The sequence below is a fragment of the Scleropages formosus genome, chromosome 18 (assembly GCF_900964775.1).
Source record: "Scleropages formosus chromosome 18, fSclFor1.1, whole genome shotgun sequence".
Lineage (NCBI taxonomy): Eukaryota > Metazoa > Chordata > Actinopteri > Osteoglossiformes > Osteoglossidae > Scleropages > Scleropages formosus.
In genome coordinates, this window is record NC_041823.1 from 22880716 (window position 1) to 23022666 (window position 141951).

The 141951-nt window shown below is 42.5% G+C and overlaps 6 protein-coding genes and 1 long non-coding RNA gene across 14 annotated transcripts; 4 read left to right on the plus strand and 3 right to left on the minus strand.

Moving 5' to 3' along the window:
- Window positions 1-2693: 2693 nt before the first annotated feature.
- LOC108919173 (free fatty acid receptor 3-like) lies at window positions 2694-41623 on the minus strand. 4 transcript variants are annotated; one of them, XM_029259918.1, is made up of 8 exons: window positions 12067-12506; window positions 11236-11305; window positions 8452-8799; window positions 8140-8367; window positions 7453-7722; window positions 6751-7017; window positions 5246-5512; window positions 2694-3705 (listed from the first exon to the last, which is right to left on the minus strand). In XM_029259918.1, the coding sequence occupies exon 8, from the start codon at window positions 3680-3682 to the stop codon at window positions 2816-2818; it is 867 nt and encodes a 288-aa protein (XP_029115751.1). In that variant the 5' UTR covers window positions 3683-3705; window positions 5246-5512; window positions 6751-7017; window positions 7453-7722; window positions 8140-8367; window positions 8452-8799; window positions 11236-11305; window positions 12067-12506; the 3' UTR covers window positions 2694-2815. The 4 variants fall into 4 exon arrangements, with proteins under 4 accessions (XP_029115751.1, XP_029115752.1, XP_029115749.1 ...); XM_029259916.1 differs by lacking the exon at window positions 2694-3705 and having other exon boundaries at window positions 5164-5512; XM_029259917.1 differs by lacking the exons at window positions 2694-3705; window positions 5246-5512 and having other exon boundaries at window positions 6710-7017.
- Window positions 14117-23561, minus strand: LOC108919152 (B-cell receptor CD22-like). 4 transcript variants are annotated; one of them, XM_029259921.1, is made up of 10 exons: window positions 23047-23561; window positions 22451-22517; window positions 21821-22177; window positions 21512-21739; window positions 20898-21167; window positions 19408-19674; window positions 17620-17704; window positions 15837-15891; window positions 15549-15760; window positions 14117-14259 (listed from the first exon to the last, which is right to left on the minus strand). In XM_029259921.1, the coding sequence occupies exons 2-10, from the start codon at window positions 22503-22505 to the stop codon at window positions 14199-14201; spliced, it is 1590 nt and encodes a 529-aa protein (XP_029115754.1). In that variant the 5' UTR covers window positions 22506-22517; window positions 23047-23561; the 3' UTR covers window positions 14117-14198. The 4 variants fall into 4 exon arrangements, with proteins under 4 accessions (XP_029115754.1, XP_029115755.1, XP_029115753.1 ...); XM_029259922.1 differs by having other exon boundaries at window positions 15549-15757; window positions 22451-22520; XM_029259920.1 differs by having other exon boundaries at window positions 22451-22520.
- A 9054-nt stretch (window positions 41624-50677) lies between the features above and the next one.
- On the minus strand, window positions 50678-53704 carry LOC108919174 (uncharacterized). Its single transcript, XR_001964895.1, has 3 exons — window positions 53661-53704; window positions 51646-51694; window positions 50678-50865 (listed from the first exon to the last, which is right to left on the minus strand). It is a non-coding gene; the product is annotated as an uncharacterized LOC108919174 (long non-coding RNA).
- A 3159-nt stretch (window positions 53705-56863) lies between these two features.
- On the plus strand, window positions 56864-74934 carry hpn (hepsin). Its single transcript, XM_018727033.2, has 13 exons — window positions 56864-57183; window positions 57628-57707; window positions 65509-65607; window positions 65982-66023; window positions 66505-66634; window positions 68579-68698; window positions 68824-68864; window positions 69375-69540; window positions 69726-69922; window positions 71053-71148; window positions 71520-71662; window positions 71972-72136; window positions 73082-74934. The coding sequence occupies exons 2-13, from the start codon at window positions 57689-57691 to the stop codon at window positions 73124-73126; spliced, it is 1263 nt and encodes a 420-aa protein (XP_018582549.1). The 5' UTR covers window positions 56864-57183; window positions 57628-57688; the 3' UTR covers window positions 73127-74934.
- A 19360-nt stretch (window positions 74935-94294) lies between these two features.
- fxyd3 (FXYD domain containing ion transport regulator 3) lies at window positions 94295-103614 on the plus strand. 2 transcript variants are annotated; one of them, XM_018726859.2, is made up of 8 exons: window positions 94295-94564; window positions 98568-98618; window positions 98939-98974; window positions 99845-99871; window positions 99983-100057; window positions 100186-100222; window positions 101017-101066; window positions 101600-103614. In XM_018726859.2, exons 1-8 carry the CDS (start codon window positions 94489-94491, stop codon window positions 101617-101619), a joined length of 372 nt encoding a protein of 123 aa, XP_018582375.1. In that variant the 5' UTR covers window positions 94295-94488; the 3' UTR covers window positions 101620-103614. The 2 variants fall into 2 exon arrangements, with proteins under 2 accessions (XP_018582375.1, XP_018582377.1); XM_018726861.2 differs by lacking the exon at window positions 94295-94564 and adding an exon at window positions 94600-94677 and having other exon boundaries at window positions 101600-103613.
- A 3421-nt stretch (window positions 103615-107035) lies between these two features.
- On the plus strand, window positions 107036-109426 carry LOC108919164 (proline rich transmembrane protein 1B-like). Its single transcript, XM_018726958.2, has 2 exons — window positions 107036-107708; window positions 108608-109426. The coding sequence occupies exons 1-2, from the start codon at window positions 107379-107381 to the stop codon at window positions 108746-108748; spliced, it is 471 nt and encodes a 156-aa protein (XP_018582474.1). The 5' UTR covers window positions 107036-107378; the 3' UTR covers window positions 108749-109426.
- A 2508-nt stretch (window positions 109427-111934) lies between these two features.
- On the plus strand, window positions 111935-120818 carry LOC114909121 (proline rich transmembrane protein 1B-like). The gene is made up of 2 exons (XM_029245950.1): window positions 111935-112469; window positions 120067-120818. The coding sequence occupies exons 1-2, from the start codon at window positions 112143-112145 to the stop codon at window positions 120211-120213; spliced, it is 474 nt and encodes a 157-aa protein (XP_029101783.1). The 5' UTR covers window positions 111935-112142; the 3' UTR covers window positions 120214-120818.
- The last annotated feature ends 21133 nt before the right edge of the window (window positions 120819-141951 follow it).

Consider the following 141951-nt stretch of genomic DNA (forward strand, 5'->3'; position numbering starts at 1 on the left):
CAGGCTGCAGTGTAACTGCTTTCCTTCTTAGCTCTGCACTGCAAGAAGTTAAGGAAATCATATGAGACATGAGAAAATTATATATTATTATATACAGTATACATACACACATGCATATACAGTGTGTACGTATATATATATATATATATATATATATATATATAAGGGGGTGCGGTGGCGCAGTGGGTTGGACCGCAGTCCTGCTCTCCGGTGGGTCTGGGGTTCGAGTCCCGCTTGGGGTGCCTTGCGATGGACTGGCGTCCCGTCCTGGGTGTGTCCCCTCCCCCTCTGGCCTTATGCCCTGTGTTGCCGGGTTAGGCTCCGGTTCCCTGTGACCCCGTATGGAACAAGCGGTTCTGAAAACGTGTGTGTGTGTATATATATATACACACATATTGTTTGTTTATCTTATTATATTAAAAAGAAAAAAAAATTGGTAGGAGAGTCAGGATTTGTCTATCTTGTGTTTTATGTACCTACTTCAACGATGAACATCGGTGTAGTAAGTGGTAGGTAACAAACAAGGTTTACTTAAGAGTCACATGGTTCTCAACAGGGGGGGCGCGGAGAGATCGGGGGGGGGGGGGGGGGGGGGCAAATTGTTTCCAAGAAAAAAGTACAGAGACAGGTCATCATTTGGGTACTCAGTGTATTTTATTGCTTTTCAATTATAATGTGCATAAAAAAAGAAAAACCTATAAAAAATCTATGGAAAAATCTCTTCATTATTTAAAAAATATAATTTAAAAATATTTAAAAATAATTCTAATTAAAAACATTTTAAAAATGAATGCGTTTTTTTCTCCCTCTGCATTTTCTTTCTGAGTTGGAGAGGCAGAGCTTAAGCCCACCTTTTATTTATAGCTGGCAGCGTAGACACCGGTCAGAACGTCAGCGATACCAGTCGAACTAATCCATGGTGATAAATTGGTATGGATAAGTTCATCACACATGCTAAAAGGAGTTGTGGCGATGGTCCATCATCAGCACCTCCAGCTAAAAAGTCTATAGCTCTTGCTCTCTGCCTTCGTTTTGGTTGACTGTGATGACTGAATATCCTCAGTTGTCTGACACCGCCGTTAAATTGCTGCTTCCATTCGCCTCAACTTATCTGTGCGAGGCCGGGTTTTCAAAATTGCGTTGAAAACAAAATACCGAAATCGCCTGCAGGTGGAGGATGACCTCAGGCTTGCGCTGTCCAACATTGAACTGCACATTGTGCTTCTTTGTAAAAAGAAGCTAGCACAGGTTTCCCACTAATTTATAATAGCATGGCTAGCAAAACGCACCCTACGTCCCAGTTTGCATATCACATTACATTACACGTAATGTTACAAATTAGTTCTATATTGTTCAAAAACATTTTTGATAAATTATGGGCGTGTTCTACTATTGTCCGTCATATAGTTTTAAACGAAAAAAAACATTAAAGTTAAAAAAGTAAAAAAAGTGCAAAAAACCAAAAATCTCAAAAAAATTATCTATCTACTTATCTATCTATCTATCTATAGTCATTGGGGGTAGGGGGTGTGCCACATAATAGGAGAGGATTGGGGGGGCTTTAGTTCCAAAAGTTTGAGAACCATTGCATTAGCAGGAAGAGAAGCATAGATGCAGACATGTGATTCTTAGGTGCAATTAATTTAAAAATTTCCACCATATGAACCAATGTTCATCACAGGAGTAGCTGCATAAGCATTCATGACATTTTTCAGTAGTCCTTACTAAGCGACAATTATACTGAAGACAAGTTCCAAATTACTTTACAGAATTAAACCAGTCTTACGATATTACTTAATATTCTGTCAACATTCCACCAGCAGATGCATTTACAAAGCTGCTTACAAACATGAAATTTTGGGCAATATTTCAGTTTAATTCTATACAATTGTAAATATATCATCACTATTATTGCTATATAGCTGAATCATAGAAAAACTAAAAAAGAACAGAAATTTTTGTGTGCAAATTTTCTCAGTGTTTTTGTCTTTTCTTGTAGTGGGAAACATTGACTGCTACTCACAATTATTCCTTGCATGTGCTGTAAAATACCATGCCTTTTTGTAAAGAAAAAAGAAGGGCTTTTCATAGGAAGAGCTACGAAATTCATAGCATCCAGCGCTGGTTTTTTAATAGGCTAATTTGAAAGCTTATGAATGAAATCACAAAAAAATAAAGATATCTTTCTAATGCACATGTTATATTTAGCTGAGATGTTTCTTGAAAGCAACTTACAGTGTTAAGCTACTTATAATTATTTACCTATTTATACAGCTAGGCAACTTTATTAGAGCAATTTAGTGTACATGCCTTGCACAAGGGTAATACAGCTGGTAGTGGGTATCAGATCTGCAACCATTGGGTCCAAAGGCAGTCGCTCTAACCACAATAACACCAGCTGTGCAAGCTGTCTAAGGTCAAAGATTCTCAGGAATGAGATTCTGACATTCACTGAAAACACAACCATTGAAGAGACAGAGCAGCTGAAAATTGAGAAACTGCACGTACACCTATTGAAAAAAAAGTTGTCTGTAGAGGTCTTGAACACACTGCATATATAAACTATTCACATCCAAGAATACAACAATTAGTTGTGTTACAACCTGAAATTACAACACATTTGAATTTTATAATAAAAGTGATGCCCCATCAAAAATGTTACAAAACATGTATCACATTTTTAACTGGCCATCACTTTTATTATAAAAGTAAATTTAAAAAAAAATATTCTGACAAACACTTGGAAATTCAGGGATCATATCCATTTCCAGTTTCTGGTGTTGCCTTTGATTGTCTTTCAGACCTCAGTATGCTTTTACCGCAGTCCAAGGACCTTGAAAGGGAGATATTTGACCATGTTCTGGAAGGTGGAAGAAGAAAAGTAGAAGATGATTGGGTCCAGGCAGGTGTTGAAGGTGCTGAGCAGTAGAGTGTAGGACCTCCAGTCTGGGCTCTTCCCCTCCAGGAAGCCAATGACATGGGAGACATTGTATGGTAGAAAGCAGATGAAAAACACCAGGAGGGTGCCCAGGGCCATGCCTATGGCCTTCTTCTTCTTCTGGCAGATCCTTGGCTGAGAGTAGAGGATTCGAATACAACTCAAATAACAGAAGGTGCAGATTAAGAGAGGGGCCAGGAAAATGACAAAAAAGGATTCAAGCCGGACAGGGAGCAAGATGTTCAGCTGCTCTCCAGAGAAGTTATCGTAACAGATTTCAGTGTTCAAGGTGGTGTTCCGTGAGAGAAGGTGCTCTGTGATGAAAACAATACTACAGTGACCTGAGCTGACAACCCAAATGATCACACTGGCTATCCCACCATACAGTGGTTTCTGCATCAGCCTATAGCGGACAGGGAAAGCCACACCCAGGTAGCGGTCCACGCTGACAGCCATGAGCAAAAGAGAGCTGGTGTAGATGGTCGAAAAGAAGAAGAAGGAGGTGATGGGGCACAGGAAGTAGGGGAACAGCCACTTCATTTCTGAAGCTGCCTCATGCATCTTTAGCGGTAAGACAATGAGAAAGAGGAGGTCTGACACAGTGAGGTTGAGCAGTAGGATATCGGTGGACATGGGCTTGCTGTGTACTTTGATGGAGAATGCGCACAGTGACAAGATGTTGGTTGGCAGGCCAATCAGGAAGGTGACAATGTATACAGATAGTATGACCGCACGATTTGTCATGTTGGAGACCAACTACCAGAGACCTGCAAAGGAGAGAAGCAAAGGATAAAATCCTGCTCAATTGGTTTGTTTCTTCAGACAATACCTGAGCTAAGAACTGTATCATGTAAGGCTTTCAAAACATGGCACTTGGTGTCCAGTTTATGGAAATTAACTGTAGCTGATTGTGCAATTTCATAATTCTTCTTCATTTTTTTGGAGAGATTCCCATCAAAGTGAACAATGTCTTCTGAAGTTTATGCACAGTGGCTGTCCTCTGCATTATATAAACATTCTATTAAATGTGGGAAAACAAATCACGCTCCTCACCACCACACCATGACAGATGACTCCTATTTTTATCTCTTTGCCTCTTTGTTCACCATCTTCTTCAAGCAGCAAGTGGCTTCTGTTTTTATTACATAATTCAGTATTTTTCTTTAATTTTTCATTATTTCATGATGATGATCACAGTGATAATGCTTTTTCATTATCATTACATGATCGTCTGAAATAACATCATAAGTAAACGGGGGGGGCTTGGCTGGATCCTGGGGTATGGTGGGTATGGGGTTCGAGTCCTGTTTGGGGTGCCTTGCGGCGAACAGGCGTCCTGTCCGGGGGGGTTCTCCCTTCCCCCCTTGGTCTTGGGCCCTTTGTTACCAGGTTAGTCTGCTGTTTGCCGCGACCCCGCCTGGGACAAGCGGTTTCAGACAGTGTGTGTGTAAAAGAGAGACGGCACACTGAGGTGGAGTGTACATTTATAACACTTGCAGAGGTAAATGAAGTGCGCTAGCTCCTTGTGAGGGGGGCAAGGTGGTGCAGTGGGTTTGACCGGGTCCTGCTCCCTGGTGAGTCTGGGGTTTGAGTCCTGCTTGGGGTGCCTTGCAACGGACTGGTGTCCTGTCCTGGGTGTGTCCCCTCTCCCTCCACCCTTCTGCCCTGTGTTGCGGGGTTAGGCTCCAGCTCCCCACAACCCCGTATGGGACAAGTGGTGTGTGTGTGTGCAGTTTTGTTTTTCATGTTTTGGTAATTTTTTTTTCTTATAAAGCTGCAAATATGGTGATAAATTTCACTAAATACCTTTTAATCACCAACAAAAGTTAGGAACTACTCACTCAGCAGTTTTGGAAAACAATATATAGCTATAGGAAATCTATAGTATATGGCATATACACACACACACACACACACACATTTTCAGAACTGCGTGTCCCATACGGGGTCGCGGGGAGCCGGAGCCTACCCGGCAACACAGGGCGTAAGGCCGGAGGGGGAGGGGACACACCCAGGACGGGACGCCAGTCCGTCGCAAGGCACCCCAAGCGGGACTTGAACCCCAGACCCACCAGAGAGCAGGACCTGGTCCAACCCACTGCGCCACCGCACCCCCTACTGCTTCAGTAACTCTTTTATTTTGAACTTAAAGAACTTATTCACTTTTTGACAATAATATTTTTTTTGGTGAAAAAATCATTAATTTCTCATTTGTTCTGCCCATGTGTTGAAAACCACCACACACCAGGTTACCCTATTATTCCACTTTCATGAAACACACACATGCACATGTATGTATATACATACCATGAATGTTGAATATTACATTATTAGACTTTTGAGTTCCAACTTTGTTACTTGCTTCACAGTGATACTCTCCACTGTCTTCAGATCTGATGATACTGATGTTATAATTCTGCCATGATCCTCTCTGTGAGATTTCAGCTCCATTCTTAAACCAGGCATATGTGTCCACAGGTGGGTTGGCTTTGCTGTTGCAGGTCAGAGTCACTGAACTGCCCTCCACTATGTCTCCAGAGGGACTGATTGATACTGAAGTGTCCTTTGGGGAATCTGAAAAGGAAAAATCCAGTGGACCATTAAAAATATATATCTTTGACATCTGTCATAAATGTAATTGAAGTTATAAAACTGATATTTGAAATTAAAATCCACTACTTGCTATATTTGGTTAATTTTACATACACACATTCTCTGAATCGCTCGTCCCATACGGGGTCACGGGGAACCGGAGCCCAAGCGGTTCAGAAGATTCTGTGTGTGTAAAATTAACCAAATATAGCAAGTAGTGTGTGTCTGTGTGTACTTGCTATATTTTGGTTTAACTGTGGTTTGTTCAAGGCTGTATGGTGGTGCAGCAGAAAGTACTGGTGCCTCATAGCTGCCTTTGACTGTGGATTTGAACCCAGCTCAGTCTGTGGAAACTACATGTTCCGCTGTGATTATGTGTTTCCTCCATGGTTTGAAGATGTGTGTCTCTGCCTTCATTACACTGTGTTTATGAATGACTGTGTGCATGATCATCTTGTGCTGGGCTGGTGTCTCATCTAGGCTGTACCCTGAATTGTGGCCAGTGTCTCTGGGATAGGCTCTAGATCACCATGATGCTGACAGGGACAAGTGGTCATTAACATGCTCCTCCTGTATTGTATGTAAATGTTTATGTACCTTAAAAAAAAATTGTAGGAAGGTTATGAGGATTCATCTATCCTGCGTTTGATGCACCTGCTCGAGCGAAGAACATCGGTGCATCAAGTGGAAAGAAACAAACTAGGTTTACTTAAGAATCACGTCGGCAGCTATGTCTCTTTTTCCTAATGTAATGTACACATTGTATTTTCGCAGAGATGTATGTCGCTTTGGAGAAAAGCGTCTGCTAAATGAATAAATGTGAATGTAACAGTGAGTATGTTTCCTTCCTTTTTTACTTTTGAAAACTCCAGAAAACCGTCACCATTTATACATTTTCGGCTGCGATTGTCATATTACAGAACAGAACATTAATACACCGTATGCGATAAGTGCCATGTTCATCATTGCTTTATTCTGGCAAGAGGCTAAAATTTCTCATCACAGTACATTAATTGGAATAGAACTGTTTTAATCTCACTTACAGTGAATGTTTCAGGAGTAGGGATTTACTGACTTGATGGTTTCATACTGTCATTTTCTGCACTTACATTGAATATTAAAATGAAATCATGCAAAGGTGCTTTGTCCAATTCTATGCTGTCCCACAGACACTATTCATTTTGAGTAATAATAACTAAAAGGACTATATTGTCACTTACACAGAACATTTACAGTATATACTCCAGAGGTACCAGTTCCACGTGTATTTGTTGCGACACAATAGTACTCTCCGCTGTCCTCAGAGGTGATGTTAGTGATGTCGTAATCCTGCATTGATCCTCTCTGTGAGATTTCAGCTCCATTCTTAAACCAGCTGTATGTGTCCACTGGAGGGTTGGCTTTGCTGTTGCAGGTCAGAGTCACTGAACTGCCCTCCAATATGTCTCCAGAGGGACTGATTGATACCAAAGTGTTCTTCGGGGAATCTGAAAAGGAAAAATCCAGTGGACCATTAAAAATATATATCTTTGACATCTGTCATAAATGTGAATGAAGAAGAAATTATAAAACTGATATTTGAACTCAAAATCCACTCCTTGCTGCATGTTGGTTTAATTGTGGTTTTCTCACGGGCGCATGGTGATGCAACAGAAAGGACTGGTGCCTCACAGGTGCCTTCAAATGTGGGTTTGAATCAATCTCATTTACAAGGATAGTGCTGTTTTTATCCCACTTACAGCCACAGCTAATGTTTCAGGAATAGTGATTTACTCACTGTATGGTTTTCTCATTCTTACTGTCATTTCTTGCACTTAACATAAAAATTAAAATGGTGCATAGGTGCTTTGTCCAACTGTGCTGTGTCACATATGCGATTCATTTTGAGTAATAATAAATAAGAAAACTCTTTTGTCACTTACACTGAACATCTACACTATACAGTTTAGAAGTTCCAGTTCCATGCGTATTTCTTGCGACACAACGGTACTTTCCACTGTCTTCAGATCTGATATTAGTGATGGTGTAATAATTCTTCTGTGATCCACTCTGTGAAATTTCAGCTCCATTCTTAAACCAGGTATATCTGTACACTGGTGGGTTGGCTTTGTTGTTGCAGGTCAGAGTCACTGAACTGCCCTCCAGTATCTCTCCAGAGGGACTGACTGATACTGAAGTGTTTTTTGGAGAATCTAGGAGAGAGAATGGCAGATTTGGTGGTCACTTGAAATAACACAAATTGCAAATGATGCCACATACTGAAGTGTCTTTTGGGACATCTAAAATAAACGATAAAAATTAGCAATAATACATGCATGATATCTGCACTTTTTATGAGCTATGGTAAATTTGTGAACTTCATGAAAGAAAGAACACACATTGAATTAGGCAATTCAGGATCCTACGCATTTATAGTCTTTTTCTATACTGCCTACAGGAATGCAATTTCAACAACGTAATTTTATTGTTACTATATCTTAATCTTCTGATACTGTTGTGCTCATAATAATATCTGTAGAAAAATATATCCATTCCTTGTACATTATTTAACAATAGCTTCAGTCTTGTTTTTTATTATTTTCTTGTAAAAATTGGTAATCAAGACTTACATTCCATAGAGACCTTAACTGGTGCAGACTGAACATTCTCAGATCTTCTCAGAGCACATGAATACATTCCATTTTCTTCAGGTACTAAAACATTGTCATACTGATTGAGTACATATTTCCCATCTCTAAACCAAACATAGTCATTATGGACTTTTGGAAAGCAGGTGTTTTTACAGGTCAGTGTCGCTTGGGACGTCGCAGATGGTTGACTCTTTTCCACCTGTAGAGCTTCATTTAAGACAAACACAATTCAATTTCTATTCTTTGTTCATTTATTTGTTAATTATTTTTGACTTTTGAAATTAGAATTACCTGTCACTGACAGTGTCACTCCAGGCTCACCGATCCATTTTCCGCCCACTTGATCTGTAACTAACCTAAACCAATATGTTGCTGAATCACGCTCTTCAACATTTTCAATTCTGAAGGTGCAGTCTTCAGACTTATCTCCTAGGTATGTCACACGATCGTGATAATGTTGGTCCTGTTTTAGGTCCTCAGGATCTTTATTTGTCTCTCGTTTATTAATCCAAAATGTTTCATTTACTCTATGACCACGGGGATACTGGTAAGAGCAGGGTATTGTCACTGATGATCCTTTCAAGGCACAGATGTGTGGCTTTTCATAAGTAACTTTCCAATCTTTAACACCCAGAACACCTGAAAGAAATTGCACTTCTTGTCACATTTTAATCTCTGTGCTGCTTCATTCAGACAGAATCAGACAGGTATTGAAAATATGACAAAACTGCACAGGAAGACACAGAAATAAAATATATATGAGACAATTATAAACTATAAATAAAACAAGGTACATATATACCAAAGCACTAACAGGAAATGATAAAAAAACAGAACCACATATTAACAGTGAGTTCTGCAATACTTGTACTGGAGTGACTGTGGTGGCATTAGTGTAAAATTTGTGCTAAGTGGTGTGTCAAGCAAAAGATAAAAATGCATTAAAAACTTCTTGCCCAACTGACATGTTTCTCACTTTTTCTGCTGCATAAATGAGAAAATGTCTGCTACTGCCATGCAAAAACAGCACTACTATCAGCTAGTGACAAAAAATAGCATTTGAAGTATTCTTAAAAAACCCGTTACCATTGCTTTGCTGTAAGGCTCTCTTATTTACATTTATTCATTAAGTTGATTCTTCCTTCTAAATCAGCTTACAACATTAAGATACCTGCAATTATTTACCACTGTGCACAGCTGGGCAATTGTTGCTGGAACAATTTAGGGTAAGTACCTTGTCCAAAGGTACTAGAGCCAGAGGTGAAATTCAAACCTGTGACCTTTGGGTCCAAAGGCAGCAGTTCTACACCACTACACAACCAGCTGTGCCTCTTATCTTGATTCATATTATTTGAAACAACAATATTAATGATAATAACAGATGGTGCACAGTGGCGCTGCTGCATGACAGAGCCTGTACTGCTCAGGTGTAGATTCGAACCTGGCTTAATTTATGTGGAGCTTGCATTTTCTCCCTGCCTCTGTGCGGGTTTCCTCCTGCATTTTGAAGACATAGAGTCTGTACAAACTGGCGACAGTGAATTGCACAAAGTGTGTGAATGCATGAGTAAGTGTGTGTGCATGTGTGACTACCCTGTGATGGACTGGCATCCTGTCCAGAGTAAACCCAACGCCTTGCACCGAGTGTTTCTGAGATATACTTTGGACCACCGTGACCCTGATCAGTTAGTGCAAATGAATGACTGAGTAAATAGTGATAACTATTATTTAATAAGGGTGGCACGGTGGTGCAGTGGGTTTGACTCGGTCTTGTTTTCTGGGGAGTCTGGGGTTCGAGTCCTGCTTGGGGTTCCTTGTGATGGACTGGTGTCTTGTCCTGGGTGTGTCCCCTCTTTCTCCACACTTATGCCCTGTGTTGCCTAGCCAGGTTAGGCTCCAGCTTGCTGTGCCCCTGCCTGGGCAAGTGGCTTCAGCAAATGTGTGTGTGTATTATTTAATTATTCACGTATTGAGTAAATCTGAATCTGTAAATTCAGCAGTCTCCCCTGGGTCCCCTCTTAGTTCAGTTCTTGCTGTGGCTACATTGTGCACATATTCTGTCTATCTCAAAGAATTCTGGGACTTAACACATAACATAGTAGTGCATCCTTAAGTTAGCAAGTGCAACAAAGAGTAAGATGATAAAGCGTTTTGCCTTCCTCGTCACTGTCACACTATTTTCATTGCGTGCTAACAATTCTTTATAAATGTCATGGCTAAAGCATCTGTCTGATAACAGGTGAGACTAAAAGTAAAATAACGTTCAATAAGTGTTACAGTTTATTGTGGGTGTAATAAAAAAGCTGTGGTTAAAACCTGCACCTTCTGAGGAACTTATGAAGGGCATCTCTTGTGGTGTTGAAGGCCAAGTTGGCCTCTGCAAGCTGGTGCAGTCCATGACAAATACAGGCAGATTCTGGAGGAAAACTGTTCAATTCTGTGAAGGACTTTGGACTTTGTGGGTCTGGCTCCAATATGATGGAAAGACCTCCCCATCTCACTCAGAACTACTGAATCTCTCTCTACATCGAAGAAGGGTCTCAAAACTGATCACTTTAGGATTCACTTCCCCTCTGATCTCCTAAGCCCTTGATAAACATGACATGTACAATCTTATTTGTCTAAAAAAAAAATCTAGATGCAGCTACGCATGTAATGTATCAAAGTTCATACTGTGGTATGAGATAAATTGACTGGACTCAAGAAATATGTGCTTGCATTTAGATCTCTGTTGATGTTGTCTGTTGATGTAATGCACTTTTTGTTGTTCTCTGATATGTATTTCACTTTGGAGAAAAGTGTGTCTTAAAATTATAAATGTAAATGTAAAGAAATGAAAAAAGTTATTCTATGCTAACTGTGTACTACACACTGTGTAAAAGAGTGGAGCTAATGGTAGCAAACTGATAAATCACTAAGTTCTAAAGCCTTATAATCTCTATTCTGAGTTGTTTTTCTCCAGTTCTTATGAAAATACATTATGATGTATATTACTGCACCACTGTATCTATTTTATTGCACACACAATTACCACATTTTTACACAGCAAAATGAGTTACAGATAAAACACTTTACCTGATAGCAAGAGAAGGATGGTGACACATTTACAGGATGATGTTGTCAAGGACATTTTTATTCCAGTCTGCTAGATATTGAAACACTCAATTTATTACACATTACAGAACTGCAGTAATATTTTGAGACATCAGTGTACAATACATTTATAAAAAAAAAAATCACAGTATAAACAAGCAATAGATATATAGTACAGTAATAATACAATATAGATATAATATAGATATTACTGTGCAGTTCTGTGAAGCTACAATAAAACTCATCTTTCTTTCATTAGAATTTGTGTGTCCAACAAAGTATAACTTTCCTGGTTAATACTGGCAGAATATATTAGTGCATTAATACTGCTGGAAACTTCTGGACTGTTTCTATGTATACACACACACATTTTCAGAACCACTTGCCCCATACGGGGTCACGGGGAACCGGAGCCTACCCGGTAACTCAGGGCGTAAGGCCAGAAGGGGAGGGGGACACACCCAGGACAGGACGCCAGTCCACCGCAAGGCACCCCAAGCAGGACTCGAACCCCAGACCCACCAGAGAGCAGGACTGCGGCCCAACCCACCGCGCCCCCGCGCCCCCACGCCCCCTCTATGTATATAATAAGAGGAAAACACACCCTAACATGGTCTGCGAAATCTCCACAATTTAGAAAAATTCGTCCTTTCATCAACTTTTATAAGTATGACGCAGGTGACCCTGTCTATTACCTGTTTATTACCTCTCTATTACGTGTTTATTACCTATCAGCTGCAGACAACATTGTAACCCGTGACCGAGGGAGAAAGAGTGACACAACAGCACTGTAGCAAAACTGGTAAAACTTACCTCATTAGCAGAATCCTTATTTCCAAGGCTTTCTGACAATAAAAGAAAGAAGGCAATAAAAGTTTGGAGACTTGTAAGGTTTTCCAAAGCGACTAACGCACTTTGTTTGTACACCACCAGTTTTTGGTCCAGAGCTGCTTGTTCATCACTTTTCCTTCCTGTTTTTACGAGGTTTGAAAACAAGTAATTTTCCGAAAGAAGCGACGATTCTATTTCACTTTTAAGACATATTACAGCACAAAATAAACATCTTCGCCCGGTTTCAATGAATGGGCCAACAACATTTATCAACATTTTAAATTTAATTTTATCCTCGTGACATTGTAATCATGTCTTTTATCTGAAATGTCTGTTTTTTTTTGTCAAGCGCAGATTAATTTAGGTGCACTCGAGTCATTGCACAGTTTCCCGAAGCCCATCTGTCTTCATTTTTCTTTTAATGTTATTGTAACTGTCTCAAAGACAGGTTTGAGAGTCTGGTTCATTTTTTGTTATAAATTTTTTTCCTCCTAGTTTGGTCAGTTTTTCAAATCATTAAAATGTAATAAATACCGTGTGATATTAAGAATGTAACTCTTTGGGTTGTTAAATGCAGAGTTTAATGGGTCACATGATCTGAGTTTAATTGAGAGAGGGAATGTTGAATTGTGGGTAAGGTGTTATGGATGCAGAGAAAGAACGTGCAGCAGCGAAGCACAACTTCTGAAGCGACATGTTCTGCATAAGGTTCAAAGGGCGCACACTGTAATTCTTACTTTAATTTAGCTTATATTGTGTTATAATGTGGGGGTGCAGTGGGTTGGACTGGGTCCTGCTCTCCAGTGGGTCTGGGGTTCGAGTCCCGCTTGGGGTGCCTTGCGGACTGGCGTTCCGTCCTGGGTGTGTTCCCTCCCCCTCTGGCCTTACGCCCTGTGTTGCCGGGTAGGCTCAGGTTCCCCGCGACCCCGTATGGGACAAGCGGTTCCGGAAATATGTGTGTGTGTGTGTGTGTGATAAACTATACTGGATGCGACGTGGTGGAAGATGACCCCAGCAGCCACGCCTGAGATTATGAAAGTACTGTTTTTTAGCATGTGCACTGGTCAGCAGGAAGAGAGTTGATGAGAATAGACTGTTTCCCTTTTTTCTGACTTGCAGTAGACTTGGTGATTTGGGGGACCTCTAGGCACATTGTCCCAGTGCTACATACATTACTGAGTGGCTTTGTGAATAGCCTTTCTGGTACACATAAGTTTTTCGGGTTTTGTACGTGCAGTGGTTGCGTGAGTTAAAGTTTTTAACCATATTTCCTTTTCTGTGTTTGTTTGCTTTGACGCTTTAGGGATGGAATTGTGATCACATTTGGTGTCCAACTAGGTTTGGGTCGACAACCAGCAAATTGTGACAGCAGTTGGGGGAATGAATACATCCTACACTCACTCTATGTACATTTGTCAGAACCCCTGTGAGCAATTCTCCGGCTGACCACCAGCATAAAATGACCCAGCAGTACCGCACACCTGCATTCCAATATATAAGTTCAGTTTATACGAGAGTGACAGACAGTTGATGTCTTTCAATCTTAAAAAAAAAAAAAAATGGCAGGATGTTTGTACTTGAATCTTCTAAGAAACTGTTCAGTTATGATAAGGTATGCTTTAGCTGTTATTGAATAATTCTGAGTTAACTGAAACAGACGTTCCACACTACACATTACTAATTCCTGTGAATTAACTTCTTAAATTTCACCAATCCCTTCTGAGTTGGTGAAATGAGGAACTATGGCATCTGGGGTGGCTGATTAAACTAATCAATAACCAATCAGTGATAAATAAGGGGAACAATAGTGCTCAACACAAAATGTGCAAATACAAAAATTACTAATGTTTAAGTACATCAAATGTACTTTAATAAAAAGTACTTCCACAAATCAAAGCAGTAAGGAAAGAAGACAGCTAGAACACAATATGAATAAAACTTTATAAATATCAATTTCTATAGTTACCCTTGAGGTTTTTATTAAAGTAAACCTACAAAAGATAAGCTGTAAGATATAACAGTAAAATGGGTGTAGATGCAATAATGGAGTACAAAAATATGGATGAAAACAATGAAATGTGTCAAGTCAACTGATATGTAAGGAGTCTTGTTTCTTATGTTTTGGAAACTGTGCTGTAGATGACAGAATTATCTTGTACCTGTTGAACTGCTGACCTGGAAGAGAAGAAATGTGATTGACTCCAACTGTTCTTCAAAAACTACAGCAAACCGTACACAAATCTTTGGGCTCCTCAGTCGAATGACGTTTCACTGAATTTTGATGTGAAAACAAGTTAACACAACCTGTACAAGGTCCAAAGATAAACCCAATTATTATTTGTTTGCTGAATTCAACAGCTCAAACAACAAAACAGTGAATTTGGTATATGTAAAATTTTCATACAGTCAGAACCTAGTAACGCCACTTTTGTCGGCAATCTGTGAAGACCATTCCAGAGCTTTAAATATTCAGTCCTCTCAGTACTTCTTGGATGATTGTGAAGATTGTTTTGGACTGTTGTCTTCAAACATGCAGCCTCCGTTTCCCATTTTCCATCAACTCTGAGACATTAGTTCATAGGAATCGTCTGTATTTAGCTGAATTCTTCTTCCTTGAAGTTTTGTCCTCAACGCCTTTTACAAAAAGTTTGCAACTCTTTTAAATATTGTTTTCTATAATCCAGACATTGATTTCTTTCTTGAGCTTGTAGGAAATGTTCTCCTCTGACCGCTCTTCACCACAGATCACTGGACCAATGGAGTGCTACTCAAAGTCAGCTAAACCTTCCTGCAGCTCTTTTGCAGTTAGAATATTTGACCAGTTTATGATCAGCAGTTATTTTTTTCTGGCTTTAGATCTACCTACCACTATCATTAACTGCTTTTCCACATCCGGAATGCAGTGATCCAGAACCTATCTCAGAAGCACAATCAAGTTACATCCTGATTATACCATTGTATCCCTGTGCTGCCAAAATAGGCTCTGGAGCACCATGACCCTGACTTTTACATGGGGGAAGTTGATAGAATACTGGCTTCAGCTGCTGCTCTTGGGCCTCAATGTTACAATGTTATTGAATCCCACCTCCAGCTGTAGTACCCTTGAGTAAGGTACTTACTCAAAACAGCTCTAATGAAAATATCCAGCAGTATAAATGGGTAGATGAATTGTGAGTAGCTTAACAAGATAAGGTGCTTTGGAGAAAACGTCAGCTAAACGAGTAAATGTACATGTTTGACAAAAGTGAGTGACTGTTATATTTAGAAAAAAACAGAAATTGTGATTGCTTGTTTAGGTTTATATCTTGTAGAGGTGATATTAATTGCTTTTTCATGGAAATTAAGTGAAACAAGAAATTTGACCAAGACTGCTGAAACTTTTCAGACTTTAGCAGACAACTACAGCATGCAGTATTTTGACACACCACTGGAAACAACATCTATTTTCATCATTAGTTTCTTACCTGCTGCCAGTACTGGTAGCGGGAAATTGAACACTGCAGTACTGAAGCTCATCCTCATTGTGGGAGTATGCTTGCTGCACCGTGGAATACAGAACATCTTTATTGCTCTTGGAATTAGGTTGAACTGTGGAGTATAGTGTCAAATCCTGTTGATCAGTGGGTCTCATGGGCATTCCTGAGCCATTGGCATACACAGGGCTTGCTGCATCCTGCTGGATGAAGAATCTGACATGTAACTTCGTGCAATCATCTAACAAGACATCTAACATCTTGAATGTACTGACTTACCTCTCCCTGCTGTGTGCTTCCTATCTCTTTTGTTGCTTTGGACCATTTTCCCCTGCTGTTAAACCAACATATAAACCAGCAAGGAAAAAGGGAAAAAAAAAGAAAAAAAAACATATTCTAGTAAGAACAGCATATTTTCAGGAACTAACACTGGTCCACACAAATGTTAAAGCATCAAGTTTTTAATAGTTTACTAGAATAGATGAAAAGAGGTTTACGTTCACTTGTAAACAAGTAAGATTTATTTGTGAGAAAAACAATGGCCTGAAGTCCATTACAATCAAACATATCAAGTTACGTAAAAACTATAGTTTGTGGTTGCTGTTTACAAATGTGCTCCTATACTCTGTAGTGTCTGAAATCTCCCAAAAAACACACACACACACACCATCTGGACCGCTTGTCCCATACAGGGTCACGGGGAGCCGGAGCCTAACCCGGCAACACAAGGCGTAAGGCCGGAGGGGGAGGGGACACACCCAGGACGGGACGCCAGTCCAGCCCCCCAAAAAACACAATAAATACATAAAGGTTTATAGATGTCACAGTTGCTTTTCTCCAAAGCAACATAAAATCAGCGTAAAATACAACACTGTTGTTTTGTTAATTGTTCAAATGAAAAACTATTAAATGGCAGAAGTGGCCGTAAACTGCGGAGATCTACACGTGTTCACGGAAGAAATTGGTGAACAATCAGGACTGAAGAAAGTTGTATTTTCTAATTAGTTTATTTTAATGTTACACACACACACACACACACACATTTTCAGAGCCGCTTGTCCCATACGGGGTCACGGGGGAACCGGAGCCTACCCAGCAACACAGGGCGTAAGGCCGGAGGGGGAGGGGACACACCCAGGACGGGACGCCAGTCCGTCACAAGGCACCCCAAGCGGGACTCGAACCCCAGACCCACCGGACAGCAGGACTGCGGTCCAACCCACTGCGCCACCGCACCCCCAATGTTACTTTAAGGTAAAATTTTAAAGTGTTTCAGGTAGGTCAGTAATTAGCTTGTCCATAGTCTGACGGAATGTATGAGTGAATGAGGGTGTGTGTAAGCGGCCTATGATGGACTGCTTCTGCGACAGGCAGCTGTCACAGTCAGAGACGGGAGGCAGAAGGTAGGTGATTCGGATCCAAGCGTGGGTGAGGGCATCCCAGATCCAATCAAACACACAGAGGCAGATGAAATCGGTGGTCAGGGACAGCCGTCGGTCGATCGAGGTGCAAACATCATTTAGAGGGAAAGACGGTACTCAGAGCAAGGGAAAGCAAGCAGAGGTCGAAAGCCACGTAACCAGTAGAACAAGGAAGAGGAAGCAAGGGCTGACCCGCTGAATTCGCAAGCCAAGGTGTTGCAAGATTCTGCAACCTTGTGCCGGGACGGCATTGCCTTTATCCCTGGCCTTGATTACCATCAGGTGCGGCTGCTTGGCTTGCGGGCGTGACAGCTGCTGATCATCACTATGATGCATTAGTACAAGTGATTACCGATGAATATATGAAATACATATGAATATTCTCTGATTCAGGGGGTGCGGTGGCGCAGTGGGTTGGACCGCAGTCTTCCTCTCCGGTGGGTCTGGGGTTCGAGTCCCGCTTGGGGTGCCTTGTGACGGACTGGCGTCCCGTCCTGGGTGCGTCCCCTTCCCCCTCCGGCCTTACGCCCTGTGTTGCCGGGTAGGCTCCGGTTCCCCGTGACCCCGTAAGGGACAAGCGGTTCTGAAAATGTGTGTGTGTGTATTCTCTGATTCAAATGACCACAATTTTAGTCTCTTACCTTCTCCACACAACAACAATAAGAACCCCAAGAACCACGACAGCAGTTATTCCACCAACTGACCCTATGACAGCTGCCTGCTTCCCTGAGAAGAGACAAAAAATATGGTGCTATGATACCTTCCAGATCTGGGTAAATCCTCATCACAGCTGTGTAATTATGTGGTTTTAGTGAACATTTCAAAGTGTGACCAAGCAGCTACTTGCGACCTATTATTCCATTTAAAAAAAAAAAAAAAAACAATTGAGTGTTATATTAGAATAACCAGCTCAGTGCTCTTGAAAGTTTATATTGCACAGCTACTCCACAATATTATTTACAGGAAATACAGGTAAGACAGTATAGCATGCATTTTACTTGTTTTCATTTAATGATTAACAACTAGGTTTAGAAATGATTGTTTTCAGAACTGAGCAGAAAGATTCAAACACCTTTGCAGAAAAACACAACACCACTACTGAGGGGCTAGGAGCACTGATAGTGGGGTGAATGGTGGTGATAATTCCAGGGGCCGAAACCCAGAACTGACCTCCAGTAGTAATCACTTTATTTTATTTAAATGAGGGGGCAATATTCTGTTAGGGAACCCAAAGATCCTCGCTACACTCCTGCCAAGGGGTATTGAGGTCATGTGGTGAAGTGGTTCACTGATTCTTTCTTTGGAGCAGAGAACTACTGCATGAAACTGTACCATTCTGTGAGCTAGCCAGAACAAAGGGATGAACTTGATGGACAGCTCCCCACTACCCACCCAATGCCTCTTCAAGGTAATGACAACCAGCTGCACATAAGTGAAGGAAAATCAAGATGGACATTGAAGGCAGCTGGTCTGATGCCAAGGGGGAAGAGCAAGAGAACTTTTTCTAACTGAAGGAGGGATATTATTGGTATTTAGACTTAGGTTTTTGCTGCCAGTTCATTTCAGTGACACACACACACACACACACACTTTCCAAACCACTTGTCCCATACGGGGTCGTGGGGAGCCGGAGCCTAACCCGACAACAGGGCGTAAGGGACACAGCCAGGACAGGACGCCAGTCCACCGCAAGGCACCCCAAGCGGGACTCGAACCCCAGACCCACCAGAGAGCAGAACCCGGTCCAACCCACTGCACCACCGCACCCCCCTTCAGTGACACACACAGTCAAAAACTACTTGTTCTAAGCAGGATCACGGTGAACCGGAGCCTAACCCAGCAATGCAGGGTGTAAGATTGGAGGGGGGGTACACATCCAGGGTGGGATGCCAGTCCAATTGCAAGGCACCCTACGCAGGACTCAGAACCCAGACCCACCAGAGAGCAGGACCCAGCCAAACCCACTGCACCGCCGCACCCCCCACCACTTCAGTGACTCTTTTATTTTGAATTTAAAGAGCATACTCTTTACATTTTGTTAGGATTGTCTTTTTGACAATAATATTTTTTTTTGGATGAGGGGGTGCGGTGGCGCAGTGGGTTGGACCGCAGTCCTGCCCTCCAGTGTGTCTGGGGTTCGAGTCCCGCTTGGGGTGCCTTGTGACGGACTGGCGTCCCGTCCTGGGTGTGTCCCCTTCCCCCTCCGGCCTTACGCCCTGTGTTGCCGGGTAGGCTCCGGTTCCCCGTGACCCCGTCTGGGACGAGCGGTTCTGAAAATGTGTGTGTGTGTGTGTGTGTATTTTTTTTTGGTGAGAAAATCATTTCTTTCTCATTTGTTCTGCCCATGTGTTGAAAACCACCACACACCAGGTTACCCTATTATTCCACTTTCATGAAACACACACATGCACATGTATGTATATACATACCATGAATGTTGAATATTACATTATTAGACTTTTGAGTTCCAACTTTGTTACTTGCTTCACAGTGATACTCTCCACTGTCTTCAGATCTGATGATACTGATGTTATAATTCTGCCATGATCCTCTCTGTGAGATTTCAGCTCCATTCTTAAACCACGTGTATGTGTCCACTGCTGGGTTGGCTTTGCTGTTGCAGGTCAGAGTCACTGAACTGCCCTCCACTATGTCTCCAGAGGGACTCACTGATACTGAAGTGTTCTTTGGGGAATCTGAAAAGGAAAAATCCAGTGGACCATTAAAAATATATATCTTTGACATCTGTCATAAATGTAATTGAAGAAGAAGTTATAAAACTGATATTTGAAATTAAAATCCACTATTTGCTATATTTGGTTAATTTTACATACACACATTCTCTGAACCGCTCGTCCAATACGGGGTCACGGAGCCCAAGCGGTTCAGAAGATGTGTGTGTGTGTGTGTGTGTGTGTGTGTGTGTGTGTGTACTTGCTATATTTTGGTTTAACTGTGGTTTGTTCAAGGCTGTATGGTGGTGCAGCAGAAAGTACTGGTGCCTCATAGCTGCCTTTGACTGTGGGTTTGAACCCAGCTCAGTCTGTGGAAACTACATGTTCCGCTGTGATTATGTGTTTCCTCCGTGGTTTGAAGATGTGTGTCTCTGCCTTGATTACACTGTGTTTATGAATGACTGTGTGCATGATCATCTTGTGCTGGGCTGGTGTCTCATCTAGGCTGTACCCTGAATTGTGGCCAGTGTCTCTGGGATAGGCTCTAGATCACCATGATGCTGACAGGGACAAGTAGTCATTAACATGCTCCTCCTGTATTGTATGTAAATGTTTATGTACCTTAAAAAAAAATTGTAGGAAGGTTATGAGGATTCATCTATCCTGCGTTTGATGCACCTGCTCGAGCGAAGAACATCGGTGCATCAAGTGGAAAGAAACAAACTAGGTTTACTTATGAATCACGTCGGCAGCTATGTCTCTTTTTCCTAATGTAATGTACACATTGTATTTTCGCAGAGATGTATGTCGCTTTGGAGAAAAGCGTCTGCTAAATGAATAAATGTAAATGTAACAGTGAGTATGTTTCCTTCCTTTTTTACTTTTGAAAACTCCAGAAAACCGTCACCATTTATACATTTTCGGCTGTGATTGTCATATTACAGAACAGAACATTAATACAGTGTATGTGATAAGTGCCATGTCCATCATTGCTTTATTCTGGCAAGAGGCTAAAATTTGTCATCACAGTACATTAATTGGAATAGAGCTGTTTTAATCTCACTTACAGTGAATGTTTCAGGAGTAGGGATTTACTGACTTGATGGTTTCATACTGTCATTTTCTGCACTTACATTGAATATTAAAATGGAATCATGCAAAGGTGCTTTGTCCAATTCTATGCTGTCCCACAGACACTATTCATTTTGAGTAATAATAACTAAAAGGACTATATTGTCACTTACACAGAACATTTACAGTATATACTCCAGAGGTACCAGTTCCACGTGTATTTGTTGCGACACAATAGTACTCTCCGCTGTCCTCAGAGGTGATGTTAGTGATGTCGTAATCCTGCATTGATCCTCTCTGTGAGATTTCAGCTCCATTCTTAAACCACGTGTATGTGTCCACTGCTGGGTTGGCTTTGCTGCTGTTACAGGTCAGAGTCACTGAACTGCCCTCCACTATGTCTCCAGAGGGACTCACTGATACTGAAGTGCTCTTTGGGGCATCTAAAATAAATAAGAAAAATCACCAATAATTCATACATCATGGCTGCACTTTATATGAACTGTAGTAAATTGGTGAACTTCATGAAAGAAAGGGCACACATTGTAGAATGAGGTAATCCAGGATGCTATAAATTTACAGTCTTCTACAGAGCACAGGAATTTAATTCACAGAATGTACATTTTATTCTTACTACATCTTAAAAATTTGCTGTTTACTGATGCATTCCTAACGTTATCTATGGTAAAATATGTACATTCATTGTACATTAGTTAAAAAAAGGCTTTGCTTTATTCATTTTTATTATTTTGCTTCAAAATAATAAATCTGCAGTCAACAGACTTACGTTCCACAGAGACCCTCACTGATGCAGCCTTTACATCCCAAAATCGTCTAAGAGCACATGAGTACATTCCATCTTCTTCAGTTTCTAAAACATTGTCAGAATGATTGGGTACATATTGCTCATTTCTATACCAGACATAGATATTACGGACATTTCGAGAACAGGTGTTTTTACAGGTCAGTGTCACTCGGGATGCCCCAGATTGTTGACTCTTTTCCACCTGTAGATCTTTAAGACAAACACAATTCAGTTTCCATTCTTCATTCATCTGTTAGTTATGATAATACTGACTTTTGAAATTAGAATTACCTGTCACTGACAGTGTGACTCCAGGCTCACCGATCCATTTTTCTCCATGTGTAACTAACCTAAACCAATATGTTGCTGAATCACTCTTTTCAACATTTTCAATTCTTAAGGTGCAGTTTTTAGAATTATCTCCTAGGTATGTCACACGATCGTGATAATGTTGGTCCTGTTTTAGGTCCACAGGATCTTTATTTCTCTTTCGTTTATTAGTCCAAAATGTTTCTTTTACTCTCTGACCAGTGGGATAGTGGTAAGAGCAGGGTATTATCACTGATGATCCTTTGGAGGCACAGATTTGTTGGTCATAATAGGTAACTTTGAAATATGTAACTGTCCAGTCTTTATAACCCAGTACACCTGAAAAAAATAATTGAACTTTTTGTCAAATTTTTATCTATGTGCTGCTTTATTCTGCATAAGACAGATTTGACCATAAAGACACGGAAGTAAAAAATTAGGCATTACATATACCATAGCACTTACAAAAACCATGAGAAACACTACCATATATTAACAGCAAGTCCTGCAATACTTATTATATATATTACTGCATCACTGTATCTATTTTACTGCACACACAATTACCACATTTTTACACAGCAAAATGAGTTAACAGATAAAACTCTTCACCTGACAGCAAGAGAAGGATGGTGATACGTATACAGGACGATGTTTTCAAGGACATTTTTATTCCAGTCTGCTAGATATTCAAAAAAACAACTTATTACACATTACAGCACAGCAGTAATATTTTTAGACATCAATATACAATACATTTTGAAAAAATTACTGTGATTATGAAGCGCTAGTTACTATAGATATTACTCTGTGCAGTTCTATGAAGCTACAAAAAAACTCATCTTCCTTTCATAACCATTTTTGTGTCAAACAAAGTATAACTTATCCCTGGTTAATACTGGCAGAATATATTACCGTAGTGTGTACTAGTACTATGTTGGAAAATACTGGACTCTGTTTCTATGTGTATAAGAGGAAAAGACCCCTTATGGACTATAAAATCTCCACAATTTAGAAGCAATTCGTCCTTTCATCCACTTTTGTAAGTATGATGCACGTGATTCGGTATATTACCTCTCTATTACCTGTTTATTACTTTTTTTAACCTGTCTATCAGCTGCAGGCAACATCACCACTTGCAACCCGTTACCGAGAAAGACACCACTGTATTTAACAGCACTTGTTTTAGCAAAACTGGTAAAACTTACCTCATTGGCGGAATCCCTATTTCCGAGGATCCTCACAATATAACGAAGGAAGGGAGAAAAGACAGGAGACTTGACAGTTTTCCAAAGCGACTCATACACTTTGTTTGTACAGCAGGAAGTTTGGTCCAGATCTGCTCATGTTCATCACTTTCCTTCCTGTTTTTACGAGTTTTGCAAACGAGTAATTTCCCGAAAGAAGAAGCGACGATCTACTGTCACTTTTAATAAATATCACAGCATAAAATATACATCGTCGGTTTCAATGAGCCAGTACAAAGTTTATCAACATTTAATTTCATCCTCGTGTCATTGCTAATGTATTTTATCTGAAATGTCTGTTTTTTTATTAATTTCAAAGCACAGATTATAAGTTAATTTAAAATAAGGTTCACTTCGAGTCATTGCACAGTTTCCCGAAGCCCATCTGTCTTCATTCTTCCATTATTATGTTTTAAAAAGAAATTACTAACATCATATCTTTAATCTACTCGAGCAGTGACAAAGAATGGCCTCCGGTGCGAATCCGAATCCGCGATCCCGACACTCGTACGAGCCCCACGGGAGCGCGCAAACAACGCACTTCAAGTTCACTCCACGGCAGCGGCGTCGAGGACGAGCGGAGCGGTCGGAGGCGGTCATGCGGGGTAGAGGAAGGTCCCGGGAGGGAGCCCGAGGTGTCGGAGGAGGCCTGGGAGAAGTACCTCTGACCGCGACTCCACAGGAGGAGCGACCGTTTTTACCGCGGTGTTTCACCATGATTTCCTGTTGTGCACGAGCGCCTGTCTCGCGCGTCTCCACAGCCTATTATTCGTTCACTTCGTATTTCAGGTTTTTTTTTTTTTTTTTTTCTCCTAATCCCACCGACTCTTAATATTTGCACACAACCTCACTGTCAATTGCGTGAGAGGGACGCGGTGGCAGGTTTGACCGGGTCCTGCTCTCCGGTGGGTCTGGAGATCAAGTCCCGCTTGGGGTGCCTTGCGACGGACCGGCATCCCGTCCTGGGTGTGTCCCCTCCCCCACCGGCCTGGCGCCCTATGTTGCCGGATTAGGCTCCGGCTCCCCGCGACCCCGTATGGGACAAGCGGTTCAGACGATCTGTGTGTGTGTGTATGTTTCTGTTGAATCAGTTGATGCACATTATACATCTGCAAGAAAGATTCTAATTATATGAATCTGCTCTTTCTTTCTAAATTGAAAGAATTTGTGACAATACACAGCAGACAGATCACAGTAAAAAAAATCTCATCATAACAAATAGTGTAACTGGTTTCTTTTCAAATTCTACTTCCTATTATTAACCAAGGTACCAGTTGCAGCATGGTCAGTGTCATTATCTCAACATTGACTCATGGTAAACACTTGCATGGATGTAATGGTAAGGGAGGAAATGAATGTGGCTTACCGTTACCTTAAACACATCTTTTGGTTGCAAACACAGGGAGAACATGGAAACTCCACACCTCTGGAGCTGCATTCAAACCTCTTTCCAAACACACAAAGCTCAGAAGCCGCGAGGTACCGGTTTTACCTGCTGTGTTACCATGCTACAAATGTACCAGGTTGTCTATGTGATTTTTTTTTTTTCGTTTATTTCACAAAAAAGTCACTCCTCATTCTTCCAAAATGGTTTCACCTGTTTGGTTCTTGTGTCTTTTCCCAAACTACTCTTACCTATTTTAAATAACCACTAACTAGATTCTAAATGTACTTTTATTGACGTTCTCACAATATTTTATCAGCAGTGTTGCCATCTACTGGCTATAATACTGCTGGTAAATACTGTACAGTACTGTCTTTGGACTGTGGGAGGAAACCCATGTGAACATGGAGAGCTACATTCTGACTGTTTTGACATGTGTTTTATAATTTTTATACAGTTTGATGGATTACCAAAACCAGAGCTGATCTGAACACGACACACAGACCAGAAACTTGATTTTCATGTTGATATGGAGGTGTGGAAGTTTGAGACTCTTGTGCAGGCTTGTTTACACTGTTTTACACAAGTGCAAAACACAACAGGGATCAGTGGAGGATATGAGCTCTAATAACATGAAGACTTGAGTGCACCGCAACAAACAGACTTGGGGGACACATTGACTTGATGGACATTAGAACATGAGGAACTTGGAAAAATTGATGACTCAAAGCACAGAGAACTGAGAATATACCAGGAACTGGATTCCTGAGCATCTGTTTCTCTCCTGTCCTTTTATTGAGGATTGTATTAACTCTGTGGGACCAGGTGACACACACACACTATCTGAACTGCTTGTCCCATACAGGGTTGTGGGGAACCAGAGCCTAACCCAGGAACACAGAGCACAAGGCTGGAGGGGGGAGAGGATACACCCAGGGTGGGAGGGTAGTCTGTTGCAACACACCCCAAGCGGGATTCAAACCCCAGACCCACTGGAAAGCAGGACCCAGTTCAACCGACAGTGCGACGGCACCACTGTGGGACCAGGTGAGTTGGGTTCAATCAGGTCACTTAAAGCGGGATGTCTGGTGATGACTGGGGATATTGCTCCTTGGGTGATGACACAGTTGCCTTTTAGTGATAACAAGCACTGCCTCTCTTGTTGGCCCAGACTGTTGGGAAAAGATGAACTGCCTGGAGTAGTTGCACGATCAATATGAACTATATGAAGAGGCACTTCCGGCATCTAAACTGAACAAAGGAGAGTGTGTGAGTACTGAGTGGCCGGTGGGCGAGCTCTTTTACCCAGTATTGAGCAGCAAGGGTACTGGTCCTTGGATCGCATCACTCACAATCAAAAGCAGAAGCAGTGATGAGGTTAATACTGTGCCACGCCCATGCCATCGCGATGATAGGATGCACCTGGACCAAGCAAGATAAAAGGAAAAAGTCTAACCGAGACGAATGCGGAACCTTGATTCGCCGACCCGACCAGCGTCCGTGCTTGCACCAACCTGCTCCTTACTCTCCTCCTCGTCCCCTGTCCATAACCCGACTCCCTCTCCCGTGACCCCTTCCTTCCTGTGGTTTTTGATCTGTGTTTTGACCCCTCGCTTGACTTCTTAGACTACGATTTTGGATTGTCCATTAAACGACGTTTGCCGTAGAAGACCCACGCCTGTCCCTGACCACGGTTTCTGTCTCACCCCGCCGACTCCGGTGTGCTCCGCAATTGGGTCCGCCTCCTGCTCCCGGACGACATCATGGCAGAAGGTTCCGCCTCCGGAACGGACCTAGCGGAGATCCACCGCGTCAAGAAGGCGCTCGCCGCCCAAGGCCACCGTTTGGGGTCGATGGAGCAAACCCTGAATAACCTCGCGGAAGCGTTCCAGTCCCTCGTCGGAACGATGCAGGAGCAAGGTATGCTCGTCGCGGCAAGTACCGCCCCCGCGGCCTCGTCCAGACCAGAAATTCCGTCAGTAAGATCTCCGTCCCCCTTGTCCCAGTCCCCACCATCCCACGATCCGCGTCTCCCGCCGCCGGCCCGCTTTGAAGGTGACTCCACACGCTGCGCGGGATTTCTGATGCAGTGCGAACTCGTTTTTGCTAGCCTGCCTCAAGTTTACGGCACTAGCCTCAGCCGTATCACCTATATCACGTCCCTCCTTGCTGGCCGTGCGCTAGACTGGGCCACGGCCACTTGGGGGGGTAATTCACAGTCGACGTACGAAGACTTTAAGACACGGTTTCAAGCGGTGTTCGGGCTGCCCCCGTCAGATGACAGCCTGAATGAGAGTCTGTTCGAGATCAGACAGGGGGAACGAACAGTCGCCGACTACGCCATCGAGTTCCGCACCTTAGCTGCACGCAGTGACTGGGGCGGCTCCGCACTACTGGCCAGTTTTCGCCGTGGCTTAGACCCGCGCATACGGAAGGAAATGGCCTTCCGAGGAGACAAGTGGAGTCTGGACCAATTTATTGAAACGGCAATGGCCGTCGACAACGCAGTCCGTACCCACGAACCACGGCGCCGTGCCACTCCGGAACGAACCGGCCACGAGTACGGCCCTGCGGAGCCCATGCAGCTGGGTCGAGGACGACTGTCTCCCACGGAACGAAGGTGAAGGTTCCAAGAAGCCCTGTGCCTGTACTGCGGGGAACCCGGACACCGTCGTCTCCAGTGCCCTGTCCGTCCCAAGGCCCAGGTGAGTGGGTTTCTCCATTGTGACCGTATGACGGTTCCCATTACCTTGTCGTGGGGAGGAGGTACCCTGTCCGTCCATGCGTTGGTCGACTCAGGGGCAGCGGGCAGTTTTCTAGACTTTAATTTTGCCCAGCACCATAAGATTCCGGTAGAGAAATGTCCCCAGCGCCTGAAAATTAATGCGTTAGATGGACAACCCCTAGGCAAGGGATATGTGGACTTCCGGACAGCCCCCGTTCAGCTGGGGATCGGGGCTTGTCATCAGGAAACAATACAATTTTATCTGATCGCCACCCCTGAGGTTCCAGTGATATTGGGATTTCCCTGGTTAGTGTCTCATAACCCCGTTTTCAATTGGAGCACCGGAGACCTCACTTCGTGGGGGGCACAATGTGAAGGGAAATGCCTGAGGTTGCCTTGCAGGGCTACCTCCATTGAAGGAAATGAGTCGGCACAACCGGCACAGGTGCCCCCTGAATACCGAGAACTGGCTACAGTTTTCAGCCGCAGTAGGGCTGCTGAATTGCCTCCGCACCACCCTTGGGACTGCGCGATTGACCTTTTTCCAGGTACCACGCCACCCCGTAGTTGAGTGTATCCCCTGTCCCGGCCCGAGCAGCAGGTGCTTCAGCAGTATATCACAGAGGCGCTCGCATCCGGCATCATCCGACCGTCTACTTCTCCTGCCTCTGCCGGGTTCTTTTTTATAGAGAAAAAGGATGGTGGACTGCGACCTTGCATCGATTATCGGGGCCTGAATAGCATCACGGTCAGGTATCCTCACCCAATGCCATTGATCACCGCGGCCCTAGAACAAGTCCGAGATGCAAGGTGGTTCACGAAATTAGACTTGAGGAGTGCATATAACCTGATCCGTATCCGAGAAGGGGATGAGTGGAAAACCGCGTTTAGTACTACCATGGGGCATTATGAGTACCGGGTCATGCCTTTTGGACTCTCCAATGCACCAAGTGTATTCCAGGCCTTCGTCAACCATGTGCTGGGGGACCTGGTGCTTTGTGGGGTGCTAGTATACCTGGATGATATTTTGATTTTTTCCAAAGAGTTTACCCCTCACGTTCAGTTGGTTAGACGGGTATTGCAGCGATTGCTACATAACTGTTTGTACGTAAAGCTGGAAAAATGTGAGTTGCACCAGCAGCAGATATCTTTCCTTGGTTTCATACTGACCCCGGAGGGGGTCGCCATGGATCCGGGGAAGGTACGTGCATTGCTAGACTGGCCGTGCCCGACCACTACCAAGGGCTTACAGCGATTCCTAGGGTTTGCCAACTTCTACCGCCGGTTTATCAGGAACTTCAGCTCGATCGCGGCCCCGCTCACCGCCTTAACAGCCAACAGATCCCACAGACTCCCATGGAACCCCGAGGCTCAACAGGCATTCGAGGAGCTCAAACGCCACTTCACCTCTGCGCCCATCCTTCACCAACCGGATCCAGAGCTACCATTCCTCGTGGAAGCTGACGCATCGGAAACGGGGGTGGGCGCCGTGCTCTCCCAACGCCAGGGTAAGCCAGAAAAACTGTACCCGTGTGCCTTCTTTTCCAGGAAATTGTCGCCCACAGAACGGAATTATGACATCGGGAATTGGGAGCTATTGGCCATGAAACTGGCCTTGGACGAATGGCGACACTGGTTGGAAGGTGCAAAACACCCGTTTCTGATACTAACCGATCATAAGAACCTCGAGTACCTGCAGAGTGCCAAACGTTTAAACTCCCGGCAGGCCAGGTGGGCGCTCTTTTTCGCTCGGTTTCACTTCACAGTGACCTACCGGCCGGGGACGAAGAACGCCAAAGCAGATGCTCTCTCTCGCCTACATGAAGAGAGACCACCCACCGATGAACCCGGGTACATCCTGCCCCGGACCTGCGTACTGGGACCCGTGCTATGGGATGTCAACCGAGGGTCGCCCCCGGATCCGTCAACCGCACCGCCAGGAGGACCGGAAGGTAAGCAATATGTTCCCCCAGAGAGACGAAGGACGCTGCTCCAATGGGCCCACGATCACCCAGCTGCAGGGCACCCCGGCTTCAGCCGCACCCAAGAGCAGCTGCAGAAACGATACTGGTGGCCATCCCTCAAGGAGGACGTGCACGACTATGTCCGGGCTTGCCCGGTATGCGCCCAAACAAAGGTGCCAACCCAGAAACCTGCAGGACTCCTACAACCCTTGCCCATCCCAAGACGCCCCTGGACCCACATAGCCCTCGACTTCTTGGTCGAGCTCCCCAGTTCTGAGGGTAAGACCACCATCCTGACCATCCTTGATCGTTTTTCGAAGGGCTGTCGCCTGGTCCCTTTACCGAAGTTACCCACGGCTCTCGAGACTGCCGAACTCCTCTTCCACCACGTGTTCCGGCTTTACGGTCTGCCCGAGGACATCGTCTCAGACCGAGGACCGCAGTTCACCTCACGGGTCTGGAAGGCCTTCTGGAAAAAGCTAGGGATAACGGTGAGTCTGACTTCTGGTTACCATCCCCAGGCCAACGGGCAAGTGGAGCGTCTACAACAAGACATTGGTCGATTCCTCCGTAGTTACTGTTTTGACAATCCCCAGCTGTGGGTGAGGTACTTGCCCTGGGCAGAATACGCACATAACACCCTCACTCATTCGTCGACTGGACACTCTCCCTTTCAGTGTATTTTAGGATACCAACCACCCTTATTCCCATGGCATCCGGAACCTAGTGACGTACCTGCGGTGGAGGCCTGGCACAAGAACAGCCAGAAGGTATGGAAAACCGTGCGCAAACATCTTCTCCGTCGCCGGTTGCAGTTGAAACGTCAGGAGGACAGACGACAACGACCGCTCTCCATCCTCCCTGGTCAGAGGGTCTGGTTATCCACCCGCGGCTTACAAGGGCCGTACATGTCCAAGAAACTTAGCCCTAGATACCTGGGACCCTTCAAAGTGATAAAACGTGTTACTCCGGTCACCTATCAGCTACAACTACCCCGGCACTTGCGTATACACCCCTCTTTCCATGTATCCTTCCTGAAACCCATGGCCACTGCCCTACATCAGCCGCAGCCTGCACCTCCTCCGCCCATCGCCTTGCCCGACGGGAGGGGGCCAGCATACATCGTGAAGACACTCCTCGACTCCCGTCGCCGCGGGGGGACCCTTCAGTACCTTGTGGACTGGGAGGGCTATGGGCCGGAGGAGCGCAGTTGGGTGGCCGCCCGTGATGTGTTGGACCCTAATCTTATCTCTGATTTCCACAGGGATCATCCTGGGCGGCCCGCTCCCCGGCCCCATGGTCGCCCCCCGGGTCCCAGGGGAGCGTCTAGAGCCGCTCCTGGGAGGGGGGGTCATGCCACGCCCATGCCATCGCGATGATAGGATGCACCTGGACCAAGCAAGATAAAAGGAAAAAGTCTAACCGAGACGAATGCGGAACCTTGATTCGCCGACCCGACCAGCGTCCGTGCTTGCACCAACCTGCTCCTTACTCTCCTCCTCGTCCCCTGTCCATAACCCGACTCCCTCTCCCGTGACCCCTTCCTTCCTGTGGTTTTTGATCTGTGTTTTGACCCCTCGCTTGACTTCTTAGACTACGATTTTGGATTGTCCATTAAACGACGTTTGCCGTAGAAGACCCACGCCTGTCCCTGACCACGGTTTCTGTCTCACCCCGCCGACTCCGGTGTGCTCCGCAATTGGGTCCGCCTCCTGCTCCCGGACGACATCATGGCATACTGATTGCGACGTGGTGGAACATTATCCCAGCAGCTACGACTAGTTACTATAGATATTACTGTGCAGTTCTATGAAGCTACAATAAAACTCATCTTCCTTTCATAACCATTTTTGTGTCAAACAAAGTATAACTTATCCCTGGTTAATACTGGCAGAATAGATTACCGTAGTGCAGACCTGGGAATTTTAAGGCCCCCGGGCCACATCCGGCCCTTTGGCTGTCCCTGTCCGGCCCACGAGAGATCAATCGGAAATTAGAAATCAAATGTAAATAAGTGTACGCCATGCACAGAATACAACCGCATTGCTTTTATTTGGAAAGTGACGGCTATTTTTTTTTTCAATTTACGTATGTGTATGCATGCCATAACGAGAAGGGTCGAGGACATCGGTCACGGAAAATTTGGAGCTTCAGCTGCAAAATAAAGCAGACAATTTTGACTTTTTCTCCTCGGCTTTGATGAGAGCTGTGATGTCCGCAACACAGCCCAGTTACTCGTCTTTGTACGTGGAATAACGAAGGAAAGTTTAAAGTTACGGAGGAGCTGGCAGAAATGCAGTCAATGAAAGGGACGATGACAAGCAGGAAGTGATTCGTTCACAAAGGTAAATGCATAGCTGGACAAGCTGGGACTGAAATGGGACAAACTGGCAGGTGTTACAACGGATGGTTGTCCAAATCTGACAGGGAAAACGTCGGACTTTTGAAGCGGATGCAGGAGGATAAAGTGACTGAAATTAACCCAGAAACTGGTATTTTTACATTGTATTATATCAGGAGGTGTTGTAAGTCAGTGTAAAAATTAACCATGTTATTGATGTAACTAAAATAGTTAAATTCATCAGGGCATGAGCACTGAATCAGAGATAGTTTGTTGCACTTTTCTAATCAGAGATAGTTTGTTGCACTTTTCTTATCCCTGCAGTGTGGATAATACACCCAGTGATGTTCAGCTCAAACTCATTGACCTGCAGTCTGATACACTACTGGCAGAGCGCTTTTAGTCAGTATCACTGCTCGATTTTTACTCTTCTCTCAAAGAGAACTTTCCACACATGAGGAGGCATGCTCAGAAGATGTTTGTTCTCTTTGGATCTACCTACATATGTGAACAAACATTCTCAGTGATGAAGTTCAACAAATCCACATACAGATCCTCTCTCACTCATGATCACCTGTCAGCTGTCCTTCGCATATCCACCTCAGACATTCAACCAGACTTCAGTGCACTTGTTCAAACCCAAGACAGACTGGATTTTTCTTGCTGAACAAGAAAAAAGAACGAAAAAACATCAAAAGCACTTATTGCTTTTGTATAAAGTTAATTAATTGCTGGTCTTTAACATACTGCAAAACATACACATTTTCGGTATTGTTTTTGTAAAGGTTAAAAGTATGTTATGTTAAAAATAAAATGAAATAGTGGTGTAATGATTGGCTTTTCTATTATTTTCTACTGCTATATTTGACCTATTCGACATTTTCATACCCTTATCGTAACATGTATTCTTACGCATAGCAGCTCAAAACCATACAATTTACTGCGTTTTATGAAGCGATAAAATTAGTATTGATCAGAATTAAGTTCAGCCTATTGGTTTGGCCCTCCACAACAGTCCCAGTTTCTCATGTGGCCCCTTGGGAAAATTAATTGCCCACCCCTGCCCTAGTGTGTATTAATACTATGTTTGAAAATACTGGACTCTGTTTCTATGTGTATAATGAGAGGAAAAGACCCCCTTTCATATGGACTATAAAATCTCCACAATTTAGAACAAATTCATCCTTTCATCCACTTTTATAAGTATGATGCAGGTGACCCTGTCTTTTTTACCTGTTTGTTACCTCTCTATTACCTGTTTATTACCTGGTGGTGACCGAGAAAGAGTGACACCACTTAACAGCACAAGTTTAGCAAAACTGGTAAAACTCACCTCATAAGCGGAATCCTTATCAAGGCTTTCTGGCAATAAAACACAGGAGACAGTTTTCCAAATCGACTCACACACTTTATACACCACCAGTGAGTCTTTGGTCCAGAGCTGCTCATCATCATGTTCATCACTTTTCCTTCCTGTTTTTACCAGTTCTGTAACGAGTCATTTCCCGAAAAAAGCGACGATTCTATCTCACTTATTACAGCACAAAATAAACTTCGTCAGTTTCAATGAGCCGAGACAAAGTTTATAAACATTTCATTTGATCCTCGTGTCATTCACTGCTAATGTATTTATCTAAAATCATGTCTGTTTTGTATTAATTTCAAAGCGCAGATTACAGTCAATTTTGAATTTAATATAAGGTTCACTTGAGTCATTGCACAGTTTCCCGAAGCCCATCTCAGAAGACAGATGGCATCTGTCAGTGTCTTCATTCTTCCTTATGGTTTAAAACAAATTACTAACATGATCTCCACTCGAGCAAAGACACCGGCCCCCGGTGCGAATCCGCGATCCCGATGCAAGAACGGGCCCCACGGGAGCGCGCAAACAACGCGCTTCACTCCACGACAGCGGACGGCGTCGAGGACGAGCGGAGCGGTCGGAGGCGGTCGTGCGGGGGCGGAGAAAGGTATCGGTGGAGGTCTGGGAGAAGTACCTGTGACCCCGGCTCCACAGAATCGACCGTTTTTTCCACGGTGTTTCACCACGATTTCCGGTTGTGCACGAGCGCCTGTCTCCCGCGTCTCTCTGCAGCCGATTATTCGCTCGCTTCCTGTTTGAGGTTTTTTTTTCTCCTGATCCCAGTCTTATTTGCACACAACCTGTAAATTGCGTGAGAGTGTGCAAATAAGAGTGAGATTGTGTTTCAAGTGAACTTGTGCTGTATTAATGAAGTGAAATACTTTACAATATTCCTGGTGTTGCCTGTTCAGACTAGGGAATCAATCTAAAGTGGTAGCTGAGCCCTCTTAGCATTTACTACTGTCCACCCCCTCATTGGCAATGCACAAACTGGCAGAAGTGCAACACAGCTGAGCGATCCTGGTTTTGGGTCCCTGCGCTGTTACAGGAAGGCTTGATTTGAAAGCTCACAGTTTGAAAACGTATACACGGTGCCTTCCAAAGATATTTAGACCCCTCCACTCTTTCTACTCTTGAGTTATGTTGTAGACTTATTTCTAAATGGATTGAACCAATATTCTTTCTTTTTTTTTTCCAGGGGGGCGTAGGGGCACAGCGGGCTTGGCCTGTGTCTCGTTTCTGGTGGGTCTGGGGTTCACGTCCCAGTTAGTGTACGTTGCAACAGGCTGGCGTTATGTCTCTTTCTGCCCTGCATTGCTGGTTTTTAATGACAAAGTGAAAATACATTTTTCAGAATTTTTTGCAAATTTATTAAAAATAAAAAAAGCTAAAATTTCCCATGTACTTCAGCATTCAGACCCTTTATGCAATACTTTGAGCACCTTGGCTGAGGCCTGCTGTGTGGTGGGTCTGGGGTTTGAGTCCTGTTTGGGGTGCTCTGTGGCAGACTGACATCCTGGCCAGGGTGTGTCCCCTCCCTCTCCAGCCTTGCACCTTGTGTTGCTGGGTTAGGCTCCGGTATGCAGCGATCCTGCTCAAGACAAGCGGTTGTAGACATTTTGTGTGTCCCTATGTGTGTGTGTGTGTGTGTGTGTGTCTTGCTGGATATGTTTCTGCCAGCTTTGCAGACCAGGATTTGGTTATTTCTCTCGATCTTCCTTGCAGATCCTCTCAAGCTTTGTCAGTTTATATGGGGAGCTTCAGTGAACTTCAGTCTTCAGGTCTCTCCACAGAATTTCTGTGGCGTTCAAGTCTGGGCTTTGATCTGTCAGCACGGGATTCGTCTGTCATCACTGGCCGGTCTCCTCAGGTCTTATGTAGCGAGGTAGTGCTCAACGAGAAGATAGGACAGAGTTAGTAATTTGTTACTTAAGTAAATATAAAATGCATTTTTGTAAAGGTGATAAAATAAACAACCAAGGCAGGTCCAATTACATTATGAGGTGGAATGCCTTTTGAATTGGTAAACATTAATAACTTGAGAGGGGGGGGGGTGCAGTGGCGCAGTGGGTTGGACCACAGTCCTGCTCTCCGGTGTGTCTGGGGTTCAAGTTCTACTTCGGGTGCCTTGCAACGGAGTGGCGTCCCTTCCTGGGTGTGTCCCCTCCCCCTCCACCCTGATGACCTGAGCTGCCGGGTTAGGCTCTGGCTCCCTGCAACCCCGTATGGGACAAGCAGTTCAGAGAGAGTGTAGTAACTTGAGATGAACCTTATTGCAGCAGTGGTGTGTAAAACTCTCCTATGATGCTTTGCAGCTGATGTGTTGTAAATGGTTCCATGGGAAACTGTCGTGGGGAAGTTGCTGACCTCTTTGTTGTTCTGCTTCTTAGAAGGTTCTTTTTTTATCTGATATCTCTAATTGTGGTTTGGCCATATCAGAGTCAGAGTCGTTTATTTGTAATTTTCACAGTTATATATCTCTGTGGAGGCTCCAGGAGAGATCCTCAGAGATGTGAACACCAAGGAACTTGTCACTCTTAACCCTTTCCACTTCTATCCCACTGATGTGGACGGAGGTTGTTCTTAGACATGTTGAAATGTGGTAAAATTTGTGTTCCCATACTTCATATGATCAGCAACTTCCCCACGACAGTTTCCCATGGAACCATTTACAACACATCAGCTGCAAAGCATCATAGGAGAGTTAGCCAGAGCCTAACCCGGCAGCTCAGGTCATCAGGGTGGAGGGGGAGGGGACGCCACTCCGTTGCAAGGCACCCGAAGTAGAACTTGAACCCCAGACCCACCGGAGAGCAGAACCCAGTCCAACCCACTGCGCCACTGCACCCCCCCTCTCAAGTTATTAATGTTGACCAATTCAAAAGGCATTCCACCTCATAATGTAATTGGACCTGCCTTGGTTGTTTATTTTATCACCTTTACAAAAATGCATTTTATATTTACTTAAGTAAATATACCTCTCTGCGAACCGCCACCTTACCGTGGTGGAGGGGTTTGAGTGCCTGAATGACCTCAGGAGCTATGTTGCCTGGGGCTATATGCCCCTGGTAGGGTCTCCCATGGCAAACAGGTCTTGGGTGACAGACGAGACAAAGCGCGGTTCAAAACCCCCTTATGACTATAAAATCAAGGCTCTCGTTCACCCCGCCCAGTATGGGGTCACCGGGGTCCCACCCTGGAACCAGGCCTAGGGGAGGGGCTTGCACGCGAGCGCCTGGTGGCCAGGTCTATGCCCACGGGGCCTGGCCAGGCTCAGCCCGAAGCCAAGACGTGGAGCCACTCTTCGGTGGGCTCACCACCTGCTGGAGAGGCCGTAAGGGGCCGGTGCATTGTGATTTGGGCGGTGGTCGGGACCGAGTGCCCGGCCGACCCAAACCTCGGGCGCCAACTCTGGTTTTTGGGACTTGGAATGTCACTTCACTGGCGGGGAAGGAGCCTGAGCTGGTGCAGGAGGTTGAGAGATACCGTTTAGATATAGGCGGGCTCACTTCCACTCACAGCTTGGGTTCTGGAACCACTCTTCTCGACCAAGGGTGGACTCTCCACTATTCTGGCGTTGCCCAGGGTGAGAGGCGGCGGGCGGGTGTGGGCTTATTAATAGCCCCCCGGTTCGGCCGCCATGTGTTGGAGTCTACCCCGGTGAACGAGAGGGTCGTCTCCCTGCACCTTCGGGTCAGAGAACAGTCTCTCACTGTCGTTTGTGCTTACGCGCCTAGCGGCAGTGCAGAGTACCCGGCCTTTTTGGAGTCCCTGGGGGTGCGTGCTGGAAAGCGCTCCCACTGGGGACTCTTTCGTTCTACTGGGGGACTTTAACGCCCACGTGGGCAGCGACAGTGACACCTGGAGGGGCGTGATTGGGAGGAACGGCCTCCCTGATCTGAACCCAAGTGGTGAATTGTTCTTGGATTTCTGTGCTAGTCACGGTTTGTCCATAACAAACACCATGTTCATGCATAAGGGTGTCCATCAGTGTACTTGGCACCAGGACACCCTAGGTTGGAGGTCGATGATCGACTTTGTAGTCGTTTCTTCTGACCTTCGGCCATATATCTTGGACACTCGGGTGAAGAGAGGGGCTGAGCTGTCAACTGATCACCACCTGGTGGTGAGTTGGATTCGATGGCGGGGGAAAAAGCTGGACAGACCTGGCAGGCCCAAACGCATAGTGAGGGTCTGTTGGGAACGTTTGGCGGAGGCCCCTGCCAGAGAGGTCTTCAACTCCCACCTCCGACAGAGCTTCAACCAGGTCCCGAGGGAGGTGGGGGACATTGAGTCTGAATGGACTATGTTCCGCGCCTCCATTGTCGGGGCGGCGGTTCGGAGCTGCGGCCATAAAGTCTCCGGCGCCTGTCGCGGCGGCAATCCCCAAACACGGTGGTGGACACCGGAGGTAAGGGATGCTGTCAAGCTGAAGAAGGAGTTCTATCGGGCCTGGCTGGCTCATGGGATTCCTGAAGCAGCTGACGGGTCCCGGCGTGCCAAACGGAATGCGGCTCTGGCAGTCGCCGCGGCAAAAACTCAGGCTGGGAGGAGTTCGGTGAGGCCATGGAGGAAGACGTTCGGTCGGCCTCAAAGAGATTCTGGCAAACCGTCCGGCGACTCAGAGGGGGGAAGCGGTGTTCCGCCAACACTGTTTACAGTGGAAGTGGTGCGCTGCTGACCTCAACTGAGGATGTCCTCGGGCGGTGGAAGGAGTACTTTGAGGATCTCCTCAATCCCTCCGACACGCCTTCCGTAGAGGAAGCTGAGGCTGGGGACTCGGAGGGGGACTCGTCCATTACCCTGGCTGAAGTTGCTGAGGTAGTCAAAAAACTCCTCGGTGGCAAGGCTCCGGGGGTGGATGAGATCCGCCCCGAGTTTCTCAAGTCTCTGGATGTTGTGGGGCTGTCTTGGCTGACACGCCTCTGCAGCATTGCGTGGAGCTCGGGAACGGTGCCTCTGGACTGGCAGACCGGGGTGGTGGTCCCTCTTTTTAAGAAGGGGGACCGGAGATTGTATTCCAACTATAGGGGGATCACACTCCTTAGCCTCCCTGGGAAAGTCTATGCCGGAGTACTGGAGAGGAGAATCCGACTGATAGTCGAACCTCGGATTCAGGAGGAGCAGTGCAGTTTTCGCCCTGGCCGTGGAACACTGGACCAGCTCTATACCCTCACTAGGGTGTTGGAGGGTTCATGGGAGTTTGCCCAACCGGTCCATATGTGTTTTGTGGACCTGGAGAAAGCATTCGACTGTGTCCCTCGTGGCATCCTGTGGGAGGTACTTCGGGATTATGGGGTTCAGGGCTCGCTGCTACGGGCTGTTCGTTCCCTGTATGACCGGAGCAGGAGCTTGGTTCGCATTGCCAGCAGTAAGTCAGACCTGTTCCCGGTGCATGTTGGACTCCGCCAGGGCTGCCCTTTGTCACCGATTCTGTTCATTATCTTCATGGACAGAATTTCTAAGCGCAGCCAGGGAACGGAGGGTGTCTGTTTTGGTGGCCACAGGATCTCGTCTCTGCTTTTTGCGGACGATGTGGTCCTGTTGGCTTCATCAAGTCAAGACTTGCAGCATGCACTGGGGAGGTTTGTAGCCGAGTGCGAAGCGGCGGGGATGAGAATCAGTGCCTCCAAATCCGAGGCCATGGTTCTCAGTCGGAAAAAGGTGGATTGCCCCCTCCGGGTTAGGGAGGACTTGCTCCCTCAAGTGGAGGAGTTTAAGTATCTTGGGGTCTTGTTCACGAGTGAGGGAAAAATGGAGCGGCAGGTTGACAGACGGATCGGTGCGGCGTCCGCAGTAATGCGGTCATTGTACCGGTCTGTTGTGGTGAAGAAGGAGCTGAGTTGTAAGGCGAAGCTCTCAATTTACCGGTCGATCTACGTTCCTACCCTCACCTATGGTCATGAACTCTGGATCATGACCGAAAGAATGAGATCGTGGATACAAGTGGCAGAAATGAGTTTCCTCCGCAGAGTGGCTGGGCACACCCTTAGGGATAGGGTGAGGAGCTCAGTCACCCAGGAGGAGCTCGGAGTAGAGCCGCTACTCCTCCGCATCGAGAGGAGCCAGTTGAGGTGGCTCGGGCATCTGTTCCGGATGCCTCCTGGATGCCTCCCTGGGGAGGTGTTCCAGGCATGTCCCACTAGGAGGAGGCCTCAGGGCAGACCCAGGACACATTGGAGAGACTATGTCTCCCAGCTGGCCTGGGAACACCTTGGGGTTTCCCCAGAGGAGCTGGAGGAGGTGTGTGGGGAGAGGGAAGTCTGGGGGGCTCTGCTTGGACTACTGCCCCCGTGACCCGGTCCCAGATAAGCAGAGGAAGATGGATGGATGGATCTTTACACACACACACACACACATTTTCAGAACCGCTTGTCCCCTATGGGGTCACGGGGAACCAGAGCCTACCCGGTAACACAGGGCGTAAGGCCAGAGGGGGAGGGGACACACCCAGGAAGGGACGCCAGTCCATCGCAAGGCACCCCAAGCAGGACTCGAACCCCAGACCCACCAGAGAGCAGGACTGTGGTCCAACTCACTGCGCCACTGCACCCCCCCCCCTCTCAAGTTATTAATGTTTACCAATTCAAAAGGCATTCCACCTCATAATGTAATTGGACCTGCCTTGGTTGTTTATTTTATCACCTTTACAAAAATGCATTTTATATTTACTTAAGTAACAAATTACTAACTCTGTCCTATCTTCTCGTTGAGCACTACCTCGCTACATAAGACCTGAGGAGGCCAGCCAGTGGTGACAGACGAATCCCGTGCTGACAGACCAAAGCCCAGACTTGAACGCTACAGAAGTTCTGTGGAGAGACCTGAAGACTGAAGTTCACTGAAGCTCCCCATATAAACTGACAAAGCTTGAGAGGATCTGCAAGGAAGATCGAGAGAAATGACCAAATCCTGGTCTGCAAAGCTGGCAGAAACATATCCAGCAAGACACACACACATACACACACACACTCACACACACAGACAAAATGTCTACAACCGCTTGTCTTGAGCAGGATCGCTGCATACCGGAGCCTAACCCGGCAACACAAGGTGCAAGGCTGGAGAGGGAGGGGACACACCCTGGCCAGGACGCCAGTCTGCCACAGAACACCCCAAACAGGACTCAAACCCCAGACCCACCACACAGCAGGCCTCGGCCAAGGTACTCATACAAAGTATTGCATAAAGGGTTTGAATGCTGAAGTACATGGGAAATTTTAGCTTTTTTTATTTTTAATAAATTTGCAAAAAAATTCTGAAAATGTGTGTGTGTGTATTTTCACTTTGTCATTAAAGACCAGGAATGCAGGGTGGAAGGAGACACGACGCCAGCCTGTTGCAATGTACACTAGCTGGGACGTGAACCCCAGACCCAGCAGAGACCAAGCACAAGCCAAGCCCGCTGTGCCCCTACACCCCCCTGGAGAAAAAAAAAGAATATTGGTTCAATCCATTTTGAAATAAGTTTACAACATAACTCAGAGTAGAAAGAGTGGAGGGGTCTAAATATCTTTGGAAAGCACCATGTATACATTTTCAAACTGTGAGCTGCCATGACGATCGAGATGTTCCATGCCGAGCTGGGGATCCAAGATGCCATTTACCAACATTATAATTCCTTGTTAAACACTGGCTTACAAATTGTTACTTTCTAGAATGCCCAGGAGGAGTGGGCAACCACTGGCCCATGGACCCACAGAGGTTTTTTTTCTCCCTCAACCTTCAGTTGGGAGTTTTTGTTCCTTTACCCGGTGGCCAGTAGATATACTTGTAGCTCTATAATAAGTTCTTCATTATGGCAGCCATTAGTTGACTGTTTTCTTTGTTTGTATCAATTTTTCTTGCTGTATGCCTGTGTTAAAGCGCTCTGTGTCACTACGTGAGAAGAGCGCTCTATAAAAAATAAAAATAATAATAATAATATTACAGAACAAAAAACATTAATACAGTTCATGCAATAAGTGCCATGTGTATCATTTCTGTATTCTGACCATTTACATTTATTTTTTTAGCAGACGTTTTCCTCCAAAGTGACATCCAATGAACTCTATGTTGTGTTATCAGCCTATACAGACCTTATTCACCAAGGTGACTTACACTGCTAGATATGCTACTTACAATGGGTCACTCATCCATACATCAGTCAAACACACTCTCTGTGTCACTCACACACTGTAGGGAACCTGAAGAGCATGTCTTTGGACTGTGGGAGGAAAGTGGTCCTCAGGTCTGATATTAATGATGTCATAATCCTGCTAAGATCCTCTCTGTGAGATTTCAGCTCCATTCTTAAACCAGGTGTATGTGTCCACTGATGGTCTGGCTTTGCTGTTGCAGGTCGGAGTCACTGAACGGTCACCCAGTATTTCTCCAGCGGGACAAATTGACACAGTGGTGTCCATTGGGGCATCTAAAATAAATAATAAAAATCACAGATAATCCGCATGTAATGAGGATTTTTTATGAACTTAGAAAGAAGATACATTGTAGAATGAAATAATTCATGATGCTGTAAATTTATGGGATTCTTCCATACTGCATACAAGAATTTAATTAACGCTATGTAAATTTAATTACTACATCTTAAAATGTGCTGTTTACTGGTGTGCTCGTAATTGTATCTATGGAAAAATATGTCCATTCATTGTACATTCGTGCACAAAAGGCTTTGCTTCATTCTTTTTTATTATTACTACTTTGCTTCATAATTATAAATCAAAGACTAATCACAGACTTACATTCCATGGAGACCTTAACTAGTGTAGACTGAATATCCTGAAATCTTCTCAGAGCACATGAGTACCATCCATCTTCTTCAGTTTCTAAAACACTGTCATACTCACTGGGCACAATTTGTCCATTTCTTTACCAGACATAGACATTATGGAAATTTGGAGAGCAGGTGTTTGTATAGGTCAATGTCACTCAGGATGTCCCAGATTGTTGACTCTTTTCCACCTGTAGATCTTCATTTAAGAGAAACAAAATAAAGTTTCTATTCTTCATTTATCTGTTAGTTATGATAATACTGACTTTTGAAATTAGAATTACCTGTCACTGACAGTCTGACTCCAGGCTCACCAATCCATTTTCTTTCCTCTTTATCTGTAATAAACTTAAACCAATACATTGCTGAATCACTCTCTTTAACATTTTCAGTTCTGAAGGTGCAGTTTTCTTTCATATCTCCTAGTTATGTCACATGATCATGGTAATGTGGGTCCTGTATTAAGTCCACAGGCTCTTTACCCATCTTTCGTTCATTAATCCAGAATCCATTTTTTACTATATAACCCACGGGATACTGTTAGGAGCAGAGTATTGTCACTGATGATCCTTTTGAGGCACAGATTTTTTAGTCTTTATAAATAACTTTCCAATCTTTAATACCCAGAACACCTGAAAAAACTGCACTTTTTGTCACATCATTATCACTGTGCTGCTTTATTCTGCATAAGAAAAAACTTCAGACAAAAAACAAAAAAAAGGTATACAAATACAAAGCACTTACAGAAAACCTTGAGAAACACTACTACATACTAACAGTGAGTCCTTCAATATTTGTACTGTAGAGTATTGCAACCCTAAGGAGTGAATGTGGTGACATTCATGCAGTCTTAAGGTTGTGTGTCTTGCAAAATGGATTAAAAATTGTCCAGCTGACTGTACAACTGACATATCTAACACTTTGCCTGGTACATAAATGGGAGAATATAAAATTTTTGTAAATTATAATACTCCAATATAGATCACATTTATTTTCCACTGTGGTCTGTGTGTCCTGTCCATTAAAGGTTATACAGTGGTTGCACTTTAAAATTTATTTGGAAAAATAAAGTAAAAATAGTGAAAACTTTTTAAAGATAAAGTGAACCTAAATATGATAAAGTTCTTTACATTACTAGTGTAAAGCAGAAGAAACATAACTATCAGCTAATGATACACACTAGCATTTCAACATTTCTAAAGTTCAGAACTTTATATTCTTAAAACTCCCCCATTACCGCTGCTTTGCTATAATCCCATATTATCTTGGACTCACATATTTGCAATAAAAATAATATGTCACGCCCTCATGCCGGATGACCGCACCTGTAGCAGGTCAAGACATGACTGTGCCTGCCCCTGCACTGCCAGCACCAAACAAAAGCTCACACACTTGTGTCTGATGCCCTTTTGTGGCCGGCACGACACAAGGTTCCGCCTCGCAAACATACCCAGCGGAGCTACCCGCCGCAGCCCCTCCAATCATTCCCCACTGCAAACCCACAGCTGGCAACCCCTGAGAGGTACGACGGCTCCCCCAACAAGTGCCAAGGGTTTATTATGTAATGCAAGCTGGTCTTTGCAAGTTTACCACATGTGTACAACACCAAGGAAAGCCCGATTACCTACCTCATGGCGCTGCTAACGGGACACGCACTGAAATGGGCTACGGCGGGTTGGAAGAACCGGTCAAAGGCCATGTATGAGGAGCTTAAACGGCGCTTCGAGGTGGTCTTTGACCATTTGCTTTCATCCCGCTCCACTAACAACCGGCTGCTGTGGATTTGCTAGAGAAGCCTCTCAGTGGCCAAGTATGACATAGAGTTCAGGACACTCGCAGAGCAGAGTGGTTGGAGCGAACCCTCCGTCCTCACCCGCTTCCGGCACAGACTAAGCCCACACATTTAAGTCAAACTCATGTATCGGGGGGATGACTGGTCTTTCGACCGATTCGTTGAGATGACTGTTGCCATGGACAACCTGGCTCGTGACTGGACCCCGCAATCCCGATGCACCCCCCCAGAATTTTGCAGATCGGGCGAGGGCAGCTGACGACCAAGGAATGACAGCACCGCCGCCTGCAATGACTCTGCCTGTACTGCGCAGTATCAGGACACTTCCGCGTTGACTGGCCGGTTAGGTCACCATAGGGTGCCCGTTCCATAGCTACGGCCAGTATGGTTGGACCCCTTCGCCCGGACACACAAATCACCATACCCATAATCTTGTCTTGGGAAGGCGATCAGGTGCATGCAAGCATGCTGGTGGATTCTGGAGCAGCCAGCTGCTTCATGGACATGGGCTTCATGGAGGCACATCGCATCCCTAGACACAAGTGTGACTTGATGTTGCACATTAGCACACTGAATGGGCAGCCTTTGGGAACCGGGGTGGTGCATTCCGGCACCATGCTGCTGCATATGCAGGTCGGGGCTTGCCTGATCAGAGCCCCCAATACTCCTGTGATCCTGGGCTTCCCCTGGTTGGTTCAACACAACTGCCGCGTCTTCAAATGGAGCATCGAGGAGCTTGTCACCTGGGGGGAGCAGTGCACCGGGCTCGTGTCTGGTTCTTCAGTGCAGAGCCACCTCTGTGGAAAGCCTCGATGCTGACCAACCAGTACTCATCCCAAGCGAATACGACGACCTCCGTGAGGTCTTCAGCAAGAACAAAACGGCCTCATTGCCGTCCCATCGGCCGTGGGATTGTGCTGTAGACTTCCTTCCTGGTTCCTCACCCTCACGGAGCCATGTATATCCCCTGTCCTTGTTCAAACAAAAGGCCATGCAACAATATATCACGGAGGCCTTAAATGTCGGCATCATCCAGCCATCCACCTCTCCAGCCTCTGCTGAATTTTTCTTCAGTAGCAAAAAGGACGAGGGGCTGCGCCCCTCTATTGGTTATGGAGGACTAAACAATATCACTGTCAAGTACCCCTATCCTTTACTCCTGATCACCGCCACGCTGGAACAAGTCCATGGGGCCCAGATTTTCAGAAAACTTGACCTCCGTAGTGCCTATAACTTTGTCAGAATTAGAGAGGGGGACAAGTGGAAGACAGCGTTCAGCACCACCCTTGGTGATTATGAGTACCTTGTGATGTGATTTGGCCTGTCTCATGCTCCCAGTGTGTTCCAGGCCTTCGTGAAACACATGCTGGGCGATTTGGATGATGTAGATGATATTCTGATATATTTCAAGTACAAGGAGCAACATGTCTAGCACGTGAGGAAGGTACTAAAGCGACTCCTACAGAACGGCCTTTTTGTCAAAGGGGAGAAATGTCTGTTCCAACAGTCACAGGTTGCGTTCCTGGGTTTCGTTCTGAGTAAAGATGTAGTGGCCATGGACCCTGGTAAAGTCCAGGTTGTAACAGAATGGCCACACCCCAAGACTGTGAATGCCCTGCAGAGGTTCCTGGGGTTCGCCAACTTTTACCGGAGGTACATCCGGAGGTACAGTTCTGTTGTGGCTCCACTGACTGCCCTCACTGTAGGTAAGACCTCCCGGTTGCTGTGGACAGCCCCCACCCAGCAGGCCTTCCACGCCTTAAAGGATCGTTTTACGATGGCTCCCATCCTCCGACACCTGGATCCAATGCAGCCCTTTGTTGTGGCGGTTGATGCCTCCTTGGTGGGAGTTGGTACGGTACATACCCCTGCCGAAGCTCCCCATGGCACTGGAAATGGCAAGAGGCCTTATTTCAACACATTTTCCATTTAAATGGCCTCCTGGAGGACATAGTCTCCGACCGAGACTCGCACTTCACTTCTTGGGTGTGGGGGGCCTTCTGGCGTAAGTTACAGGTAGCAGTCAGGCTCACATCGGTACTACCCACAAGCGAATGGACAAGTAGAACGATTCCAGCAAGACCTCAGCTGGTTCCTACGCAGTTATTGCTTCCAGAAACAACACTAGTGGGCACGGTTCCTGCTATGGGCAGAATATGCCCAGGATTCCTTCATGCACTCCTCCACAGGGCTCTCCCCTTTCCAGTGTGTCCTTGGTTTCAGACCTCCATTGTTCCCGTGGTGTACCAGTCCCACTAACGTTCCCGTGGTGGACACTTGGTATCGGGAAAGCGGAGAGACGTTACGCATCGTGCAGGACCATCTTCATCAGAGTACCCACAAGTATAAACAGCAGGCGGATCGGCACCATTGCAACCTTTTAGTTTATGCCAGGAAAAACAATTTGGCTATTGACCCAAGATATCAAGATGCACCTGCCGTCAAAGAAGCTCAGCCCGCGATACATCGGCCCTCTGGGTCTTAGTGCATAACATAATAGTGTATGATTAAGTTAGCAAGTGCAATAGTGAGTGACCTTATAAAGGGTTTTGCCTTTTGTCATCACTGTCACACTCTACTTTCACAGCATGTTTTACAATTCTTTAGAAATGACATGGCTGAAGCATCTGTCAGATAACAGATGAGACACAATGGAAAATATAATTTGAGAATTGTTAATTTCTTATGGGTGTAACAAACATACTGTGGTTAAAATCTGCAGTTTCTAAGCAATTTACGAAGGGTGTCTATTGTGGTGTTGAGCGCCAAGTTGGCTTCTGTGGGCTGGTTCTGTCCATGACAAATACAGGCAGATTTAGATGAATGAAAGTTTTTATACTCATAATCTATATTCTGAGTTGTTTTTCTCCAGCACTAACAATAACACATTATATACACTCACCGAGCACTTTATTAGGAACACCTGTATACCTGCTTTTTCATGCAATTATCTAATCAGCCAATTATGTGGGAGCAACAGAATGCATAAGATCTTTACAGAGGTCAGGAGCTTCAGTTAATGTTTACATCAAACACCAGAATTGGGAAAAAATGTAATCTGAGTAATTTTGACCGTGGCATGACTGTTGGTGCCAGATGGACTGGTTTGAGTATTTCTACAACTGCTGATCTGCAATTTTCATGCACAACAGTCTCTAGAATGTACTCAGAATGGTGCAAAAAACAAAAAGCGTTGAGAGTGGCAGTTCTGTGAACGGAAATGCCTTGTCGATGCAAGGTCAGAGGAAAATGGCTACACTGGTTCAAGCTGACAAAAAGACTACAGTAACTCATACAACCACTCTTTACAACTGTGGTGAGGAGAAAAGCATGTTAGAATGCACAACCTTGAAGCGGATGGGCGACAACAGCAGAAGATCACACTGGGTTCTACTCCTGTCAGCCAAGAGCTGAAAGCTGAGGCTGCAGTGGGCACAGGCTCACCAAAACAGGACAGGTGAAGACTAGAAAAACGTAACTTGGTCTGATGAATCTCAATTTCTGCTGAGGAACACAGATAGAAGGGTTAGAATTTGGCATCAACAACGCGAATCCAGGCTGGTGGTGGTGGTGTACCAGTGTGGGGATGTTTTCTTGGCACACTTTGGGCCCGTTAGTACCAATCAATCACTGGGTGAATGTCACAGCCTATCTGAGCATTGTTGTTGATGATGCACATCCCTTTATGGACACAATTGACCCATCTTCTAAAGGTTCCTTCAAGCCTGAAAATGTACCCTGTCACAAAGCAAAAGTCATCTCAAACTGGTTTGATGAACATGACAACTTCAGTGTTCTTTGGTGCCCTTCCCAGTCACCAGATCTAAATCCAAACGAACACCTTTGAGATGTGGTAGAACAGGAAATTCACTACATGAATGCACAACTGAAATCTGCAGAAATTGCATGATGCAATCATATCAACATGGAATAGAATCTCAAAGGAAATTTTCAAACATCTTCTGGAATCCATGCCATGAAGAACTGAGACACATATATGGGACGATGTTTCATTTACATTTATTCATTTAGCAGACGCTTTTGTCCAAAGCAATGTACATCTCAGCAACAGTACAATTTATGCATTACATTGAGAGAAGGAGACTGCAGACATGAAAGTCTCAAGCAAACCTAGTTTGTTCCCTACCACTTGCTGCACCAAGATTCATCGTTCAAGCAGGTGCATAAGACAGACAAATCCCGATACCCATGCCAATTTTTTTTTTATTTATTAAATATTATAAGATACACAAATGAGCAGTACAATACCAGAGTAATGGCTGAATGAAGGTTGTATCTGGGGATGCTTCTGGAGTTATGATGCATGAACAGTTGCACCATAGATGATCTGAAGAGATCTTGGGCAAAGTGGATCTGGAAAAGGTGGGTTTTCAAACCCTTCTTGAAAGCAGACAGGGTTTCTGCAGTTCTGAGTGAGAGGGGAAGGTCATTCTACCACAACGGACCCAGAACAGAGAACCTTTGAGCTTTGTCTTTCGTGCACGAGACCACCAAGCGAGCAGAAGTAGATGAGTGAAGGGGCCTGGCTGGGGTGTATCGGTTGATCAAGTCCTGTAAATAGCTGGGAGAAGTTCTATTGATGCATTTGTACACAGTAACCAGGGTTTTAAATTTGATACGGACCTTTCAAGGACATTTTTATTCCAGTCTGCTAGATATTGAAATATTTAATTTATTACATATTACAGCACAGCTGCAATATTTTTACACATCAATATACAATACATTTTTAAAATCAGTGATTAACAAGCACTTGTTACTGTAGCTGTTACTAAGCAGTTACATGAAGCCCCAATAAAACTCATCTTCCTTTCATAACCCTTTGTGTCTGACAAAGTATAAAGTTTCTGGTTAATGTTGACAGAATATATTACCATTGTGCATATTAATAACATTATGTTGGAAAGTACTGGACTAAATGAGTTTCTATAGTATGTGCATCAAAAAAGGAAAAGACCCTTTCATATCATGTGTAGCCCACCCACTCAATTCTGATCCCCCCCAACATTACTACTAGGACGGGAGGTGAATCGGTGGTGTCTACAACACAACTTTGGGATGCGTGTACTGTTGTGTTGCTTCCCCAATTGCGGGGTATAACTCTCGCTAGGGTGAGGAGAGGCCCAGTTAGCATCGTGCAGCTATACTGTTATACTACAGTCGTACAAACCTCCCATGCTTCACACACAGCAACCTCAGCCCCTTTCCTTTCCCCCCCCCAAAAAAAGAGAAGCATTCTCTCACGCGCACACACACACACACACACACACACACACACACACACACACACAGCGACCGTCACAACATTCAGGTGAAATATAAATCCAACGAACATTTAATATAAAACTACTAGTCCACACAAATAAACATTACAGTATTCACACACAAAAAAAAAAAAAAAAAAAAACCACACATAACCCTCTCCATGATATTTATAACTATTTTCCACCCCAATCCAACTACATGGGAACAAATTGCGTAGGGGCTACATATGGACTATAAAATCCTTCACAATCAGAAAAAAAAAAAAAAAAAAAAAAAAGATTTATTATCCTTTCATCCACTTAAGTATGCAAGTGACCCTGTCAACATCACCACTTAACTACCCGTTAGTGACCGAGAAAGAGTGACACCACGCGCTTAGCAAAACTGGTAAAAAAAAAAAAAAAAAAAAAAAAAAAAAAAAAAAAAAAAAACTTACCTGATGAGGGGAATCTTTACTTCCAGGCTTTCTGACAATAAATCAAAGAAGGCAATAAAAGATAGGAGACTTGTACAGTTTTCCAAAGCGACTCAATTTTTTATTAAATAAAGTTGAAAAAAAATGTATCAATAATACACACAATCGAAAACAATATCAATACATCAAAAAAACACAATCAAACAAACCCGACACATTTCCCTACAGTTGTTGAGTTGGTCAACAAAATTACTAAACAACCATTACATAAAATGCATCAAGACAAAGTGTTTCCCATAACAATCCCCTTTCTGGCTTCAAAAAAAATATGACTGACCCAAGGATGGAGTTCGTGTTAGAGGAGAATCGAACCGAGGACTCTCACCTGGGAGGTGGTAACTCTACGAGTGAACCGCTAGCACTCATACACTTCCTAGGCGACTAAGTCAATTGTCCAGAGCTGCTCGCCTATTTCGCTCGTTTTGTACAGCACCCTCTATTTATATTAGTCAACTGTCCTGTTTCGATTACGTATTCATGACGTTCATAACCCCTCCTAGCCAATCAGATCCATCGCGGCAAGTTTAAAACTCTGAAAGTTGGACTTTTTGCCTGGGCTGAGGTTCAGTTTGTCTTGTGCGAATTAATCGCTTATTGTCACGATTGCCTTTTCTCTTTTTTGCGTGTTAGTGTGTGTTCAGTGTTCATCATAAATAACTGTCACTTTTTTTTGCGATTGTGTTGCCTTTTGTGACTTCGTGCGTCGTGAGGCAAAAGTGAACCGGATACACATCTTGACACCTCTCAATTTGTTCCACTACTTGTCTACACACACTAGTTTAAGGCAGTTTTTTTAAGGTTTTATTTCACGGAGCTTTCGTAAGATCTCCACCTGTTGAGAAATTTGCTTCTGTTTACCTTAAATTGTACACTGTAGACAGGCATCTCTGCTAAGCGAAAACATGTAAAGGGTAAATCAGTGGTAATTTTGTACTGTTTGTGTTTATTTGTGGGGAGTTAACCACATGGCTCAGACAGCTGCTTCACTCAGATGAGACATTTTATTGCAGAAAAATGCAAAGATAAAAGGGACATACCTCATCCCAAGTTAACATAAATAGTAAGAAAGAAAAAATAACCAGCAAATCTAGAAAAATATTTGTTTAAGGATTTAAAAAGAATGCCGTAAAAGACTACCCATAAATCTGTTGCAAAGAAGCACAACACACTGCACAATTAAATTTTTTTAAATAATGCCATTTGAAATAATCATAAGGGAAACATCTACAACCACCATTTAGATGATAAGCATTTAGCAATTTATGGATGGATGCAAAAAATATAAAGAATGATGTATTTACACAATTTTTCATTTATGCTAATTATACATTTGAAATTAGATGTTTTGAAGAATACTGTCATGAGCTTGTATTGTATTGGTTAAGTCATGGTCTTATTAGGGGAGTCACGGTGGTGCAGAAGGCGGTGCTGGTGCCTCACTCTCTCAAAGTGAGGGTTTGGACTTGGGTTTGAATGTAGTTTAACCTGTGGGGAGTTTGTGTGTTCTTCTCTTGGGTGGTTTCCTCTGGATGCTCTGGCTTCCTCCCAAAGACATGTGCCTCTGGTAAATTCTAACTTTGCTATCATGTATGATGTTCCTGTGACAGACGGGCATCCCATCCAGAGCAGACCCTGCATCATTCTCTATGCTTCCTGGAGAAGATCCGGAGCAGCGTGACCCTGAATTGGACAAGCAGTTACTGAAATTAGATGAAATTGTCTTATATTTATAAATCCATAAGTTTCATTAATTGCAATGCTCATGACACATTGTTGCACCGCACCTAGATTTAAAAAAAATCTATGTGTTGAATTAGCAATGCTAGACAACTGCAAATAACTGTATTAGAATTTGAATGTTTTTTCAAAACTGTTGTTAGTTAGGGGGCACGGAGGGCGCAGTGGGCTTGACTTGGTCCCCTTGTCTGGGGTTCAAGTCCTGCTTGGGGTGCTCTGCGACGGATTGGCATCCTGTCCTGGGTGTGTCCCCTCCCCCTCCAGCCTTGCATCCTGTGTTGCCGGGATAGGCTCCGGTTCACCATGACCCCACTCAGGACAAGTGGTTTCAGACTCTGCGTGTGTGTGTGTGTGTGTATATTGTTTGTTAGTTCGCCATTATTTAGGTTACAAGTCCATCTGCAGTACGACCAACCACTGTAAATATAATTCCCCCTATGAAATTCAATTGAGTATGTGCCAAGGACAATGTGCTGATTGTAAAACATTTGCTCTGTAAATTAGCCTGCTGGGTCTTTTTGCATCTTTTTTATGATTTTCACATCTTTTAAACATTTAATCATTAGAAAAAATATATTTTGAACACATGAAAATGAGAATACAGGAAGAGTTTTATCATTTTTTACCAGAATGTACCAACATCATAACGATCAGTATGACTTGTGAAAAGATCCAGCAGCTAATATAGGGTAAATGTGGAGGATCTAATACCTTGTAACTTACCTGTGTGTTTGCTGTTCGGTCATGCTCTTTTTGTGCTCCTCTCCATTTCCTGAATAGAAGGATGGAAGAAATCACAAAATTCACTAATATTCTTAAACTGCAAGTATGCATAAGTATGTTTATTAATTTAGCTGATGCTCTTGTCTAAAGCAACTTACAAATATTTACCCATTTAAACAGCTGGGAAATTTTTGTGGCACATTTAGGGTAAGTACCTTTTTCAACTACAGCTGCAGCAGGGATTCAAACCTGTAACTACAGGGGCAGCTCTAAGCACTACACTACCAGCTGCCCCTGGTGAATGAGTACTGTAAATTTGCACATGGTCCCATGCGATACCCTTCTGTATAGATAAGTTTCAAGTTTATTGACATAGGTACAAGTACCATGTACAAGTATCATGAAATTCTTCTTGAATGCTTCTCCACAGATGATGAACAAAAACAATAGATAATATTGCATAAAACAAAACAATAACAATGACAATGAGTGATGCTAATAACAATAAATAACGGTAACATAATAACAATAAATGATATTAGACGGCCAGAGAACTTAAAACTGAGAATGCTTAAAGTGAGAGTGTAATTTACCAATGTTCTTAGAAGGAGCAGTCTGACTCTAGATACAAAAGGTGGCACACTGGTGAGTGTTGTATACTCTTACAGCAGTGGGGTAAAAGCTGTTCCTGTGCCTAGCAGTGCAGGTTCAAATAGACCTGAGCCACTTTCCAGACAGCAGAAAAGAGAAAAAGTGCCTGTGTGGAGTGACTATGATCTTTCATGATGCGCATTGTCTTTCTAAGGCAGCGTGTGGTGTAGGTATAATGCGTAGAAGTGTCTGCTTAAGGAGGCCAAGAGCAGAATTCTCTGGGAACCGTTGTATATATTTTGTATAAGCATTAATCTTGGGTAGTGTGTACTGGGGGGCATGGTAGCACAGTGGGTTTGGCCAGGTCCTACTCTCAAGTGGGTCTGGGGTTTGAGTCCTGCTTGGGGTACCTTGTAACGGACTGGTATCCCATCTAGGGTGCGTTCCCTCCCCTCCAGCCTTGTGCCCTATGTTGCTGGGTTAGGCTCCTGCTCACTGCAACCTCACTTGGGACCAGTGGTTTCAGACTTTGTGTGTGTGTGTGTGTGTGTGTGTGTGTGTGTGTGTGTGTGTGTGTGTGTGTGTGTGTATTGTATATCTAAGGATTACATCACTGTGTGTCTGTAGCCAAGTAAGGATATGCATGTATCAGTGGCTTCAACTTCACACTAATGCCATCAGTACAAAATAGTTTTTGAAAACAACAACAAAAAAGCCATTTGTACATTTCTTCCTTGTGTTATGAGCATCCGAGTTAGAATTTTTGAAAAATGAAAGTATTTCCCACCCAATTTTTACTTGCATTTTTTTCATTGTTGTTACAGAGCAAAACAGGCACGTGTTTCAGACATAGTCAGAAGGAGGAACACAAGGGGATGGGGTAAGCTTTGCAAAGTTGTGCAGGAGTGAGTTCATCGAGCAATGATTTAATTAATTATAGCTACATCTGAAACTTTTACAGGAACTATCCTGTGAAGACATTTACTTTTACGATAATTCATTTAGCTGACACTTTTCTGCAAGGTGATGTATATCTCCGAAAGATATGAGTGCATTAAATCAACAGAAGGGAGAACATGTATAAACAGAGATTTGTGTCAGTATTTCCAATACTGAGGAAGATTGAAATGTGACATAGTGGGAACTGCTGATCAAAATCAAGTAAATAAAACACATAGAGAATGATTTTAATTCGATATAACTTTATATCATGTTTTTAAAAGAACCTACTTCATGAATAAATTAAGGGATTAAGCTGTATTATTACATTTTTAAAGATTGTGAAGTAGCTGGTATACTTACAGTTTCAGTTACGAATAGACTTCCTTTCAAATTTTAACATCTGGTAGAAGTGCATCTTAGCAAGATTTTTTTTCTTCGCTATGATATTTTCTGGTGTTCGTTTTCAGTCTATATTAACTTACCTCTTCATACACCAAAAAAGTGCACCAAGTAATGCAGCCAGAACAGATACTGAAATCACCAGCACAGCAGCCATGGATATCCTGGAGTCTAACAGTAAAAACAAAATTAAACATTTCTCATTAAAAACTGCAAAATCCATGAACTTTTTTCATTCTTTCAGTAGCACCATTCAGAGACCATAGAGAGGAGAAAAACGGTTCCTGTTGTCATGGTAACATGACTGACACTCATGTGGAAGTATCTCAAAAGGTGGAAGTGTGTATGTTGTCACCAACCATTATCATTAAGAAATGTCTTTCACAAGTATCTGTTTAATAATGAAAAGGCAGATGATTAGTTCAACTGGACAATTTCTCATAACACATGAAGGTAGTTTTCTTGTTTCTCATATTCTCATAGCACTGACACCGAGAGTGACCAGCAGAAAACATGGTAACATTTCACATGGCACATCAATCTCCAGGCTGTTATTCAGTCACAACAGCAAACACGAGTCAAGCAGTGAGTCAGTTACTTGACTCTGCGGTTTGGTCTCAGTCTGAATGTCTGTCTATCTCAAGACGGAATTGTGTTCTGCGTGATTAGGCAAGACTGAGTATATTTCCATAGAACTGACTTCAGCAAACAGTCCAGGTTACCGTTAGGGAAGACTAATTTTGTCTTCAAGAAATTCACATTTTTTCAATAAGCTCCGGACCATCTTGAGTCTGCTCAGAACAAGTGGTTAAAAAACAAATAAATAAAGATAAATAAATACTTTATTGATATATAGGGGGTGCAGGTGCTGAAATGGATAGATGTATATTACGGGCAGCATTACTGGTGCAGCAAATCAAATTGTCCTCCACTCTCTACCTAATAAACAGGTTGGCACAGAGGTATCTTTTGGCATCTGAAATGAACACAAAGAGCTGATCCAGTCTATTTACATTTATTCATTTAGCTGACATTTTTTAACAAAGCAACTCACAACATTAAGCTACTTACTCACTTCTACAGTTGGGTAACTTCAGTGGAGTAATTTAGGGTAAGGACCATGCACAAGGGTACAGCAGCAGTAGGTGAGATTTAAAGTGGCGACCTGCTGATCCAAAGGCAGCAGCTCTAACAAAACTATCCTATCAGCCACCAAAGAAGCTATAAGACTTATGTATTTTAGGGCACACAAACAATCCCTGCTGTGATACACAAACTACACTGCAGAGACAGTTTTGCTCATCTCATTGCTTACTTCTTTACATTCCGCATCTTCATCACCATGGCCATCTCACCACATGCTACTGCTTAAAAAAAACCAACAATGTACATCTGAACTGGTGAAAGATCAGACACACATTGCATAATCCCTGTCTTACCAGATACATTAAGGATGACCCCAGACTGTCCTGGCAACTTCTCCATGGGGTGATCTGTAATAAAGCGGAACACGTATGTCCCACTATCAGAAGTTCTCAGATCTGTGATCTTCAGTGTGCAGTTCCCCTTCATGTCACCCAAGTATTCCACCCGACCCTGGAACGCAGGCTCGGGGAAGATGCCGTCACTGTGGTATACATATCTGAGGGTAATACAGCGCTCCTGGTTTCGACACCACATCACTGACGAGACCCTGTAAGTGAGGCCTCCCTCAGAGAATTCTGGGTAAGTGAAAGAACAAGGAATAACCACGGTGGAGCCTCTTGAAGTATAGATGCTCTGTTCTGGGAGATGGACATTCCAGTTGCTGGAGATAACACCTGTGTTGTAAAGACACCAAAATACATTAGGCCGAAGATTTCCTTTCCAGGAAGACAAGAAATGAGGAGTGCCCCTTTTGTCCTTTGAATGCTGTGGTAGTTGAACAAGCAACATTACCTAAGAATTTTTAGGGGATTGGTCTTACCAGGCAGGATCAGCATGGTCCACAGATGGAAACTCATTTTCGACCGTTCTCCCTCAGATCGCACCATAAGTAATCGGTCTGGTTGACTCACAGATCAGAGAGGGAACACCCCTGGCTTCTTCTTTTTCAGTTTCAGCCTACATTTTAAAGGAACTGGTTCTAAGGAAACAGTAGTTACCAAGAAACATAAGTGAATGTTCTGGAGGGAAAAGATTGACAGCACAAAACAATGGTCTTAATGGAGATAATAATAATAATAATAATACACACACACACACACACATTTTCAGAACCGCTTGCCCCATATGGGGTCACGGGGAACCGGAGCCTACCCGGTAACACAGGGGGTAAGGCCGGAGGGGGAGGGGACACACCCAGGACGGGACGCCAGTCCATGGCAAGGCACCCCCAGCAGGACTCGAACCCCAGACCCACCGAAGAGCAGGACTGTGGTCCAACCCACTGCGCCACTGCACCCCCTGTAATAATAATAATAATAATCCCAAATTTGTTTTGGTTCTGGGGGGTGCGGTGGCGCAGTGGGTTGGATGGGGTCCTGCTCTCTGGTGGGTCTGGGGTTTGAATCCCACTTGGGGTGCCTTCCGATGGACTGGCATCCTGTCCTGGGTGTGTCCCCTCCCCCTCCAGCCTTGCACCCTGAGTTGCCAGGTTAGGGTCCAGTTCCCCGTGACCCTGTATGGGACAAGCGGTTCAGAAAGTGTGTGTGTGTGTGTGTGTGTGTGTGTGTGTTTTGGTTCTGTTTGTCAATCAAATGTGCTCTCCTGTTGCATCTGTCCTGCCTATGTGGTTGCCTCCGCACCACAAATGGCTAAAAGTCTAAGGGACCTTGGCAGGAAAGCTCTGAAGTAGCAGCACCAGTAGGTTAGTGTGTTACTACATGTGCTCAACTGTTTAGCCAAAGCAGCAAACCACGTTTGAGAATTATTATCCACAGTGATGGCAAGGAAGTTGAGTTGAGTTTTTGAGATATTTTACAAACAAATAAAATATTATCTGCAGCACTGATCTGTTTACTCCAAAAGACACGAAACCCTTCAGGCACAACAGTTGGTGGTTTAACGTTGTGCGTCGCTTTGGAGAAAAGCGTCAGGTAATTGAGTAAATGTAAGTGAAATACAATGAATAAACGTAAGCAGTAAGGGAAATACAGTACAGGCAAGTGTTTTACATGTGGTGGAAGGGGAAGGACGTCGCTGCGCACAGGCAAGCGAGACACCTGTCCTTCTGAGAGCGGTGTAACGTCACGGGTCTCTCGAGCGTGAAAGGGGCGCGCGCAGGTGGAGCCATCGAATCCCGTCGCGCGCCCTGTCGTGTGACGAGCAAACGAGGGGATTTTCTCCTCCTCCCCCGTTGTCCTAGTCGTCGTCAGGTCTCACGGGTTCACACACCGAATGCCCAATTTGTAGGACAGAAGAAAGAGGCTCTGACGGAATACAGCACTGACACTGGATATTTAACTCTGGCTCAGTTCACACCCGTGCTGACTTTGAAATCGTCTTTTCCCCGAGAATCTTCGAAAGTGGGCGTAAAATTGTCCTTAAACTGGCACCTCTTCTAAATTTGTGCTTTTAGCAGACGCGGAAAGGTGTAACGCGGTACACTACTTCTGCAGTGTGACAGAGTAAGTCCTTTTTCTGTGGAAAATTAGAATTACTAAACTTCTTGGTGCGGAGTTCCTTCACACTTGAGGCCTGTGTCACTAACTTTGCTGTGTGATGTTTTACACAACAAAACGGCGGAAAAAAGTTTTGTAAGTTCTAACACTAAGTAAAAGTAAGTTTAATTATGTGAGTAATTTACGTCACACGTCACGTGTGTATCGTGTGCATATATATGTGTATATATTATATTTGTATATGTAATACACATACACACACATAAATATATATATAAAGGTGTAAAAATCTTGAAAAAAATCATTTCATAAACTCTTATTGCTTGTAACGTCCACTGATACTTGCATCTACTTTGTCCTTTTGCCCTCTGATCTATTTAATTTATTTAACCCATCTTTGACCACAGAAGCAGAACTTCCATATTTTCAGTGTTGCTTTGGTTTTCAGCCACCCCTCCAGTGGTCTCTTTGGCGGAAAGTGAAGTTCAGTTCTTTCCATTTCACCTGAGATGTCAGAGAAGAAGAAGAGTAAGTGTCTCAGACACATTTCGACAAACTGCGCTTTCGTCTCCCTGTCGCTGTCAAGTCAGATGTTAAACATTAATGGGGTTGGCTGCTGTCTCCTGTGTGATCTATTTAATGTGTGTGTGTTCAGTGCTTTGAATTCTTTGGGGTTCTCTGTAGGAACTTCTAGTGAACCTCTATGTGGTCCCCTGTGTGAGGACAAAGTGTGAGGTGACTATTCAGTGAAATTAAACATGGTGTTAATGGATGTGCACCACCTGTCCAGTACAACACTTAGCTGTTTACCAGGTTGAGTCACTTCTTGCTTTGTTTGCTTTAATCCTGGCTGTTTAACAAAGTCCCAAACACGTGTTGTACACGTCTTCATCCACTAAAACAGACACTGACCATTAAGGTCATACGATCTTGTCCCATCATAGCAGTTAATCTACCTTGGCTGAGTGGAACTGGTGGGCTGGTGCTCATGTTTGCTTATGAAGGAAGTTCTTGAATGAGAGCTACCTTGATAATTGGTGTTTCTCCTTGAAATTTTTTTTTTACTAAACATTCTGTCTATATGTAATTTATTGCTGCATAAATTTAATTCAGCATTTTTTGGAAGTAAATTAAAAGTATATGGAGAAATAAAAGAGAAATACCAACTAATTCACATAGAGGTGTTTTACATCTACATTAATTGGTTTAGCTGATGCTTTTCTTCTAGGTAGAATAAATTTGGGATTCATACAACTTTATATCGTACTGTTGTCTTCCTAACTGCTGTGTTTCTTGAACATAATCATCTAACTGCTGACTGTCAGCCCTGACAAAGTCAAGTACCAATTCTGAGCTATACTTATAAATATTGTTTCTCTCTAATACAAATAAACTAAGGATGCTGTTTTTTTCTTTGTATTTCTATATAATTTACTAAATGGAAAAGGTCAGTGGGATGCTTTAAGCTATTTAGATCATTGAGGAAGAGGATTTATTATGAATAAACCATTATAATTTATATTATTTATATTTCTCTAAATATTTAGCAGGGGTGATCATGTAACACAAGAAGTTTCAGAGTGACCAGATATTGCAGTTCATTTGAATTACAGTTTATTCGAATTATCATACAAAAACTTTTATAGTAATAAAGTATATTTCCATGCTAAATGTGTCAGATTAATCAACCTGTATTCCCTAATTTTAGCAGAAACACAATCTGAGTTTTGCTTTAACAGTTTTTTTTGGGAACAAGTCAAACATTTTGTTAAAGGAATTTTAAATAGTTGAATGGACACCTTTCCTCTAAGTATGTGTCCCATTACATTCCTGGAATGAACGTATGACAAAGCCTGGCAGAGCTTTATACTTACAACACAGCTGAGATGTTGCCAAGAATATTCTATGAAAATGTATTGCAAAATGGTAGATTATGTTATTGATCTTGGAAGTTTTGTTCCTGAATGTTGAGCATGGTACAGACGTGGAAAACTAACTACAGAAAAATTTCTTGATTTCTTTGCAGTGTTGCAGAAATTATTTAAACCTTCTGCTTCCATAAAAGAAATAGAATATCAAATTCTTAATTTAAAGATGCAGTATGGGGATTTTTCAGTGTTTTGTATAGAATGTGAGTTGTAAGTCTGTTTTTGGAGAGGGGGGCAGGTGAGTTCTGTCTGACCTGAGCAGTCTCCAGTTGAGAGGTCAGAATGTCTCTCCTTCACAGTGGAGTCTGTTTCACCTGAGCTCAGGTGAAACAATGGTATCATTTGTTCTCCTGACGACTGAGTCCAGGAATGCTAGAGAAAATGCTGGAAACTGCCAGCAATTAGATGTCCAAGAATGAAAGGAGAGCTGAAAGCAGCGCCCGGAAGTGACCCCCCCCCCCCCCACAACAGTAGTCACCAATGAAACAGTTTCGAATGAGGGAGTTGTGGAATGTACTGATGTTAAATTTTGTGCATGTTTGTTTATGATTATTTGTGACATTCACCATTATTAAAACTCTACATTGTAGTTAGCTTCCATCAACCAAGGCGATGTCTTAAAAATGTTGCAAATTTTAAAGAAATAATACCAGTGAATTTAGAAACACCACAGGAAAAACTAAAATTCAGTTTATTCTGTTCAATTCAATTTATTTTTATAGTGCGCTCCTCTCACACAGTGACACAGAGTGCTGTGATTCCAGAAAAAATATCCTGGAAAAACTGATAAGAGAAATAAAAAAGCATCATAATGTAATAGACTGATATTGTTAATTTCAGCATTTTTGCCTTTTTTACCAGTTGTTGTTTGCTTTGTAATTATAAGGTGGCAGCATAGTGGTGCAGTGAATAGTGCTCACAGCACCAGCATTGTGTGGTTGGATATGGGTTTGATTACTGCTCAGTCTGTGTGGAGTTTGCATGTTGCAAAGAGGTGTTTCAGTTGAACAGACGACTCTAAATTGTCCTTAGAATGTGTATTACATTGCTCTCCTGGACAGATGAGTGTATCTTTATAGGGAGTTTACTGTATTGTCTCTAGCTCTCCAAATCACCTTGGACAAAGGTGTTATTTAAACAGTACACAGTTGCAGTCACTCTACATTGGTCTGCTTAATGAAAATGGTTCCTTCTCACTCTTTATTTGATGTTTATGGCTTAGTGGTAAATATGACTTTGAACAAATCAAGTTGTGCCATAGGATACACTGTAAATTGTTCGATTAAATATTAAGTTGACAGTATTACTGTGAACACAAAGTTGAATAATGCATACGTCCCTCCAGCTCACCAGTCAGTTAGGTTCTGTGAAAAGCCAAGATAAAAATATAAGGAATAAAAAATACTCTGTAATAGTTTGGGGGATGTGGTGGCGCAGTGGCTCAGTGGGTTGGCCTGGGTCCTGCTCTTCCGGGGGTCTGGGGTTTCAGTCCCGCTTGAGGTGCCTTGCAGCGGACTGGTGTCCTGTCATGGGTGTTTCCCCCTCCTCCTCCTGTGTTGCCAGGTTAGGTTCCAGCTCCCCGCGACCCCGTATGGGACAAGCAGTTTCAGATGATGTGTGTGTGTGATAGTGTAGAGTCCTGGTGGACTGCTGTATCCTGGAAATAGGACACAGGGGAATACACCCTGGACATGACATTTATTTATTGCTGTGTATCAGTTTTATTATTTCTTTATTAACTTCAAACTAAAGTAATTTTTTTTTTTTAATTCGCTGAAAATAAATGTATCATCTCGACAACCTTCCATTTAATCCCGTTGAACGATTTATCACATAAATATGTTCAGTGTTTGTGAGGTTTGGCCACATTCAGCTTTCTTTATTATCTACATAATCAGGATAGGCTTAATAAAACATTTTTATTTGATTTGTTGAAGGTTTGGATAATGTCAAAAAAAACCTTGGGGCATACCTGTGATAAAAGGATAGCGTAATAGGAGATAAGGGTAGATGTCGAATATTGCACAGATTTTTTCCGTACAACATTGCACACATTACACTTTTTTATTTAACCTTTAATATTGGACTCCACATCTGTATTTTGCTGTCCTGTTTTGGACAATGTTCTGAGATCCCTGTTGAGTGTTGAGCAAGATTTAGTGGTTCTGAGTGAGAGAACTACATTGGATCCAGAACCAGAAACCTTTGTGCTCTTGGCTTTGGACTTTTTGTGTGGATGACCACCAAGCAGCCAGAGGTAGAGGAATATAGCAGTCTGGCTGGAGCAAATCAAGCCCACAAAAGACAGAAGTTTTAGAAAATGGAACTGTGAACGAAATAAAATATAACATGCATAGATATTTTGGGAAATGTTTCTATCTTGGGGGTGCAGTGGCGCTGTGGGTTGGACCACTGTCCTGCTTTCCGGTGGGTCTGGGGTTCAAGTCCCGCTTGGGGTGCCTTGTGACGGACTGGCGTCCCGTCCTGGGTGTGTCCCCTCCCCCTCCGGCCTTACGCCCTGTGTTTCCGGGTAGGCTCCGGTTCCCCGCAACCCCGTATGGGACAAGCGGTTCTGAAAGTGTGTGTGTGTGTGTGTGTGTGTTTCTATCTTCAAACAACCATTACTCAAATATGCATAACACAAGAAACCTCTGTAATTAGTTGCTCAGATGAAATTTTTTAGAAATATGTTAATATTTTACCCATTTGTAACAGCTGAGCATTGCACTGGAATTCAGGGTAATTCAGGGTAATTGCATTGCTCAAGGTACTACAGCACAAGGGGGTGTGGCTTGAAGCTGTAGACTTCTAATCTCAAGTCCATGTTCTTATAGTCCTTAACAGTTACACAACCAAAGTGCAAGCAGGACTGAACAACGAAGAGGCAGCGGTGATCTGGTTTACTGGCGTAGTATAGGTCAGTTATAACAACCACCTCGCTCTGTCATGCTGGGCTCTCCTTTTTGGTGACTCACTTTCTTGTCATGGGTGCTGAAGAATAACGGTTTGTCTGTAGTCTTTTCAGGAGGCTCTGTCACTACAGATGTGTGTGCTGACCAGTTTGAAAGAAACCTGCCCCTTGGTATGGAATAAAATTTGAAGATAGATTATTTTAAGTTTTGCAACTAAAACAAATCAAGCTATACTACTGAAAAAGATGCCAAAAACCGTGTGTTTGCAGGCTTCTCTTTATTTGTGTACCAACTGAACTCGTTAGTATTTCTTTTTGCTTACGTGTTGCTTACCTTTGCCCCTCATTTCATTTTGAATCTTTTTTTATTAGTTTTATGAACAACACAGGGCCACAACAACATACAGGTAGAGAGAGTACTCCAAGAAACTGCAAATATGTCCACATACATGAGTGAGTGAGGACTCAAGGTCAAAAGGTTAAAATACTCATATATCACAGATATACAGAGGGAAGTTGTGGTGCACACCACAGCTTTAAAATACATTTCCTTGCCATAACACCATTAAAACAGAATGTAGGTTATGATTTAACAAGAAAATAGCTTTTTTAAAGGTTTTTGGGATGGTTACATGTACCCCAGTTCAGTATGTGTCTTTTCACATTCCTATAACAGTTGTGTCAAAATGCCGGGAGAAGCTGTGCATTTAAAGCACAGCTGAGATTTCATGGGGAACATCCTGTGAAGGTACACTGGAGTGAGGTATATTCTCTGGATGAGTCTGAAGTTTAGTTCTGGATGCTGAGGAAGGTGCAGGCAGGGAAGACTTCAACACATATCAATGACCATTGATGATGATCACTGAAGGACAAGTCAAGGTCCTGTTCCCAAGACTCCCTTGGTGCTTCATAAGAGCCAGAGGTTACACTTGGTAAAACATATAAAATACAGGTTTGATCCCTGGAGTCATTTGGTGCCATGAGCTGTTTCTTGACTTTAGCTCATTCTTTCCGTAGTCTAGTCTCCTTTTCTAGGGCTGTAATAATGTCTTGTATTTCTAGGTATTTATAGAAGCCTGTACTGGGGAGGTCAAAGTTATTCTTAGGATGATGAAGCTCACCATTTTTGATCTAAAATAAAAAAAAAAAAACATATTGAAAGCTCCTTCAGACAACCAGTTCTGGAGCCAAATTTGATTGATGTTGGGGGGATATCTGGGTTGAGGGTAACATAATGAAAGGAAGGAAAACATAATGATAACCTGTTCAGAATTCCTAGGTTTCTCTCCAAAAAGCACCTTTTGGATAAAGATGGGACCTTATGAAATTTCTGAATGAAAACCAAACATGCTAACAGTCTTGGGTAGCATGAACTAGACACCATAACAACTCATAGAGAATCCAATGTAGCCTGCAACCAATTAGTCGTTTCTTTAATTTGTGAAGCCCATGAGTGAAATATCATATTTGGTACAAAAGCTCAGCTCCTGAATCTTTACGGCTCCCCTTTTTCACACTGTGTTATCAGTGTGTGCTGTCAGTGTTTTCCGTCGTTTGATTATGTTCTTGCACTGAAATGCTGATGTATTCAGATTGTAGTTCTTAGGGGTAAAATTGTTATCGTTCTGTGTCGCCAAAAGCAGGCAACCTCATTGACAAGTTTATTTCTTACAAAATAGTCAGCCAATTGTCTTAGTTTTCTGATCATTAATCAAACATATTATCAGCATAAAAAGTCTGAGCTTTTAGTTTATATGATTTCCAGTCTTGATTGAAGTTCATTTTCTTCTAAGGTATGAACAAAGGATCACTGCTATGTGATGCCTCACTAAACATTGTTACTCCATGTTTGTGACCATGTCTCCTTTTAAGACACTTTTTGTCTGCATCAAGGAACAAAATTTTATGTTAATTCACCGAATTTACTTTGCTTCACTACACCTGCATAGGATATTTCCATTAACACATCAGCTGTTGTGATGGTAGAGTGGGTTTGGCCAGGGCTTGCTGACAGGTTGGTCTGGAGGTCAAGTCCTGCTTGGTGTGCCTTGCAACAGACTGGCATCTTGCGGTTGTGTGAGTTGCCCCCCCTGTGCCCTGTCTAGCTATATTAGGCTCTGGCTCACTGTGACGGTGCTTGGGACAAGCAGCTTCAGGCTGTGTGTGTGTGTGTGTGTGTGATATCACCTATATAGGCAGAAGCTGTAAGGTCAGTCTTTGGCACCTTAATCTGTATTTTTTGGAATATTATAAAATAAAAGCTTATTTGAACATTGTTTATTAAAAGATCATTTTAAATTTTCATTTTCTTCCTTTTATATATACACACACACACACACACATTTTCAGAACCGCATGTCCCTGACGGGGTCACGGGGAACCGGAGCCTACCCGGTAACACAGGGCGTAAGGCCGGAGGGGGAGGGGACACACCCAGGACGGGACGCCAGTCCGCCGCAAGGCACCCCAAGCGGGATTCGAACCCCAGACCCACTGGAGAGCAGGACTGTGGTCCAACCCACTGCGCCACCGCACCCCCCCTTTTATATATATGCAAGTGTATTTGATAAAAATATGGAACATATACTGATTGCTTTTACATATCTGAAAAGAAAATATATTTGCTCACTCACATTTATGTTTACATTCATTTAACAGATACTTTTTTCAAAGCAGTATGCATCTCATGCCAGAAGTTCCTTCTACAAATATGTGGTTGACTTACATAATTTAGTTCCATAGGAAGGGTAACCTTTAACCAGTATCATTATTATAGCAAATTTTGGAAGACTCGGTCACCTTTTCGGAATCTAGTAATGCTGTGTCACCACTTCAGCTAAATATTTCTAACCTTATGCAGCTGTCCTGTATTTACTTCTGTCTGTATGCTGCAATGCTTTAAAAAATAATTTTTAAAAAAGTTAAAAACAATGTTTTGTTTTTAATTTTTATGGTTTTTGTGTATCAATGAATAATGACGTTGGCTAAGAAAATTTTGAGACACTAAGTCCAGATCAATAAATTTAATTTTCCATTATTTTTTACAAGGAAAAATACACCCCACTCATTTACTTTTAAGACACAGTTTTTCAGTCAGTATTAAAAATAATATAGTGAGAATCCTTGTAAGCGACTGGATGGTAAGAACTGGTCTTGTTATTTAGATTGGAATTTATTTTTGGAACTTTTATGTGACAGATTGACAAGGGAATCAAACCCTGTTGAGTGTGGTACAGAATGACAATTTGTGTGGGCCACAAAAGGCACCACCAGCAGATAGTTTGCTTTAGAGGAAAGTCTCGGACTTTGGACTATTGATCTCACTGTCCTGTTGCTTTCTCGGCAGCATGACACATTGTGGCCTGTGCTATGCTTGTGGTTGAATGTCCTTTCCTCCCCCCCAGTGCCTGTGTGTGCATACCTGGCCTATGGGAATAATGAAGAGTATGGGTATCGGTGTTCATCAGTAAAGCATGTTTTACTCTTGCAGAAGTTCCAGGGATGGCCTTCTTGACCCCGTGCAGAGCAGCTGCTATCTTTTTGTCTGCATTTCTGCTGGCTGGAATTGGAGCTGCAGTCTGGGCTATTGGTGAGGAAAAGTAACCTCAGTCTCTATACAGAAGCTGTACCCACTGGTCAGGCAATTCTGAGAAGCAGTAAAATCCACATGTTTAGCTCCTGTTTTTGCTCTCTTGATTTACATGTAAAATTTATGCCATCTATTCAGTTTCATCATAGTAAGAATTGTATGCAGTAGTGTGTACAGTATGTGTACCTCTACTTTTACTGTTAATAAATTGACAACTGAAGGAACATACTGTTAACTGCTAGTACAAGTCGGTGTGGTTTAAGGATAAAAATTCAGTAAATGGGCTTTTGGTTAGATCCTGTAAAAAGCAAATATGAAATGTGTGCAATTGCCTATACATTTAGGGTGATGAAATAATATATTTTTGTCTCCAGTAACATTTTTGATCAAGCCAGAAGACACTGGTTTATATGATGGTAAGTCAATGTAATTATTTAATTTCTGTTGATGTAAGGCTTGGTGTCATTTACATTTATTCATTTAGCAGACACTTTTGTCCAAAGCGACATACATCTCAGCAAAAGTACAATTTGCATTGCATTAAGGGAAGGAGACAGCTGCAGACATGAAAGTCACAAGCAAACCTAGTTTGTTACCTACCACTTGCTGCACCAAGGTTCATCGTTTGAGTAGGTACATAAAACACAGGATAGACAAATCCCGATACCCTCCCACCATTTTTTTTTTAATATTATAAGATACACAAATAAGCAAGTACAATGCCAGAGTAGTGGCTGAATAAAGGTTGTATCTGGGGATGCTCATGGAGTTACGATGCGTGAACAGTTACACTGTAAATCAGCTGGAGAGATCTTGAGTTTGACTCACCTCCTTGTCTTAAGTCCCTTCACTGCTCCACTAGACAGTTGAGAGTGGTTCTCTCTGGTCTGCCACCAGTCCAGGTGACCTCAGCCGATCTCCGCCTTACTGTATTTGACCGCACCCAAGACAGGTGGAGGTTCGTCTGCTCATCCAGTTCCAATGAGCTGCTAGCTAACATCAGCTGTGAGGAGATGGGCTTTGTCAGGTAAAGCGAGCAGCACAGTGTATGTCTTGTGTCTGAACCCTCTAATAATCACGCCTCTTTTGTCTTTCTGTTCTACATTTTCTTTCTTTCTTCTTCTGTTTTATATTCGCTTTTGTGATAATCATATTTGTCTTTCAATGACTGTTGAATGAAAAGATCAGTTGTAATGTTTACTGCTCTGCAGATGTGGGTAGAGTATTCAAACACAGTACACGAATATTGTCACTCTGGTGAAAAAATACCCTATAGTTACTTTGTTACTTTCAAGTTAAGCTTGTTAATATTCTCAATCACTAGGAATGTTAGTAGTGTAAATTTAGTTTTAACTCATGGAAAATATATCCACACATCTTTTCAATGAAATCAGATATCTTTGCAGGTCTAGCCCCAACGCTATCAGTTGAACATTATTATAGGCCAACATTTGTCATAACATTGTCCTGGGTGCAGTCTTTCAGTACACGGTAAGTCACCAAAACTGAATAAAGTTTAATTCACAAAAATTACAATATCTGTGCACTGTCAATGCTGACTTTCACAGTGTCTAGTTTATCAGGCACGTGCAACTAGCATTTTGCTATGCTATGCTCCATCCCCATGACTGAGAGACGGAGACCAATTGAGCACTCGATCTAACATCACCATTGCAGTTACATGCTTTCATGATTCACTTAGTCAGAGAAACCACCAGAGGGACCTAAACCCTCATTTGGTGAGAACTATCTAACTCCCAGGTGGTAACTATGGACAGTGTTTCAAGTCCCCAATCCACCTGAACTGAATGTCTTTGGATTGTGGGAGGAAACAGGAGCACCCAGAGGAAACCCACACAAACACAGGGAGAACATGCAAACTCCACACAGACTGAGCAAACCCATATTTTCTCAAACCACCCAAACACTATGAAGCAGCTTCCCAGTGTCATCCACTAGCATAATAACACATTGTCTGAACCACTTGTCCCATACGGGGTAGCAGAGAACCAGAGCCTAACCCAGCAACACAGGGCATAAGGCTGGAGGGGGAGGGGACACATGTCTGTCAGAAGGTACCCCAAGCAGGACTCAAACCCCAGACCCAGAACCACCAGAGAGCAAGACCCAGTCCAACCCACACACACACACACACACACACACACACACACACACACACACACACACACACACACACACACACATTTTCTGAACCGCTTGTCCCATACGGGGTTGTGGGGAACCAGAGCCTACCTGGCAACTCAGGACGTAAGGCCGGAGGGGGAGGGGACACACCCAGGACAGGACACCGGTCTGCCGCAAGGCACCCCAAGCGGGACTCGAACCCCAGACCCACCAGAGAGCAGGACCCGGTCCAACCCGCTGCACCACCGCGCCCCCTGCTGTGGGAACTACTTACCAAATACATAATTTAAAAAATAATGAAGACCTGTTCAACTCTTATACAGTTTTCTCATAATACAAAAACATATTGTTAATGTATTAAATAGTACAATGTATTAAAAATTTTTTGTTCCTGTGTTCCCTTCCTGCCACATGAATGAACTACTTTGTCAATCAGGATGGGATGAGATAACTTAAATTCTAATTTGATAGCACTTAAATGATGATTTGTCTCACTGCTAGTGAGATTTGCCCATAAAACCAGCAAAGAAGTGATCAGTGAAGAGACATTTCTAATGTTTCATAGTGAAAGCGTGTGAGTGACTGTGATTGACAACTGGTTAGCAGTAATACTGACTTGACTGTTTGTGAGGAGAAAAAGTTAAAACATTAAATGTTGAAAAAGTCCAAAGAATGAAAAACTGCTTAGAAGAGTACAATTTCTCCTAAAACTTACTTAAGCACAAGTAACAGAGTAAATGTACCAGTGTATTACCCACCTCTGCTGCTCTGATATTAATGGCCTTGATCTAGTAGTAAATGCAGCACCTCTCCGTTTTTATTCCAGGGCTCTCAACCATTCGGTATACAGTTTCCTTGAAGGTAGCAATGACTCTGAGGATTACTTTTGTGTGGATGTGGAGCAACTAACTTACGGAAAAAAGATCAGGGAGGCCCTTTCGCCTTGGTAAGGCATTTCAGTCACAGATTTTTGACATTACACCCTGCTTATCCTATCAAAAGGGAAACTAGAACACTTTAGTTAAAAGGATGTTTCAGTTATCAAGGCTTTTTTGATCCCTGTGTTTGCAGCAAATGTGAGATCGGGCAGGTGCTGACAGTGCAGTGTCAAGGTTAGTATTTATTTCACTTTCTCCGAATTGCTTTGACTGTTCTTCTTTTCAGGTTCTTCAAATCCATGATGTTGCTTCCTTTCTTGGTTTTCAATTTTCCTGATTTTGTTGTGTCACCTCCAGCTGTAGTATCCTTGAGCAAGGTACTTGCCCTGAATTGCTCCAATAAAAAATTACCCAGCTGTATAAATGGGTAAATAATTGTAAATACCTTAACATTGCAAGTTGCTTTTGAGAAAGGTGTTAGCTAAATGAACGTACGTAAAATGTATGTAAAGGTGTCAATTTTTTCATATTGTAGTAGTTCACCCACTGTCACTCAGTCTTTTATTTTCTTGTTACTTTCTAATATTCCTTCTTCATCCTCTCCTGTACTGCTTTGATATACTGATCTTTGTCTCCTTCTCTGTGGTTTCTCTGTCTACTGTCCAACACCCTCATCTGGCCTTTCCATCTTTCAACACCCCTTGCCCCCTTATCCAAAACCTCCTCACCCAAATTTCTTCATAGACTGTGGCCGCCGCAGTCTGATAGTGGATCGCATTGTTGGGGGGTTGGATGCACGGCAGGGCAGCTGGCCCTGGCAGGTGAGCCTGCAGTATGACGGAGTACATCAGTGTGGAGGCTCCATCATTTCTGACCGCTGGATCGTTAGTGCCGCACATTGCTTCCCAGAGTGAGTTCATTCCCAGTTCCTTTCTGTGCTGTCAGTTTGACTGCCTGTATTTTAACAGGAACTTGGTTTGCCATTTAGTGCGTTTTTTTTTATTGGAACCACGGCAGTAGTCTGGCAAGTATTCTTATTTTTCCTGTAATAAGTGCCTCATTTATCATTATGACCATTTTTAAATACCTCCCCAGGCGGTATCGGCATGTGGGTCGATGGAGAGTCCTTCTTGGTTCCATTTACAAGGCCCCCACTCATAACAGTGTGCACATTGCAGAGGTACAAACAGTGGTCTTCCACAGCAGCTACCTGCCTTTTGTAGACCCCAACGTCGATGACAACAGCCGCGACATTGCAGTACTGGCACTCACAAATCGGCTGCAGTTCACAGGTGAAGTCTTCTAAACTGGCATATGCCACCATAACAAGTGTTCCCATTCTCTGTAGGCTGAACAAGGGCACCACAGGCCAGATAAAATGTAATACTATCCACTAAGGTAATCCAACACAAAGAGAACCAGCATAAAATATTTTCCTTCTGTCTGCAGTGTCAGGCTGTTTTCATGTGGTTTATATATGGTCAAGTGTTCCCTTGTTCAGGTATACAAAAAATGTGACGGTAATAAATGATGAGATCTGATAATTTAAAAAAATTGTGATTTTCTTCTCAGAACAATTATAGAGGCATGTGAGATGAGTAAAGATCAAAAGTTCTTCAGTAACTATCAGGAATGGTTGGAAAGAGGGTGGAAGAAAGGGAAGCATTTTTAAAATCCTCCTATCAGGTTTCTGGTCAAGCAATGGGAACAAAGACACTCTTTTGTGTTTTGTGCAGGATGGTAAGCTCAACCTACAAGGCTGGTGAAAAGCACATGTAAATGGAGGAAGATCCTTGTTTTTACAGTTTTCTTTTTTCTTATGGTCAGTTCTCTAGTGGACAGGAATGATCCAGACTGTTTTCAGTGAACAGAGAGATTCTAGAAAAGAGACATTTGGTTCCCCAATAAGAAACCCAAATATTATGCCCTGGGCTGGAGTGGAGCAAGTGCAATAGAAATGTCATTATGTAGAACACAATTTAGCAATACTTCTTGTGCTTACTGATCATTGCACAAAGATAAATAGATTACTGGCTTGTACCAGCAGGTAAGTAAACAGCATTTTGGCCTTAGTGCTGGTACTAATGATAGAAATGTAATCAAGGTAAATTGTGCGTAGTTATTTTAATGTAGAGAAATGTGTCAAATAAGATCATACATTTGGCTTGCTGCAGACAAGGCATATTTTAAGAACCTAAGTTGAAAACATTTTTGCTGACATATCTGAAGGATGTAATTTGTTTTCTGTCTGCTGGCATGCCCAGGAAGTCTGGGTTTTTGGCAGCATTGGTAAGTCTCCTTGGTTGTCTGCATGCCTGCTTGAGTACTGCCAAAGCAGTTTCACATGCTGGTGTCATCAGTGCCATCATGGTGACGGACATTCTGGACCTGACACTTTGTCCCAATTCTTGGTCTGTGACAGAATACATTCAGCCAGTGTGTCTTCCTACCTATGGTCAACGTTTGATTGATGGACAAATGGGAACTGTGACGGGCTGGGGAAACACAGAGTACTACGGTAGGTGGGGAACAGCGTGATTCACACTAGTCCTTTTCCCAGAAATTACATGGTTTTTTTAACGGTCATTGCTGGATGAAAGCCAATTATAGTTTCTTAATCAAGCGACTTTTGAACTTTTTAGCTGGGAAATGGATGCAGTGCCAGAACTTGTCCAACGGTCATACTAAACTAAGAAAATCAATAGTTATTTGGGAGTGACTTCTGGAGTTCAACTTGGTCATTCATGTCACAAATTTCATTCCTCTGCATATCTCATGTTCAAACTGGCCATATTTTATTATAGCAACCCATTTTTAAAACAGTGTAAATAGTACAATACTGCACACAGGTCTAATGTGGACACATGTTATCTGTTTGTGTTCTCTTAGGCCAGCCTTCAGAGGTGCTTCAGGAAGCCAATGTACCCATCATCAGTGATGCTGTCTGTAATGCCCCTGATTACTATGACAACCAAATCACTACTAGCATGTTCTGTGCTGGATATGAAAAAGGCAGTATAGATGCCTGCCAGGTATGACTCTGTACTTATTACCCTGTACAATAGCCTTTGTCCATTTTAACTGAAACATTTCCAGGATCAGTACAGTACACATGTATTCCATAATTTTCACTAAATAGCATGTATGTCATCGCCGGTAAAGGAAATGACCAATGTGGAGTAATCGGAACAATTTGCAGACTTGGCACTAAGAAAAAAAGGATATATATGAATATATGAGAATGTGCAAAAAGTATTTCTTAAGTTAAAATGTGATGCTTTAATGGTGTGGTGTCACTTGAGGATACTCACTGTGTCTGTTCCTGTCCCTTTCTGAACCAGGGGGACAGCGGTGGCCCCTTTGTGGCTCAGGATACCCTGTCCAAGGCTAGCCGCTACCGTCTTCTAGGAGTAGTGAGCTGGGGCACAGGCTGTGCCATGGCCAAGAAGCCTGGTGTCTACACTAGGGTCTCCCGCTTCCTGCCTTGGATCTCCTCGGCCATGAGGGTAAGGCCTGGACAAGAAATTTCACCAAGCCCACCACAGTAACGAATCTTTTTTCTTTAATCTAGGTGATCATGTTTGTCAGTGGTATTTTTGGACGCACTAACACAACTGCAGTGGAGAGAGATCATGAGGACTTTTGGAGGATCCAGCAGTTAACCACTTAAGCAATTGCTTATGTTAGTTTTCATATGTTAGGCTTAAGATCCCTACATATTTTAGTCATTGTTTGCTGCTTGTCCAGCTTATATCATTTACTTGTTAATTATATGTTTAAGTCTTTTGCCTAGCAGAATCTGTTCTAATGAGTGAAATGCCAAGTTTTAATGAGTAAATTATACGTTCATGTTTTCATTTGATTCTGTGGAAGAAAGTTCTTTGAAAATGTTATGAGGTACAGATGATACCTATGAATTTTTTTCTACAGTACATCAAATGCATGTCAGTTACCTATACAAAACATGCATGCATGTTGTTTTTCAGGGTAAGTCTTTGAAATAGCATCTTTAACTAATGCTAACTAATAAAACTTTAAAAAGAAAAAATGTAATCTTAAACATATATCCCCTTTGCTCACATTAATTATCAATTAAAAGTAATTGATTGCCACTAGGGGGCGCGGTGGCGCAGTGGGTTGGTCCGGGTCCTGCTCTCCGGTAGGTCTGGGGTTCGAGTCCCGCTTGGGGTGCCTTGCAATGGACTGGCGTCCCGTCCTGGGTGTGTCCCCTCCCCCTCCGGCCTTACGCCCTGTGTTGCCAGATTAGGCTCTGGCTCCCCATGACCCCGAATGGGACAGGTGGTTCAGAAAATGTGTGTGTGATTGCCACTCTCAGTGTAGGACAAACTCTTATTGTCATGAGATAGTATAAAAAAAAAAACACAACAAATCAGCAAATTTTATTGTTCCTGAACTGCTGATTTATACCCTTTAATTTCTTGTTTTCACAGACTTTTGAAAATGTCCCAGGTATGCACAAAATGTCTCGGACATGAAGGCCTCCCTACTTCTGTTATTCTCACTACAGGGACTCTGATAGAGAAACCCCTCTCCCCCAGCCCACCATCTCTTCTCTCAGACCTTCAGCCAGTTCACTGTTGAGACTGTGATAGGGATTAGGGCCTGCCATGGAATGCGTCTTAAAAAATACTTACATGTTCACCATTACTTTATGGTATTTTACAAATACCCCAACAGGTCTTTTATATTAAAAATTAGGGTTTAGGTATTTGTATTAATGTTTTGGTTTACCAATGACACAGTGAGAGTTAAGGTTAGTCTTAGAATTATGCATTCAATCCCAGTTGTTCTTATGGTGAAATCCTCCACAGAAGTTTTAAGTACAAGATCCTTAACCTGATTTTTAGATTTATGCCTAGTTTAAATTTTTTTTTTTTTGGGAACAGGATATTGATCGCTATGTTTTAAATGTTTCATGCATAAGACATTATTTGGCAGATTTCCCCGCTGTCAGATTCCATCAAAACTCTCTGGCTAGTAAGAAGTATAATAATAGATTCCACTCACTGTGTATCTGTATATATAATTAGCAATCATAAATGTAAATGTCCTTATCATAAAGCATGGATTTTTTTTACTGCTCTGCACTCTGTAGTTATGGAAATCCAGCTTGTTGTACAGAAATGTGTGAATGTGGTGTATGATAAAGGGCTGTGACCCTTGTTTTGGTTGTAGATCTTGTAGTCTAGTCATAATTTTGATTTCTATTTTTATAGTGGCTGTCAGACTGTCACTATGTGAAATTTTCTACCAACCTAATATAATAAAATAAAATAATAATATCTTTTGCTTAGTCCTTTGGGAGCATTTTGAATTGTTGTCAGTTTTATTATGTAATTATCATTATCGTAAAAAAAAAAACAAAGTTTTATGAAAATCTTTGGATAGTTTAGTCTTTTCTTCAGGATGAATACAAAGTGAATATGGAAGAAAAAAAGAAGTACATTTCTGTATGTACTGCTATTTTAGGTGGGAGTAATAAGAAAATGAAAAAGCAAATAATTAAATGTGAATGCTTTTATGTTTCATTAACTAAAAGCTACTGAACACATGAAGTATTGATGTTTGAATCAGTATTTGCTCTTGTTATAAATGCTGTAAATACGTAGTGCTTCTAAGTAACAGGGACACAGACTGGAGCGAAATTATTGTCATCTGTTTTGACTTTCCAGCTTCTCTTTTTGCAAAAATAAAACAGAGTGTGGACAGTGCAAGAAATAGGACCTTCTGTAACATTATCCTCTAAGTATCCTAAGCCAAAGGTACACCTGCACTGAGGCCGAAAAAATTGTGTCAATTAAGTGTGTATGAGGTCAGATATTTGTTCAGGCATGCTGGAGGATTTATACAAGTTGGGATGTTATAATAAAAGGTAAGATAAGTGATTCTGACAACAGTAAGAGGATATTAGTACATATACTGTATAACTCCTTGCTGTCCTTAAGGTTCTCATCAGTCTGTTGACTTGCATTCTGTTTTTGATGATATTTCACTGCGGTATGCTGTGGTAACTGGAGAGTCCTTAATGTTCCAAAGGGACAGGCCACATTGCACTGTAATTCACTACTGTTCTCTTGACATGCCTTTGTCAGCTTTCATGGTTTATGATAAAATTAATATTTCTTCTCCCGTTTTACCTCTTTCTAACCCAGTTATGTTCATTTGTTTGTCAATAACTTTGAGTGAAGGACTCGTATATTTATCGTATTCTGGAGAAACTGAGACTATTACAGCAGGTGTAATTATTGAAACCTATTTAGTACTGTTCAGTTTAAATCTGGATTGTTTGTAAAAATATGCAATGTATTGTACTGAAATAAAATTATTGTAATTATTAATCTTTTGGATTTTGTTTTTTGGTTTTGTTTGCCCATCATAACCTGGAATTTGAACATAATTTTCCTCCATACCTGTGCCAGACAGACTGCAACTTATAAGAAAACTTATATTGTCATGGGGCTGGAGCTAGAATGTTTTGAGAATGGACACAAAGGTATGCAAATCATGAACATGCAGTCATATTTAGATTTCCAAGATTTAGTTCTGTGTAATGTTATTTTACATTTAATTTTTTAGCAGATGCATTTCTCCAAAGCAAATTACAATGGATACTATGTAGTGTTACCAGCCCACACACCTTATTCACCAAGGTGACTTACACTGCTAGATACACTGCTTACAATGGGTCACTCATCCATACATCAGTGGAACATATTCTCTCTGTGACACTCACATACTACGGGGAACCTGAACAGCAGTCTTTGGACTGTGGGAGGAAACCAGAGCATCCGGAGGAACCCACACAGACACAGGGAGAACATGCAAACTCCACACAGACTGAGTGGGGATCAAACCCATGTTCTCTCCCACCACCCAGCTGCTGTGAGACAGCAGCACTACTCACTGTGCCACCCCTATTTTGTCAAGGACCAATATATTCTTATAAAACCCAATTAAACAACACTGACGATTTCAAAAAATATATTTCAACTGCATTCTGAGAGTTGTGTACGCACACCTAATCCCAGGTTTACAATAAGATAATTTACTAGAAGGAATTTTTACAAAGTGAAACATTTATGTATTTTTATGTATACATAACATAGTATAATAATACAGTATATTAATATTAACAGTACATTAGTACAACAGTACATACAGTACAAGGAACCTTAACAATAGTAGATTCCGAGCAATTATGCTTATTTTATGAGACCTACCCAAGGTTCTGAAGTTATAAACACAAATTGGGACTAAAAGTCTAGAACTCGATTTGTTGAAAAATTCAGTTACTTTTAAAACCAGTTGCCTTCCGCTTGTCCTGGTGAGGGTTGCACTGGTAGCAGGTTGAGCAGGCAGCACCTTCCCCTTCCTCAGCTGTAGTCTCCAGCTCCTCCTGGTGGAACCCCAAGTGTTTCCAAGTCAGCTGGCAGAAGTAAACAATGCAGACGTAGTAATGCATATGTCATTCTATTCATTTCTGATTTTTATTCAAGTTTTTTTTTTAATTCTAACAATTTACCATATTCCACATCAGGCTTTCTTTTCCCTGCCGTTGTTCAGTGTCTTATATAAAGTCTTATCAGAGGCAGTCTGCCATCGTTGTCATACCAACTGGCACAAGGCGGGTTTGGGTGAGCTGTTGAATTCAGCCTTACCCCATCCCAGTGTCCCACCTCCTACCACCTCACCAAGTGTTGTCCCAAAATCACTTTATTTGAAGAACATATAGTACAATTCAAAAGTTTGTGTACAGTTTCTGGGAACTGTTTTTTAAACACATTTTTAATAGGTTTCATCGTTGATTTTCTATTCAGCAGACATCTTCCCATCTGTTCCCACAGATGCAGGACATGTTTTGGTCGCTTTGCTTTGGCTCTTTTGTTCAGTTCATCACATACAAGTACAGACCGGTGTGCTCAAACTTTTGACTGATACTCTGTTAATAACAGGACCTGTTTGGACAGATATTTGAACTGAGAAACTGAATACAGAATAAAAATTAAATGTTAACCTATAACCTACCTAATCCATGATGTCCAATATTGATTTCTGAAGTTCTAAATTTGAGATATTTTATTTCTTTTAAAATATTTACTCTTCTATGCAAAAACACTGCACGGGACAGTGGAAACACAGGCCTGCTTTAAAGACATGAGTGCAAATGCACACTGAGAGACAAAGATTAAGGAACCTCAGAACACGGCTGATAAGGCAGTACAAATATTACAAATTAAGTTTATTGTTAACGATTTGCACAGCTTTTAGATAAGTGAAATGCTTTATAAAATCAATAGCCAACTGAAATGTTTACCATAGATTTAGTATTTAAATGAGTAATATGAATTAAATATCAAGTAAAGCATACCCCAGTTTGTTTCCACTTACAGTAAGTACTAAATGTGCTGTACACTTTTCAGTTGCCTATTAATAATACTGTACAGTATGAATTTTTTGCACAGTAGTTACTTTCATTACAGACATTTATATTAATGATTTCTGATTATATACATAGTGTCACACAGGCAGACCGGAGACAGGAGATGAGTGTATGGACCCAGTTGCGGGTTGGTTCTTAATTTCCGAAAGAGTTCTCTGCACTGGACAAAACGCAATGGTCAGGCAAAGGTCTTCTAGGTGCAGACGTCAATATGCAGGACAGGCTAAACTCAGGAGTCAAGAGAGCACATGAGGGTCAGGAACCAGGAGTCGAAGAACGACGCAGGGAACTAAGGTCAAGGAGAAGACGTCGAGACTGCAAAACCACACAAGTAGGCGGTGGCAAGAATCCGCACCTCTGTGCGGTTACAGAGCTCCCTTCATACCAGACCGGGTTAACAAGCTGCAGGTCCGGTCGCTTGGCTTGATCCCGGGGGCATGACCCACAGGTATACAGTGAATTCATATCACATCTAGGACATTATGGGTTATGTATTGTATATTATAAATTAGAGGGGGTGCGGTGGCGCAGTGGATTGAACCACAGTCCTGCTCTCCGGTGGGTCTGGGGTTCGAGTCCTGCTTGGGGTGCCTTGCGACGGACTGGCGTCCCGTCCTGGGTGTGTCCCCTCCCCCTCCGGCCTTACGCCCTGTGTTACCGGGTAGGCTCCGGTTCCCCGTGACCCCGTATGGGATGAGCGGTTCTGAAAATGTGTGTGTGTGTGTGTATTATAAATTATAATTACATTTTAACACTTCTACACAGCTTGGCTCTAGTGTGCATTAATAGGTGAGAGAAATGCCTTTCTGAAGTTCGTAGAAGAGGACGTCACACAATGAATTTTGCCGGTGAAATGCAGTAAAGCTTGTTCTGCTGCTTTTTTAGATGCGGAACGATTAAACACCTGCTATTTCACGTTCTAATTACAAGAATGCCTGTGCTTATGACATTTCCTTCTTGCAAAACAGCCATTTGGCCTGCACAAGCTCGAAGCTTAAAACATATTGTTCTGAAAACAAAACTATTTTATGTAATAATCACAGAAGTTAGTCTAAATGGAGATGTCAGCCATGACTGTGTTTATGCATCACTTTCTCCTTTGTTCACTTATGCAGAAGATTTTCCAGAGAATGCATCTGAGTTGGAAAAACACTTTTTTTATCATGTCAAAATAGAAATGACCTCATTAATTCCCTTCTACAGATTTCATTTCTTCACTGTGTGGGCGATGTGGATGTCAAGACTGTGACTGATAAGTTAAACTGACATTATGATAATATGATCTTAGGTGTTTAACTATGGGGGTGCGGTGGGTTGGACCGGGTCCTCCTTTCTGGTGGGTCGGGGGTTCAAGTCCCGCTTGGGGTGCCTTGCGGCGGATTGGCGTCCTGTCCTGGGTGTGTCCCCTGGCCTTCCGCCCTGAGTTGCCGGGTTAGGCTCCAGTTCCCCGTGACCCTGTCTGGGACAAGCGGTTCAGAAAATGTGTGTGTGTGTGTGTTTAACTATTCTAATTTTTTTGTGGTTGTTAATTGGTTATTTGTTATTAGTACAGTAACAAATCCATTTGACTGCAAAATGTTTGGTTGTAATAATGATGTACACACACACTTTCTGAACTGCTTGTCCCATACGGGGTCACGGGGAACTGGAGCCTAACCCGGCAACTCAGGGCGCAAGGCTGGAGGGGGAGGGGACGCACCCAGCACAGGACACCAGTCTGTCGCAAGGCACCCCAAGCGGGATGCGAACCCCAGACCTACCGGAGAGCAGGACCTGGTCCAACCCACTGCACCACCGCACCTCCCTCATGATGTACACACTTCCTAACAAATAATACAGCCAGGTACATTTAAACTAAGGATAAGCCTTGCTCTTTTACATATTTCAACTGAACCTGTGACATAAAAACCTGAGAACAGACAGTTTTCCAAATTTTAACACTGCAGGAGTGTATGATGAACACTGCACAGAGCGGACTGGGTGATCTAACTGATGCTAATAAACTGTACTGGAAACACCGTACTTGACAATACTCAGATGAATAATGCTCAGATGCTAACTGCGGAAATATGGTAATAATAATTATGAACCTTAAGTGAGAGGAACTGTTCACGTGGAGGCAGAAGAGGCATTTCCAAGAGCTATTTCTGGACCAGTCTCGTTCAACCTGTTTATCTTCGAGTTCTTAAAATCTTCCTTGCAAATCAGATCTCTGCATTTTTTTTTTTTGTTTTTTTTTTTCAGCCGGGGACATCCAGAGAACAAGTGACTTTTTCCTGATCTGCGAAAGCTGTCACAGCAGGACAGCCGGGGAAGCTGCTCTCCTCTGCTCCTGACTGAGGGATTGTGGTGACCTGCTGGAGATCAGCTTCCTCTTGGCACATAGTGTTTGGTGAACTCTCAAGGCACCATGCATCGCCAGCTGAACCCGGGCATTTGGATCTCTTTCCTCATGTCTGTCGTGCTCTCAAGCTATCCAGCATCCATGGGTAAGAAATCCTCAAGGGTATTTAAATGTTTCAGCTGAAGCATGGATTGCACTGAAGTTACGATGTAAAAAAGCTGGGGAGTTACATTAAGTTTGGCAGTTCATAAATCATATTATTTTGCCACCCTACAGTCATCAAAGCTCCTGTCTTAGGGGAATCAACAGAGAGCAGGCATCGCAGTGGCTTCCACAATCTAATCTAAGGCTTCTGCTCTATCTTAGTAATAGACTACTTTAATCACCGAATAATAGTTTAACTGAACAAGCCACCTTTTCGGTATTAATATCTCAAGCAGTTGATGAAGAGCTACAGGAGGGCTACATGACCTGGGTGACCAGGGTAAGAACAGAGACATTTATATTTACATTTATTCATTTAGCAGACGCTTTTCTCCAAAGTGATGTACATCTCAAAGAAATACAATTTATGCATTACATTAAGAGAAATAGACATAGTTGCAGACATGTGATTCTTAAGTAAACCTAGTTTGTTTTTTTTCCATTTTATGCACCGATGTTCATCGCACAAGTAGGGGCATAAAAGGCAGGATAAACTAATCCTGATCACCATCCTACATTTTTTTTAAATTTATTTTTAAAAAAGGTACACAAACATTTACATACAATACAGGAGTAGAGACATACTGGTTTGTAGGGTAATGAGGGGTAAACCTGTAACGAGGTCTCAGTACTGGTATCTTTGAGTTTATGGCTGTTCCAGTGCATTAAAGTTTATGGGTTTATCGGTGCTGCTCTGCATTGTATCGTACGTCCAAGCAGCTTTTTTGACTAATTTTGACTGCAAGGCTGGTCCTCAGAAGTTTGTCATTTTATAGTCAAATTAAAAGCTGAGGGATTTACCAACAATCATCATGACTTTCTTTTTCTTTCTTTCTTTCTTTCTTTCTTTCTTTCTTTTTCTTTTTCTTCTCTCTGTATTTTTTATGACCATTGCATTATTCACTATCTCCCCAAAACCCCTTCTTTCAAACTTCCTGTGTTTACATCATATTCTACTCTTGTTTTTCATCTTATGCACATTCCACCTTCTCCAATTGCCCCCTTGACCAACCTGTTCTCTTTCTTTTCCATCACTGCCCCTGTCTTCTGGCACTCTTGTCACAGCACAATTTTACAGCAGCCCCCCAGCAAACATAACCAAAGTCCCCGGCGAGTCTGTTTGTTTCGTCTGTGGAGTGTCGCCCAAAGGAGCCAACATGTCGTTGAACTTCACCCTCTACAACAGCCAGAGCAACAGCACCCTGAGGTGCCCTTCAGACAAGACCTCTCAGCCCTCACAGGTGAGCAGCTTTCCCAAACCTCCCACCAGCTTGAACTCGAATTTCATGAACTACCGCTCTTGAATGCTACAGTTGCAATTGTTTTCAGTGCAAAGTGTGTCAAGTCTGCTATACAATAAGGTTCAAGGCAATTTGTTCACTACTGGGTTCACAAGGGAAGAGTGATGCATACATTTACATTCTTTCTTTTTCTAACTCTTTTCTCCAAAGCGACTTACAGTGTTAAGCTACTTTTATGATTTACCCATTTATACAGCAGGATAATTTTTACTGGAGCAACCCAGTAAGTACTTCCAAAGCAGGCAGGGAATGTCTTGTGCATGAATTCCCTAAATTTTGCTCTGTAATATCTCAAGAGTTCCAGTCAGCGATGAGTTACAACTCACCCCTCCTTCTATTGTGCAGGTCATAAATGGCTACTGTGAGGTCAAAGAACAGGAACTGCGTGCAGTGTGGTGCTTCACCTCCATCAAGGTTAATGACAATGGAACTTACGTTGTGTGCCAGGGCACACATCTACCATCAGCCTATGGGTTCCTCAACGTACAGGGTAACCTGTCGCTCTCCTGGGACTTTATGGTTGAGAATAGGTCGGGGGCCTCATCCAGCACAGTTAGATACATGTTTAGTTAAGACACAACTAGCCACACTCTTGGACTTAGATCAGGTCTAGTAGTGCTGACCATGTCTTAGATCTCCTCCTTGTTCTTCCGACAGTTCACCACCTACCCAGGATATTACAGAAATTAGGTTGCTTTTCTTTCTCTCTGTGCTCTAGACAATAAAAGCTACTTTGCCATGTTTATCGGCTGTGTGATGGGCGGTTTCATCGGCTTCATCATCGTCTTTGGCCTGGCCTTCATTGCACTCAAGCGTTCTGAGAGGTTCCAGAACTGTTTCAGTAAGTGTAGTTGCACCGTGTCACTCCAGAGTGATGTCAAGCATTTGCTCCTCCTCCAACCTCATCCTGCTTCTTTGTGCTTTGCAGAGGGAAGGTCACCTCAAGATGATATAACAACAATAGTTGAAGAAAGCAGTAAATCGGACTGTAAATAGGATGCCACCCAAGAACTTTGTAGCTATATATTGATACAGTGCCATTGTCTTTGTCCTACTGTAATTTTTCTGTACATAGATTTATGCCGCATTACTCTCAACAGGTTTGAAAATGTTTGTTCTTATGTATTCCAGCTCCAGATGCCTGGGATGTATGCTTCTCAGAGATTTTAAAGTAATTCTTTCACCAAAATTTTGTTTTCATAGATGGCACTAAGTTGCCAAACTGTACATCATATTTTGTGTAATGCAGGATGCTCTCAGTGTAAGGTTGACAGAGTGAATTATACATGATTTGGACCAGCAGGTGGCATCACATTAGTTTTTACTCCAGATCCAAGGAAATAACCCTGTTAAAAATGAGTTTTGCAGATTTTTTACATTCTTTGCTCATATTTTTGCTTACTCTAACTTTTCCTCATTGCAGTTGCTGAGATTGAAAGTTATGTAGAATTTATTTCACCATACGTAGTAAATTTAAAATAATAAACATTTCAAATGTCATTTTATTTGCTGTTTGAAATTAATAAATGTCAAATAGTATAAGTGAAAGATAACAATGTATCATTTATTAAAATAGTAGAGACATTTCAGTGTTCACCTAGGCTTTAGTGCATCAAGTCATACAATTTATGTTTTATACTTTCAGTTTCCCCGTCCTGGGTGTGTCCCCTCCCCCTCTGGCCTTACGCCCTGTGTTGCCGGGTAGGCTCCGGTTCCCCCGTGACCCCGTATGGGACAGGCGGTTCTGAAAATGTGTGTGTGTGTGTGTACTTTCAGTTTCTAATTTTTTTTAAATGATATTTTCTTTCCCATTGCAAAATAACCTGCAGTAAAAACTTAAGTCTGCCTTAAATGTTGGGCTTAATAAAAAATGTCTTTAAATGTGAAAAACTTTTGTTTTGTGCTTGTTGATTATTCATCCATCCATAATCAATGAGCACTTGTCCCAGGCAGGGTCACGGTGGAGCAGCGGCTATCCTGGAAACATAGGGCATGAAGATCACATCCTAGACAGGAGTCACTTCCATCACAGGGCAATTACACACACTTATTCACGCACACATACACACACCAAGGGCAATGTTCTTGCACCATAACTTTAAGACCATGCCCGGATCAATCCTTTACGCAGCTACTCCTGTAATGTAATGTAAGTGTTTATATGTAGAGGGGGTGCGGTGGCGCAGTGGGTTGGACCACGGTCCTGCTTTCGGGTGGGTCTGGGGTTCGAGCCCCGCTTGGGGTGCCTTGCGACGGACTGGCGTCCCGTCCTGGGTGTGTCCCCTCCCCCTCTGGCCTTACGCCCTGTGTTACCGGGTAGGCTCTGGTTCCCCGTGACCCCGTATGGGACAAGCGGTTCTGAAAATGTGTGTGTGTGTTTATATGTATCTAAAAAAAATAAAAACTTGGAAGATGATCAGGAATCGTTGATATTCTGATAAAGTTTTTGCAGCTACTCCTGTGATGAGCATTAGCGCACATGGTGAAAGAAACAAATTAACTGTACTTAAGAATCACACGTCTGCAATTACAGATGCTCCTCGACTTACATTGATTGGACTTACTTTTTTTTTTTTACTTTAGGATGGTGCAACAGCGATATGCATTCAGTAGGAATAGTACTTCGAATTTTTCATTTTTTCCAGGAAAGTGATATGCGGTGGGATACTCAACGGCAGCAATCCGCATCTCCCAGTTTGTCACGCGGTTGTGTTTTGTGCATCCATAATATGACAGAAATGCTCATCTGTGTCTCCTGTTACTGGGAGGAAGAAGAGGAGGGCAGCTGCTCTTGAGAAGAAACTCAAGATAATTGCCCAGCATGAAGGCCTGTAATGGCCATCGCTTGTATGCTAGGCTATGATGCTCCGTAGGTTAGGTGTATTAAATGCATTTTCAACTTACGATATTTTTGACGTACAATGGGTTTCACGGATTGTAACCCCATCGTAAGTCGGGGACCACCTGTTTATCTCTCTTTCTCCTAATGTAATGCACAAATTGTATTTTCTATGTGATGTACGTCGCTTTGGAGAAAAGCGTTTACTAAATGAATAAAAATGAATGTAAATGATTACTTTAGAAAAGAAATTAGCACTGTGTTCCCCTGTATTTTACAATTACTCTGTTAGTGCCACAGTGACAATGCTTTGTGTACAAGTAGTGATAGAATATGAGTTTAAAAAGTCTTGCTGTGAAACTGATGCAGGGACCACTTGTGTTGTGACAAGCACGTTTCCTCAGTGTCAGTGTTACTGTGTCACTGCTTTGGTTTGACACGTCTCCTATCCTCCTTCGTTGTTAGGATGTCCATTTAAAAAGGCAAACTGAGACATTTCTTTATCCATTGATTTTTTCACGGTGCTGAATGAAATATTGCACAGCCATTTGGCTGGAATAAAAGCACAGCAACACTCGAGGGTTACGTCAAGCAGTGTATTTCCCGATAGTACCGTCCTTGAGTGTCCAGGGCACAGGGGAGGACAAAGCTTGGTCAGCAAGTTCCCTGTGAACGGGACCGCTCTGTTACACTCGGAGCTGACCACTGCTCACAACCAACATACACCTGTTACCCAAGACCAATGTAATCACACTTCCAAAACCAGGAGGTTCTGCTGCCAATAAGGTGTTGACATTCCCAGGAAAGGAAAGCGCAGTAAGTCTGTCTCCTTGCACAGAGCTGAACAGGGTTCCAGCTATTTCTGCAAAGCCACAAATCTTAGCTTCCACTTTGAAAGAATGAGTTTCACTTCACCCTTTGAGCACTTTGGGTCCGTTGTTCCTCTTTGTCCTGTCATGTTGGGCACATCGCTTTGACACTGAGCCTCCATGTATTTGACTCTGAGCCTCCTCCATCTGTTTGAAATCACACGCTAACCTCACCGCATTTCTTCACGGCTGAAGAACCGAACCCCAAGTGCATCTGGATCATCGTAGAATATAAATAACTTCAGCTGTCGTATCGTTCAGCACCATGAGCGACACCCTTCCGTGTTTTTCCTCACCTTTGCACACCACTTTGCCACTATTATTAAGGTGTTTACACCCCAATGACTGCCTAATCTATCTACCTGCAGGTACCACGGAAACGAACACTGCACACATCCTTTCTTGAGCAGTTAGGCCCACAAATCTCCTGTCTTGTCTGAAAATAAGTTCTCCTTTGGGATCTTCTCCCTCGCCTCCTTCTTGTGTTTTTTATTTTATTTTATTTTATTTGCTTTGGGTTGAGGTGCGGTGGCGCAGTGGGTTGGACCGGCTCCTGCTCTCCAGTGGGTCTGGGGTTCGAGTCCCGCTTGGGGTGCCTTGCGAGGGACTGGCGTCCCGTCCTGGGCGTGTCCCCTCCGGCCTTACGCCCTGTGTTGCCGGGTAGGCTCCAGTTCCCCGTGACCCCGTATAGGACAAGCGGTTCCGAAAGTGTGTGTGAGAATGTATTTGCTTTGGTTTGTTTGTTTTGTTCCCTCTATCCATTGTTTCACACTAATTGTGCAACCGTTCAGGATTAGCACTGAAAAACAGCTACATAATCCACAAATGCAACCAAAGATCTAAACATACTTAAACTGGGCATATTATTGAAGAAAATTATTTGTATATTTGTGTTCATAGATGTATTTATGAAAAGAGAAAATATGTCATAATAAATGTTTAAATGTAAAAAATGTTAAGTATATATATAATGCCACTAATTTAAATTAGACAGAGATTCTTCACCTTTTTTACCTTCACACCTCATCTGAAAGTGAACTTAAGGTTCACACCTCCCATCCTTCATCAGGAAAGGCTGCAGTAATAAGCGATGGATGGTCATTTGATTAGGTATGTAGGTGTACTTAATCAATAAGCAGTTAAAGGTAATCGGTTTAATTCATCATTTTAATTATAAAGAATTCAAAGCTGTAAGATTTTAGCAAGCAAGAAAACAATTGTGCTAAAAATTTTCTGGGAGACACCTTACACCTCCTCTGTGTGCACCTCCCATGGGGAGGCACATTTTAAGAATCCCCATAATATGACCTCTGTGTCACATATTGGACCCTGCCTGAGAGTAAAGTCAGATGTGAAAGCAGCACTTGTCCCTTCCCCCATACATACTGTATCTCAGTGTCACTTTGTCATGCCCTTGAATAGCACAGACTAGTGTAGTCAGTATGAAGATAAGACACTGCCGGCACCCACTGGAATTCTTTAAGTACCTCAGCCTGTCTTGACAGAACCATTTCCCTCCAAACCAAAATTCTGCGTATGGGGATGTGTATGCTGTGTTTTATGAGGATGGTGGGTCCACATAAATTCTCTAAGAAAAGAACCGTCAGAATGCACTGAGAAAAAGCCCATATGTCCACATACACAGAGCGAGGGCTCAGGGTCAAAAGGTTAGTTCAGACCATTTCTGAAATATTTTTCACTTCTGTGGACAATCAGTAGATATGCACATCATATGACACCGTGTCATGCAGTATGAGCAGGGGCATCTCAATGGCTTGTTTCTCCTTCAGTCTATGCATGACTACAGCGTAAAAACAAACATGTTGCCTGTTGTTTGAGGCACAACATTGGAGCCCAGTGCTTTCGGTACATATGGGGATTTTTATCAAGGTGTTGCACTTATAAACAATGGGCGGAGCCAAATTTGTCAAGGTAAAAGCAAAATTCGCTTTGTCGAACCAGAGTGGATTCAGCTACCAGACATACGTGGACTTCTGACACAGAGCAGCTCCTCTGTACAGGTGAGCAGACTGAAGATTTGCCATAGATCATTTCACACAATCACTTTTTGTATATTAATACATTTGCAGTTATTATTACTGCTCTGTACAGATGTGTCTAAAGAACTGCAAAGCCATTAGTCTTCAAATGTCTTCATATTTCATGTGGTCACTCTTTTTGACTCCAAATGAGCTGCAATAAAATGTACTTTGTATTTGCATGTTTTGGCAAAAAAGCTGTTAGTGCTCAAGATTTTTGTATTCTCTGTGAACACTGCCCTCGGGTGTAGACTGTAATGACCTCCACTTTCAGTACAATAAAGCATAAAATCAGTAGAATCAGGTAAAAGAACGTTAGTACCATTCTTCCTCCAAAAGGAGCTTTTCTTGAATATATGAAATGCGCAATGTTTGAAATTTAGCCATACATAGAACTGGATTATTGATGTTAGACATTTTATGTGGAATTTGTTATGTTTGTTCTAATGACTTCAGCAACTTTGATTTCAGATGTGCAGTTCATCCAATATTATAGGGGCCTAGAAGTACACTCAATGGTAAAGAATACTTTTAAATACAGTTGAATAGGCTCACCATGTTCCATTGTAGACAACTAAGCTCCATGCAATTTCAAGGATTGACGAGATCATTTCGAGATGTCGGACGGTACATGTATACTGAAGATTTGTAATCTGTATTGGACAGAATCGCCCAGAATGTGTAGAGACATAACTAGATTTCTAGTGGAAAATGAACACCAAAATGGCAACATGAGACCCATTCTGACCATGGGTGTTATTGAAGCCAGATGGACCACTGGCGTTGAGACCTCCAGTGTGTGGATTTCCAGAGGTCAAAAACAATCCTGGTCATTTCACGCTCAGCCTGGCCAAAGCAGTGGGAGCAGTGCGCTAGAAAACAAACCAGTTTCACTGTGACAGGGTGAGGACAGTCCTGTGTTTCCAAAACAGCCCCATTCCACCTCAGTGCGAGACCAAGGGCGGGTCAAGGGTGCACCGAAGCCCATGCCGCTCCATTGTTTATTGTGAAAACACCAGATGCGTCCCTCTCACCATCGGCTGACACCTCAGCCACAACAGGGATGCTGGGAAACGGAACACGAGCAGGCCCAGAGTACATGGGAACCTCTCTCCAACTGGGATTCGAACAAAAAAGTGTTGCGAAACATTTGTGTTAATCTGCAAAAAGGTGATTTAATGAAGAAATTAAAATTTGGAATTTTCAGATGTTCATACAAGATAAATTTCTGACTCAAAATGTTTGATGTCTAGTTTGTTGACAATATGTACAATCTGTATGTATGACTTTTAATTCACATTTTTGTTTCTTTAGTCAGGTCAAGGAAAAGATGGGTCAGTTCTTAGGACTCATTGTGCTAGCAGGTAAAGAGAGACATTGTTCCTTCAAGACTTTTATAAATGCACAAGACATGAAAGCAACTCTTCAGACCTTCTGAAGGCTGTAGGTTCGATGCATGCAAGCAAGAAATGTACTTCGGCCAACATTTTAGGAAAATACAGATTTTAGGAAAAACTGATTACACCGGGGGGGCGTGGTGGCGCAGTGGGTTGTACCCGTTCCTGCTCTCTGGTGGGTCTGGGGTTCGAGTCCCGCTTGGGGTGCCTTGCGGTGGACTGACGTCCCGTCCTGGGTGTGTCCCCTCCCCCTCTGGCCTTATGCCCTGTGTTGCCAGGTAGGCTCTGGCTCCCCGCGACCCCGTATGGGACAAGCGGTTCAGAAAATGTGTGTGTGTGTGTGTGTGTGTGTGATTACACTGGTTTCCTGACTTATCAACCCAGCTGGAACTATACATCTATTCGTAACTCAAAAATCGCTTTTGCTACTAATTCACAATCATTAAAAGTTTAGTAATACAAACAACCTTCACTGGATAGGTTCTGTAAAAATCTCAAAGAAAGCAATAATAAATAAACTAAAATGGTCTCTAGATTTTATATTAACTTCAAAAAATATTAAAACTAATGTGAAGATACTGATTTTCGGGGGGGTTGGGGGGCAGTAATGCAGGGGATAGAGCACTGATGCCTCACAACACCTAGGCTGTCTTTGTGTAGGTTCAAATCTGGTTCAGTCTGTGAGCAGTTTGCATATTCTCCCCATGTCTGTGTGGGTTTCCTCTATGTATTTCCTTTATTATCTGCTAAATCAAATTGGTTAATAATACACATGTCCCTTGATCTATTTAGGTGTTTCGTTCTACTGAAGACCTGGATAAAGCTATAACAAATATACAACACATTGACTTTTTATTTTACTTTGAAATACAATTAAATTTAACTAATTTAAAATGACTGAATATAAACATACATAGTCTCCACACACTGAAAAGAAGTATTATTAATGAAAATCAATACCTTCAATTCTGAAAGTTACGTTTTTTAGCTTTACTTAATATGTACTTGTACTGTTCTGGTACGTTTTACTGCCAACACTTAAGCTTGGAAATGCCGGTGACATTTATTACATAAAAGTTCAAATAAATTTGTGAGCTAGAAAATGTTTGTATCTTTAAAGATTTGTACCTTGAATGTTCATAACATGTGGAGCCAACATATTGTACTATTAAACTACTGTATATTATTTTTTATTATTATTTTTATTATTATTATAGATAATAATACATGATAATACTATTATTTACTGTTAATAATAATAATAATAATAATAATAATTTCTCAGATGTCTTTCAGAAACTTACACTTTTCACGTTTGACTAGACAACAACGGAAATTCTGAGTACTGAGAGTGTCTGGAATACTTGCATGTCATTGTTCTGTTTGGTGTGTTTAGTAATGGAAAAAAGGTTGGAAAATTATGCCTCTCACCTTTTATGCCCCTGGCTATTAGAATACATTTGCATTTGCGCCTCTCCCAACAGTGAAATAAATCATCGAGGAAACAACCTCTAAAAGACTGAAAAAACTTCCCATTTGCACATGACCTCTATGTTATATACACACATCAGCCAATGAATGTTAACTTTGTTATTGTTATTGCTATATTATCTATGTGTATTTCTACAAACAAGTTAACACAAAACAAATCACAAGTGCAAACTGACACTTTTGAAAGGAAAAGAGCTGTGAGCTTGCAGTATGCTGAGCACTGCAGTAGGTGAAGCTATGTAAAAAATACCTTTATGACTTACATTGTTCTTTCCTCTCTTTGTAGTTATTTGTGCATTTTTCACAGAAGCAGAAGCAAGTAAGGCAACAACCTCAACTTTTTCAAACACTGTAGAACATCTTGGAAGCCAGAAGAAATTCAACCTGGTGCCATTGATCTCTGTGTGAATGAGTGATTCTTTGTGTGACCCAGATAGAGGGGAGTGTTAGACACGAAACACGTCTTTCACTATTCTCCATCATGAGACCTTACAGCACAATACAATAGGGGCTTTTTATATGACTCTGGCTAATTTTCTCCTTTCTGTTTCTCCTTCCTTCCTCTCCTTCCTTTGAAGACCCGTTTGTTTACAGTAAGTGCCCTTTTCTTATTCTTGACCCATTTAAAATGGAAGCCTGACCAGCATTTGTTTGTTTGTTTTCCATAAATGATAATGGTTTTTGGCCTGCTTCTTTTGACAGACTGTGGTGGTTCAGAAGGTTTTTGAGGAACAACAAAGTGCTGTTTAAACTTCTTATGCATGCAGTTGAGCTATAAAACTGACACTGAACTCAATATTGTATTTCTCAGACTATGAAAGACTAAGAATTGGAGGACTGGTCTTCACATGCCTGCTTGTAGCTGGAGGAATCATTGTTATTTTATGTAAGCAAAATATTTTCTTAGTATTGCACATCTAAACAGAAATTTCATCAAGCATGTGTCTTTCTTAAATGCCTTTATAATTTGGTCTTGAAGCATTTTCATTCATGTTGTGCAATGATCTGATCCACGTTGTTCTGTGGCTTATTATTGTTAACACCACAATATATGTACTTCTTTATTACCTGTCTGCAGGGAATAGATGCAAAGGAAAGAAGTAAGTAATCTATGAATTCTAATTTGAATTGTGGAGAATTTGTAATAGTTTTTGCTGTCTTTACTTTCTCAGCTCTGTGGTATCATGGAAAGTTTGTTTGAATGAATCAGTGATGGCAAAAGGTTTTCAGCACTGTGTATGCCACTTACATGTCCCTGTTGTTCTCCAATCTAGGAAGGGTGATGATGATTCAAGTCAGATCTGAATACCTCCAGAGAAAAACATGTGCAACACATTGGCTGGGATTACAGCGATGACACTGGGGGAGACAGGCTTCTATGAAAAGGGGGTGATGGAGAGGATGACTCTCTCTGTTGCGTGTGGGGAAAATGCATTTTGGCTGGGGAGGGCGGGGCTGAACTTGAAAGAAATGTCCTCCAGTTATTTTCCAATGTTCACTAGCTTTTTCATGGAAGGGTTAGTGATAACAATGTGATTGGTGAAGCTGGTAAACCAAATAAAAGTATATTTAGATATGTGAACCAATACTTTCGTCATCAATTCAATATGAAGGCTAGAAGAGACATGCACCAGGTAGCAGTATTAATTTACCCAAGAACCACAGTTCTTTCCTTGCTACATTCTTCATACATGGAAAATCATTTCAGGTGACAACCACTAATCCCTGACAAAAACCTTCAATTTAATCATAATGGCAAAGCAGAATATTCTTTTAGAATCAACTGCCCATACCAAGTACTGTATATATTTCAGAGAAAACATCATTGATGTGGTCTATGGGCTAATAGTCATAGATACTGTATAATACTTTACAATTTACTGTTAACGTAATCATGTTATACCAAGACCTGAAGACTGCAAAAATCTGTATTTTTTTAGATATGGTAACCTACATTGATCGGGTAAGTATAATGTTTATTCTAAGGGCTACATGCTATGTGAGATAATCACCTTTACACATCACCCCTTTAGCATGGTATTTTTGTTTTGTCAATTCCATTTCATCAAGGCTTTTACAGCAGGAATGCCATTAAAAGCAGCTAGTTTGTTTAAAGTCGTCTTGTAAAATCAATCTGCTGTTTCACTATAACAGTTAAAATGGCATGGATCTATTTGTCTGCATTGTTCTATTTAAAAAGAAAAACTCAAAACCTGAGGAAATGTCAAATATGTATGAGAATTCAGCATAAGTCAAGTGTAGCTCCATCACAACCTAAATGTCTTCGTTCATGACTGAGCAGCTGTGCATAAATCGTTCGTGTTAAAAAGGATAAAATGGACCCTTAGTTAGGGAGATAAATAAAGTAATGTTGAGGTTATGGTGAAGTTGTGGTCAAGTTATGTTCTTTCCGGGTGGAACGCGGCCAGAGAAACGCGGCTTTCCCGAGTCGGCGGCGCCGACAAGCGAGAAATTTCAGGCTGCCTGCGCTTAAATACGCCGCGAGCGCCGAGCGCCACCGAAAGCCGCCGGACCTGTTGGCAGTTTTTCCTCACAGGGTGTGGGGCTTCTGGCCAGAGCGACTTCTCCGCCACTTCAGCCTTTGTGTTCAATCGTTGAATCCTCAGTTTTTTTTTCCACCAGAATCTCCTGCGCGTTGTTCCCTCCCTGTACGAGTCTGCGGTAAGTTGCTCATTTCCACTTTGTTAACTGTAAAAGGGGAGTTAAAACTGTACAGTAAGCCTGTCGCATTCACGGCGTTTCGAATGGCTTTTAATTCCCTTTCCTTTCAGTTGTAATGAAGGCTTTCATAAACGCGTGCGTCCAAAACGTGAGATACATACAAGTTGTGAATGAAGCGAGTGGTTTAACGGGGAACGAAATGGGTTTCCGGCCCCAGGTGCTGCGCGTGTCATTCATTACCGCGAACGGTTGACGTGACCCGCTCGCGGGGCTGAGCTGCACATGTTCGCGTTACACTGATGACACTTTCCAGCACTTTCTAAAGTCCACCTCCACCACTACAAGCAGTGCAGTTTATTGTTAGTTACCTTGCGGTTAAGTCCAGTTGAACGTTATTTCTTGTTTTTTTTTTTGCGATAGTCTGCCTCAGCTTTTATTAATAAGGGGTCTTCCTCAGGAACTGGAGGAGTTTCAATATAAATTTATCAGAAGTTGCTTGCGAGGAATTAAACTGAGTGCAAAAAGATGGCGTCAGATGACACAGTTTTTCCGTATGGTTTAAGTATGACGTTTAACATATTATTCCTACGAAAAAAAGTAATAATAGTTTATTGTGCTTCATTTTTAAACGCGTTTTGTTATTACGTTAGGTGTGGCAATGTGTGAGACCTTGGCTTGGTGGAAAACATTTTGTCTGAACCTCTTGACTGTAACAGCAGTGTGAATTTGGAAGCCTTCACCTCCAGGAAGGTGGTTCCATTCTGGCCTCTGTTCCATTTTCAGTTTTCAGTAATCCTCTCAGTATGTCTGTTCCATCCCAGTCTGCCAGTCTCAAATACATTTACATTTATTCATTTTTCTGTGGGGCTTTGACTAAGACAACCCAATTTTACATTTGTATTAAAGACTACTGACAGTGGCTCCATTTCATAGGAACAAGCATCGGTTTTTGACCAAAGACGTATTACCCTCAACGAAGACCGTATGCTGAGGGCAAAGATGCTTTGTCTTCAGACCATCCTGAAATATTAGCCTCCTTACAACCAACATGAAACCAGGGCCTTGGGGAGTGTGCCTTGCCTATTTACAAGCTCATTACTCACTAGAGCTACAGGGCTGCACCCTTCTCACACCTTCTCCTTTTGCAGTTACAGCAGGTCACTTCCACGGTGAATGCTTGCATATCACGTTTCTCTAGGTTTCATTGTTGGAAGTGAAGGTACTGGACATACGAGCGCTTGCGTGCAGGTCTGTTTTTTTGAGGAGAGTAGTTGCTATAATACCTGTCAGAACGGTATTTAAGATGAACAGTGATGTAAAATCTGAATGTACAATACTGAAATATATATATTTTTCCCCTTAAGTAAAGCTAAAAGATTAGTGTTTCTCATATCCGCAATAAATTGAATTGTCATTAATTCTTTTCTTTTTATTTCTTAATTTGAAGTGTTACACTACACGTCATTTTCGCCACAGAGCACACTGGTGTCACTGTAATGCAGTATTCTGTGAGCCCAAATTACATTATATATATTGTATATCCCAAACAATCACTTATAGATTTTATTTCCTTGTAGAAAAAGATACATTAAATATTTCCTTCATAAACATGTGTTCTATTGATTTTGGGCAGATAAGACCTTAATTATTATGACTATTAACATCAAATGTAATTTCAGAGTAGTTTAAACAGTTTTGTCAGTTACTAGCTAACTTTGTAATTTTGTATATGCTCTTGCCAACAAGCTGTTTTACAAGTGCCATTCTGTATTTTAACCTTTCAGAGAACTTCCTAAACCCCTGTGCTGTTTTATCAGTGTCATTTTTGAAACCTTGCATTCGAAGCCATGTTTCCGGCTGTCCTGAGGCTTAGCAGGGCCAGAAACCTGAGGCTGAACAGACCGCGGATAGTTTCCATCTCAAGCAAGCGCTATGAAAACCTTTGAGCAAAGCTCGAGGGTGTCATGGAGCCTGGAGATTCAACATGTTGCCTAGAGCTACTGACAGGCATGGCTGAAAGGGCCTGCCATCTCGTAGAGCTCTGTACGACACTGCTTGTGGATACTGTACTGTCGGTAAAGGATGGGAAACCCATGGGCTCTGTATAACCTGTCTCAGCAGCATGCCACCCCACAAAGGCCTCCTGCTTGGAGAAATAGCATCACGTTGCCTTTAAAGACGGCATCACTATGGTTTATGGAGAGGGAGGATGAGTCATTGCTCTACTATGCATGACTCCCTCCTTTCCTCAAGCCATGAAAGAAGCTAGTCCAAGCACAGCTCCCTGGACCCATCTCTCTTCTGAAGGTAGAACTTCTGCTGTTGTGAAATTCCTTCTGTTTTGTTTCTCTTCATGATAATCCCACAGTATTCCCGTACAGTTTTAATGGCATTATTACAGAAGACATACAGTAACTGAGGTAATCCAAAAACTTTAATTTTTTAAAATTATAACTGCATGAAAGCTTAAAGCTTTGAATGACGTTTACATGTGATGTAGCGCACTTTTCTCTAATGTACAACTGAAAGTAAACAAAAGTGCATTTCATCAACAAAAAGCTTTAGGTTCAGTCATGTGATGACTAAAGCACAACTTTTTCTGTTTGATACCACCATTTTGCTAGTGCACCACACTCAAACAGCTGTCTAGAGAAATGGCGCATGCACATGCGTAGATAAAGTGTTTGCAAATGTGTACATAGTATAACAGAAGGTCATTAAGTAGAAAAGAAGTACAGATTTACAAAAGTGACAGGAGCTCAGGAGAGAAAAGGGTCTGAAAGAGATGAGTTTTGAGACCCTTCTTAAATGCTAGGAGGGATTCAGCAGTCCTAAGGGAGAGAGAGAGTTTGTTCCACCACAACGGGGCCAAGCCAGAGGTGGTAGGTTTTTGATTTTGGGCACCTCATGAGTGGGACAAGCATGTGGCCAGAATGGGAGTAGCGCGGTGTTTAGGCATTGCTGATATGCAGAAGTGAAGGGCACCTTATGTGTCAAGGTTGTTGTCGGTGTTTTTTGTTAGTTTGCAAAAGAAAAGGTGGCACAGTGGCACAGCGAGTAGTGCTGCTGTCTCACAGCGCCTGGGTGGTGTGAGAGGACAGGGTTTCGATCTCCGCTCGGTCTGTGTGGAGTTTGCATGTTCTCCCCATGTTTGCGTGGGTTTCCTCCGGGTGCTCCGGTTTCCTCTCACAGTCTGAAGACATGTTGTTCAGGTTCCCCCATAATGTGTGAGTGACAGAGAAAGTGCGTTTCACTGATGTATGGATGAGTAGTGTATCTAACAGTGTAAGTCACCTTGGGGAATAAGGTGTGTGGGCTAGTAGCACTACATAGTATCCATTGTAAGTCGCTGTGGAGAAAAGTGTCTCCTAAGTAAATAAATGTAAAAGGTAGTGTAACAGAGAAACTAAATAACTGTATACTAAAAGGAAAGCTGCTGACCAGTTAGCTTGAGGTGACCCCATTCACCAGCAGTTAGTCTTTTACTCAGTTGTTCAGTCATAACCCTAACCCTAAATTACATAATGTGCAGAAGAATTATACTCCGAAGTGTCTGTGAACCCTCTATAGAGCACTTCGGAGGGGTCTCGTGTTACTGGGAAGCTGCAATTGGTTCCCGATTTAGGCACACTCTGAATTCTTCTATCGAGTCGTGTGGTGGGGTTGGACATGAACGACGCAACTGGACATTGACAGCAGAATTTGGCACCTGAGCCTACAGATACTAGTGAAGCTGGTATGGAAACTACACCCATCCCCCATACCCTCCCAACCACGTCTGCACACATCCTGGTGAGAGTTGATCCCAAGGGGTATGGGGGTGGGACTAAAGTAGTTTTTTCCATCACCCTGTGTCATGTAACCCATCGATCTCTCACATTAGATTCATGTCTTATGACAGGAAGTGCGGTCTCTACGGGGTCAAATTGTGAACTGATATTTGCCTGTATTGGTGCATGATCCTTTGAACTTCATAAAATTCTCTCCTCTGAGAACTGTCTAGCAAACTATTGCTGTTTGAACTCCCTCCCTCCATATATGTGTATATATATATGTATTTGTGTGCATAGCTAGAAGCAATCTAACCAACCCCTCTAACCTTCCCCCACACCAATCCTAACCAGAAGTACGACATGTGTATGTGTATGGAAAAAAAGGTCTGAACAAGTTACACCAAACCCTGTCTGCAGCCAAAGGGAAACTGCCTTTCAGGGCGCCTCTAGTTTTCAGGAAGTCGGTGTGAGGCGTGGTTTAAAATAATAGTGGGCGTGTATTTCGGAGCTCTCTTTTTATCTAAGAAAAAAGAATTAGTGTGTAAAAATCCAAGAGTGGTTCTTCTTCCGGAGATTGTGTTCAATGAGAAGCACAGACTTTTCATTAGGGACAAGGCACTCTATGAATGATACTGCTGTAGAGGAGCTATGAAACTGTCAGCCATTGTCCTCCTAAACCACTAAAGGCAGAGCACAGGGGCACTGTTCTGGGTAGGCAGTCTTGCGCCATCTCTCTGGAGAATACAATGGCAAACATTTGCTCTGTAACATGATGCCCTTTCAAAGGGCAAACAGTGTCAGGCTCGTTCGCCTGCTTTGTAAAACATCGTCCATTTCAGAGTCTCTCCTGCTCATCTGATTCTTTCATTGTCAGCAAAGCAGCTCAGGCGACGCCAGGGTCAGGACTTCCTATAAAACCACTGCCAAGTACCAGAAATCACGAGATTCCATACAGAGGAGCGTCTGCTTTCTTCTTAGTCTTGATGCTATGCAGAACATTTTCTAGAAACTGTGTTCGTTGCAGGGAAGCTTGCATTGTACTGATGTTGTAAAAGTATTTAGCAAGTATGGTCACTGGTTTTATGTCATTGATTCTTTTTATCCAAAGTGACTTTTGATTTTAAATGGCCATAACAACTTGTGATGTATTGAGGGAACCAAAAAATGATCAGCGCTTGTTGGACTTATACTGCATTCTCAGTTTTTTTCAGTTAGAAACTGTCAGGTTACAAGTCCATGTCCGTCAGATCCATGATGTCAAGTTCTAATCACTGTTCACAGACATTGCTGGAATGCTAGTGTAAAAAAGCAAAGTGAAAGACACTTTTGAGATGTGTGCTTAATAGTTTCCCCTGACACATTGGAAAAATTATCTCTTCCTGAGGAAAAAAAAAATAGCCCAAGACTGCCCTTTTAAATGTAAGAGATTTACAGTACAAAATCTCCACAAGATTTTCCATGCCAAGCATTAAGGTTGTCACCCTTCCAGCAGAACTGAGCTGAGCATGTTGTGATCAAAGAGAGGGAATAATACCACCCTGCAAATGGAGATTAATTTTAGTCCCGTGCTTTTTATTGTGATCCCCCAGTCATCTTTCACCCCTCCCGCTTTTTTTCCATGATGGGTATTTCAATAAGAAAGTGTAAGGTGGCATTTGGTGTGACGTCATACACAATGGGTATGGGTTAAGTTATTCCCCAAGAAGGACCATGGAAAACTACCAGGCTCCTGTTTTGCCAGAAGTGTTACAGCATTTTTCCATCTGGAGGTCTTTATCAGAAAAAGAGCTGTGCTACAGCCCGACTTCCTTTTGTACACAAGGGTTTTTTGTTTGTTTTGCTGGAGGGTCTGCATAAAAGTCAGGAGCTTTGAATTTGATTGCTTCCCTATGGAAGTACTTTCACTTTTTGTACTAAGACATTTTATTAAGGTAGTAATATGACACTTTACTATGGTAAATTATGAAACACTGTGAGGATTGTATATGTAGCTGGAATATACAGAACATGATGGTTTGTAGAAATGTATGATTGTTTTTCTCACCTGCCTGACAATACCCAGCATGGATTTCATGTCTGACAGCAAAAAGTCATACAACACGCGGTGCCCTTTTTTTTTAGTCTTTCACTGATCGAGTACTATTACCCTCAAGACTTCAGAATATAAATCATCCTTCAGATTTTATTTTTCCTTTTATCAGCATGCCCAAATACAGACATTAAGCACAAAGTAATAGCTGCAGTTCCTGCTCTTGACAAAAAGGACCTCATTTCTAAATGTATACATCAAATTTAATGTTGAAATGGAGAGAAAGTTACATCATGTTGTGCTTCAGCTTATTTAATCAAATTATGGTCCAGTGTGGGTTTTTTTATACATTCAAAGCTAAATTAAATTTTAGGGGAATAGGCCAAAGGAAGTTAACTGGTTTGACAGAAAGCTACTGTCATTTTCTAAAATAAAACTCAGCAGTTATTGTACTACCACCACTATGGTTGTAGTTCTTGTCACTAACAACATATGCTGTTCTTTCCAGACATCATTGCCTTAAAGATGGTCAAGATTGCTGCCTTGGTGCTGTTTACACGTAAGAGAACTCCTAACCTTTATCACATTACTTCTGACATATTGTGGAAAACCAGGGGGTGTTGTGTTGAAGTGCAGTTTACTATGGTTTTAGTATATAATAATATAGTGAAAAGTATTACACCTGCGCACAGGGGTATTCTGAATCAGTGCTGAGAGAGAAGGAGCTAATATTTTGGTAACAGAAGATTCTCTCTCTTTTGTACTCTGTTCTAAAAGTAATATGTGCTAAGTTGGCAAAAAGAACTTTGGTGTTCTCTCGTGGTGTTAAAGAGCATTTTGGTTTTTGTTGTTAAAGAACGTTTCTTATTTTCGTGGCAGTTTCAGCAGTTGCTTTTGCAGAGGATCCAAAGCAGAGTATGTACTCAACTTTTGTTACATAATAATTTTTTCTTTATTTTGTATATTCCATTTGGTTTGACATATGATTATACTGTATTTATTTGGGGGGGGTCGAGATGGCGCAGTGGGTTGAACCGGGTCCTGCTCTCCAGTAGGTCTGGGATTTGAGTCTCGCTTGGGGTTGCGTCGAGTCGGAGCCTAACCCGGCAACACAGGGCATAGGGCTGGAGGGGGAGGGGACACACCCTGGACGGGAAGCCAGTCCGTCACAAGGCACCCCAAGCAAGACTCAAACCCCAGACCCACCGGAGAGTAGGCCCTGGCCAAACCCACTTGCCCACACCCTGCCCCCAAGTATATACTAATAATATCTAAATAAAGATGCAAAAATAAAGTATAAGTTGAAAATGTATTTCCGGTTTATAGCACAGAAATTCCCACTTGTACTGCTGGTGATGCACTGTTTATGATTTCTTCTAGTCTTCTCCTAAAGTACTCCTGATTTGGCTGTTAGTGTACTGCTGTCAATATCACACTTAACAGACACAAGATACCTGTTGTCGCATAAAATTAAAGTTTCTTGTTCCATTCAAAGAAAATTATACAATGCATCGTGTCCACAGAGCACAGTGTTTTAATTATGTTTAATCTAGGCGTTATCTTAACTTTGGCATTTTTATCAACGCAAATAGGGTTAGAAGGTCTAATATTGTAGGCTGTAATCATGAGATGCTCTTGGTATAGTCCCATGCAAGACAATGAGTATGAAATTCTGACATACAGTACATGACAGCTGTCAGTTTGAATTTTAACTTTTAAATGGCTTTACTAACAAGCCTTGTTTTGTAAAATTATTTAATGTCTTTGTGATTGTGTATGTTTCAGCATCAGAAGATGATCCCTTCACCTTTGGTGAGTTCTACTATGTTTCACACACATCTTGTGTTTCTTATTACTGTGCCCCTGGTAATCACTGCATCTTAAGCAAGCACCCCTTCTCAAGTACAAATTTGTTCTTTCCAGATTATGACAGATTGCGTGTGGGGGGTCTGATCTTGGCAGCAGTCCTGTGTTTGATTGGCATCACCATCCTTCTCAGTGAGTTCCTTTGTGAAGACCCCATTATGTAGAGACACAGATACATACACATACATGTACACATACACACAAATGCCTGCATAGAGAGGAAGTCCTTTGCCTTATGGAAGTGGTTCTTTGTGTTGCAGGTGGACACTGCAGATGCAAATTCAACCAGGACAAAAGGTGGGGTGTTTGGCGTGTTTTGCTAACCATGTACCGCTATTTATTGCCCTCTGTCCAAAAATTAATTTATTGTTGCTTCATGCACTGATTGACCTGTGTCTTACCTTTGCCATTGCAATATTCTTTGGGATAATGATTTCTTTCTGCGAGACAATAAGCTATACTATTAACTTGTTCTGAACAAATATATGTATAACAAGGCAACTGCTCATTCTTCAACTTCGGAGTACAGTTGGGATTAGAGGCCTTTCTGAAACACAATCAGTTTGTAGCACCAAAATCATTTTTACCATTAAGTCATAATGAAAATATATAAATATGTGATACAGATAATCCCTTTCAACTCTCCAAACTCAGAATTGTAATAACAGACTTTGTTTGATTTATTTATGGGTAAGATAAAGCTGCAATATATAAAAAATATTGCGCAAAACTAAATTATATTAATGTTGAGTTATATTAAAACTAAAGTCACTGAAAATAAAATGCAGGGTGTTTTTGCTCTGCAGCAGAAATGGTAGAGCATAGAAGCTAAAAATAAAGACAATAAATCTGAAAATTTTTGTACCTTGGACAATTCCAATGTAATACAAGAAGTGAGTATATTGTAATGTATAATAGGGTCTGTATGAAAGAAAATTAAAAGGTTTTTTATCATAGTAACAGGAGGTATTGCAAAAATAGAAGGGAGCAATTGTGCAGAATTTAATAATTTTTTAGACTGAAACAGCACATTTTGGTATCAAAAGTAAGATTTTCAGATTTTTACAAAGCACAGTCTTCTCTTTATTCAGGAGGAGAGCAGGAAGTAGCGCCGCTGCACAACAGATGCTCAATGACCAAGGTTTGCATTCAGGCCCTCAGCTGACCTAACACCGAAGACATTCCATTTCACCTGGCTGAAATAATGCCATGTGATTAATCTGTTCCAGACAGATGATGATTATTGCAGTGTTCCTCATTTTTAAACTACACACACACACACACACACACACACACACACACACACACAAAAAACAACTTATTCTGGTTCTCTATGAGAGGATTGATATTTGACTCTCTCTCAATGGTGTTTGCATGTTCTGGACCATAGTTTGGTAAACAAATGTTTATTGGTAATGAATGAATGAAAAATACAGGCAATGCTGAGATGTATCTGTTGATTTCATGCTTATTTAAAAAAGTCTTATAAATTGAGCAAGTCTTCATCTGTCACTGAAAGAGGGCGGAAAAAACCGTCATAAAGTTTGTTTTAATTTATTTCCTTTTGGACAATTTTCCATAGCTTAGACACATTGGATAAGCCCTGACTATAGCACAGTACGTTTCATATGAAAGACCTCAATTTACATGTATTTATTAATTTTCCTTTTTTAGGTCGAGCCAGTGAATGTTAAGACCTGTGCAGAAGAGCACCTGAAAGTGGAATATATCTCTGTTGTCTAAATATTTGAAAAGAGCAAGGGCCTCACGTGGGGTGGGATGGAATCCTACTTTTCTCATTGGTTGCCGGTTGAGCTGAGTGTGGCTGTGTTGCCAAGAGGAAATGTCTGAGAAGGCACACTGCTTTACTGTACCCTCACTGCCCAGTAATTACACAGTTAACATTGGAAGTAATGGAGCACAAGCTGTCGTCATTTAAAGCCCGAAAACATCTGTTTTTGTTCTTTTGTATTTATACCAAAAAAATGCTGTTTTCTCACGGGTTTGTCGTTTCAATGTCCTTTTCATCTCCTTTTTCATTTTGATGGAAAAGCTCACAAGCTTTGCCACATTCCTATGCGTGTGTCTAGTACTGGTCATTTCCATAATCTGCACTCACTTCCACAAAACCAGCTACAGTAACTACAGTCAGTCTACTGTTTTATTCATATTTAAATTACTGAACTGCTTTCCAATTTCTTGTTATTGTAGTCCAGTAAAATAATATCTGAACATGTATGTATATTTTATTAGAAATGTTTTAGCACCAGACTAAAAAACTTTTTGTGGTATCACTTGTATTACAGTAAAGGTAGAAAAGTGTAAACATTTATGAAAACTGAAGTACAGGAAGATGCAGAAGGCCCAGTTGGAAACTAAACAGTAGTTACTTTAGTACATTGTGTAAAATTCTGCATTTCTTCTTCCTTTCAAACTTCAGGTTTTTTCATGAAAGCTGTTCTTACAGGTGGCTTCCATGGACCATGGCAATGTTGCAGAAGGCCATATGTACATCATTTCATATGGAAACACTGTAGTAAATTAATTTTTGGGTTTAGTTTCAGTGCTAAAAATCTGATTCAGCACTCTGCATAGGAAAAGTCCTTTTCTCAGTGACACGTATGCAGTGTCTCTTGTCCTTGTCCACTGAGTGCAACACTATGCTCCTGTGCTGCCATCTTTGGGAAAATTTAATTTATAGCAGGTAAAGCACAAAATACAATACACGTTTGCAAACAGTAAAGACATGCTGAAATAACATCACAGACAGGTGACGTCACATAAAAACACAACCATTGAATTTAATTTTACACGGTGTAGCATGTGTAAAATTGTAATTTAGACTCATTTAATTAACTGTGCCAGCTATGAATTGTTGATTAAAACATAGATTAACTAAAAGGTAATTATTAAACCTGGGAGCTCAGGGCTCTGCAGAATAGGAACTGTCCACCCCAGTTGACGTAATTTTACAGTTTATGAAAGCTGATGATATTGTAGAGGTGTGTGTTTGTATCAATATTTCTTTTCTATGTCATGTTCATATGAAGATGCTTTGATCCCTTCTATGGGTACATTGGTCACATAGGTCTTCATGCAAAAATAAATGTAACTTAAACTCTTAGATATACAGTCATGATGCTGAAGTATCTCTAACATTATTATACATACATACAGTATATTCAGTGATACTGTATAATTCAAGAAATAAAATCTGTTAAACACTGTGATCACACTTACATACCATAAACTTTATTCATTTGTGTGCCTATAAAGCACTATCTGGGTACCAATGAATGGAAATAGGAACTGGTAGGTTTTCACTTCAGGCATTACTTAGCTCTAATGCTTACTTTTACTTTGCTAAATACAATAAAATCATCTTTATTTTACAGGCTGTCTGCTTGTTTAGTCTGATGACAGATCAGGAGTAATGTACAGTTGGTCTCCTACTTAAGAATTTAATCAGGACTGAGATTTCATTAAAATTCAAGACAGCACCAGCAAAATTACCAATTCTATATGCAGCTCCTTTTATATTATGTGCTTACAAAAATGGTGGTGTTGGACGAAACGCTGTGAGAATAGTATGCTTGTATCTAAAACCCTTCAACTTTTGTGAAATTGCACCTTTTGTTTACTTTGAGTTGTTCATAAACTTTAACAGAAGTATCTACTAAATAAATAAATGAGCCTATGCAATCCTTGATGAATACAGTAATGGGTCACTTGCTCATTGAGCTTTCTTCTTTTCGAGAAAAAGGACCCAATCTCACCTGACTTCCTCAAGACATGCTCAAGAATACTGGAGACCACTGGGAAAAGAGCCAGTGGCAACCAAGCTGAATAATTAGCCTAATACAGTATTTCTGCTCCTGCCAGCACAGGATGAATGTAATGAGATCCCTGGCAACAGGTCTGGGATCCCAACACGTGAAGCTGCACTTCACCATTCTCATGTAAGGACCCCATCATAGTCCAAAAAATACCAGAACTTGACCCTCAAGCTGCTATTCTGTTTCTCTTTGAGAAGAATTCTAAGAGTTCACAAGGTAAAGAAACAGATGAGCAACCCCCATAGCACTGCCTGTTCTCACAAAAGTTACACCTAGGCTGGGCCACAGTGGGCAATGTCTGTGTAAGCCCTACAAGAGGGGGGGGGTTGCAGGGCCATTTGACCCAGGGCCTCAACTTACAGGGGGCTTCACCTCAGCCAAGTCTACATTTTTGCATAATATACAAACTAGTGGAACTAGAGTGCCTAAGGTTAAAGTTAAATAAAATTATTCTGTCCAGCATCTTACTAATATTTTTTACATTCCATTATTTACATTAAAATATTTCTCATCCTTGTCCAGGAAACAGTGAAGGTGACTCACAATGTGGTCAAGGACAGAGGGCAGGAGCTAGATGACAGACCTCTTTCAAGGGCCTGCCCCTGCCCTAATAGAATAAAGATAGCCAACTCAATCCACTTGAGGAAAATTTTACTTCGTACTGTGTCTTAATCCTGCCTGGTGGCCACATCTGCCCCACACCCTCAACAAAACACTCCTCATCACACAACCCATCTCAGAAAGAAGGCCTTCTTGGCAATGCAGTCTTTCAAATTAGCAGTGGACATGGTGACCTCTTACCCATACAAGCTACTAATGTGTGGCAAGGAGGTCACCTTCTACCTCTCTTGAAAACCCATTGAGAACGTCTACAGGCCTTTGGCACAGTTGTGAGAAGCAAGGGGTGTTCTTTAACCTACCAATCAAGTAGGAGATGCTGGAGTTGTTAACTTTGGCTCACAATTTTCACTGAGTTGAAAAGTACTGTTAAATAACAAGGCCTTTGTGCTGCTCGGCATTCCTGACTGTCTAAGCATTAAAGGAGAGAGAAAAAAAAAAAGAGGGGTATACTAACCACAAGATTAAGTGTTAATTGTTCCAGCAGGACTACTGCAAGTCTAAATGGCACCTGGGTCCCACCAAAAAGGGTCAGGACAGTCGATAATGTGGAAGTCAAGGTCACCAAGAGGAAAGAAACTTTTCCCCAGGCCTGTAACTGCACTGGTCCTTCTGTCCTGCACAGTGTCACATGGAACACAGGGAGCCTGGACGGCTGAACCCAAGTGAAGCGTTGTTCATCTGAAGTTGAGAGAAGCGGCAAGTCCTCAAAACCAGGGACAGGCAAAGGGTCTGTCAATCGGCAAACAGGACAGGAACGAGGAGCCATAGATGTGGTCGGAAAACAAAGCAAGAAGTCAAAAAACCAGAGCTCATGAACAGAGTAAGTGTACACACAAAGTAACACAAGGCCAATCAGTTGTCCCAAACAAAATTCCACAACAGTGCAGGAGCTGAAGAGGGTCTTTATAGGGTGAGCGATTACTCAGGAGTTAGTGCAGAGTCAGGTGTTGTCACTTGTGTTGTGGGCGTGGACGTGACACACAGCAAGTGAAACTGGATCATGATTTTGTTGTTTGTTGCTCATGGAACGCTTAAATGGTGGTATCTCACATGCTACCTTGATAAAGTGTGGTATATTCCTGTTCCACTTTAACTGTTTTCACTGCTGGTGTGTTTATTTCATGCTCTTATTTTTGCAGTGTCACAATACAAATGGGTCAGGAATCTAGCTTTCCAAGTTAATGAGCTACATCATAGATTTCCTTTTTTTCCTTGTCCAAACAACATTTACTAATCTTTTTGATTTCTCCACATCTGTGTCCTTGAAGGCACTCTATGTATGTAAAATTACCTTCTAGCCTGTAGTAAACCATGTGTACTATACTTAACTTTTTGAAAAAGAAATTTTGATATTTGACTGGAGTAGGGGGCGCAGTGGCGCAGTGGGTTGGACCAGGTCTTGCTCTCTGGTGGGTCTGGGGTTTGAGTCCCACTTGGGGTGCCTTGTGATGGACTGGCATCCTGTCCTGGGTGTATCCCCTCCCCCTCTGGCCTTATGCCCTGTGTTGCCGGGTAGGCTTCGGTTCCCCGTGACCCTGTATGGGACAAATTGTTCAGAAAATGCGTGTGTGTGTATTTGACTGGCGCATGATGGCACAGTGAGACATGCTGGTCAGGTTCACTCACAATGTGTGAGTGACAGAGTGTGTTCCACTGATGTATGGATGAGTGACCCATTGTAAGCAGTGTATCTAGCAGTGTAAGTTACCTTGGTGGATAAGGTGTGTGTGCTGATAACATGACAGAAAGTTTGTTGGATGTCACTTTGGAGAAAAGCTTCTGCTGAATAAATGAATGTAAATGACAACTCTTTCTAGTTTAGTCTAACATTTTTGAAAAATTTGTTTAACCATGATTCATGACTAATGAAATGGTCTGCAATAATTTATCTAGTCACTTCTTTCTCAGGAAAAAGCTAGTTTAGATTAAAAATTGAGATAATAATGTGATAAAAAGAGAAGTAGGCTAGGCTTTTGTGTTACTTGATAGTTGAGTGTTAATACATGCCCTATTGGTTTCTTCACAATGTCTATGAAGAAAAAGTAGTCAGTGTAAAGAAACAGTACCACAGTACTCGGATTAAGAGAACAGATAATGAAAACTGCTTTTAACCACATTCTTGTACAAGTAATACCAAGAAAGAAAGACAGGAAGGAAGGTGTTTTTAAAAATTAAAAATAAATAAAAGGAAACTTCTCACTATCCCCTCTGGATGGCAGCCTTCCCTTGAGGGCAGTACAACCGTATTTACTCGAATACTCGCCCTCGCGTATACTGTATCTCGCACCCCAAATTTTACTTGACGAAAAAATAAATTAAAAAGTTTCGCATATACATCGCGCATAAAAAAAAGTTTAAAACTGTAATAAATAGACAGTGTTACAGCAGCAGATATTTTGGAATTCGGTAAAAGAGAATCACCGTTTCAACAATCGTCTGCTTGCCTTGTAGTCGCGCGATCTTTTGTTCGGGACAAGCGGTTCAGAAAATGTGTGTGTGGTTTTAAACTCAAAGTTATTGATTTCGCAGAAAAACATTTTATAGATAATGTGAGCGATGAGAATGAATACTGAGGATTTAATTATAAACGTCAATTAATTTTTTTCTGAAAAATGGCTTATATATCGCACCCCGATTTTTTTTTACTTGAATTTTGGGGCTAGAGTGGGAGTTTCTTCTAGGAAATACGGTACTTGGCAGACGTTTTTTTCTTGCAATGGGTGGTTTCCAAAGCCTAGTAAGTCCCCCCCCGACCACTGACGTCCACATACTAATCTTTAAAGAATAATTGGCTGGATGGAATATGAGCGGGACTGAGAGAATGTGAAACTAAAAAACGGGGAGGGCTGCTTTTGCACAAGGTCAGGTACTTATGGAGGAAAGAGTGTATTTCTGCTACAATATTAAAGATATAATTTCAGAAAGCAAGGAAACAAGAAAGAAAGAAAGATCTTGATGGAACCATCTTCATACTAAGTTATTCTTCTACTACCATCATGGACCCAAGAAAGACACCCAGTGCACCACCATCTGACTGGAACCAAGACAATAATTTGGGACTGGTTTACCCACCTCCTCCTTACCAAGATCAGCCCCAGTACCCCAACCAAGGGGGGTACTACCCAGCACCACAGTATCATGGAGGAGCACCCCAGGGTCCACCCTACCCACAGGGACCCCAGCCAGCTGTTATTGTCCAGCCTACAGTGTACGTCACCCAAACGCCACTAATGCATCCTCTGCCAGATTACCTGGGATACTCTATCTTCACCATGCTGTGCTGCTGCTTGCCACTGGGAATTGCAGCCTTGGTCTATTCAATTTCGGTAAGTCTGAGAGAAGAACAGAAGATTTTATGTCTCTGTTATTACTCTACTTCCTGTTGCCCTTATTAACATTATTACATCGATTGCTGGGCCCTATAAACTTTTTAAAATTTATTTCATTCTTCATTAGTATACATGGTCTCACAATCCTGGAGCTGATACATATCTGATGGATTAACATGAAGCTGGTGTAATTTTTAGTACGCAGACATTGGTGGAAGGAAGCCAGTAAAGGGTACATAATTGATGAAGCAGATACTGGGAAAATGGGGTTGTGCTCTGACTGTTTTTCCCAGTAACCTTGTACTCTGGATAATTAGTAATTTCACCAACACTCCTATTTATTTATTAATGTATTCATATTAGACTTTGTTTACTTAAATACTTACTCAGTTGTATTTAGTTACAACTATGTCTTCCCCTCCCCCCTTTCCCAGAGTTGTGTTTGGGGTGGGCAGGGGATGTATGTTTATTATTAATATATTATTGCTCAAATTGTTTACATGGAAAATCTTAAAGTATCCATCCATTGTCAACAACTGCTTGTCCCAAGCGGGGTTGCAGCTTGCCAGAGCCTTACCCAGCAACACAGGGCGCAAGGCCGAAAGGACACATCCATGACGCAACTCAAGTCCGTCATAAGACACCCCAAGCAGGGCTCGAACCTTAGACCCACCACACTACATGTACTGGCTGAACCCACCACACCCCTCATAACCTCAAAAAAGAATTTATAATATATATAAGATGCTAGAGTTATAGTGTTTTTAAGGTTATAATTTCTTCAAACAGAAATTGTTAAAAAGTTGTCTATATCGCCTCATGTCAGAAGCATATTTGGTTTTGTGTGCTCTTGGACTGGGCACCACCTCAAAACTGCTGCGTTACTTCATTTTCAGACTCGAACTGCCAACAACCACGGTCAACTGGAGATGGCGAAGACAAACTCACGCCTTGCCCGCAACCTCAACCATGCTGGGCTAGGTATAGGCATTGTCATCATTGTTGCTTGGATCATTTTTGCTTACATGAAAAACTAGATCCACTAATTTCTAAGTCTTGCTATGCCTTTTATCCATAATTATCTACCATTAAGCTTCGAAAGAAGTAAATGTTGACTCTTTTGTTTTTTCTAACATGTATTTATGTACAGTTGGTCCGCATTGCAAACCTTTTTGTGAAGTATTTACTATTTAATTTTCTTAAAGAGGGCTGTCATACCAAAGATTTACCTGATGTGCCAACAAAGAGAGATCATGAGTAACAGCCATTTCCTTAACATTTTCAAACTTTTGCTCTAGCTCTGGGTAGAGGTTTGAAGGGTGTCTGTTTTGTATGATCCAGGGAATACATTTTCTTTTCCTTGGGAAATTAATTGTGCAGTATAATTTATGCAAATGCTAGATCCTTCTTTGAGTATTGCAATTTTTGTCCTTATGGTATGTGCATTGACTCATAACATGTTGCTGTTTTAGCTATGCTGCTGTGACCTAGTGCTGTGACTATAATATTAAATAAACAGATAGATAGGTGATAAGTGGATGACATTCATAAGATGTCTGGCACACTGAAATCTTTCTTCAGTGTGTTTAACATATAAATTAACTGAAATTTATTGAAATTCCATTTTAAGATGCTATTTCCAGCCTTTTAAATGCTCTACATGCTGCTGCTCTTCTGTAAAAGAGACAATACTTGCAATATGTAAAATTTTGCTACATGCCTAAATTGTTTGTTTTGTGATTGAATTTTTTTGTTCATGTGATTTTTTTTCCACATCATTGTAAGAGGATTAGATCTAGCAAAAGTCTTCTTTGATTATTGTTATTTTATCAGATGTCATTTACTGATAAATTGTATTTCTAAAACATAGTTGCCTTTTTGAGATACAACAAAAAAGCAACAAATTTATAAAACAAATATACCATATGTGTAAACCCTCATATCTTGTATGTTAGATGCATAAAAACTATATGTGATAAATGTTATTTTTATTTAAATTTTCCATTAATACATGTTAAGTGTTCTGTATACCTCTATAATCTGCTAAGTAATGATTAAATAATGCTGTAACTACCAGATATGAATATTTCTTCAAAAAATGTTTATTAAATATTTCACAAATAAAGTATTTGAAGATGAAAGTCTGCTTTAGTTATAATGATTTATGTTTAAGGATAGTTAACTGAATGTCTTCAGCAAAAGCAAGGTGACAAGTGTAATAGAGGAAAATCTGGTCATCAGACTCTATCACATATTTGTTTCATTATTTGAATGTAACATTTCAGACTGGTGATAGTTTAAACAATAAAGTAATAGTACCAAGGGTTTTTGAAGTCTTGAATTTAATTTTGGCTTAATTTCTGAAAAAAAAAAAAAAAAACAGACCAGCCCACACAGTGGGGAACTTTAAGTCAACGTTTGCAGGAAGCTAGTTGCTAAACCACCAGCCTGGAAACTTTCACAGAAGTGTTCATAATTTGTAGTTTGTCTTTACTCCTGCTCAGTAAATGTGAGTAAAGGTGACTAAGCCACCGAAAAAGAGGTCCCAAGTGTTTTTTTTTTTTTTTTAAGAGGCTATACCTTTGTATGGCAGGCATCGGACCCAACAGCGTTTTAATTTTGTGTGTTAGTTATGCAATAGTGAGTCACTAGTCCAGTGTATATTGTGCACTGCGAGTAAACGCTCACAATGATTAAAAGGAAATTATGGTTTGCCATGACTCACTGGGTTTCATAAACTTTGATTCTGTTTCAGCATATTTTTAAACAATCTGTCCTCAAGCTTTTTCACATTTTAACATGCATTTATGCCCTTTTTTGTGATTTTTTGCAACACAGTAGAAACCAGAAATGAGAAAAGGACAAAAAATATTGAAAGAATGCATAAATAAATAGTAAAACAAACAATGCATAATATTTTTGATATGACCAAAAGTTCAAGTTCAGGTATTATAGATTATTCATTTTTCATGAGATGATCATTTTCTATGGGGGCGCGGTGGCGCAGTGGCGCAGTGGGCTTGGCTGGGTCCTGCTCTCCAGTGGGTCTGAGGTTCAAGTCCTACTTGGGGTGCCTTGTGATGGCCTGGTGTCCCATCCTGGGTGTGTCCCTTCCACCTCCAGTCCTATGCCCTGCGTTGCTGGGTTAGGCTACGGCTTGCCGTGACCCAGCTTCAGACAAGCAGCTTCAGCTAATGTGCGTGTAAGATAGAGATCAATATCTATCATTTTAACTTGCCCTGTGGTGACATTGTTGGCTATTGAGTGGCCGGTATTGTAGGGTTTGAAAACTCTTCAGCTGTGTCCATGAGGATTTTCTCTGTCTTTCATTCGTACTTGTGTGCATTTTACAGTTTTTCTCCAATGTTTACTTGCAAACAGTGCTACCATGAAAACAACTAGCAAAACCTTCAATCAATCTGGTAATAAGAGACATACATTCTCAAAAGTAAAGATACATTTCCATGGTTTACACACTCAATACACTCAGCTTTATACATATCAATGAACCTTTCCAGAACTTCAAACACAATGTTCTTCATTGGGCACGCTTGTCATGGGCGAAATCCCTTCCATTAAAATTATAAGAACTGCCGGTACAACAGCTGATCACACCCTATCAATAAACACACTCAATGATCATGGGTCAAACACTAACTCAATGGTTCAATCAGCAGGTAGATTCTGGCACAAATAAAAGGACCTTACGTTTTATTGGTAAGAACAGCACATAGCATTGCTACACAAAACAGAAGAAGGTCTTACTGGAAGATACATTTTACACTAGAGGAAATAACATCACCCTTATCTGGTTGGGAATTGGATATAGTTTACACTAAGGAAATAACATCACATAACAGATTTAATCTTCTCTTTCCAGGAACACAAAGTGCTGTATGTGTGGATGTAAAGAAAGACCAAAATTGTTGTGTTAAAATAATAGAAAAGGTCCATACATTGCTAAGTGTTCCAGAAGGCTTACAACATTTTTGCACTAGTATAACCAAGCATGTAACCATGAATGAAAGAAAAAAGAAAGAAGGACCTGGACAATGGTTTTATAATGATATAATTTTATGAATTCCCTCTGGAGGGCAGTCTTTCCTCCAGGGCAGTACTACATCCCTGATGTTTTTGCCTGACTTTCTACCAGCCCTCCCCCATCCATTGAGCTAGAACAGTCATGGGCTGTAACAAGGGAGGGAAGAAGCCAATATGATGAGAGGTGTTGAGTAACCAAAGTCAAAGTGCAAGAGAGCTGCTTCTGCGCAGGGTCTGGTACGGCTGAAAAAAAAAGAAGAAAACTTTCCTGCTAGAAGATTACAAACATTTCCATTTCAAAGAAAAAGAAAGTAAGAAAGAAAGAAAGTAAGAAAGGAAGAATTCGCTTGAAGGAATCATCTTCATTTCAGAAACTCATCTACTATCATCATGGACTCAAGCAAGATATCTGGTGTACCGCCACCTGACTGGAACCCAGATAGTAAAGCAGGAATGGCTTACCCACCTCCTCCTTACCAAGATCAGCCCCAGTACCCCAACCAAGTGGGGTACTACCCAGCACCACAGTATGGAGGAGCACCCCAGGGTCCACCCTACCCACAGGGACCCCAGCCGACTGTTACTGTCCAGCCTACAGTGTATGTCACCCGGGCACCCCTGGCCCATCCTCTGCCAGATTACCTGGGATACTCTATCTTCACCATGCTGTGCTGCTGCCTGCCACTGGGAATTGCAGCCCTGATCTATTCAATTTCGGTAAGTCCGAGAGAAAATCAAAACAATTCTGTACTCACTGCTGTTGCTCTTCTTGCTGTTACCATCACTGCTATTAGAATATCCTCTGCAGTAGAATATGTACAGTATATATGCTTACATTTATCTAAATCATCTTTAGTATGAATTCTCTCACTTTGAGTGAAAAGTTTTGGGGTTGTAGGGACGAGAGGTTTGGAACGAGGGATTTGAAATTTGGAATCTGAGCTGTTCTGCTGCTCCCTGAATCAGGGTTTGAACTAGAGAGAAAAAAGTCTCCTTTTTTCTTGTTATCATGCTGAGTATGTGAAGGAAGTGAAATGTAAAGGGAAATTGTGGCTGGGGATTTGATGACTAGACATGGAGATGGTATCATGGTTAGCTCAAAGACTTTGGAAGAAGGAATGTAGTTAAACATATTAGTCCAGACTAAATTCTCAGTGAAGGGGAGAGCGTGGGGAGCTGATGACGCAGCTGACGGGAAAATGAGGTTGGGGCTTTTTCACAGAGGATTGTTTTTTTTGGGGGGTTGGGCTCCATTTGGAAACTCACTGGACAGAGCTAAGCTCGTCGATTAAACGAAAACATCTGCAAAATTTCTACGTTTGTTAATGGTTTTTTTTTTTTTTTACAAATGCTTTATCACAATGTTGAAAAAATCCAACATACATTAATTAAAAAATCAATTAATAAATAAAGGAAATTAAATAATAAATATAAGATTATCTATTTTAAAACATAGCACACATTTATGTAGGCTGACTGAAAAAAATGGCAGCAAAGTCATGAAAACGGCTAAATGTTGTCAAGGAACTGTTTTTAAAAATATGTAACAACTATAACTGATACATCTCATTAGCTAGCAAAAAAAAAACTGGAGAAATAGTATCTAGAGACTTATTTTTGTGCCAAATTTACTTTTCCACACAACCAATAACTTAGTCTTCTTATTTTTTAGAAAATAAACTTGATGTGAGACTAACTTTAGTGTGGTGAAATAGTTCAAATAAGCACATAAACTACATAAAAGAAACAATATTTTTACAAATGAGTGTCTGTTAAGTGTGAGTATGTCTGTGATTTTTTTAGATGACATTGCTGTATTCTGTTTTGTAATTAAAAGTTTCCAAGATTTCTCAACCAGAAATTACTAAATTCTTACCATCCTTCAGTCAATATTGTCTAATCTTTGACACAGCTGTTGAGTTCATCCACTGTTAGAATTACTGCAGTGCCACAGTTCCACTTGTAATATATATAGAAAAAGCACAAAAGTAAAGTCCGGTTTGCTTTACAATGTTCAGAAATAAACAATTGCTGTGTTCACTCTGCTCATACAAGTATAGATTGGGAAGAAAAAATATTCCTACATTTGAGAGTGTTCACCTTGGGAACACACTTTAAAACAAATTTTGACAAGCTGTCTAATTTGCATTTCTCAGTGTGGGGGTAGTCCTGAAGTAGAGTTTTCTGTTTCAGGCAGGGGGGTGCAATGTGTTTGACCAGGTCCTGCTCTCTGGTGGGTCTGGGGTTTGAGTCCTACTTGGGGTGCCTTGTGATGGACTGGTGTCCCATCCTCGGTGTGTCCCCTCCCCCTCCAGCTTTATGCCCTGTGTTGCCGGGTTAGGCTCTGGCTTGCCGGGACTAGTGGCTTCAGCTAGCATGTGTGTTTCAGACAGGATGTAGACCCTATGTGTGCCTCGAGCTCTACATTTTGAGTTGTGGATGAGGGTTAACGGTGGAGTGAGAGTGCCACAGGTTGTTCACATAAAATGTGTGCCCCTCCAGGGTCGCCAAAAGAGGTGTACATTCGAATGGATTCGTATGGATTCATGTGGATTTTTTCGCACAACAAGAGAGAACTTGTATTTACCACCAAAGTAACTTTATAGTGATTGGCACATGAATGCAGTATCAGTAAATTGATTATGCAAGTTTTTTCTTTTTAATAACGATCCTTTATGACACCTCATGTAAATCCCATCCTTTCATCTCATATTCAGAGCTGACCAATAAAACATCAGGAAACACAGACAAAGTTGGATGACTGGTGCATTGGGTTAATGAGAATAGTTTATTTGTAATGGTTATATCATGAACATTGCAAATCCAGCTTAAACTTTAGAATGTCTGAGCCCTGGCAACTGTTCCTAATTTTGTTAAGAGAAAAGTTGAACACATTTCCAAATATGGTGCTATCAGGTGGAAAGGCCTTCACTGCAAGGCTGAGATAAGGTGTTTGATGAAAATACACACACACACACACACACACACACACACACATTTTCAGAACCGCTTGTCCCATACGGGGTCGCCGAAGCCTACCTGGCAACACAGGGCGTAAGGCCGGAGGGGGAGGGGACACACCCAGGACGGGACGCCAGTCCATCACAAGACACCCCAAGCGGGACTTGAACCCCAGACCCACCAGAGAGCAGGACTGTGGTCCAACCCACTGCACCACCGCGCCCCCCTTGATGAAAATATTTACATGTTATTACAAACTTTTGGACTTCTATCCAATTTCCAGAATTTATCTAAACACTGTACACAGGGACAGGATATGACACAAGTTACTGTTCTCCTTCAGTTAATATTAACTGCAAATTAGATGTTGACAGAGCTGCAGTGGCATAGAAATATATAAGGAAGGAATGAAAGTTCATGTGCAGCTTTCAGCTGCCTGGTGTACATGAATGGCTTCTTTGGCTAAGTCTTACGAAGTATGAAGGGTAAATTTTATGTGGGGTAGCTGTCAGTGTAGTATAGCTGCTTTTCGACCTAAAGGTCACCAGCTGAATCCGACTTTCAGCTGTTACAGAAAAAAACCCCAGCTGTATAAATGGGTTAGTGACAGTGAGCAACTTAATATTTGAGATGTACGCTGCTTTAGGAGACAAGTGTGTATTAAATGTTGTATTTCCTTAATCTGACTCGGGATTTGGAACAAACAGCAAAAATGCATTGTCTGTGTGCCAGCCCCCAGAAAAAAAAAAAGAAAAAATGTATGGTGCTAAGTCCACTGACAATGACACCCTGAAACAAAGACCCATCTGTCTGCTGTGCTGGAGGCACATTGTCCTTTGGAGAAGTGTCACAACACCGTTCCAGCAGCAGAGTGTACAAAGTGGAACTGAAGCGCCTGTTTGTGTGGTTCATCTCGTCATGGATTGTGAAGAACACAGACCTGACATATCATCACATTACAAGAGACTCCTGTAAATAAGACCTCCAGCTCTCTTGGTTCCTATTTCTGTAAACTGTCTTTATGTGTAACTCCCCACCTGTTTTTTTTTTAATAATCTATACCTATGTTAGTATAACACCAGTTAGTTTGTAAAGTATTGAAAAAGATTTTATTAGTTTTTTTTCTGTAGCAAAGGCCTTACACAGTACTGACTAAGCTTTTTTTTACAACCCGTTATTAAAGTTGTTAAAGGTTTCCTCCTTCCTACACAAAGGACTTTTCTGTAGTACGTGTTAAATTCGTAAAGGCCATTCACTTATTTACTTTTGCTGCAAGTGTCGATGAAGAGCAAACTGTTCTGTTACAGCTGGTGAGTAACAAAAATGCGGTCAATGGAGATGGAATGTATGGTAGAAGGAGCTTGGCCGTCATGCTGATAATGTGGCCTTGCCAGATAAGGCTGGGGGAACGGAGAAGGGAATTGAAAGAACATGTTTTGTGTGTGTGTTTGTGTGTGTTGCTTATCATTCTTGCAACTTTGAAAGAAAAGCAAAGTGATATGCTTAGGATGTGCGTCAGCAGTCATTTCCTTCATTCCGTTGAGTTCATGGTGAGTTCATGGCAGAAATTCCAAGTATCTCTCGACTCTTAGCCGTTGCCCTTTTCTATGATTGACGTCCCTGTTTCTTCCCACTCAAAATGTTCCCTTTTTCTTTCCGCCATGTTACAGCCGTAGATCTCTGTTCACTTCACTGCCTCTTGGCATTAATTAGATGACAAAAATATGTACTCTGTAAATATATGCAATTCCTGGACAAAATGAGTAACAGACACGGCCACGTTTATTATACATGCTCGCCTCCATGTTTTATTTGTCGCTAAATGCAACACTGTTAGACAATCTTCCTTTCACTGTCTGCCCCCGATAGTGGCCCCTCTCAAGGAAAAAAGAATCTGCTCTCAGCAGAAAGGCAGTTCCACATTAAATGGCGTGCCAGTGGGGAGTATGGTATTGATTTAATTTTGCACTAGTTAACTGAGAGGGACATGAGCTAAGGGGTAAATATTTTTTAGGTGAGATTCCAAGCTAGGTTTTCCAGAATAGTAATAAATACATTAATATGTTACGTTAAAATCAGATATATACAACCCTCAGCAAACTTTACAAATCCAAAGAACTGTTTGAAAATGATTGCTGGGCCTACAGGTTCTTTCTAAATTCCTATTTGTATGGGAGCAAAGCAATTCTAACACCGTAGAACTACTTGTTAAGAAAATGTAAACTGAAATGTTTTGGTTTAGGCGCTAGGGGATGCCTTTCTATGCTTTTTCTATTTTTTATCAGGGTCCTTGCTCAGGCGAACTGCAGCATCTGCAGTAAGTAGGGCAACATGTTACCTCTGTGGGGTTGAAGTGGATTTGCAGATGAAAAATGTTTAGGATTCTTCACAGTGACTGGGAGGGTGTGCAGCCCCCTTGCAGATGTCGCATTTTTGTGCAGGGAAGTGTGACTCCTCCTGTGTGGAACAGCCCTGTATTATGTTACTCCAGTGCAACGTATACAAAACCTTCAAAAAAAAAGTAATTACAGAATCAATGCCCATTTTGGGAGAAGAAAAGCCCCTCCATTTCCCATCATGTACCCGTATGCTCATACTCACGGGTCGGTCAAGAACTGGAGAATGTTTTTTCACCAGGAGAAAATGTTTTGCTGAAGAAGTTTTCAAGTTAAAGGTATCAAATACACACACACATTTTCAGAACCGCTCATCCCATACAGGGTCACAGGGAACCGGAGCCTACCCAGCAACACAGGGCGTAAGGCCAAAGGGGGAGGGGACACACCCAAGACGGGACGCCAGTCCATCACAAGGCACCCCAAGCGGGACTCAAACCCCAGACCCACTGGAGAGCAGGACCCGGTCCAACCCACTGCGCCACTGCGCCCCGGTATCAAATATCATATGAAAAAATTACTTTTGCATTCTTATAAAAGGGAGTTAATGTAACTTTCATTTGTTAAAGAACATCCAGATTTCTAAATGAAAACAAATTAAAATAATGACATCGTTCTGATAGATTTGATATAGGGGTCCTTAAGACAGAAATCAACTCATGGAGATGGACCAAAGCCCCTAGTAGTGCATAACTAACAAATAAATGTGTTTAATTTGGTAATGAACTCTGTATTCGACTGGTCTTTTACTGGTCTTTGACCCTGAATAGTCTAGCACCACATGCATCCAGGATAGGCATTTAACAAGAGTGAGTGAGTGAATTTAGAAGTGAATACAATTTTCTAGCTGGTACAGTTTGCGTCCAAGCCCACCTCAAGAAAGCTGGTTCCACTCAGCGTAAAAATTAAGATATTTCAGCCTGAAAGCCAGTATTTAATAAATTATCTGGAACTGTTTAATTTCACTTGGACAGTCACGTCCACTGCCAAAATTAATTTACTGTTTCATTTATGAGTCTCATTTTCTCTTTGTCCTTTCTCCTAGTAGAACTGTTCACACTTCTCTGCTTTTTTCATTCAGGTTTTACACTTCTAAACACTTAGTAAACTACACACACACACACACACTACAGTACCAGTGGAAAAAATATTCTAATGCTTTTCAAAGTCTCTCCCCTTAGTGTTACTCTTTTTGATATAAAGTAGATATGAGCCAAATTCAAGCATTGTCCCGAATTTTTAATTGTTTCAAGTGACTAACATCAAGTATGTCACTGGTATGTAGTATCATTGCTAAATATAAGTGACATACTTGACATTAGTCATTTGTAACTTAATTAAAACTTAAATGTGACTTCACAGTTTCAGTCTTTCACCTATACGACCTTTTCTGGGCTTGGAAAATCCTGTCGGTATGTCTCCAGTACTTGTAATAAGAACTGCTTCTGTTTCTCCTAGTTACTCAGCACCAAACCCAAAAATCCCAGTTACTGCTATACCACATTCTGCTGCGTTGTTTATTCCCTTCATTGCCTGAATGCAGCTGGTTGGTTTGCCACTGGACTCGAGCAGGAGGAAGTCAAGCTTTATATCCAGAGTAGATTTCACAACATTTTGTAGAAAGTGTTTCATGAATTTCCATGATATTCTATGAGGTTCCACAATGTTCCATAAAGTTTTCCAATGTTTTTTGAAATTCCATTAGTTTTCATAATGTACCCTCCAATAACTCAAATGAACAAAGTTTTCTTACACTCTGACCACATGCCACATGCAGACAACATGTGAAATGTGGTAACAAAATATCCGTTACCAATGTTCTATATCTTGAGAAAACACACACACACACACTTTCAGAACCACTTGTCCCTTATGGGGTCACGGGGAACCGGAGCCTAACCCGGCAACACAGGGCGTAGGGCCGGAGGGGGAGGGGACACACCCAGGACGGGACGCCAGTCCGCCGCAAGGCACCCCAAGCGGGATTCGAACCCCAGACCCACTGGAGAGTAGGACTGCGGTCCAACCCACTGCGCCACCGCATCCCCCTTTCTCTTGAGAAAACATAAGTATTAAATTCATTATAACAATGCCATTCATATCCTGTCCCAAAGAGACAGGTATGTTGCAAGCAGAAATTAAAACCAGAAGAGTTACATAACATAAATAAGGGTTCTTGGTACTAAATTTAAATGTCAGAATTACAATGACAAAGAGCACTTTGTATTAATGACATTTTTTTCCGCTTAGAATACAAGATAACTTAGAATATTGGCTAAATAAAAATGTAGTGTTTTTTTAGCTCTTATTACTTACAAAGTATAGGGGTGCGGTGGCGCAGTGGGTTGGACCGGGTCCTGCTCTCCGGTGGATCTGGGGTTCAAGTCCCGCTTGGGGTGCCTTGAAGCGAACTGGCGTCCCGTCCTGGGTGTGTCCCCTCCCCCTCCAGCCTTACGCCCTGTGTTGCCGGGTAGGCTCCGGTTCCCCGCGACCCCATATGGGACGAGCGGTTCAGAAAGTGTGTGTGTGTGTGTGTATTTACAAAGTTGTACTGTGTAATTATGAAAATGTATGCACACGTGAAGCAAATAGATATATTTTTACCTTTGTCTTTTTTTTTTTCTCTCACCATTGTGTGCTCCAATTTGTTTTGCTGCAGTTCGCCCTTCTGACAAAAAGTTCTTTCAACCAAAACCTTTATCTAACAGGAACAAAGGCCTTTGACTAAATTGCCTCACCAAAAATACAGTATGGTCCATGTTTGCATAACTGAGCCTGCAGCTATATTTTGATATTTGGTTTTGATATATCTACAACATCGCAGTGATAGTGGGTTATAATCTATTCAAACAGAAATTACTAATGTTTTTAATTTGTCTCTACAGCCTCATCTCAACATATTTCATTCTGTGTGCTGTTGGACTGGGCATATATCAAAACTGCCACTTCCTTTTCAGACTCGAGATGCCAACAACCAGGGGCACCTGGAGATGGCGAAGAGAAACTCGCGCCTTGCCCGCAACCTCAACCATGCTGGGCTAGGTATTGGCATTGCCATCTTTGTTCTCTGGATCATCTTTGTACTCTTCTTATCAGCAAAATAATTTCCAAGGTATTGCCTTTACACCATGGTCGTCTATCATTCAACTTTAAAAGAAGCACCTGAGTATTGAGCACAGCTGGTTTTTTTCTAACACATACAGTACATTTATATATATATATATATAAATATATAAAAATATATATTTATAAAAATATATATATAGATGTATCTATCATCTCATGCTCTGAATGTTATACTTTGCTTTGCTACTATGTTTTTTGTTTTCATGAGTAATTTTTCCTACTTTTAAGAGATTATATGAATATCTAAATATTTCAGCCTGAAGAACCATGTCATATGTTGAATATTGTCATAGAAATTTGTTAGAAAAATACACTAAGGTAGTTTAAACAAGAACATACAGAGAAAAAACGGGATCAACATGTCTACATAACAGCAAGTGTATTACTCAGTCTACCAAAAATATTATATATGGTTAATACAAAGGTATATGCTGGTCTTTCTGTTTCATGACATCCATATGGTCTCTGTCACATTTAAGTTTTACCTTAGTGTGTTAAACACCATATGTATTTTTTAGCGTGCGGTAAGGACAATGTGCTGTTAACACTGTTCCAACTAAAATGTAATGAAAGTCAATATCAATAACCCATTTTCAGCCTTTAAAATGTTCTTTATGCTATCTGGTTAAAAAGGGACCATACTTTAAACGTGAAATTTTGCTTTGGTGCCCAGTGAGTGAGCTGTAATTTTTATTCACTGGATTTTTTCACAACATTTGACATTGCCACAGATCCCTGAATCTATCCTTTTTTTTTTTATGTTTATTATATTGTTTTTCTGTAATTTGCCAGTGAAATTAATTTTTTTGCCTTTTTGAAATACAATAAAAACAGCACAAAAAGCATTTATACAATATATGTAATTCCTTATATCTGATAAGTAAGATATATATAAAAACATGATATGGTATACATGGTAAATACAGTTTATTTTGAATATATATTGTACAGTACTACATATTAAATGTTTGTACACCACTATGGCCTGCAATGTAATGATCCAGCCATGCTTGAACTGCAATACATGGATATTTCCTTAAAAAAACTGTATTTTAAATCTTTTACAAATAAAGTATTTGAAAACAAAAAGATTGTATTTTGGTCATAATGATTTGACATTACAGATTTGTTTTGCTTTTTAGTAAAGTTCAGCATTTCATTTTGGTGACACATTCAGCATTAATGTTAAGGGTTTTTGAAGTAATGCATTTATTTATTTTTTACTTGAGACCACACACAGGGGAAAATGTTTAGCCAACATTAGTGATTAAACCAGTTAGTGACCACATTTACTCATTTACACATGGGTTTTATTTTACTGAAAAATTTTTAGGGTAAGTACCTTGCTTCAGGGTATTACAGAAGGAGGTAGGAATGGAATCTATGACCTTTAAGTGTGAAGGCCACAGCTCTAAGCACTACACTAAACAAGCTGCCTAAAATAGTTTCACACAAGTATTTGAAATTTGTAGTGCTTTCATTGCTACTTCATAAATTATCAGAGTGTTTTTTTTTTTTTCTGAAGAAGCCATATCTTTGTATGGCAGGCGTTTTAATTTTGGTACTGCATGTGGTTTGGGTAATAAAACCACAGATCATATATGGCAGGACCCGACAGTGTTTTAATTTAGTGTGTTAGTTATACGGTGAGGGGGGCCCGGTAGCCCAGCTGGCTTGACCAGGTCCTGCTTTCCGGCGGGTCTGGGGTTCGAGCCCTGCTTGGGGTGCCTTGCAACAGATTGGTGTTTCATCTTAGGTGTATCCCCTCCCCTCCAGCCCTGCACCCTGGGCTGCCAGGCTGAGCCCTGGTTCACCACAACCTCCCTCAGGACAAGTCGCTTCAGACTGTGTGTGTAGGTAGTAGTAGGGAATCACTAGTCCAGTGTATATCGTGTACTGCAAGTAAATGCTCACAATGATTAAAAGATAATTATGGTTTTTCCAAGACTCACTGGGTTTCATAAACCTCTGCCTATGATTCTGCTTCAGAATGTTTTTTTTTTAACAATTTAAAACCTGTCCTCGAACCTATATTTATGCACACACACACACTTTCTGAGCCGCTTGTCCCATACGGGGTCGCGGGGAACCAGAGCCTAACCAGCAACACAGGGCGTAAGGCCGGAGGGAGAGGGGACACACCCAGGACGGGACGCCAGTCCGTCGCAAGGCACCCCAAGCGGGACTCGAACCCCAGACCCACCAGAGAGTCCGGTCCAACCCACTGCGCCACCGCGCCCCCCACCCTGTATTTGTGCCTTTTATTTAATATTTTCTTTAGGAAGGTAGTGGTACAAGTTCAGTGCAGTGAAGGACATAGCACACCTGCCAAAATCTTTTCTAGAATATTGACTTCGTTCTACATTGTTTCTGTAATGAAATTCATACCTATAAATAAACTGTGACTTTTGCCAAAATACAAGATACCAAAAATGAGAACAGAGACATTCAGGATACACAGGAAAAGATGTTATAACCCTTGCGTATTTTTCAACGGCTGTACACAAGGACCCAGTCCAACCACCAACCTGAAGCCACAGAGAACAACACCCAGTATAGCTAACATACATCTTCATGTCCTGAGACCAGGATGCTTAACTGACCTAACCCACCCACCAAGCCGAAACTAATCCCACCAACAAAAACCAAACCAACAAACCAGATCTAACAAATAACCAAACCAAGCCTCACTCACCAACCAAACCACACCAGCCGGGTACCAACATGAGTATTTCATTGAGGTTGTCAAGTAGCCATCTCCCTTCATCGGTGTTTTGTTGAATTAGGCTTACGACACCTCCGGAAGGCTCAACAGTGCAGTCCGGCGTCCCAGACGTACCCTCCTCCACACACACATGTTCGATACCCTTCACCCTGAACAAATACTGCAACCCCACTAACTCAACCAGTTAAACTACAGCTCTATACATACCTTCTAACCTTACCTCCATACCTGCCACCAAACCAACTGCTAATGCGCCACTCCACAAATTTAAACTATCCTACTTAACAAGGCCACACCTCCTTAATTATCGCCAGAGATAGGAAAATAATGTAAAAATTAAAAAAGATTTCAAAAAATTATTGTCTTAAAAACTTAGTAAAATGTGTCATACATAATTCCTGGGCATAAGATGGCGAAGTATATTAGATAGAAGTATAGATAGATTAAAAGATTAGATAGAAGTATATTCATGTAATATTGTTTTTAGCTGTGCCCGTGTGGGGATTCCCTCTGTTTCATCCATACTTGTATGTTATATCCTTGCCCAAAAGCAAATAACATGCAAGACTGAGGTGAACTAGCGATTATGTACAGCCAATATACAGGTGACTGTGCTACATGGGATTCCAGGTAACTATGGCTCCACCTATACAGTTGTTCATAATGAATTGCCACAATAATTGTCATGTCCCTGGGGAAAAGCGGAGCGACAACACCTGCGCTCAATGAAGAAGACACAGACAAAAGGAGCTCCGTGTCCACACCTCAACGCGAATTCTTGCAATCGCCCTCATGGTTTGCAGTCTCAGTGTCTTCGGCTTGCTACGTGTCTTGCTTGTTCTCTTGTTCCTGGTTTTTGACCCTCGCCTGTTCTCCTAGACTTCTGAGTTTGTACTGCGTGTGCTGTGACGTTCATGCCTGGAAACACCCCCTATACATTTAATTTAATTCAATTCGTTTACTTTTTATATAGTTCTCTTCTCATCACATTGACAGAGAAGAAACATCACAAAGGTCTGAAAAATACAGTAATTTTTTGGTTATTGCAATAAAAAATTATACCGAGGTATTAGATAAGTAGAGGGGGTGCGGTAGCGCAGTGGGTTGGACCGGGTCCTGCTCTCCAGTGGGTCTGGGGTTCAAGTCCCGCTTGGGGTGCCTTGTGATGGACTGGCGTCCCGTCCTGGGTGTGTCCCCTCCCCCTCCGGCCTTACGCCCTGTGTTGCTGGGTAGGCTCCGGTTCCCCGCGACCCCATTTGGGACGAGTGGTTCTGAAAATGCGTGTGTGTGTGTGTGTATTAGATAAGTGAAATATATAATGATTGCTGTGATGAAAGGTGGCTTCGAAGCAGCTCAGAGCAAGAGTTTTCAAGATCTGAAGTTGTTAGTAAAGCATTTCTTAGCATTGTGCTCTTCATCAGTTCATGGTCAGAGCACACAGTGTACAAATTAAAAAAAAATTTCACTACACTACTACAGCACTATTATGCTCTCTAGTAGCGGTTGTCCAAGAAAATGTAAGGCAAAAATGATACAATGCTCCTGAACATACTAAAGGCTCAGGGCAAGCTCCAAAGGATCAGCTGTCTCCTGTAGTCCTTCAAAGTCTGTATTCATAAGCTCACAATGAGAAAAACAGTGAAGTGAAACAAAAGAGGTTTGGATAAGAGTATACCACTTCCCTCCATTAAAAGATTGCTCTCTGTTTCAAATTTGCTAAGTATCACCACAATGGGGGGTGTAGTGGTGCAGCTGGCTTGGCCGGGTCCTGCTCTCTGGCGGTTCTGGTGTTCGAGTCTTGCTTGGAGTACCTTGCGATGGACTGAAATCCCATCCTGGGTGTGTCCCCTCCCCCTCCAGCCTTGTGCCCTGTGTTACTGGGTTAGGTTCTGGCTCGCTGTGACCCTGCTTGGGACAAGCAGCTTCCCAGTGTGTGTGTGTGTGTGTGTGTATGAGATTACCATAATGTTGACAGCTCTCCTGGAACAATGGTTTGTGACCAAGGGAACAGAACTCCATAAAGACACTTACGTTTGTGGGAAAAGCTCTGGATACCAACAGAAAAACCAGCCATGAAGAACAGTGAAGGAGGATTACCGATGAGGCTGCTTTGACGTCTCAGGGCCTGGGCAGCTTTTAGACAGCAAAGGAACAATGAAACAGGACATTTCTACAGGGCACTATCAGGGTAAATGTCTATGACTGGAAACTTAAAAGATGGTTTATGCCTCATGGCAATAACCTATAACAGAATTGAACACAGAGTTGAAAGTCTTTATACAGAGGAAATTCTGCCAAGTCAGAAATCTGGCCTTAACCCTTTTGAAATGCTGTGACATGACCTGATAAACGTAGCCCATGCAAGAAGTCCCAAAAATGAATGAATGCCAGTCTATCACAGTGTAGCTACATATGCATTCATGCGTTACTGGCAATTTTAAGTTCTCATTTTGTCTGAAACATGTCTTTGGACATGGGAAGAAACTCTCTCAAATACAAGGAGAATGTGCAAACTGCTTTATTCAAGTTCACCCATCAATCCAAGAACTCCAAATTGCCCGTAGTGTGTGAATGCTAGTACAGCTACACTGTGATGAATTGGCAGCCATTCCAGGGTTTTCCTTCCTTAACAGTCCCTTCCTACTGTGCTTTTGGGGCGGGGTCTGGGCCACCCAAACATTGATTTAGACAAGTAGTTACTCATAGTGTGTGTTTTTATGAGGTCCAATCAGTTCACCTTCCCCTCGGATCAGCTCTTCCACCATCATAACTGTGGATCTCACCACTTTACCTGTACCCCTAATCTATTTAAATCTATGTTTCTTCTTCGGTTTGCCCTTGTTCCATATTCAGAAAATATTATATTGTTAAAATACTGTTACGGAAAGAATAATCAATGGCGAATAGTACGAGGAGGCAAATCACTTGTGATGAGAGAAATAGGGTTATATTTTGACAAACTCCATACAAAAAGCAAAATAAGGAGTTCTGTGGAAAGCTGGTGTGGGGATATAACAGGCACAGTCACTTGGGGTCAGCAAACTGATAGTTTGGTCTCCAAATCTGAGTTCTCATAACTAATTTAAGAACAGATATTAGCCATGAGTTTTTAAATTAGTTACAAATGTTATATATTTTAATAAGGTAAAAGTTTGTTTGCACAGTCCCCCCAACCCCTTTGCTACACCAGACCCCACATGCCACAACTGGTAACAGTGCTAATCATAGCTAGCTTCATTGGACTCAAGGATATGGTAAAAACAGACTTTTGGTAGGAGAGGAGTCATAAATTATATGCTATAAACTAGGGATGAAAGCCAATAGATTTTTTTTTCTGGTAAGTCATAAATCATGTGACTTTGTGAACTATCCTTTCCTTTTCATGTTACCAGAGAGCATCTAAGCTGGTCGCTTATGAGACCAAAATAAATTGTCATAGTGGTTACACATGTTAAACAGTTGGCAGACTTGGAAGATGGCAATGAGTTTAAATTTATTCTGCATCTGTTGGAAAGCCTGCCCTTTTCACCCATAACATCTGGAATATTTGATTTTTTTTTCCACTGAGCAGGAAATTGAAATATTTTCAAAGAATTCTGAAATTCCCGTGCTCAAGTGTACAGCTTTTTTTTTTTTTTTTTTTATTTGATTGTTCCTCATTCAAAGGTCCCTTGTTGCAGACTGTAGTTAGAGCATTTATACTTGTAATAGTAGGTAAAGGTAAATTTGTTATAATGAATCTGGAATAAGCATAGACCTCTTCTGAAAAAAGTAGAGAATAAAATAAAAGCTTCTTTTCTATTTCCCTTTAAATGTTTGCAAACAACAGAAACATTGTTAAGCTCAAGCTGTGAATGAGAACAGCCGGTGTCAGTGACACAACCAAGAGACAAACTTCAACTGAGAGAAAGTCACACAGTTCACCGGATGATTTTGGGGGGGGAAATAAACTCAACCATCTCTTCCACTGCGAAGATTTCACACGTTACAGAAACGAGCTAGGCAAGAGCCTCTTCTGAGAAAGAAAGTGAGGCATTTACCAGAAATCACATGACAGCCCCTGAGAACAAGACCTTCCCGTCTGAAGCTAAAAGTGACAGGGAAATGCTTGCTGGAACAACCTCAAGCAGTCAGTTATAGTGCCCAGCACAGTCCTTTTGTGCTATGGGGCTCTTTTCAGCAGGAGTGACTACAAAAGCTTGTTCACATCCAGATGGTGAACTTCAGATAAGCCTGCTGGAGAACTTGTTTCAGCTTGCACATCTCCATTTACAAGAAATGGTCACATTCAAACAAAGAAATACCCCCAAAAAAAAAAAAAAAAAAAAAAAAAAAAAAAAAAAAAAAAAAAAAAACCCCCACACACACTTTCAGAACTGCTTGTCCCAAAATATACAAAACAAATTGTAAAATCTGAAATTTTGTGTTAGCTATAAAATAAACATTAAGGATTAAGATTCAGAATGAATCAGTTTGCAAAAAGGCCACAATTTCAGAAGGCAATGTCCCTCAAATGTCACATCCAGTTGTTACACAGACATGCATTTCTGTAACATTCTTATATGGACATAGAAGTGTCAAACTCATGTACAGTGTGAAAATGCACATACAGAGTAATTTAGAAGCCAAAGTGTAAGGACAAACAAGACAAGTCTAAACATAGATACAGCAGACAACCACAGAAACACGCAGACAACGACTTTAGAAACCAGCACATAAACCAAGAACACCAATTGCTAGAAAATCCCAGCCAAAAGCAGTAAACAGCTAACCAAGGATACACAAACCTGCAGGCTTCTTGTTTGCCTTTTATAGCTTCTTCGCCAATTGTGTCATTAGGAACAGCTGCTCCTCGTTCTGCTACATGATTTGGATCCAACCACCTCGTAGTTACTTTCATTATTGCTCATGGTAGACATGACAATATACATACAAATACAGTGCGCTGTATGTCATATACTGTATAAGTTCTTGTTGAAATTGGTTGTCTTTCTTAACTGAAAGCTGACAAAATTAAAGATATATATACAGCATTTTACTGTGTTGAGAATGTGCTGCTGAAAGCCTGGAAGCAGAGTAATCCTTTCAGAAAAGGTTTTGAAAAGAAGGCTGTAGGGCACACCCATGTTTTGTTTAACTTCCATTCTCATCTGAACGCCTGTCTATTTACAAACAGACATGACCTTTAATATTAGTTCTCATGTTTAAAGTAGATGTTCATTGTGGTTGATAATGATTTCATCATTTCCTTCTTTCACTTCTTCATCCTCTTAATAGCTTCTGTGTTTAGATTTATAGATGTATGGCTCATATTTTCGTACATACGTTTCTACACATTTACTTTTTTCAGCCTTTTGCATCCTTTTTCTGTAATTCTGTACTTTATGGTGAGGCGTGTGCTGTTATATTCTGTCTTTTCCTGTACCTGATAGGGAGCTGGTGAAGGATGTTTATGTGTTTGAGTGTGTTTACATCCTGCTGGGTGGTAGAGCTTGGGGAAGGCTAAAAACAACATGACTGATGGTAATATAAGAAAAAGTGCTCTGTTCAAGTATTAACGTTTTTGCTTATTGTTTTGTATTTTTAGTTGATTTCACTTTGAACTGAAACTACTGAAGTTATCGTTCAACGGAATAAAAATTTCTAAAGTCTGATTACCTTTATACACTAACAGTACAAATCTGTTTGTTTACTAGTACTTCATAAACATAAATTCAAGACCTGTTTCCTTTTCATTGTATTTTATATTTCATTTACATTCAATTATTATATTTAGCTGACACTTTTGTCCAAAGCAGCTTACAATGTTAGGATACCTACAATTATTTACCCATTTACAGTATACAGCTGGGTAATTTTATGGGAGCAATTTAGGGTACATTTATTCATTTAGCAGACGCTTTTGTCCAAAGCGAAGTAGATCTCAGCAAAAGGGTAAGAACCTTGCTTAAAGGTACTATAGTCAGAGGCAGATATCAAACCTGCAACCTTCAGATCCAAAGGCAGTAGCACTAACCACTATGCTACTCTCATGCAGTGGAGAAGGATCAGGTGAGCAGACTCAAGTGATGATGCTAACTCGCTTTATTTGTATCACACTGGGTTGCACCCAGAGAACATAACAATCAGCCTCGGAAGAGATAGGTGAAGAGAACATCTCTCAGTTGGAGGTTCCGCCACCAGGTGTATCGGAGCAATTGCTTTTATACTGCGTCTCCTGGGTCGTCACTGGAGATGTCGAAGTGGTCGTCAAGCACGTGGTTGTTAGACGCGCAGTCATTGGGCGTGTCGTCCGGCACGCCAGGAGTGACAGGAGTGACAGGAGTGACAGTACCCCCCTCCCCTATTACGCGACGGCAAACAGCATCTGTGGCAGTGCCCAGGCTGGTCCGGATGGGACCTGTGGAAATCGGCAACAAGAACAGGGTCCAGAACATCACGCGTGGGCACCCAACACTGCTCCTCCGGGCCATAACTGTCCCAGTCAACCAGGTACTGCAGACCCCTTCACAGTCGATGGGAATCAATGAGCACCCGAACAGCATAGACCAGGTGCTCATCGACTGCCACCAACTCGTCCGGTAGCCTCGGAGTGACGTCACTAGGTGCCTGGATAACAGAGGACCTGTAGGGTTTGAGCAAGGAAACGTAGAAGGTGGGATGGACTCGTAAGTCCCGGGGCAATGTGAGCCTATAGGAGACGGGTGTGACCTGGTGAAGGACCTCAAAGGGACCAACGAAATGGGGGCTGAGCTTGCTGGAGGGGAGGTGTAACCTCAGGTCCCGGGTGGACTGCCACACTTTCTACCCTGGCTGGAAGGTGAGGGGACACCAGGGCAGTACGCCTGCTGCTTGTAGCAGAAGGCGCTATGCCGGAGATGAGCCTTGGTGGCCCGCCATGTCTGCCCGCTGGCCTGGTGCCAGGCGTCGACTGGGTGTACGTTGCTCGAGCCGGGGCACCAGGGGAACAGAGCAGGTTGGTACCCTAAAACACATTGGAACGGTGACATACCTGTGGAGGAGTAGGTAAAGACATTGTGAGCATACTCAACCCAGGGCAGGTACCGGGCCCACTGGTGTTGTTGATGGGTGCAGTAGCTGCAAAGGAAGCAACTGACATCCTGCTGTAGGCATTCCACCGGCCTGTTGGACTGGGGATGGTAGCCAGAGGTGAGGCTCACCGAGACCCCCAGTTTCGCCTAGATTGCATTCCATACTTGTGAAGTGAATTGGGGCCCACGGTCAGACACAATGTCCTCAGGCAGACCGTATAGGGGGAAGACCTGTTGGAATATTGCCTCTGCCATCTCCAGGATCATGGGCAACCGGGGTAAAGGGATCAGGTGACTGGCTTTGGAAAATCGGTCACTCAAGTCAGGTACTATCACAGTCTTACCATCCAAAGGTGGGAGGTCCACCAGGAAGTCCACTGCTACATGAGACCAAGGCTGTGAGGGTACTGGCAGCGGTTCCAGCAAACCAGCAGGTCTCTGTGTTTGAATTCTAGCTTGGGAGCAGATGCAGGCCTCTATGTACTCCTGGATGTCCTCCGCCATGGACAGCCACCAGAACCTCCTTTGGAGGACGGACAACGCTCAGTTTTCGGTTCTGGTTCCGTTGTGGTGGAATGACCTTCCCCTCTTACTCAGAACTGCTGAAACTCTGTCTACATTCAAGAAGGGTCTGAAAACTCACCTTTTCCAGACCTGTTTTGCCCAAGATCTCTCCAGCTCATGTATGGTGTAAATGTTCATGCACCATAATTTCATGAGCATCCCCAGATAAGCCTTTATACAGTCTCTGTCATGCCCTCCATCTCGGTAACAAGCAACAGCTGCAGTTGAACAGGGTCCGGGCACATAAAAGGACAGCCCGGACCGCAGGAGGTTGCGGAACCTTGTTCAGCCTTGCTGCTCGCTTGTGCTACTCTTGCTTGCCTTAGTTCTCCTGACCTCCCAGTTTCCCAGTACCTTCTCCTCGTCCTGCTCCTCGTCCTGCTCCTCGTCCTGCTCCTCGTCTGGCTCCTCATTTATGACTTTCTGGTTTGCCATGACTTCTTGCCTGTTTCCTGGCCAATGATTCTCGGATTTGCCCTTCGGATTCTGTTCACAGATCGGTGACCATTTTGCCTGTTTCCCTGACCATGTCTACTGGATCGCCCCTTGACTTCATTTCCTATGCTCCGCACTTGGGTCCGACGCATCCGCGCCAGGGGGACATCATGACAACCGCTACTCCAGCATTGTATGTGATTGTTTGTTTATCTTATTATTTAAAGAAAAATAAATTAATTAAAATCAAAATTAAAAATGAAAAATCTTGCTTCCTAAACAACAGGATTGTTTGTATTTATATCCCAGTCATGTGGTATTGCCCTTTCTGACATCAATTTTTTTCACTCAGATTACAACAGGCTGGTAAAGATAACTAGCCTGTTTAAATACTGCTCAAGTTAATGTACAGTTTACCTTTACTGAACTTTGCTCTATCTAAATGCAGTTTATGATATGAAGCTTGTCTGCTGCTGTGTCAACGGCTTTCATGTGATCATCATCCGTTAGCAAAAGCCACAGACAACGCTGAAAAAGAAAACTTTGCTAGATTTGTATCTCCATTTCTATTCGGGTTTTTAACTGCTTCCACTTTCATGTCAGAGTAGATCATTAAAACTGGTATTAAGCAACAGAAAATACAAGGATTTCAGCATGAGGGCATCACATTAAAAATCCCTAGTATTTTGACACACTGTGCACTACTGCCTTCTACAGGCCAAAAATGGCATGAGCATTGTGAAGCACAAAAAGGTAAATCAAAAGATTTATTACATTTATTTATAAGTAGATGGAGTTGCCCTATTTGATTCTTCTATCCATCCATCCATCCATCCATCTTCCTCCGCTTTAATCCGGGGCCGGGTCGCGGGGGCAGCAGTCCGAGCAGAGTCCTCCAGACTTCCCTCTCCCGGAACACCTCCTCCAGTTCCTCTGGAGGAACCCCAAGGCGTTCCCAGGCCAGCCGGGAGACATAGTCTCTCCAACGTGTCCTGGGTCTGCCCCGAGGCCTCCTCCCAGTGGGACAAGCCCGGAACACCTCCCCAGGGAGGCGTCCAGGAGGCATCCGGAGCAGATGCCCGAGCCACCTCAACTGGCTCCTCTCGATGCGGAGGAGCAGCGGCTCTACTCCGAGCTCCTCCCGGGTGACTGAGCTCCTCACCTTATCCCTAAGGGTGCGCCCAGCCACTCTGCGGAGGAAACTCATTTCTGCCGCTTGTATCCGCGATCTCATTCTTTCGGTCATGATCCAGAGTTCATGACCATAGGTGACGGTAGGAACGTAGATCGACCGGTAAATTGAGAGCTTCGCCTTACGACTCAGCTCCCTCTTCACCACAACAGACCAGTACAATGACCGCATTACTGCGGACGCCGCACCGATCCGTCTGTCAACCTGCCGCTCCATTTTTCCCTCACTCGTGAACAAGACCCCGAGATACTTAAACTCCTCCACTTGAGGGAGCAACTCCCCCCTAACCCGGAGGGGGCAATCCACCTTTTTCTGACTGAGAACCATAGCCTCGGATTTGGAGGTGCTGATTCTCATCCCCGCCGCTTCGCACTCGGCTGCAAACCTCTCCAGTGCACACTGCAAGTCTTGACTTGATGAAGCCAACAGGACCACATCGTCCGCAAAAAGCAGAGATGAGATCTCGCGGCCACCAAAACAGACACCCTCCGTTCCCTGGCTGCGCCTAGAAATTCTGTCCATGAAGATAATGAACAGAATCGGTGACAAAGGGCAGCCCTGGCGGAGTCCAACATGCACCGGGAACAGGTCTGACTTACTGCCGGCAATGCGAACCAAGCTCCTGCTCCGGTCATACAGGGAACGAACAGCCGTAGCAGCGAGTCCCGAACACCATAATCCCGAAGTACCCCCCATAGGATGCCACGAGGGACACGGTAGAATGCCTTCTCCAGGTCCACAAAACACATATGGACTGGTTGGGCAAACTCCCACGAACCCTCCAGCACCCTAGTGAGGGTATAGAGCTGGTCCAGTGTTCCACGGCCAGGGTGAAAACCGCATTGCTCCTCCTGAATCCGAGGTTCGACTATCGGTCGGATTCTCCTTTCCAGTACCCTGGCATAGACTTTCCCAGGGAGGCTAAGGAGTGTGATCCCCCTGTAGTTGGAACACAATCTCCGGTCCCCCTTCTTAAAAAGAGGGACCACCACCCCGGTCTGCCAGTCCAGAGGTACCGTTCCCGAACTCCACGCGATGCTGCAGAGGCGTGTCAGCCAAGACAGCCCCACAACATCCAGAGACTTGAGAAACTCGGGGCAGATCTCATCCACCCCCGGAGCCTTGCCACCGAGGAGTTTTTTGACTACCTCAGCAACTTCAGCCAGGGTAATGGACGAGTCCCCCTCCAAGTCCCCAGCCTCAGCTTCCTCTACGGAAGGCGTGTCGGAGGGATTGAGGAGATCCTCAAAGTACTCCTTCCACCGCCCGAGAACATCCTCAGCTGAGGTCAGCAGCGCACCACTTCCACTGTAAACAGTGTTCGTGGAACACCGCTTCCCCCCTCTGAGTCGCCGGACGGTTTGCCAGAATCTCTTTGAGGCCGACCGAAAGTCTTCCTCCATGGCCTCACCGAACTCCTCCCAAGCCCGAGTTTTTGCCGCGGCGACTGCCAGAGCCGCGCTCCGTTTGGCCCGTCGGTACCTGTCAGCTGCTTCAGGAGTCCCATGAGCCAGCCAGGCCCGATAGAACTCCTTCTTCAGCTTGACGGCATCCCTTACTTCCGGTGTCCACCACCGTGTTCGGGGATTGCCGCCGCGACAGGCGCCGGAGACCTTATGGCCGCAGCTCCGAACTGCCGCCCCGACAATGGAGGCGCGGAACATAGTCCATTCAGACTCGATGTCCCCCACCTCCCTCGGGACATGGTTGAAGCTCTGTCGGAGGTGGGAGTTGAAGACCTCTCTGACAGGGGCCTCCGCCAAACGTTCCCAACAGACCCTCACTATGCGTTTGGGCCTGCCAGGTCTGTCCAGCTTTTTCCCCCGCCATCGAATCCAACTCACCACCAGGTGGTGATCAGTTGACAGCTCAGCCCCTCTCTTCACCCGAGTGTCCAAGACATATGGCAGAAGGTCAGAAGAAACGACTACAAAGTCGATCATCGACCTCCGACCTAGGGTGTCCTGGTGCCAAGTGCACTGATGGACACCCTTATGCATGAACATGGTGTTCGTTATGGATAAACCGCGACTAGCACAGAAATCCAATAACAACTCACCGCTCGGGTTCAGATCAGGGAGGCCGTTCCTCCCAATCACACCCCTCCAGGTATCACTGTCGCTGCCCACGTGGGCGTTAAAGTCCCCCAGTAGAACGACAGAGTCCCCAGTGGGAGCGCTTTCCAGCACGCCCCCCAGGGACTCTAAAAAGGCCGGGTACTCTACACTGCCGCTAGGCGCATAAGCACAAACGACAGTGAGAGACCGTTCCCTGACCCGAAGGCGTAGGGAGACGACCCTCTCATTCACCGGGGTAGACTCCAACACATGGCGGCTGAACTGGGGGGCTATTAATAAGCCCACACCAGCCCGCCGCCTCTCACCTTGGGCAACGCCAGAATAGTGGAGAGTCCACCCCCGATCGAGGAGAGTGGTTCCAGAACCCAAGCTGTGAGTGGAAGTGAGCCCGACTATATCTAGACGGTATCTCTCAACTTCCCGCACCAGCTCAGGCTCCTTCCCCGCCAGTGAGGTGACATTCCAAGTCCCAAAAACCAGAGTTGGCGCCCGAGGTTTGGGTCGGCCGGGCACTCGGCCCCGACCACCACCCAAATCACAATGCACCGGCCCCTTACGGTTTCTCCGGCAGGTGGTGAGCCCACCGAAGAGCGGCTCCACGTCGTGGCTTCGGGCTGAGCCCGGCCAGGCCCCGTGGGCATAGACCTGGCCACCAGGCGCTCGCATGCGAGCCCCCCCCCCAGGCCTGGCTCCAGGGTGGGCCCCGGTGACCCCATACCGGGCGGGGTAAACGAAAGCCTTGATTTTTTCTTCATAAGGGGTTTTTGAACCGCGCTTTGTCTCGTCTGTCATCCAGGACCTGTCTGCCATGGGAGACCCTACCAGGGGCATATAGCCCCAGGCAACATAGCTCCTGAGGTCATTCAGGCACTCAAACCCCTCCACCACGGTAAGGTGGCGGTTCACGGAGGAGTTGATTCTTCCAATTAAGTCTTAATAATAATATAAATATTTTCTATTTCTAAACCTGTAGTTAACATATGTTATTTTTAGCAGCAAGAGGGGGATAGTGGATTGCAACAAAAAGTCACCTCGTCACACATCTGGCAGGCTGACTCCCACCAGGTCAGTTTCCTGGTCCAAGACGTATATGACATCTTACTGAATCCAGCTAACCTCCATGTCTGGGGAAAGAGTGAATTGCCCTTCTACCCTCTTTGCGCCACGAGAGGATCCCTGGAACACCATCTGAGCAGTTGTCCAAAAGCCCTTGGAGAAGGTTGCTACCATTGGCATCATGAGCAGAAGCTAAAGGCAGTTGCAGAACATGTTAGTGTAGCCATCAATGCCACAGAACATCACCACCCCACATGGAATACTATCTCCTGTGTCAAGGCTGGGTATAAGGCCCACCCACAGCCTAGAGAAAAGGCATGCTTCCTAATCACAGCAACCGACTGGCAGCTGAGGTTCCCAGAAAACATCTTTTCACATCACTCCGCCCAGAAATCATCTTTTCAGAGGCTACTAAGCAAATGGTCATGTTGGAGCTATGGTGGTCAACCATCCCATATAATACAGAATCGTTCCGTATTTAAGGGATAAGAGTTGCGTTCCACATTAAAACCATACGGAATGCAGTTTAGCCCGTATTTTAACCTTTCACACCCAGAGACATTTGAAAGTATTTATTACATATATTTACTCCATAAATAAACTTCACAGTTCACATAAAAGTGTTAAAAGAAGATTAGGAAAACTTTGCACAAATGGATGTAAAACACAGTTGTGTTCCATGTATGAGTCCGACTGTCATTGGTCATTGCTACGTTACCTGGATGCTACATTTGACAGTGGGGGAACTGTCAAGGGACCCCCCCCCCCCCAACCCCCCAAGAGAGGGTCAAGGCCAGAAGCTACTAACTAGATGACTAAATGTCATCATGGCTACTAATAGTCCACCTCGTAAATGGAAACGATGAGAGAAGTATAAAATAAAATGAGAGACAGAGAACCAATGGCTTAGCAAAGTCAGGGAAAACGAGTTTATGGCGAACTGTAATTTAAACTTTGTTTGTAAGAGAGATTTTTCTTTTATCTCTCAGCCACGGCGGAGTATGGGACGTTAAACAAGATGCATCCATGGAAAATCATCAACGGAACGACACCCCAAGGAACAATTTCCAGTTTTTTTTGTTGCACCCACCTCACCTGATGCTGATGTGGTTAGCTATTGTTTTGTATATTGTATTACACAGACACGTTTTCTTTAAACTTTTACTTTTCAAAATATATTACAAAATGTATAATGCATTGGTTAAAATACATTTCCAGTATAAAACTACATTTGATCTGAGTGAGCTAAAAGCAAATTAAATGTTTCAGATTCATTTTAGCATTTAATTCAGTGAAGCAGAGACTTCTTTTTTACACATATACATTAGCTAAAAAGAAATTCCGAGTGTCCCTCATTTTCCTATAAAGAACCCAAAAGTGTCCCTTATTTTCTTCTGCAGGGGTTGGCAACTCTAGTTTGAGCTCACAGTGCCCTGGGAAGAGCGCCTGGAGGAAGTCAACTAGCAAAAATGTGCAAAGTACTAGGAGCTTGTGGAACAATGTCGGAGGCAAAGCTAGCAAACACACTGTGGTGTGTGAACGTATTGAGATGGGCTGTCAGGGATTTATAGGGTGTTCATTGTGCAAAGCCCTAACATTGTTAGGCACACAGGGGAGGCAAACGGGAAGGCTATCAGATCAGTTACTGAAGCAGCGGCGAGAGCTACCAGGTGGCTCTCGATTAAGAGAGCAGATCTGTTGTCAGTTGCTGCTGAAACATAAGTTGGGCCTTGATCAACCCCAACTGGGTCATCTGGGCAAGGGTGTGTAATGTTGAAAGACACATCACTGATGATGTGTCCCAGCACATCCGTAGGATATACACACACACAGTCTGAAACCACTTGTCCCGGGGGGGGGTCAGAGCAAACCGGAGCCTACCCGGCAACACAGGGCGCAAGGCTGGAGGAGGGGACACACCCAGGACAGGACACCAGGCCATCCCAAGGCACCCCAAGCAGGACTCAAACCCCAGACCCACTAGAGAGCGGGCCCTGGCCAAGCCCGCTGCGCCACTGCACCTCCTTTCTGCAGGATGCATCTCATAACAAAAGCAGGCTTCTGTCCCTCACCCTTTTCATTTATTCATTATCCCTTAATGATCATTGATAATTAATCATTAAAAATAATCCATTCATCATTATCTGATTGTCCAATACCAGCATACAGTGGTCCAGAGCCTATCCTGGAAACAAAGGACACTGCATTACACAGATTATATCTTGGATGGGATCCTACACACTCAATTATTCATATATTATCACACTTAGAGAATTTACAGCCACAAATCCACCTGAAACATGTCTTTGGATTGTGGGATGAAACCAGAGCACCTGGAGGAAACCTAAAGGAACAAAGGGAGAATGTGCCAATTCCACAAACACTGAACAGGGGTCAAGCCTGCTGTGGATCGCACAGTCCAGGCACTACTGTATAAGGCACTTCACTGAATCACAGTGCCATCCTCACTCTCCTTCAATCTTCAATTTTTCATATATTATATTTACTTTTATTTTCTCCAAGATGTATATCACTTTGGAGAAAAGAATCTGCTAAATGAATAAATGTCAATTAAATAAATGTTATACAAAACTGATTTGGTATAATTCCAATTCATAATGCTAATGTTTGAGTGCATGGCACATCCATAACCAATATAGTATGAGACAAAATGTACAGATTTGGCAGCTATGAGCTTGACATTGTCTTTGAACAGTTTATAATCTTTTAGGACCAGAATTTCAAGATTGGATGGAAATTCTTTTTCAGGCAGGGTGGTGTTTTCAGTTGCATCAAAAGTTTCTATCCGACCATTCTTAAGGAATGGAAAGTGTTTAGGGTAGCAGGTTGCAAAAGAGAGCAGTTACATTACAATCAGAAGAGCCATGTTTGAACCCTACATTTATTTATTTTGGGGATGCTTTTCCCCAAAGCGACTTCCAACAAGCTCTATGTAGTGTTATCAGCCCACACACCTTATTCAACAAGGTGATTTACACTGCTAGATACACTACTTACAATGGGTCACTCATCCATACATCAGTAAAACACACTCTCTCTGTATCACTTACACACTACAGGGGAACAGAACAGCATCTCTTTGGACTGTGGGAGGAAACCCATGCAGACATGAGGAGAACATGCAAACTCATACAGACCAAGCAGGGATTGAACCCCTATCCTCTTACATCACCAAGGCGCTGTGAGATAGTATCACTACTCACTGTACCACTGTGCCACAGTTTGCATATTAATAAGGGAGAATAAACAGCAGGGTTTACAAAGCTAATGCTGTAAGATGCAGTAGACAAAGGGTTCAGATTAATGCAACTATTAATATTGTGTAATAGAGTTAGAGATGTGATGCCTCAATCAGAACGAAAGGGGAAACTCTTGGGTCATTCACAGTGTTACAAAATAAGGGTTTTTTGTTGTTTTATTCTGGGATAAAACTAAAATCCCGTGTATGTGGTTGAATAGTTCATACAAGCAATTGCGTTGCCTAACAGAAAGTTTACAGTCACAATTAATTATAAATATATTCTCTGAGGGGGGCGCGGTGGCGCAGTGGGTTGGACTGGGTCCTGCTCTTCAGTGGGTCTGGGGTTCGAGTTCTGCTTGGGGTGCCTTGTGGCAGACTGGCGTCCCGTCCTGGGTGTGTCCCCTCCCCCTCCGGCCTTACGCCCTGTGTTGCCGGGTAGGCTCCAGTTCCCCGCAACACCGTATGGGACGAGCGGTTCTGAAAATGTGTGTGTGTGTGTGTATATTCTCTGAATTTGTAATCCATAGACCTTTCTCAAAATCACACTAACATATCACTAATTTTTGTCACATCCTAAGTTGTTAAATGGACACAATTCTATTTCCTCACGCAGTAGTGATATTCACACACTCCCCATAACTTCTCATCAAGCTCTGGCATCCATGGGTGCACATAACCTGTTTCACAATACTAAATGCTGTAGTTTTCCACTTCCTCCCCTCCAGTTTCACCAAAATCACCACCCAAAGCATTTGTGTGTCCCCCTTCGTGTTTCTCTTAACTCACTTCCTGTATCTTCTGTATCAGAAGGGTCAAATTATTGGCCTGCATCAAGCAAAGAAAACAACTAAGGCGATTGCTGAAACTACTAAAATTGGGTTAAGAACTGTCCATCGCATTATTAAAACCTGGAAAGATAGTGCTGAACCATCATCTTCAAGGAAAAATTGTGGTCAGAAAAAAAACTTGAACGATCGCGCTCACTTAAACATTTGGTGAAATCAAATTGGAAAAAAAACAGTAGAACTCACGGCTACGTTTAATAATGAAAGTAATACATTTCTACACGCACAATGCAAAGAGAACTCAAGGAATTGAGACTAAACAGCTGTGTAGCCTTAGGAAAACCACTCATCAGAGAGGCTAATTAGAAAAAGGCTTCAATTTTCTAGGGAGCATAAAGATTGGACTCTGGAGCAATGGAAAACAGTCATATGGTCTGAATCCAGATTTACCCTGTTTCAGAGTGATGGATACATCAGGGTAAGGAGAGAGGCGGATGAAGTGATGCACCCATCATGCCTAGTGCCTACCGTACAAGCCTGTGGGGGCAGTGTTATGATCTGGGGTTGCTTCAGTTGGTCAGGTCTAGGTTCAGCAATGTTACATGCCCAAAAAATGAGGTCAGCTGACTACCTGAATATATTGAATGACCAGGTTTTTCTATCAATGGATTTTTTCTTCCCTGATGGCACAGGCATATTCCAAGAAGACAATGCCAGGATTCTCTCTCTCTCACACACACACACACACACACACACACACACACACACACACACACACACACACACACTCACTTTCTGAACCACTTGTCCCAGACGGGGTCTCAGGGAACCGGAGCCTACCCGGCAACACAGGGCGCAAGGCCAGAGGGGGAGGGGACACACCCAGGATGGGACGCCAGTCCGCCACAAGGCACCCCAAGCAGAACTCGAACCCCAGACCCACTGAAGAGCAGGACCCGGTCCAACCCACTGCGCCACCGCACCCCCCAATATGCCAGGATTCATCAGGCTCAAATTGTGAAAGAGTGGTTCAGGGAGCATGACACATCATTTTCACACATGATTGACCACCACAGAGTCCAGACCTTAACCCCATTGAGAATCTTTGGGATGTGCTGGAGAAGACTTTACGCAGTAGTCCGACTCTCCCATCATCAGTACAAGATCTTGGAGAGGAATTAATGCAACTCTGGACGGAAATAAATGTTGTGACATTCCATAAGCTTATTGAAATGATGCCACAGCGAATGTGTGCTGTAATCAAAGCAAAAGGTGGTCCAACAAAATATTAGAGTGTGTGACTTTTTTTTTTTTTTTGGCCAGGCAGTGTATATTGCCTTTGATAAATTTTAGGCACTGCCTTTCCTTTAAAATGGCTTTGTCATGCTTTGAAGTACATGATGACACATTTAAAACTCACTTAAATGCTGTTTTTTATTACTTTTTGCATAAATCACCTTCAAATCTTGTATAGCTTATTCTAGGGCTCGTAGCCCATCTTTAAATGTAATTCAACATAACAGAATGACGCATCATGATTTAAAAAAAGAAATCTGACTTGAAAAAAATGTGGCTTCCGTGAATATACTGAAGGCTGGGTGACTTGAGTATGACATGTTCACACAAACTACACCCCAGTCACACCTAAGTCTAGGCAACCACTTGTCTGGGGGTGCAAGTCTAGGCAACCATGCATGTCTGGGGGTGCAAAAATAGGGACAAACATGCAAACTCTACACACCAAGTACGCTTGAACCGATACCCAGCAGCAGCTCAGAAGCTGTGAAGCACCAGCTTTTACACCTTGTGCCCTTCTCAATTGTCTAGATGTCGTGATGTTCTGTAAATTGGAAACCATGTAGTGGCAACATGTGCATGATACCAAACACAGCTGTCTTTCAACCTGAAAGTTGTATTTGCTGTCACATTTGTGAGAAAGTGACTGGGGACTGGTTGGCTTTCTTAAATAGAGATCTTGTTCTGCCCACTTCGACATCTCTGCGCACTATCAGTTTCCTTCTGCATATCTGCTGCTTAATCACACTGTGCCAGTACAAAACTGGAAAGCAGTAAGTTCACTGTGTTGATAACATCAATGTCATTTTCAGACTTTGACGCATGTATCAATGCGTCAAAGCTTAAAAGCAAACATTTCAACATTTTTAATGTGTGAAAATCATAACCTAACAATACTGGTTAATTTGAGATTGCTGTGCTTTACTGCACATTTACAAGGATTCACTAAATTGGAATTTTTGTCATATAACACTTTTATCATTGCTATAACCCAGTTGAAGTTCATTTGAAATACAGTATAAAGGACAAGGTATAAAGTATGCAAGACATTTTTACATTTTATATTTCTTAGTAGTCTTAGTTTTAACACTAGGACTCAGTACTTCGGTTGTGTAAGAACTGGGGTGAAGGTGACTGGACTTACAGTATATATCAGAAAAAGTATAAATCAGAATTATCAGAATTTATAATACCTCAAGACTGGTAAAGTGTACATTAATACTTACTTGTTTGATTAAATGGACTTATGTTGTTCAACTTAACTTTTATGC

Bases quoted from the DNA above. Each gene is read 5' to 3' on its own strand.
- LOC108919173 (XM_029259916.1), bottom strand. From the start codon at position 12,360: ATGTTGATAAATGTTGTTGGCCCATTCATTGAAACCGGGCGAAGATGT. The intron at 8,800-11,235 runs GTAAAGTGTTTT...AATTTCTTTCAG, and splicing joins CATCCTTCTCTTGCTATCAG to GTGTTCTGGGTGTTAAAGAT. The intron at 5,513-6,750 runs GTAAGTGACAAT...TTTCCTTTTCAG, and splicing joins ATATACTGTAAATGTTCTGT to ATTCCCCAAAGGACACTTCA.
- LOC108919164 (XM_018726958.2), top strand. From the start codon at position 107,379: ATGGACCCAAGAAAGACACCCAGTGCACCACCATCTGACTGGAACCAA. The intron at 107,709-108,607 runs GTAAGTCTGAGA...CTTCATTTTCAG, and splicing joins CCTTGGTCTATTCAATTTCG to ACTCGAACTGCCAACAACCA.
- fxyd3 (XM_018726859.2), top strand. From the start codon at position 94,489: ATGACTCCCTCCTTTCCTCAAGCCATGAAAGAAGCTAGTCCAAGCACA. The intron at 98,975-99,844 runs GTATGTACTCAA...TGTATGTTTCAG, and splicing joins TGCAGAGGATCCAAAGCAGA to CATCAGAAGATGATCCCTTC. The intron at 101,067-101,599 runs GTTTGCATTCAG...TTCCTTTTTTAG, and splicing joins ACAGATGCTCAATGACCAAG to GTCGAGCCAGTGAATGTTAA.
- LOC114909121 (XM_029245950.1), top strand. From the start codon at position 112,143: ATGGACTCAAGCAAGATATCTGGTGTACCGCCACCTGACTGGAACCCA. The intron at 112,470-120,066 runs GTAAGTCCGAGA...CTTCCTTTTCAG, and splicing joins CCCTGATCTATTCAATTTCG to ACTCGAGATGCCAACAACCA.
- hpn (XM_018727033.2), top strand. The intron at 65,608-65,981 runs GTGAGGAAAAGT...TTTTGTCTCCAG, and splicing joins AGCTGCAGTCTGGGCTATTG to TAACATTTTTGATCAAGCCA. The intron at 68,865-69,374 runs GTTAGTATTTAT...ATTTCTTCATAG, and splicing joins GCTGACAGTGCAGTGTCAAG to ACTGTGGCCGCCGCAGTCTG.
- LOC108919152 (XM_029259921.1), bottom strand. From the start codon at position 22,505: ATGTCCTTGAAAACATCGTCCTGTATACGTATCACCATCCTTCTCTTG. The intron at 22,178-22,450 runs GTGAAGAGTTTT...TATTTTTTTCAG, and splicing joins CATCCTTCTCTTGCTGTCAG to GTGTACTGGGTTATAAAGAC. The intron at 17,705-19,407 runs GTATGTATATAC...GTCTCTTCTCAG, and splicing joins TGTAATATTCAACATTCATG to GGAAGCAGGCAGCTGTCATA.